Source organism: Pyrus communis, chromosome 2 (assembly GCF_041283825.1).
Source record: "Pyrus communis isolate YQ-2024b chromosome 2, ASM4128382v1, whole genome shotgun sequence".
NCBI lineage: Eukaryota > Viridiplantae > Streptophyta > Magnoliopsida > Rosales > Rosaceae > Pyrus > Pyrus communis.
Window position 1 is genome coordinate 22,150,047 of NC_142566.1, and position 112,333 is coordinate 22,262,379.

Consider the following 112,333-nt stretch of genomic DNA (forward strand, 5'->3'; position numbering starts at 1 on the left):
ATTACATTCAACTTGACACATTTTACATATTTTGGATGCCGAAAATACCCCTATTGTATGTTTGATTTATAAAAATTAATTACATGCAAATTATATGGGAGAGTTAATGACTTTGAGAAATAAAAAAAATAATAAATCAAAAGACATTAATGTACGAAATTATGGATATGAAAGCACAAGAGGCGAAATTAATGTGTATCTAGATATAGCCGAATCAATGGTGCATTTAAACTAATTACATATTATTATGGAATATGAGAATGAATGTCTTAAAAGCTATACGATTTTTGAATTCTTTTATGTATTGAATGACTTTATTAATTTAAATGACTATATTAAATCTTGAATATTTATGCATATTTTTCTCAATTTCAATAATAACGAAATTAAAGAATCAGATATTTAAATCTTGAATGTTTATGCATATTTTTCTCATAATATATCATGTTGGAAACTAACATAATAGTTGGAATACATTTTATTTACCGTTTCCAAACTCCATATAAGGAGTGTTTTGACATAAATGTAGGACTTGAATATTTATGCATATTTCTGAATTCATTGTCTATATTTTTAAATTTGCATAAAATTAGGCATTTTATTTCAATTTTTTATCTTCTTACCAAATTTAAAATATGAAAAGGCACTAATTTTGGTTTTTTTTTTTCTTTTATTGCATATGTTTATCCTGAAATTAGTGTAGTTCTAGTTCTATATAAATTCGAAAGTTTATTAGGTTGGTCTCACATTGGGTTTTTTTCTATATTTTTATCATTTATACTTGAGTCCAGTGCGGTACGTAAATTGTGCAGTACGTAACATAGAAAATAAAAAAAAAAACAAAAAAAAAAAGGGCCCGCAGTACTCAATACATAAGGATGAAAATACTGAATCTAATATGGGTGCAGCATAAAAAAAAAAAAAAAAAAAAAAATTTTCCCGGTGTATATTGAAATTATTTATTTTGCCTACACATTTATTTCTGCCAATCCTTTTCCAATTATATTGCCTTCAAATTGACGCCAAAAAAGGGATATATAGATCAGCAGTTATTTGGATACATTAACCTTTTGACATAAATGTAGGATTGGATCAAGCTTGTAATTTACCTACAAGCTTATGAAAAGGCACTAATTTTGTTTTTTTTGGTTTTATTGCATGTGTTTATCCTGAAATTAGTGTAGTTCTAGTTCTACTTCTATATAAATTCGAAAGTATATCAGGTTGGTCTCACATTGGGTTTTTTTTTATATTTTTATCATTTATACTTGAGTCCAGTACGGTTTTTGAGTGATTGTGTTATCAAAATACGGATCAGGCAGAAAAAAGAAACAAGGTATTTGTATCCTTTGTTTTTATCTATGTTCATTTTGTTTTCTTCATATTGTTTATTAATTAACCTACCATATATTTCACCAACTGACATATATTTCATTGTTGTTTTACTATTAGGAGTAAAATGGAGATTCAATATTTTGCCTTGTAACTCTGTCAACTGTTTTAAAATTTCTTGTAATGAAACCTTCCTCAGACTTTGAACAACGTTCATTAAGATTTATATCCCGACCAAAGTTAGGTAATCCAAGCAACTCCTCAACTTCAAACCCTGTTAACTTTTCATACCTATCACCAAATTTGAATTCAGATGTCCCGGCATTGAAACAATTAATTATTCTAATTATATCTACATAAGTCTTCCTACACATATCATCGCTAACCAACCCTCCATCATAAGCTTTGAAAAGACCCCAAAATGGTGTTCCTTTTATAATGTCTCGATGTTCTTCCTGAATTTTCAATTTCAAAACATTAAAAACATTCAAAAATGGACCAAAAGCAGCTCGGTATTGCATTTTTCCAAACTGTTTCCTGTTGATTTCCATTCCCAAATCTACAATGAAAAAGACAAAACAAAGCCAAAACAGGTTAGACAATGAATGTACCTACAAGATATATTCCATGTTACAATCAAAAGACTAGTTAAATTGAATGAGACTATGCCAATTTACCAACATGGCATACAAAAGTCATTCAGGACTTTCCTCAAACACATTATGAGCGCACAATATAGAATTACACTGAAGTGTAAACAACACAATCGAGTCATACCAAAAAATATAGTATACTTACAAGTGAAATTCTGGTCGAATATGAACGAACGATTTGGAATAGATTACTTCCTCCAAATTTTTATCATTATCCAACGGTATATAATGTACCTACGAAACAATCGAAAATAAATACTATGAAATCCATACAGATTTTCATAAAATAAATAGGTACAAACGTATCATAATCACCTGTTTAAATGCACAGATTATGATCGGATTCATTGAAGACCCACTACACACCATGTTGTTTGAAAGTATCTCCATTTAAGTTGATCGGAAACAAAGGAACATCGTAACGCTTGACTGGGTTTGTCAATCTCTCCCCATAAACGTGGTAATTATTGAAATCAATGATGTTGTTATGGATGGTTTTCTGCAAAACGACTGGATTTGAAACGGTTGGATTTGAAACGGTCATGGATGATATTTTGAAACGCCTGAATTGTATTCTGAAACGCATGCTGAGGATGAGTGGCATAGGTGTAATACTATTGTATTACTAGGTCAATTGTTTTTCAATTGAGCTACACATTTTAAATTTGGGTTTATATTAGATGTTTATAGATACAAGGGTTTTAGTCTTAGGATTGTGAATTGCAAGGGGTAAAATCTAACGGACCCTAAAAATAAACATAAAAACCTAGAAGAACTATATGTCACAATCAGACGCGGCGTACAGAATGGAGATAGACCAAGTAAAAAAAAAAAACGTTGAGCCTTATAGCGTGAGTTTGTAAATGAAAAATATTAAAGTGATCATTTGTACGAAAGATAAGTCGAACAACGAGAGATTCATTATCATCTCACGTTCACGTACATTAAACATGAGCTTGAATCCTCGTGGGGATTGTAATTAGTAGCTCGGATGCAACCCAACACCAATAGGCAGGTACAAAATCATTGATGATTCTTAATTGGGTAATGCTAGAGACTAAATTTGTAGACAAAATTTATAAACTAGGTGATCTGTTACCAATAGGATTGAGCACGTTTGTCAACGCTTAAGTCATAATCCAATCATCAACTTCTATGTCATTTAATTTACAAAATTTGGTTTACAAATTTAGTCTCTTTAATATTACCCATCTTAATTAGTTAAGGAAAAGAAAGAAATCAAGAGATTGTAGATACAATATTTTCCTTTTACTTGGTAAATCAGCATTTTATATGCATAGTATATCTATTTGTTTCCTTGAGAAACAACTTGGATACTTCACTGGTTGGACCATTCAAACTTGGTTGCCCATTTCTTTTTTAACATTAAACCATATAATACGTTTCAAATAAGCGATTAAGGGGGAGTTGGGGTATTTCCTAGAAAAAGCATATAAACAATGATGTATGCATTATACACAATAGTACAAGATTAATTTGCATTTGCATTTGCCCGCCAAGAAACATAACTTTTAAATCTTTTTATTTAATGAAAACCAACTTTTAATCGAGCGTGAATTGCATGAAAAACTAGTTTATTGAGTGATTTTTACTCATCATCTTGTTTATTGTCGTTAGATAAATTTAATTTTTGAGATTTGTATCCATCCACTACATAAATCTAGAAATTTAACCATAATAAATAGAAAGGAAAAATAATGAAAATGACTTGAAAACTTTGAGTTTTAATGATAAAGACAAAATAAAGGGTAAAGTGAATAGTACTGAGATTGACTTTTTAGTGTAAAAATGTGGTTTTTCGTTAAAGTGAACAATACCAGGAACTTTTCGTTAAAGTTCCCTAAATATAATGGTGAGCATCACTAAGCAAAAGAAGATACAAATCCATTCATAACAGACTAATCAAATAACAAGATATTAAAATTTAGAAATTTAGGTCATGTTACTAAGATCACTTCCTTAATCGAATTTCTAGCTTCGTCACTGCATACATACATCGCCCCTATGAAGGTCTGCGTAAGTGATATTATTTTATGTATAAATTTTTCCCTACAAGGCGCATATGGGGCACCCGTGCGACGGGATTCAAACTATGCAAACCCTAACTGGTCTGAATTCTGGCAAAATGATCCAGTTAGAGAAGCACGAGGCCCAGAATCATGATCGGTAATAGATGGGCTCGGGCTACTACAATCCATGCAAGTCCTTTTGGGCCGGGCCGAGAACTCAAGCCTTACGTGGCGACAACTCACTGGTTGAATTCTCGGTACATTTTCACTCAAATGTCCTGGTCCACACCTGATAATTGCATATTACAAAATTATAATTAGAACGCACAGGAAGGCAGCCTCCTCTGCAAGTAAAGTAGTCCTCAATCCTCTACTTGTATGTTCTTCTCGATCTCTCTCTCGATCTTTCTTCACAATCTGCAACCATGGTGCTCGAGGTAAGAAGAGTTCCGAAACTCTAATCTCCCCTTCACGCCCTCGGTTAATTTCCGCACTGCAAGTTCGAATTCCCCAAGTTCTTGGATTTTCTCGCGAATTAGGGTTTAAATTTAGGGAAGCTTTGTTTGTTTAATTGTTCGGTTTGGTTTGTTTGACAGGCGACAATGATCTGCATTGATAATTCGGAATGGATGCGGAACGGCGATTACTCGCCGTCGAGGTTTCAAGCTCAGGCCGATGCTGTCAATCTGATCTGCGGAGCTAAAACCCAGGTAAAGATTTATAATTTCTGATTCTTTATTGTTATTTGGTCCTGTTATTCTTTGCTTGGTTGTTGGGTAGTTTGAGATAGGATAGGAAAGCTTCGATTGCCTTGGTGGGTTGAACTCAGCTTAACTTTTGCATTAGTTGATTACAGATAATCTCCCACTAAGCATTGCTTCATTGGAATTATGTAACTTTTGGGATTTGAATTGCGTTCTGTTGTTTACCATATTGTAGATTGTTGTTTGATTGTGTTCTGGTGCGTTCATTGCATCGAGAAAGGGAAGGAGACGAGCTTTTTGTGGTTTGGTTTTGGTTGCTGGGTCAGATATATGATCCTAATGGTTCATTTGGTTTTCCAAGTGCACTCATATTGATATGGGTTTTTGTAAACAGTCTAATCCGGAGAATACAGTAGGAGTTCTCACAATGGCAGGAAAAGGTGTTCGCGTTTTGGTCACTCCAACCAGTGATCTAGGCAAGATTCTTGCATGCATGCATGGTAACTACTTTTACTTTAATATCTCACACATATGATTCTTGACTACATTCTCATTCCCATTGTTATCGAGTCTTGCTTGTTGTCTGTAATAGAATGCATTCATTGATATTTTGACCCCTTTTGAATATCTAGGTTTAGAAATCGGTGGTGAGATGAACCTGGCTGCTGGCATTCAGGTGGCTCAATTGGCTCTCAAGCATCGCCAAAATAAGAAACAGCAACAGAGGATTATCGTGTTTGCTGGAAGGTTCATAATTCCAAGCCTTGCTTTTTTTTTTTTTCCTTCATTTTTTTATTTGCTGTTTTATTGCATATTGAGGACTTTGACTTATGTGTATTTCAGTCCTGTCAAACATGAGAAAAAGCTTTTAGAGATGATTGGAAGGAAGTTAAAGAAGAACAGTGTAGCCCTTGATATTGTCAATTTTGGTGAAGAAGATGAAGATAAGTCAGAGAAGCTAGAAGCACTACTTGCTGCTGTGAACAATAATGATACCAGTCACATTGTTCATGTACCAGCAGGTCCAAGTGCTCTTTCTGATGTACTTATAAGGTCAGTGTTTTGATTGCTTCCTTAATTTCTTTAAATTTTAATGTTTAAAAGTTGAGGGAATATCCCTGACTCCCTGAATTTAACTTGGGTCTCAGCACCCTGAACTTTAAAGAGATACTCTTTTATATGAAAAAACTTTAAATATGGCACCTTTTTATATGAAAATCCATAAATGTAACACTTAATCCCCTAATTAACAAACTTTGTTTAGTTGTTCCAAATCTTAAGTTTTGTTGATAATTTATAACAAAGTGGTCAAGTCAGTGGTACCTCAACACTTATGAGCCATGTTGGTTCAAAAGTTAGGATTTGGATGAATTAAAACATCAATGTCATTAAGGGTTTGTTTGTCAGAATTTTGAAATTCAAAACTAGTACAGGATACAAAAGACAGTTCATGGAGGATTGGTGAAATTTACCCTTGGAATTTTTTATTTATCTTTCCTTTTCTACTATGGCAGTACACCCATCTTCACTGGGGATGGGGAAGGTGGGAGTGGTTTTGCAGCGGCAGCTGCTGCTGCTGCTGCGGGTGGTGTCTCTGGTTTTGATTTTGGCGTGGATCCAAACCTGGATCCTGAGCTTGCCCTTGCTCTTAGAGTTTCAATGGAAGAGGAGAGGGCCAGACAAGAAGCAGCTGCTAAAAAAGCAGCTGAGGATGCTGGCAAACAGGAAAAAGGAGTGGAGGGGCAATCCAGCTCACAAGATGCAACGATGACGGAGCGTGCCAGTGTTGGGACTTCTGAAGCTGAGAATAAGAGTAGTGATTTCATGGTGGGTGTCATTTCCTTATTTCCTTGTTTCTTTTTCTTTTTTATTTTATGAATAAGGAGTTGAGGGAGGATGTAGCATTACAAGAATATACGTTCTCATGTCCTGACATACCATGAAGTTTGCTAGCACCCTCGAGTTCTAATTGATCTTTTTCTTGGGTTGTTTTAAATGTTGTTAATTCTTCGTTATGCCTTTTCTTTTATCGGTTACATTGCCTTATCTTTTGTGTTGTGTTGTGTTGTGTTGTCCTTAGCATGAAAGAAAAACCATTATGTGTAAACTGACCATAAACTGACAACAGGATGATGAGAATGCTCTGCTACAACAGGCCCTTGCGATGTCGATGGATGAACCTGCTTCCAGCCATGATATTCGAGACACGGATATGTCCGAGGCAACTGATCCAGAGTTGGCTCTAGGTGAGTTTTTACACTTTACCATACTCCAGTCTTGCATGGATGCGTAGGTTGAAGAACATGTTAGGCCCTATTTGGTATCCACCTTGGATCCAATTTTTTTGTTTTACAAAATGATGAATGTAACTAAATTACTTAATATTCATTAGTTTCAAAAACCAAAAATAGGATCTGAGAAGGATACAAAACAACCCCTTAGGTTTTTGCTATTTCTCATTGGTTGGACTAGGAATTAAGAGACCAAGTGTAAGATGCTGTTGCAAAAAATGTGAAGCCTCAACCATTTAGTATGTGTTGTTCATTTTGAGTCATTTCACTTCAGAAAATGTGCTGTTTAAGCTTTGTGCTTATCATTTGGTTCTGTCCATTTAATAATGGGCAGAAACACTGAAATTCTTAGCATGTGATAGAACTGCTTTGGTGAATTTAATTAATATGGTTCTCCTTGGTCATATATTCTGTAATTTCCCAATATCATAATGACTGTTATGTAAGTAAGGATTAAGCTTTAATTCCTCATATTTGGTGCTTGCAGCTCTTCAATTGTCTGTTCAGGAAGGTGAAAAAGATTCTGGTAGCGAGAAAGATATGAGTAAATTATTAGCCGACCAGTCTTTCGTGTCTTCCATCCTTGCCTCGGTATGTCTACAACATTCTCATTTTCTTCCTTCCCTCCCCAGTGGAGAAGTGCAGTATAAACCATCTCCTCTAGTAAATTAATCACATGACATTTAAATGTTTCTGCAGCTTCCAGGGGTTGACCCAAATGATCCTTCAGTTAAAGATTTGCTTGCTTCCATGCAAAACCAATCAGAGGTGAGATTATCAAACTTCTGAGTATGTTTTATGAACAAAAGAAATTAGAGTGCTAATACAATGTGTGCTGACCTGTTGCTTCGGACAAAATGAATTCTAAATGTATGTCATTGACAGTTATTGATGTGACATTGAATTGGTCATCCCTTTAGGATAGGAACATTAAGGTCAGTAGTACTTTTGTGTGTTATCTGTGTTACCAACTGAGTGCTTATGCTTTAGTGGAATTTGTGAACCAGTTATGTCAGCTACAGGCTTTATCCATAACAAGAGCTTTAACATCCTCCCGGCTTCTTTGAACCCCCATAGGAGCCACATCTAGTTTTATACCATAGTGCTTCTTCTGGAGTCCTCGTATTGCCTTAATAGGTTCTAATTGGGGTCTCTACACAACATTTATCGAAGATGTTCAACTAGAGCACCTAGGTGTGGGGGCTAGGCGGAAAAACCAATTAGCACCTCTTGTACCTATGAGTGAGAGAAGTCACTCAGGCAATTGCTTGTAACACTTGGAAAACCTCTTGTACTGGATTTACTTGTTTGATTAAATTACAGTCGTCCATATTGTTTACTGACATTATTTTATTTGTTCTCTATCTAAGCCTGATCAGAAGAACGAAGACAAACCACCAAAAGAGGAGGAGAAATGATGCAGGTCTGGAGTTGTCTTTTCAAATGCAGGTTTCGTTTGCTGAATTCACCCAGTTCATGTCCGTTGCCAACTTGCGCTGAAAGATGCTTCCAATTGGCTGCAAATCTCTCCACCCTTTAGTGATCGTCTCTCTAATCGGGTTCTGACCTTTAAGCTTGTAGATTGAAATTTGGATCAACGTTCGTTCTCAAGGTCAGAAAGCTCCGTTTCTACAACAGTACATTGATCCTTTATCATATTCGCTTCATACGGCTTCAGATAAACTGATGGCGTTCTAGCAATAGGCTTGCAACATTGATATGTATCTCTGCATTGAATTAATATTTACATTGTTACCAACGACGATATTTTTACTGGGTGTTCTTTGTTGTTAGTGGTGATTACTTCGGTAACTACTAAGTGACATCCTTCTGACTTTGTTCATGATGGTGATGAATAATTGCGTGATGCCATAAACTCGTGTTCAACTTCCCAATAAGTCTAGCAGGTAAAAATAGGTCTCCAGTTATGTAAACCGTTGTTGGATTGTAGGTCTCATATGCATCAATGGTTGATAGTCACTCACTTGCATAAACATTCCTCCCGGTAATAAAACTACGCGACAAACACATTCAAACAGAACACAATTTTTAATACGGTCTCTGTTCGGCAAGTATGATGTATTGGTGATTTGGTCTTCGTCTTGATTGTGGGGATGTCAAAATCGTATGCAAAACGAGGATTAATAGTCGTATAAATATTAGGATGTTGTCTATTTTGGCACACATATGGTCTTATATGTCACGTTGGATTCAAGCATCTCTCCAAATTTGAAGGGGACTAAAAAAATGAAACATTGGTATTAGTATTAAACAAGCATGTTATTATATTTGTTAAAGAAAACTAATAAAAATGGTTTGAAAATTTTGAGGTTTAACGATAACGACAAAATAAAGGGTAAAGTGAATAGTATCAAGATTGATTTTTTAGTGTAAAAATATGATTTTTCGTTAAAGTGAACAGTATTGAGAGTTTTTCGTTAAAGTTCCCTATTTTTAATGGATGTCCCCTCCTGTTAATTATTTGTCACATATGATGGTTTTTAGGTTAACAATTTTCTTAATTTCGTATTGATTTACTCTTGTACCAAAAATTGACACGCTTGCTAAGAGTTTGAAAAACTTTTATACACGTGCCCCACATACGATGATAAGACTTACCTCAAATATAATCGAATGTAAGAGAGTTGGATTCTCTTCCCTCCATATTCTCCTTCCTACCCTCTTCTCTCAATTTCGTCTTCTTCTTTCTCTTTCTGCAAAGAAAGTAAAACAAGATGATGTAGCGTAATATTGAGCGTTCAAATAGGAGAGGAGGAAGGGGAGAGAATCTAAATTTGTATGTAAGTGATTGTGTGAGTTTTGCATGTACAAACAATATAATTGTCATAAGATTCTGCTCTAGCTGTAATGAGTAAGATGGAACCAAATCTTTCCTAATAAAAATTGACACAAAGGATGCTTCCAACATTAATCAAGAGCCTAACCTCTTCCCTTTTAGTGTAAATAATATCGTTTATTCTAGAAAAAAATAAAAAGAAAAGGTAATGAATATAATAGAGTTGTATAATCATTTGAAAAAACTAACAAAAATAGAGACAAAAGTAATTTTCACACACAATCATTACATTCAGTTTGAAAAGAAGAAAACTTACTGCAAAAGTTTCATATCAACCGCCTTTGTCAACCAAAGATGCCCCCGCGGCTCATTTTCTAACTTTGGGTTCGAGAGTTGAACTGTTCTCCATATATGAAGAAAAAGGAGACAACGAGCCTATGAAATCGGTATCCCGATATGCAAGTTAAAAGTGAACAAACACAATGAATGACCCGATGAAACATTACGTGTAGACAAATGTCTCGCTTGGCACTGAGACTTGGATTGGAATAGATAAACCATTATATCGGATAAGTGGGATTGGGAGAGAGGATGGGGCATGTATAAATGCGATTAATGTGTGTAAGCACGATCGCATATTCAAATCTACAATTTACAATTGTGTTTACGAGCATTGCATGTTCGTATTATATCATGTTGTATGTGATTTTGTCAAGTTTAAACTTAGGGTATATTATCCACACATTCTTTTTTACTTCTCACACATTCCTTGTTAATTTTTGTTATTTGATATTCTTCAATTTATTTGATCTGACGGCCGAAAATAAAGAGGGGTGTGTGGAAAGTTAAAAGTGGTGTGTAGATAGCACACCCCTTAAATTTTGATCAGACACGTAGTTTACCGTTAAGAAATATCATTTAAACGTACAAATTTAACACACTTGTGGACAAGCCATATTTAATATTAGAGCTGTAGGAAATCTTTAAGAGAAGGGATCCTCATTTTTTTATTTATTTATTTATAAAATGGGGATTAGTTGTGGGGTCCACACTACATCGAACTTTAACGATCCGAACCGTCTATTTTTCAAGTTGCACCTCATAGATCATCCTTGCAAAATACTAGCCAAATCGGAAATATTTAAGACATCTAATTGGGTTCAAAGAAATTAACAAATACTTTGTTATATAATAAACAATGAAATTTTATTTTGATAATTAAATGGGCAAATGGTTTTGGATTGAATTGAATTTTTGCAAGAATAATCTATGAATCGAGAATTATAAAATAGATAGTTCGAATCGTTGAAATTTAATATGGAGTGAGTTTCACAACGAATCCTCAATTTTTGAAAAAAAATGAAGATCCCTTTACATAAAGGCCTGTATTGTAGAGCGTGAATGTGTCCGTTTCAATTTGTGTGTGACCTAAGGACAATCTGTAGCCGTCAAATTCACCCCCAAAGGGCCAAAACCAAACACAAATCCACATCTAACGGCCAAAAAAGTGGCGGTAAATTAACAAGCCGTTTACAATTCACTCCCCATCGTTTGAAGAATTTAATAACGGCTCCTCTGTCACAGATGCCGCCATTAAATTTGATATCTCAAAAGGCCACAAGCTTTGCCAAGCTCGCAAAAATGGAGCCCCATCCCCCCTACACGCCCTCGTACAGACTGCCCACCTTCACTATCCAGTCCCTCTCACCCTCTATATATTTAGGCCGGCCATTTTATTCCAACGGAGAAACCGAGGCCTCTTTTGTCCTGTCCTACCTGAAATTCCCAATCACAAGGTTAACAACCGTGGCAACAGGTCACAGACTCGCGGAGTCTGTTTTTGATATAACTCGGCAGAGCGAAAACCTTTTTTCGGGCTTCGAAAATGGGGAAGGCGGAAACTTTGGAGTTGGGTTTTCAGCTTGTGGTTGTTTTGGTTGTGGGTTGTTTGTGTAGGGAGGCTGTTGGCGGCGGTTTTGTGAAGTATGAGACGGGGAGTGGCGTGGTGGAGGGAAAACTGAATGTTCATTTGGTGGCGCATTCTCACGATGATGTCGGGTGGTTGAAGACGGTTGATCAGTACTATGTTGGATCAAATAACACCATTCAGGTCATACAATAATGGACACTCAAATTTGTATACAATATAGGAGTTCGTTTGATACGGTTTATGTAGAAGCACCTATGTTGATAAGCGTTTTTGCTAGAAATGCTTTTCAGGGTCTCTCTGTTGATAAGCGTTTTTGCAAAAAATCCAAGTGCTTTCACTGAAAAGTGGTTTTATGATGCAAAAACACCTTATAAGGTTTTTGCCAAAAGTGCTTTTGATTGTCTTAATATGCTAGTTACTTTAATCATTAACTAGTTAATGAATTTGCTCATTTTGATTAGGGTGCTTGTGTTGAGAATACGTTGGATTCTGTTGTTGAATCGTTGGTTCGTGATCCAAACAGGAAGTTTGTGTTTGCTGAGATGGTAAGAGTAATTAAGCACCCCAACATGATCAAGTTTTTCAATTTTTAATTCTTTCTGTTTTCTGATTTGTTTAGCATGAATATTAGGCATTCTTCCAAAGATGGTGGTTAACACAAAGTCCGGGAATTCAAGCTCTCGTGCGAAAACTAGTAGATGCCGGGCAGTTAGAGTTTGTGTATGCTTCTATCGACTTGAATCATTGATTTGCGTAAAGAAATGTGTTTGGTTTGCTTCTTTTAATCTGTTACAAGAATTTCTATTGTATATATAGAAATGGTGGTTGGTGTATGCATGATGAAGCAACAACCCATTACATAGACATGATTGATCAAACGACGCTAGGTCACCGTGCAATAAAGGCGCAGTTCAACAAGACGCCTCGTGCTGGATGGCAGATTGATCCCTTTGGACACTCTGCCGTGCAAGCTTACTTACTCACAGCTGAGGTCAGTTTGTTATGCTTCATTATTTTTCTATGTTGGTTTTGTCATGTGCTTGAATCTGAACTTTATTTTGTATCGTATAATTTTGGTGGAGTTGATTCTCACAATGTTATTGCAGCTCGGGTTTGATTCTGTGCATTTTGCAAGGATTGATTATCAGGACAGAGCGAAGCGCAAGGAGGATAAGTCTCTCGAAGTTATATGGCGTGGATCCAAAACTTTCGGTTCTTCATCTCAGGTTTAGAACTACAACTCCTGCACTGTTACTATTTTAATTACAAAACTTTTAACTTTCACTTAAATTAAAAATGTAATTTAATGCTTACTATACAACTACCGGGCCTTCTGCAGATTTTTGCCAATGCTTTTCCGGTTAACTATAATCCACCTCCCGGTTTCCATTTCGAAGTTTTTGACGACGTCGTCCCTGTCCAGGTTCTAGTTTCAACAAAGAGTAACTTTTCCCATCAAGTATTTGATGTTCTTTCAGGGTGGATGTAATGAGGTGTCAACTAATCTGTTGAATGATAAAACTGCAGGATAATCCTCTTCTGTTCGACTACAATGTTGAACAGCGTGTAAGCGATTTCATCAGCGCTTCAGTTACCCAAGTAATTACCTTATCCCTTGAGTACATAATGAAGTTTATGTGTTCTTAAGTGCTCCTTTAATTTTCTTATTTTCTTTTATCTCATGGTGAAAGCTGAAGCATGTATATGAGAAATGATTGAATGATCTTGGTGTGCAGGCAAATGTGACAAGGACGAATCACGTTATGTGGACAATGGGTGATGATTTCCAGTACCAATATGCAGAATCATGGTTCAAACAAATGGACAAGTTAATTCACTATGTTAATAAGGTAGAGTTTAATTACAAACCTCATACTATTGTGTGGATTTCAAGTTCAAAGTTGCATCATTGAGCTTATTTTTGTTTTCAGGACGGTCGAGTTAATGCCTTGTATTCTACACCATCTATCTATACCGATGCTAAAAATGCAGCAAACCAGTCATGGCCACTGAAAACTGAGGATTATTTTCCGTGAGTATTATTCTCTCATTTTCCCTCTTTTATCTGCAGAACAGGACTTACTGACTTAATCTATTGCATACCGATGATTGCCAACAGGTATGCAGATGCGGTAGATGCTTATTGGACTGGATTTTTCACTAGTCGCCCAGGTTTGAAGGGATATATCCGCTTGCTAAGCGGATATTATTTGGTATGAAATTAAATTAGTCCTTATGGTAATCATCTATAGCATCTGATGCGTTCCGTCAGTTTTAAGTGCAATCCAAGTGGTACTTTGGTGTGAACTTCTATTTTTGCAAAATAGGCGGCACGAGAACTAGAGTTTCTGGCTGGACGGAGAGCAAATGGTTCCAATACTGATGGCCTGGCAGATGCTTTAGGAACCGCACAGCACCATGATGCAGTCACTGGCACTGCCAAACAACATACTACAAATGACTACGCAAAGCGCCTTTTCATCGGAGCTTCTGAGGTCTCCAGCTAGTATCTCCACACATTTTGATCCTTTGATTTTTAGCATTTGTCTCGGACACTGTTATTCATCGTCTGTGCTAAAATCTGCCTAAGATATCTTATGTAGCATAATGACATTTTATAGGCAGAAGCTGTTGTCAGTTCCGCTCTTTTGTGTCTAACTACAAATAAAACAGGAGATCAATGTACAAACTCAACACCGACTTTTGGCCAGGTGATACTTCAGTTCATTGTCATCTGTTGCGTTTGGATCATTAATGCTAATATTCTGGATATACTTATAATTTGCTAATGTTGCATTGTTAAACAGTGTCAATCACTCAATATCAGTTACTGCCCTCCAACAGAGGAAGATATTCCACAAGGGAAGAGCTTGGTATTTTATCTCCTTTTCTTCTAATTTACTTGTGGATAATTCGTGGATGAAATTTTTTGTTTATCGTTTGTTCTCTTCAATTTCAGGTCGTTGTGGCGTATAATCCTCTTGGATGGAATCGGACTGAGATTGTTCGGATTCCTGTGAGCATATGTTATTCGCATCTAGTTTATGCTGTCATACAGTCATAGTGTAGGTTTGCTCACTTTTTCTGTTCAACCAGGTTAATGATGCAACTCTTTCTGTTCAAGATTCTTCGGGAAATATTCTTGAGGTACAATATGTAAGTTTGGACAATGTAACAGCGAATTTAAGAAACTTCTACGTAAAAGCCTACTTGGGACAGCCACCAGACCAAGTTCCAAAGTACTGGCTAATCTTTCAAGTCTCCGTGCCGCCACTTGGTTGGAACACATACTTCGTTTCAAGAAGTACTACCAAACGTAGATGTACGCATCTTTCCTCTTTCCTTCAGGACCTTGGGAATTCCCAGTTGTTATTCCTTGTGAAGCTCATGTGCTCAAAGTATACTAGAATAAATTATGTGCTATCTGCATTTCTTTGTGCCCCTTACTTCTGTAGTGAAGAGCGGAAATGGATTTCTTTCTGAGATGGACAGTCCACGGAATGGGACAATTGAAATCGGACCTGGAGATCTGAAAATGTCGTTTTCTTTAGCTTCGGGACAACTCAATCGGATGTATAATTCTAAAACAGAAGTAAGTTGTTTCACATGTGCAAGTGACATAGTTTAGATTTACAGCCCTCAAAACGAAGAGCCGATTTACTTTATTTATTTAGACTGGTGGAAGTTTAAAGCAATTTTAATTAACAATCATGTATCACCAGGTTGATGTACCGATACAGCAGAGCTACCTCTGGTATGGTTCAAGCAGAGGCGATGCCGATTCCCAGGTGTCGAAAATTTCTGCTAGGACTTTGATTTACTTTAGCACGTAATTTCAGTCGATGAAGTGCCTGCTGAACTAATATGCAGTTTATGTTATCTATCCAGCAAGCTTCTGGTGCATACGTATTCCGGCCTAATGGTGCCCCTCCAACTGTTGTGTCAAGATCAGTAAGCCTTATTTTGCGTATTGTCATGCACTTTCCACGCTATGAATTACATAGAATTTCAGTTTATAAAATTAGGATTGAGATATAATATTTGGTTCTTCACTATAAATTCTGAAAGTTTTTTTTTTATTTTTTTTTTATTTTTTTTAATTCTACAGGTTCCTTTGAAGGTCTTTCGTGGACCGATAGTTGATGAGATTCACCAACAGTTCAGTCCATGGATCTATCAGGTTATTGGCACTTTGTCAAATTGCTTTCTCTGGTTGAAACGTCTTTTGTATCGGAAATGCTTAAATAGCTCACTGAATTTGTTTGTATGAGGTTCTACGTCCATTAGCGAGCTATACACATCATTTTGGACCCCAATAAAACGTAATACAGAAGTGAAATTGAAGTTGACGTTGTCTTATGTTGTTACCAACTGCATTTTGCTAAACGAAAGATTTCATTTGCTATTAGGTCACTAGACTCTACAGAGACAAGGAGCATGCCGAAGTTGAATATACGGTGAGTCACGGACCTTCCATTTATTTGGACAATGGAAGCATAATTGCCTTTACTTTGAATGTCCACCGTATTCATCCGGGCCGATGAATCCTCTCTTTACACAAAGCAGTAAAGTCTTATCTTGCTAGACTGAAATCATGTAGTTCTGACATATTTTTGTTTTGAAGATCGGTCCTATTCCCACAGACGACAGTGTGGGAAAGGAGGTCATCACAAGAATGACAGCAAACATGGAAACAAACAAGGAGTTCTACACCGATTCTAACGGAAGGGATTTCATTAAACGGGTAACTCCACATACGAATTTCTCATACAAATTAGTATTCTACATGGAAAATTTTAAAGGATGAAGTTTGCTGGTTTATCATTGATTTGTCTTGTGAATTCTTAAATTTGGAAAAGTTAAGTAACACTTAAGTCATGGTTTTGCAGGTACGAGATTATAGACCAGACTGGCCCCTTGTGGTTAATCAACCTGTGGCAGGAAACTATTATCCAGTAATTTCTTCAATTTTCTTACGTGATATACGCACATACACCACAACTAGCTAATCTCATTGTATACATGGTGTGATCAGTTAATAGTAATTTTGTTAACAGTAGTTATCTTCTTGTTTTCTCAGCTAAATCTTGGAATGTTTACTTCGGATAACAAATCTGAGTTCTCAGTCTTGGTTGATCGTGCCCTTGGAGGATCAAGCATTGAAGATGGACAAGTAGAGCTGATGCTTCACAGGTGTGATTGCGACAGACTAATTTTCGGCATCTAGGTCAAATAATTGCTTTATTGTGGATATGGATATGTTGACCTAATTCTCTGTGCTTGAAACACAAGGCGTCTACTTGAGGACGATCCGAGTGGACTGGGTGAAGCACTTGATGAAATAGTGTGCATCGAAGAAAATATATGCGAAGGACTAACGGTATCATGTTATACAACAATAGTAGTTTCTATTTCTATGCACTTAAGAGTAAAAACGCTTATTTCTTGTACGTTTTATATTTTTCGTAGGTTCGAGGGAACTATTATATGAGCGTAAACCAGGCAGGGTCCGGTGCCCCCTGGCGCCGCACAACTGGCCAGGAAGTTTACTCTCCGCTTCTTCTAGCATTCGCCCATGAGGTATGACTTCACCATAATTACAGAAGACTTAGTAAAGCTTCATTGCTGTTGATCTTATAATATACGATTTTAATTTTCAGAAAATGGAGGATTGGACTGCATCACATTTGACAAAATCATCTATCATGGATTCTAATTACAGCTTGCCTCTCAATGTTGCTTTAATTACTCTTCAGGTAACTGTAAACCACTGAACAACGAGACGAGTGGTCGTTAATTTTCACTCTCTCTCTGGCTCTCTTTCTAAAATTCTAGTTTTGCAGGAACTGGATGACGGTACTGTGCTCCTTCGGTTAGCTCATCTATATGAGGTAAAAAGATACGCAAAAGAACGCGCTAGCAACATAATTGATTTGATAATGCAGTTAATTTAGTTTGTTTTCGCTTCTTTTACGCTGTTGATTCTACCAGGCAGACGAAGATCCTCAATATTCAACACTGGCCAAAGTTGAACTGAAGAAGATGCTTACAGGAAAAGCGGTACATTTTATTGTACATTGTTTTGCCCGACATACGTTTTACAGTACAATTGACGATTGCCATAATGTGCATGTTGGTGATTGTACTTTTCAGATAAAGGAGTTGAAGGAAATGAGCTTGTCTGCAAATCAAGAGAAGTCGGAGATGAAGAAGATGACATGGAAAGTCGAGGGTGACGGTGGAGATGTACCTACACCGGTCAGAGGGGGGCCCGTCGATGGCTCAACTCTTGTTGTTGAGCTTGGACCCATGGAGATACGCACCTTCGTGTTGAGATAACTTGCAGCGCAAGCAATAGGTATGGCATGAAAATTATGTCAGAACTATATAAATGATATATAATTCGATTGGACTGAGGTAGCTCAGGTTGGGTGAGAGAGAGAAGCCTCATGTTTATCTATAGAGGAATGTTGAACACACCACCAATCAAGTTACTAAATCACCGACATGGCATGCTATTAGTGAATTATTTTTTGTATATGTGTCAGACTGTGATTGACAGGTACGAAGGACTATAGCTACTTAACTCTAAGGAGCGAAACAGTGCCCGATTAGATGCGTTGACTTCAGTTTCTATTTCAGATAAAACAATGTATCATAGACTGAAACAACGCTATACTTACCATTTTTCCTGTAAACATCTTCTTCAGTTCAACTTTGGCCAATGTCGAAAACTCAGGAACTTAGGCTGCCAAAACACGCAACAAACATGGAGGAAGTGAGTGACACATTAGTACCCAGTTCATTCCGGAACAAACACAGAGGGGGAGTGTAAAAATTATCTTCTTACCTCATATAGATGCGCTAGACGAAGCAGTACACTTTCGTCTTGCAATTCCTGTAAAACAAGGGTGAGTGAAAAAGTGAGAGTAACAGACGCTCTATATATTCGTTCAACAGTAAATTCACATTTTAAAGTCACCTGAAGAGTAATTAGAGCAACATTGAGAGGCAAATTTTAATTTCGATCCATGGAAGATGTTTTTGTCACATGAGATGCAGTCCAGTCCTCCAATTTCTAAACAATACCAAATATATTACAAAATCAAGAGCTAGTTATGAAATCCAAATCGACATCCTTCAATCCCAACAGACGCTTAATGTAGCAGTCGAGTCATACTTCATGAGTAAAAGCCAGAACAAGTGGAGAGTAAACTTCTTGTCCAGTTGTTCCATGCCAGCGAGCTCCATCCCCTACTCGGTTTATGCTCACATAATAATTTCCTCGCATCTGAAATGAAAAATATGAACCAAGATAAAGATAACGTGATCAGGCGCATAATGAATCTGTTTTGGTGTAAGATTGTACCGTTAGTCCATCGCATTTAATTTTGTTGATGCAGACAATTTCGTCAAGGGCTTCATTCACTCCTTTAGAGTCGTCATACATCAGATGCCTTGCGTTTGAACAACGAAAATCAGGTTAACATGTGGACACATCAAGATTATGATAGCTTTACTTCTCCATCTTCAATGCTGGATCCTCCAGTGGCGCGATCAACCAAGATGGAGAATTCAGATTTGTTATCCGATGTAAACATCCCAAGATTTAGCTGAAAAACAACATGATACCGGAGTCAATAAGAACCTTAAACAGTTCAAACCATTTTTCATGTGAACTAGTGCTGAGAAAATTACTGGATAGTAGTTTCCTGCTACAGGTTCATTAACCAAAAGGGACCAGTCTGATCTATAGTCTCGAACCTATGAAACTATGACTCGAGTCAGCATTTATATAACTCTTATGAATTAAAAACACTCGAGACAAATTTTCGTCTCTTCATCAAGAAATACCCGTTTTATGAAAATCCCTCCCGTTTGAATCAGTGTAAAACACTTGTTTGTGGTCATATTCTTTGTCATTCGCATGATGACGTCTTTTCCCACAAGACCTTCTACTGGAATTGGACCGATTTTAAAAATAAAAGTATATCAGAACGACAAACACGGTTGATTTCAGAATAAAGCGTAATGTCTGTTTTTCATGAGAGTAAAATTGTAAGTATATATCGCTCACAGTGTATTCAAATTCAGCGTACTCTTTATCTTTGTATAGTCTGGTGACCTGATAGATCCATGAGATGAACTTTTGGTGAATCTCATCTAACAGAGGTCCGCGGACAACCTTCAATTGTACCTTTAGAATGGCCAACGATGTATATCAAGCTAAAACGTACAAAGATAAACACATGTAACGAATATAATGAGGCTTCGCAAATACATAGTCACATGGAAAGATGGCATACTGATTTTGACACAGCACTTGGAAGGGAGTTGCAAGGCCGGAATACGTATGCACCAGATTCTGCTCAATAGATCATACAACTTTATGTTAGTACAAAAGACACAAAGTATTCCAACGACTGGCTTGAGTTCTGCAATTAGGTAAATCGCAACCCTAGCACAGAGATTTGACACTCGGGAACAGTAAACCACCTCCCCTTGCATTATACCAGAAGTAGCTCTGCTGAATTGGTACATCAACCTAGTGATATATGATACATATACAAATTACTCTTTCTTGCATGTAAAGAAAACTATGGAAGTAAGTAAAAATGATTGTGCAAGGTTAATGTTTGAGAAATGTTAGACAACTTACTCGTGTTTTCATATTATACATCTTCAGATCTCCAGGTCCGATTTCAACGGTCTCATTCTGCGGACTTTCCATCACAGCGGAGGAAATTCCTGGAGGAAAATCTTGAAGAACAAGATTCGCGTCGTTAACCTGGTTGAAATTGTCACTCTCAAGTTATATTGAAAAGAAAGGCAAGTTTGTTATCAGATAAGAAGGGAAACTTGCTAACTTCAGCAAAACTCACCGGTATCCTGACAATCTCAGTTCGATTCCATCCAAGCGAATTATATGCCACCACAACCTGAAGTTTACAATTAAAAGAGAATGATAGAAAGAAATCGCACCGGAAACTAGTCCATAAGATCAGAAAATAGAAGAATTACCAATCCTCTACTTATATTTTCTTCTCGATCAATCTCTCTCGATCTCTTTTCACAGTCTGCAACCATGGTTCTCGAGGTAAGAGTCCCGAAACCCTAATTTCCTCTTCACGCCCTCGATTAATTATTCCGCACTGCAAGTTCAAATACCCCCAAATTCATCGTCTTTCTTGGGAATTAGGGCTTAAATTTAAGGAAATTTTGTTTGTTTAATTGGTCGGTTTGCATTGCTGGACAGGCGACAATGATCTGCATTGATAATTCGGAGTGGATGCGGAACGAGCAATTACACTCCGTCGAGGTTTCAAGCTCAGGCCGATGCTGTCAATCTGATCTGCGGAGATTTCTAACTTCTGATTCTTTATTGTTATATGTTCCTGTTATTCTTTGTTTGGTTGCTGGGTAGTTTGAGATAGGATAGGAAAACTTGGAATGCCTCAGCTGGTTGAGCTCAGCGTAACTTTTGCTGAAATCACCCAGTTCATCTCCGTTGCCAACTTGTGCTGAAAGATGCTTCTACTTGGCAGCAAATCTCACCAACCTTTAGTGATCGTCTCTCAACTCAGATTATGACCTTTAAGCTTGTAGATTGAAATTTGGATCAATGTTTGTTCGCCTGGTCAGAAAGCTCCGTTTCTACACCAGTACATTGATCTTTATCACATTCGCTTCATACGGCTTCAGATAAACTGATGGCGTTCGAGCAAAAGACGTGCAACATTGATATGTATCTCTGCATTGAATTAATATTTACATTGTTCCCAACGACGATGTTTTTACTTGGTGTTCTTTGTTGTCAATGGTGATTACTTCGGTATCTACTAAGTAACATCCTTCTCGCTTTGTTCATGATGGTGATAAATAATTGTGTGATGCCATAAACTCGTGTTCAACTTCCCAATAAGTCTAGCAGGTAAAACATCTGTCTCCAGTAATGTCGTTGTTCGACAACTAGCAACAAGAAATATGCTACATAAACCGCTGTTGGATTGTAGGTCTCATATGCATCAACGATTGGTATAAGCAGTCCTCCCGATAATAAATCTACACGACAAACACATTCAAACAAAACACAATTTTTTAATACCGTCTCTGTTCGGCAGTATGTATGTATTGGTGATTTGGTCTTCGTCTTGATTGTTGGGATATCAAAATCGTATGGTAACGAGGATTAATAGTCACATAAATATTCGGATGCTGTCTATTTTGGCACACATGTATGCTATTATATGTCACGTTGGATTCAAGCATCGCTCCAAATTTCTAAGGGATTAAAAAATTGAAACATTGGTAATGGTATTAAACAAGCATGTTATTATATTTTTAATTGATATTCCCTCCTGTTAATTATCTGTCACATTTGATGTTTTTTGGGTTAACAATTTTCATTTAAATGTAGATAGCACACCCCTTAAATTTTGATCATACACGTAGTTTACAATTGAGAAATATCATTTAAATGTACAAATCTAACACACTTGTTGGCACTTCATATTTAATATTAAGGTTTTTTTTATTAGTACCCCACATAATATTGAATGCACACCCCACATAAATATGTATTATTAAGTAACTTATGTACCTTAACATGAAATGACTATTTAGCCCCAAAAAAATTAAAAGAAGTTGAATACACAAATTATTTACTAATATGAACCCTAACTTTAAATTGGTTGTCCAAACCCAAACCCTAAAATCCTAAAACCCCTAATTGACAAAAACCCCCAAATTGATAGAAACCTAAACCCTAAAACTAAAAAAATGTTACGAATTCGGAACCAGACGTACTACAGTATGGATTTTGTAAGAGCTACAACATTTTTTTGTTATCAAAATCTGTAACTACTCCAAAACAAATTTTCGATATCTCAAAAAAAAAAAAAAAAAAAAAAAAAAAAAAAAAAAGAGAAGACTAAATCCATTATAATACAAACAAATTTTTCTCTAAGTGGGAAGTTTGACAGTTGACACTACTTTCTTTTTAAGTTTTGTACCGTAAAAAGAAAGGAAAACTAATGAAAACTGCTTAAAAACTTTGAGTTTTAACGATAAGGACAAAATAAACGGTAAAGTGAATAGTACTAAAATTGACTTTTTACCTGTAAAAATATGGTTTTTCATTAAAATGAACAGTACCGGGAGTTTTTCGTTAAAGTTCCCTAAAAAGAATTGAACCCATTATAATTTTGAAAAAAAAAAATTTCACCCATGTCCTATCATTTTGTTTTTTTGGGTCAAAATTTTGTGAGATTGACTCTAGAGAAGTAACAGATAGGGATACAAATTGTGGATTTGTGCTCTACCAATAAAATAAACCAACAATTGAATGTCATGTAATTGACCTCATAATTAGCATTTACATGTTTAGCGAGAGTCTTGAAATTTGGAGATGTGGTGAGAATGAACAATGAGAGAATGTTGAATGTATGTGAAAAATGTGGGATGTATGTAGAAAGTTTGGGGTGTGAGGGTAGTATAGGAAAGTATATTGGGTGTACCAAGATAAATTTTGATTGACAAAGTAAATGTGGGGTGTGACAAATATTACTATAGTTTACGATTATATGCAAGTGACTTTTTACCATAGTAGTGAAAAAGAGTTGAATCATTGTATGGTGACTAATCTAATAAAATTTATCGTTTGATAAAACAAAAAAAAAACATAAATCCACATCCAACGGCCAAAAAAGTGGCGGTAATTTAACGGCAATTTAACCCATCCGTTTACAATGCCCCCCCGCGCAGGGGTTTGAACAATTTAATAACGGCTCCTCAGTCCCCAGATTCCGCCATTAAATTTGATATCTCAAAAGTCCACAAGCTTTGTCAAACTCGGACAAATGGAGCCCCATCCCCACTACACGCCCTCGTACAGCCTGTCCCCCTTCATTATCCAGTCCCATCTCACCCTCTATATATTTAGGCCGGCCATTTTGTTTCAATGGAGAAACCGAGGCCTCTTTTGTCCTGTCCTACCCGAAACTCCCAATCGCAAGGTTAACAACCGTGGCAACAGGTCACAGACTCACGGAGTCTGTTTTCGATATAACCCGGCAGAGCGAAAACCCATTTTTGCACTTCAAAAATGGGAAAGGCGGAAACTTTGGAGTTGGGTTTTCGGCTTGTGGTTGTTTTGGTTGTGGGTTGTTTGTGTAGGGAGGCTGTTGGCGGCGGTTATGTGAACTATGAGACGGGGAGTGGCGTGGTGGAGGGGAAACTGAATGTTCATTTGGTGGCGCATTCGCACGATGATGTCGGGTGGTTAAAGACGGTTGATCAGTACTATGTTGGATCAAACAACAGCATTCAGGTCATACAATAATAGACAATCAAGTTTGTATATAATATATGAGTTCGTTTGATAAGGTTTATGCACCTAATAAGCGTTTTTGCTAGAAATGTTTTATATAACTAAAAAGTAGTTTTTATGATGCAAAAACACCATATAAGTTTTTTGCCAAAAGTGCTATTGATTGTCTTAATGTGCTAATTACTTTATTCATTAACTAGTTAATGAATTTGCTCGTTTTGATTAGGGTGCTTGTGTTGAGAATACGTTGGATTCTGTTGTTGAATCGTTGGCTCGTGATCCGAACAGGAAGTTTGTGTTTGCTGAGATGGTAAGGCCAGTAATTAAGCTCCACAACATGATAAAGTTTTTCAATTTTTAGTTCTTTTTGTTTTCTGATTTGTTTAGCATGAATTTTAGGCATTCTTCCAAAGATGGTGGTTAACACAAAGTCCGGAAATTCAAGCTCTCGTGCGAAAACTAGTAGATGCCGGGCAGTTAGAGTTTGTGTATGCTTCTATCGACTTGAATCTTTGATTTGCGTAAGGAAATGTGTTTGGTTTGCATCTTGTAATCTGTTTTAAGAAATTCTATTGTATATATAGAAATGGTGGTTGGTGTATGCATGATGAAGCAACAACCCATTACATAGACATGATTGATCAAACGACGCTAGGTCACCGTGCAATAAAGGCGCAGTTCAACAAGACGCCTCGTGCTGGATGGCAGATTGATCCCTTTGGACACTCTGCCGTGCAAGCTTACTTACTCACCGCTGAGGTCATTTTGTTATTTGAGTCCTCAATGCTTCATCATTTTTCTATGTTGGTTTAGTCACATGATTGAATCTTAACTTTATTTGGTATCGTATAATTCTCATGGAGTTGATTCTTACAATGTTCTTGCAGCTCGGGTTTGATTCTGTGCATTTTGCAAGGATCGATTATCAGGACAGAGCAAAGCGCAAGGTGGATAAGTCTCTCGAGGTTATATGGCGTGGATCCAAAACTTTCGGTTCTTCATCTCAGGTTTACAACGACAACTGCTGCACTGTTACCATTTTAATTACAAAACTTTAACTTTCCCTTAATTCAAAAATGTAATCTAATGCTTACATACAACTACCCTGGCCCTTTCCAGATTTTTGCCAATGCTTTTCCAGTTCACTATAGTCCACCTCCCGGTTTCCATTTCGAAGTATTTGACAACTTCGAGCCTGTCCAGGTTCTAGTTTCAACAGAGTAACTTTTCCCATCAAGTACTCGATGTTCTTTCAGGGTGGATGTAATGAGGTATCAACTAATCTGTTGAATGATAAAACTGCAGGATAATCCTCTTCTGTTCGACTACAATGTTGAACAGCGTGTCAGCGATTTCATCAGCGCTTCACTTACCCAAGTAATCACCTTATCCCTTGAGTATAATGAAGTTTTAATGTTCCTAATGCTCCTTTAAATTTTCTTATAAACTTTTGTTTTATCTAACGGTGAAAGCTGAAGCATGTATATGAGAAATGATTGGATGATCTTTCTGTGCAGGCAAATGTGACAAGGACGAATCACATTATGTGGACGATGGGAGATGATTTCCAGTACCAATATGCAGAATCATGGTTCAAACAAATGGACAAGTTAATTCACTATGTTAATAAGGTGGAGTTTAATCACAAACCTCATACTATTATGCGGATTTCAAGTTCAAAGTTGCATCATTGAGCTTATTTTTGTTTTCAGGACGGTCGAGTTAATGCCTTGTATTCTACACCATCTATCTATACCGATGCTAAAAATGCAGCAAACCAGTCATGGCCACTGAAAACTGAGGATTATTTTCCGTGAGTATTATTCTCTCATTTTCCCTCTTTTGTCTACAGAACAGGACTTACTGACTTAATCTATTGCATACCAATGATTGCCAACAGGTATGCAGATGTGGTAGATGCTTATTGGACTGGATTTTTCACTAGTCGCCCGGGTTTGAAGGGATATATCCGCTTGCTAGGCGGATATTATTTGGTATAAAATCAAATTAGTCCTTATAGTAATCATCTATATTATCTGATGCTTTCTGTCAGTTTTAAGTGCAATCCAAGTGATACTTTGGTGTGAACTTCTATTTTTGCAAAATAGGCGGCACGAGAACTAGAATTTCTGGCTGGAAGGAAAGCAAATGGTTCCAATACCGATGGCCTTGCAGATGCTTTAGGAATCGCACAGCACCATGATGCAGTCACCGGCACTGCCAAACAACATACTACAGATGACTACGCAAAGCGCCTTTTCATCGGAGCTTCTGAGGTCTCCAGCTAGTATCTCTACACATTTTGGTCCTTTGAGTTTTTGCATTTGTCTCCGACACTGTTATTCGTCGTCTGTGCTAAAATATGCCTTAGATATCTTATGTAGCATATGACATTTTATAGGCAGAAGCTGTTGTCAATTCCGATCTTTTGTGTCTAACTACAAATAAAACAGGAGATCAATGTACTAACTCAACACCGACTTTTAGCCAGGTGATACTTCAATTCATTGTCATTTGGATTATTCATGCTAATTTTCTGGATATACTTATAATTTGCTAATTTTGCATCGTTAAACAGTGTCAATTACTCAATATCAGTTACTGCCCTCCAACAGAGGAAGATATTCCACAAGGGAAGAGCTTGGTAATTTATCTCATTTTACTTCTAATTTACTCGTGGACATTTCGCGGATGAAACCTTTTGTTTATCGTTCGTTCTCTTAAATTTCAGGTCGTTGTGGCATATAATCCTCTCGGATGGAATCGGACTGAGACTGTTCGGATTCCTGTGAGCATATGTTCTTCGCATTTAGTTTATGCTGTCATAGAGTAGGTTTGCTCACTTTTTCTGTTCAACCAGGTTAATGATGCCACTCTTTCTGTTCAAGATTCTTCGGGAAATATTCTTGAGGTACAATATGTAAGTTTGGACAATGTAACAGCCAATTTAAGAAACTTCTATGTAAAAGCCTACTTGGGACAGCCACCAGACCAATTTCCAAAGTACTGGCTAATCTTTCAAGTCTCCGTGCCGCCACTTGGTTGGAACACATACTTCGTTTCAGGAAGAGCTACCAAACGTAGATGTACGCATCTTTCCCTTTGAGGATTCTCAAGTGTTATTTCTTATGAAGCTCATGTGCTCAAAGTATACTAGAATAAATTATGTACTATCTGCATTTCTTTGCCCTTTCTTCTGTAGTGAAAAGCGGAAATGGATTTCTTTCGGCGATGGAGAGTCCACAGAATGAGACAATTGAAATCGGACCTGGAGATCTGAAAATGTCGTTTTCTTTAGCTTCGGGACAACTCAATCGGATGTATAATTCTAAAACAGGAGTAAGTTGTTTCACATGTGCAAGTGACATAGGTTTAGATTTACAGCCCTCAAAACGAAGAGCCGGTTTACGTTATTTATTTAGACTGGTGGAAGTTTAGAGCAATTTTAATTAACAATCATGTTCACCAGGTTGATGTACCGATACAGCAGAGCTACCTCTGGTATGGTTCAAGCACAGGAGATGCCGATTCCCAGGTGTCGAATATTTCTGCTAGGACTTTGATTTACTTTAGCACGTAATTCCGGTCAATGAAGTGCCTGCTGAACTAACATGGAGTTTATGTGATCTATCCAGCAAGCTTCTGGTGCATACATATTCCGGCCTAATGGCGCCCCTCCAACTGTTGTGTCAAGATCAGTAAGCCTTATTTTGCGTATTATCATGCACTTTCCATGCTTTGAATTACATGGAATTTCACTTTATAAAATAAGGATTGAGAGATAATATCTGGTTCTTCACTATAAATTCTTTAAGTTTTTATTTTATTCTACAGGTTCCTTTGAAGGTCTTTCGTGGACCGATAGTTGATGAGATTCACCAACAGTTCAGTCCATGGATCTATCAGGTTATTGACACTTTGTCAAATTGCCTTCTCTGGTTGAAACGTCTTTTGTGTCGGAAATGCTTAAATAGTTCACTGAATTTGTTCATATGAGGGTTTACGTCCATTAGCGAGCTATACACATCATTTAGGACCCTAATAAAACATAATACAGAAGTGAAATTGAAGTTGACATTGTCTTATGTTGTTACCAACCGTATTTTTCTGAACGAGAGATTTCATTTGTTATTAGGTTACTAGACTTTACAGAGACAAAGGGCATGCCGAAGTTGAATATACGGTGAGTAATGCACCTTCCATTTTATTTGGACAATGGAAACATAATTGCCTTTACTTTGAATGTCCACCGTATTCATCTGGGCCGATGAATCCTTTCTTTAGGCAAAGCAAAAGCAGTAAAGTACTTGGTAGACTCAAATCATGTAGTTCTGACATATTTTTGTTTTGAAGATCGGTCCTATTCCCACAGACGACGGTGTTGGAAAGGAGGTGATCACAAGAATGACAGCAAACATGGACACAAACAAGGAGTTCTACACCGATTCTAACGGAAGGGATTTCATTAAACGGGTAACTCCATTATGAGTTTCTCATACAAATTAGTATTCTCCACCGAAAATTTTAACAGATGAAGTTTGCTGGTTTATCATTGTCTCGTGAATTCTTAATTTGGAAAAGTGAAGTAACACATGAGTCATGGTTTTTGCAGGTACGAGATTATAGACCAGACTGGCCCCTTGTGGTTAATCAACCTGTGGCAGGAAACTATTATCCTGTAATTTCTTCAATTTTCTTCCATGATATACGCACATACACCACAACTAGCTAATTTCATTTAATAAATGGTGTGATCAGTTAACAGTAATTTTGTTCACGGTAGCTAATCAACCTGTGGCAGGAAACTATTATCCTGTAATTTCTTCAATTTTCTTCCATGATATACGCACATACACCACAACTAGCTAATTTCATTTAATAAATGGTGTGATCAGTTAACAGTAATTTTGTTCACGGTAGCTATCTTCCTTCTTTTTTTCAGCTAAATCTTGGAATGTTTACTTCGGATAACAAATCCGAGTTCTCAGTCTTGGTTGATCGTGCCACTGGAGGATCAAGCATTGAAGATGGACAAATTGAGATGATGCTTCACAGGTTTGATTCCGACGGACAAATTTTCGGCATCTAGGTCAAATAATTGCTTTATTCTGGATATGGATATGTTGACCTAATTCTTCCTTGCTTGAAACACAAGGCGTATACTTGAGGATGATTCGAGAGGAGTGGGTGAAGCACTTGATGAAACAGTGTGCATCGAAGAAAATACATGCGAAGGACTAACGGTATCATGCTATACAACAATAGTAGTTTCTATTTCTATGCAATGAGAGTAAAAACGCTTATTTCTTGCACATTTTATATTTTTTGCAGGTTCGAGGGAACTATTATATGAGCGTAAACCAGGCAGGGTCGGGTGCCCCCTGGCGCCGCACAACTGGCCAGGAAGTTTACTCTCCGCTTCTTCTAGCATTCGCCCACGAGGTATGACTTCACCATAATTACAGAAGAGTTTGTAAAGCTTCATTGCTGTTGAACTTATAATATATGATATTAATATTTCAGAAAATGGAGGATTGGACTGCGTCACATTTGACAAAATCATCTACCATGGATTCTAATTACAGCTTGCCTCTCAATGTTGCTTTGATTACTCTTCAGGTGACAGTAAACCACTGAATAATGACACAAGTGCTCGCTAATTCTCTCTCTCTCTCTCTCTCTAACATTCGAGTTTTGCAGGAACTGGATGACGGTACTGTGCTCCTTCGGTTAGCTCATCTATATGAGGTAAAAAGATAAGCAAAAGAACATGCTACAGTGACATAATTGATTTGATAATGCAATTAATTTAGTTTGTGTTTGCGTCTTTTATGCTGTTGATTCTAACAGGCAGCCGAAGATCCTCAATATTCAACACTGGCCAAAGTTGAACTGAAGAAGATGTTTAGAGGAAAAACGGTAGGTTTTATGGTACATTATTTCGCCCGACATATGTTTTCGGGATTATTGGCGGTTGCCATAATGTGCTTGTTGGTGATTGTACGTTTCAGATAAAAGAGGTGAAGGAAGTGAGCTTGTCTGCAAACCAAGAGAAGTCGGAGATGAAGAAGATGACATGGAAAGTCGAGGGTGACGGGGGAGATGAACCTGCACCGGTTAGAGGGGGGCCTGTCGATAGCTCAGCTCTTGTTGTTGAGCTTGGAACCATGGAGATCCGCACCTTCGTGTTGAAATTTTAGATGCTGTGCTTTTTTATTTTTGTTATAACTTGCAGCGCAAGCAATAGGTGTGGCATGAAAATTATGTCAGAACTATATGAATGATATATAATTCGATTGTATTAAGGTAGTAAATTAATGAGTGTTGTGAAACTAATTATAAAAGTGGGTGAGAGTGAGGACGGGAGAGAGAGAAGGGCTCACATTTATCTATAGAGGAATGTTATACCGTGGACAAGTAGGTTGTGGTGTACTGCAGTGACATTGAAAATAAAATGGGCATCATCAAAGTCTCTGAGTTGTGTACCGACCACAGAGATTTGCAAGACGTTGTTTTCTATCAAGGAAACTTATTATGCTTTGTGTTGAGACCGAAAAACTGTAATGATCGATTCTAGCCTTAACGTGATAACGGTGAAGTAGGAGGCGCAGGCTTCTCGGGCACTATTAGCTTGAATCATCGGGGGATTTGCTTTTAATAGAGATATATTGTCAAAAAAGATGAGACGTTATGAAGATTATGTAGATGTGTGGCGTGATATCGATATCAAACACAAGGTTTCCAAATTGAATGCAGACAAGAAGCAATGGGTTGAGGTTGATCGTATCAATGATCACATACAGATCGTGGGGCACGAAATTGGAGTGTACAGCTTAGATTTTGAACAGACATGCCGCTCATGTATCATACGAGTGGTAACATCTACCGGCCCCCAACTTGGACCTGCGTGTCAAGCAAGAAAAGAAAGAGCGCAAAAGAAGAAGAAGAACAAGACGTGTACCTAGACTTCGACATGTTAGATAAATTGGATTTGGGATGTTGATCACTACGAAATTAATTAGGTTGTATAGCGATTTTGTAACTCAGCTTCAAACAAAACTGAAACACTCTCCATAGCACCCAAAACTGCATTGTAAGAAACACATTTCGTCGAACCCCTTTGGCTTCCTTTGCACGTCCCCACATTTCCCTGTAGAACACACTACGCTAGCTAACTTGAGAAACCAAGTGTGCAAATCTCAATTTTAGTTTGCATCGCAATGCTCTTTTTTTTTTTCTTTTTTTTTTTCTTCACATTTTGATATCTAAAGATTGGTTTTTAAAACAAAAATAAAAAATAAAAAAAATAAAAAAAAAATAAAAAATTGGTTTAAAGAACGATACCAAACCGTCTCTAAAATTTCAACAAGAAAGTGTGAATCTCCATGGGTCCGAGCTCAACAAGAAGACTTGAATTATTCACAGGACCTCCTCTAACCGGTGTAGGTTCTTCTGCGCCATATCCCTCGACCTTCCATGCCTTCCTCTTCATCTCTGACTTCTCTTGGTTTGTAGACAAGCTCACTTCCTTCACCTCCCTTATCTGAAAGTTTCAAACACACCACCAATCAAGTTGCTAAATCACCTCCCTTATCTAATGAGATTTAAACATGTTTTTAATGTAAAAAGTTCACTTGATCAGTTTTTACACATATTTCCTAATCAAAAAGGCATTAGGCGCTAGTCGGACGGCAGTCAAATGCCTAATGCCTAGGCCCTATTTTTTAAGTATAAGTAAGTTTATTATATAACATATAAATAAATGTCTACTTATACTTAAAAAATTATAATTGTATTGAGATACATAAATTGCAAAATTAAATGATATATATATTATAAAGTATTAAAACATATTGAAAACATGAGGAATAAGCATATAATGCGTATTCATTCAAGTATTTAACAAGTCTCTTACAATTCATTGAAAAAACTGAAATGCAAAATTAAAATCTATTTTCTGTCTGAGGGAGTTACGACCTAGGTGGGTATAGGTGGGCGCTTAGGTAGTTCTAAGTGCCATTTCTTCTAGACGGAAATTTTTAGAACAGTGTAAAATGTACATAGAGACTTGATAATCTAGAGAGAATGTGACAATGAAAAATAAGGTGTCCCTAAATGAAAAAAGGATCCCTAAAATGAGGGTGAAAGAGCCCTATCGTAGAACAAGGATTTCTGCATTACCTACTCTTATATGTGGAAGTGAGATAAAAAACAGAGAACTAAATATGTTTGACAATCGAGTAAACTGACCAACTCATTCAATATGTTTGTAGTTGTACTGACTTGAGACGAGACCAAACGGTATCTAAGTACAAAAAGACGTATTCAGTTGTCAAATCTAAAATTTCATCCTAAATATGACCAAAAGAATGACACAAACAAATTGAGTTAACCTTTCAACGTCGTCGTCATTAGTTAAACTTCCTTTTCGTTTTTTTCCCTCCAAAAATAGAAAAAGATAAACACAAAAAATCGTTAACAGTTACTCGCGCGGCAAGGCGCCGAGACAGTTGAGCTAACCTTCCTTTAAAGCTGCGTCTCCTCCTAATCCTACTTGGCATTACCGAACAACCGCCACGTGTCATGCAGACTCCGGTCACCATCTCGAGAAAGTCCGAGCGCCGTTGTCCCATCCATCTTCTTCTCCGTCATTTCGCTTAGTCTGAAACCCTAATCTTCTCCAATCTTCAGAGCCAAACAGGAGAAGTCACAGCCATGGCGAACCCAAACCCCGTTCCCAAACAGCCCCTCTACCCGGAGATCATCCAATCGAACCCAGAAGCACCTTCAATCCCTACCTCCTCAGCCCCAAATCTCTACCCTTCCCTCGACATGAAAGACCTCTACGAAAATCTTTTCCCGGAATACCTTAACCCTACCTACCAATACCCACCCTCCGCTCCGCCCGAGGAGTCGGCTCCACCCGAGGCTCCGCCGTCAGCTCCACCGGTGGCCACCGAAGAGGTTCTCATCAAAATCCCCGGCACCATTGTTAATTTAATCGACACGCACTACAGTGTCGAGCTGGCCTCCGGCGACTTCACGATCATACGCCTCATCCATGGTGACGACATAGTCGCCGTCCTCGCCCGAGTCGGCGACGAGATCCAGTGGCCTCTGGCGAAGAAGGAAGGCACCGTCAAGCTCGACGACTCGCATTACTTCTTCTCACTCTACACTCCGCCGGATTCCGATTCCGGGTCCGGGTCGGACCCGAAATCAAAGGCGAATGATCCGGACAGCTTTTTGAACTACGGATTGACGATCGCGTCGAAAGGGCAGGAGGGATTGGTGAAGGAATTGGATGGGATTTTGAAGAGTTACAGCAGTTTTTCGGTACAGAAGGTTTCGGACAAAGCGAAGAGGAAAGGGGAGGCGTTGGACGATACCCTGGCATTGGAGACCTCCCCGGAGGAGTTGAGCTCGGAGAAGAAGGAGGAGTTGGAGGAGCGGAGCGCCGCATATTGGACCACATTGGCACCGAATGTGGAGGATTACAATGGAATGGCTGCCAAATTAATCGCGGCCGGTTCAGGCCAGCTGATCAAGGGCATCTTGTGGTGTGTGTTGTGCCTTGGCTGATTATCTTCACCAACATACAAACCCACAGTTGAATAGTTTAAAATACAAGAAATAAAGACACCGAGAAATTTACGAGGTTCGGTAAAAACCTGCCTACGTCCTCGGAGAGATATTGCTCTTCACTATGAGAAAAACAGTACAAGTTACACATGAGTTAAATCGACATAACCCAATCTCATATCCCTTGTACACCCTCTCACAGAATTTTCCCAAGAGCCTCACTCTACCCCAAAAGTTCTTTCACAAGAGATTTTTCACTCTAGCTCTCTAGATTTTTTCTCACTCGTGCCCCTCTTGTTTTGCCAAATGCTCTCACCATCTCTTTTTATGCTTTTCTTCATCCTAGCCAAATAATTATGGCTTTGAAAAAGCCACAAAACAAGGAGCAAATTAAGCCACAAAATAAGCCACAAAACAAGGAAACATAATCCTCATCATGATGTTCCCTCATCAATTTTGTTTTGTTTCCTAGCCTAATTTGGCCACTATCCAACAATCTCCACCTTGGCCAAATTGTACCAAAGTCCATTGGCCTTACGTACCAGCATGCACACTCTGAATCAACCTCGTTGCTCCTGTTCCGATTCAGTCACTGCCAATGCATGTGCAGCTGCTGCAAGCAAAAAAAAACATTTAGCTTCAGACAGGATCTCGACACATCCTCGTCTCCTCCAGCAGGTTTTCCTCCTCTTCATTGTCTGCAACTTGGAAACTTGTCAGTGCACCCATTTCCAGCAACACCCGTCGAGCCAGACAAACATTCCTCACACTTCTCATTCTTCAGGACCATCTCATCACCTGTGAATCCCATAGCTCCACCTGCTGCAAAACCCCTGCAACACTTGAGACTATACATCACCAGGAGATGTGTTGCTTCGAGTACCTAGAGGGCATACTCGAAGTCTTCTGCCACAAAATTGCTGCTACCTGGACCAAGATCATCCTTTCTTTTTCTCAAAGGACAATTTATCCTTTTATGCCCGAATTCTTTGCAGTCATAGCATTGTGGTCCCTTGCCTTTGGAGCTTGATTTGAACCTGCTGTCTCTCTCAAATCCTCCTCCCAATTTTCTTCCATGATTCCAACCTTGAACAGCTAAAGCAGTCTCGTGCCCACCATCAACAATGGTCTTCCTCTTTTGTGTATCATAAGACACCAAAGAAGCCTGCACCTGCTCCAAACTTACTGTATCTTTTCCATGCAATAAGGTTGTCACAAGATTCTCATACGAATCTGGAAGTGAGGTAAGAAGTAAGAGGGCTTTATCTTCTTCCTCAACCTTAACATCAACTTTCCTCAATTGATCCAAGTATCCATTGAACACATTCATGTGGTCCATGAGATTCCCGCCTTCATCCATCTTCAGCTTGTACAGCTTCCTCTTCAGATGTAACTTGTTGGTCAAACTCTTAGCAATATAGAGTTTTTCCAACTTCTCCCACAGTGCAGGCGCAGAATCTTCATCCATAACATTGTTGATAATGTTATCAGCTATGCAGTGTCGAATCGTGCTAACACAACGCGACTCCAGCTCCTCCCACTAGTCATCTGTCATTTCTTTAGGCTTCCCATCTTTTCCCTTCAAAGCTCTAACCAATCCTTGTTGAGTCAAGACATCCTTTACTCTCATCTGCCAGAGAGTAAAACTGCCCTTCCCATTAAACTTCTCAACTGAAAACGACATGTTTGTAGTCATCATGGTGAATAATAAATCTGAACTTTCAATGAACCAAAGCTTCCAACAAAGCTCTGATACCAATTGTTGTGCCTTGGCTGATTATCTTCACCAACATACAAACCCACAGTTGAATAGTTTAAAATACAAGAAATAAAGACACCGAGAAATTTACGAGGTTCGGCAAAAACCTGCCTACGTCCTCGGAGAGATATTGCTCTTGACTATGAGAAAAACAGTACAAGTTACACATGAGTTAAATCGACATAACCCAATCCCATATCCCTTGTACACCCTCTCACAGAATTTTCCCAAGAGCCTCACTCTACCCCAAGAGTTCTTTCACAAGAGATTTTTCACTCTAGCTCTCTAGATTTTTTTCTCACCCGTGCCCCTCTTGTTTTGCCAAATGCTCTCACCATCTCTTTTTATGCTTTTCTTCATCCTAGCCAAATAATTATGGCTTTGAAAAAGCCACAAAACAAGGAGCAAATTAAGCCACAAAATAAGCCACAAAACAAGGAAACATAATCCTCATCATGATGTTCCCTCATCAATTTTGTTTTGTTTCCTAGCCTAATTTGGCCACTATCCAACAGTGTGGAGATGTGACGGTGGAGAGATTGAAATTGGGGAATGAGGTTATGAAGAAGCGGATGGACCCGCGTTCGATTAAGGAAGTCAGTCCCCAAACCATGAGAAGGATTAAAAGGTACAAAATTTGTGTGCTGTTTGTGTCTTTGATGGATGCATTAGTCCCGGTTGTCTATTGAAACTTGTCAAATTTTAAGACAAATTAATTATGGAAAATTATGAATCTTTCGTACTCAGATTGATGCCCGAGACCAATTTTCGTATTTGGAGTTTGGTCCCTTGTCTTCATATGTTCTCGTAGGATTCAGGGAAGACATTAGTTGCAAGTATATGGACATTGCCTTATTGTTCTACAGCTCTGTCTATGAACATTAGTTTGAAGACAAGGGTGTCATCGTCTAGTCGAGTGTTTGGGTTTTTGCCCTTTTGCTTTCTGGGGTCGATAGAATCGTTTTGATCAAGAATCTAACTTTTACTTGTTCTGCAGGGTTAAGAAGGTGAGCAAAACGACACAGAAAGTTGCAGCCGGTGTCCTTTCTGGGGTCTTGAAAGTTTCTGGATTCTTCACAAGTTCGGTGGTAAACTCCAAAGTGGGAAAGAAATTCTTCCGTCTTCTGCCTGGGGAAATTTTGCTAGCATCGCTGGATGGATTTTGTATGTTGATCATCTCAGTACCTTGATGTTGATGCTTTCTTAATAACAGGCTTGCTAAATCTTTCAATTAAAACCTCTATCTTGCTGTTCTGTCATAATTTCATTAATACCTTCGCTCTGAATGATACACAAACTGTCCGTATAAATGTGTCATTTCATTGCTGCTTGTAGTGGAACTCCGGTGAGCTCGCTTATAAATTACAAGAGTGGTGCAGATAGTTCCCGAACAAAAGTTTTATTTTTGACCTTTAACTGTAGAAGGGTAGATTTTCTTGCAGCTAAAGAGATTTTTCTTACCGCTATCACTGCGAGTGACCGTGTACTTAGCCAAAAGCCTTTAGACATATAACTATATTTGACTATTAGGTAGATCTAAACATGCCATCATAGATGATGTATCAATTGTCTTTACCTTTTGTGTTTCTATAATCTTATACGACTGTTTCCAATCAGATGGTTGAGTTTTAATGTTTACATGTTCCTGTAACTAGGCAAAGTCTGTGATGCTGTTGAAGTGGCCGGGAAAAATGTCATGTCAACGTCGTCTACTGTGACAACCGAGCTCGTCTCCCACAGGTAATGTTCACCAGATGCTTGATGCCAGAGTAATGTAACAGTAAATGAAACAAATAAAGACTGAAAAGATATGCACGATTCATGTGGCCAGTAGACCTGCTATTTTGGCTCACTATAACTTAGGGGATGCATTGCAAGAGGTTATTAACATTTGTGTGGGTTTCGGATCAACAAGTTAACCCTCGGTTTCAAACCCTATGTTTGTTGCCGGTATCAACTATTGCCGGTAGCAATAGTTGATGGCCTACTTCACGCTTTTCAAAATTCATCAGACGAGTGGTATGCTTCTGTGATAGGGTGTAAACGTTTGAGTATAACTGTCCTGCAGGTATGGTGAACAAGCAGGTAAGGCTGCAAACGACGGGCTTGATGCAGCAGGACATGCTATAGGAACTGCATGGACTGTTTTTAAGATCCGAAAGGCACTCAACCCGAAAAGCGCTTTCAAATCCTCCACCCTAGCCATATCTGCTGCCAAGGCAGCAGCTGAGGACGTAAGGAGTAAAAAATCCGAATAACTTGTTCTGGGAATCTTCATCTAAGCCCTTCCAAGCTTTCATCCCCCATTTTCCCCAAAGGGTTTCGTACTCGCATGGAACGTCAAGTTCTTCGTGTTGCTGTTGTACTACAGTCGAAACCATGGATACATGTTTTCATTGTAACTGTTTTGTATATTTATTGAAGATGGTCATGACTCGTATTTGGAATGGGAACTTTCCTCCTTCACAATTGTTTACGTTGCTTGATTTGTTGTAGCCCTGTATCGCTTCAAAATGGAACATCACAACACTCACTGCTCCAGGTCCTTTGTCTAGAGGGATCCCTATTTTTGTGGAGCCCACTTCACATCATCGAAATTCAACGATTCAAATCGTTTATTTTTCTAAGTTGTACTTTGTATATTATTCTTGCAAAAATATTAGTCAAAACGAAAATATTTAAAGCATATAATTGAGTTTAAAAAAAGATGGTAAACATTATGTTCTAAGAAATATTGAGATTTCATCATGACAATCAAATGAGTAAATGATTTTACATTAAATTTATTTTTTGCAAAGATGATTAATAAATGAAGTCTTCAAATTTTGACCGCGTATTCATATCACATTGGTGTTTCACATGATGTGACAAATGATTCATACAATCATCGGCTAATAAGATGAATTAATTGACGTGTCATGTACACAACATTTGTCAAATCAAATCGTATGCTAATGTGGTATAAAAATGTGGTCTCCATAACATTTTTCACTGTGTTTGCATAAATCACCATACAATTTATAGCAAAATGTTACCTGTAAAAAGTTCTGAAACAGATATTAGCACCTGGAATAGTTAACAATTTGAAAGTTAAATTTTGGTTTAGCTTTTGTATGATTTAGGTTTTTCTGAGCGGAATTTGAAGTCCTATTTCCACTGAATCACACAAGAAATAATAAAACCATATTAAGCTTTTTAACTTTTTATTATTAATTTAGATAATTAGTTGGTCTTGGTACACTAAATATGAATTATATTATTATTTCTCAAGCTTGAAGAATCAAGCTGAGCTGAAGTTTTTCTCGAACTGTCTCATGAAAAATTTCAAGCTACTCACGTGTTTTATGAATCAAACACATCAATGCTCAAGTTTGATTTGTTTCTTAATTGAGACGAATTAAATTTAGCTTAAATATTTCACGTACCAAATTTTAACAAACCAAACAAGAGCCGAACCTGATGCAAGCTCGAACTTTTCAAACCAATTTACATCCCTAACCATACTAATGTTGCAGCTGCCACCAGTGCACCCACCATCGGTGTGTCCAATTCTATAACCGATCATGTTACATGTACCAATAATATGGACCCAGTAATATAATCCAACACAAGTGTGAGTGATTGATCGGTGGACCCAAACACCTCTTGGAACTTGCAAAGCGTACACGCTACGGTCTACACCCCATTTTCTCAATCCTGCAATCCCGTCACCGTCACGTCCAACCTTCGTTGCTACGAACAACAAAAAACCAAAATATTGTACACGTTTCTTTGTACATTCAACGAAGTGCGGTTCTATCGAGAACACATTCAAATTAAACGAGATTGAATGAAATCAAATACATCTTTATTATTTGTTGAATGTGTTGTCGTGTGCGACAAGACAGACAACACATTCAAATTAAACAAGATTGAATGAAATCAAATACATCTTTATTATTTGTTGAATGTATTGTCGTGTGCGACAAGACAGCTGCACTTGAGAATTGGCTTTAATTTTAGGCCACCAGTTCCTCATGACCTCAAGGACATTTTCAAGTCATTAGCAACGAATCAAATCTCTCTTTAGTGTAAATCCTCTCACGTGCGATATTCTTGCCCAAAGCCGATTTATGCATCAAAGTCTCTCCACTTGATTTGCTTGTCTGATTCTAAATTACGAAGTTTTCTCACCCTCTAATTTTTTTTTTTTTTTTTTTTTTTTTGTGATTAATTTGAGAGATTGTTGTTATCTCTGCAAATTACGAGATAATAATATAATTGGCATCAATAATCCTCTCCGACAATGTCCTTTTTCCCACGAATTGGAATTCAAATAATTGACATTGACAATCTTACCTAAGATTTTTCATCATTACTGCTTAAAGTGCAAGGACGAGTCATGATCATGATACAATGACTTGCCTTGACAAAATTGAAAACATCCATTTTTCGGTTTTTCGCATAGAATGACTCATTATTCTTTACAGAAAAAATACAGTTTGATATATGCATAAACTGATTATTTGTGCTTTTGATTAAGGATCAATTCCAGATAACTACCAAACATTTAGAGGTGATTCCAAATTGTAGCTTTTTAAAACATTCCAAATAATTACTTGAAGTTTTGAAAAATGAATATCTATTAGGTTCACTAGTGTTCAATGATGACATTGACAAATAGTAAGCGAGTTTTAATCTTCAAGTCATCTATGGAGATTTAAATCTCCAAATTGACACCATTAGCTAAGCAAATTTATGGTTTAACTCTACTAAAATGGGTTGGGGATTGGAACTCCAAATACGTCGATTCGTGAAAATCAACTTTAGCATTTGTCTACCTCATCATTTTGCTAGTAACGTCATCACTTAATGTTGGTAAAATCCTCAATAACGATCAGATGTCTAATTTTCAAAATGTTAGGTGGTTATTTGAAATATTTAAAACAGTTGAGACTAATTTAGAATCACCCTAAAAAAATGGGGTAGTTTTTATACTTAACTAATTAATTATTATTTTTATTTTAAAAAAAAGAAAAGAAAAAAAGAGACCAACTGGAGGTGGAAAGACTCACATAGACATTTTAGTCCTTTTAATTAATTACTAGCATATGGGCACACACAAAGTGTGTGAGAAATTTTTTTTTTTTTTTTTTTAATTAGAGATATGTTAGGATTACATGTAGGTGAGACTTTGAAAAAAAAAAAAGTAAAATTTGGTTGTGTGAAATTACATTTCTGCCTTTCTTATTCATATTATGTTTTAATTAGATGGTTAAATTGGTAATTACATAGGATTTTGGTTGATAGTGAGTGTTTTATTAACTAGTAGAGATTAAATATATCAATTTGTGATTTGCATGACAAGCTTGTTGAGACATTTCAGCTCCTTTAATTAATTATTAAATATATCAGTTTATGATTTGCATGATAAGTTTGTTGAGAAGAACGTTGAGAAGCTTATATATCATATCCTATTCATACTCAATGATTTAGTACAATGCTAGTACATTGTACCGCAAACATATAGGTTGTACCCCATATATGTAACTTTAGATAATTTGGGTGTGACACTTTATGATCGGAGTAGATCTCAATGAGATTTCAAAGCAAAATGCTGTCGTTTAACTAGGAAAAGCATGTAATTATCTATACTACTATATAAAGCCAGCAGCCTCATTTGGGATCACAGAATTCACCAAAATAAATGGGATAAAAATGCCCTCCAAATAAAAAAGTTCAAAAACAGTTTAAAATAATGCATAAAATAATGTAAGGGTATTTTCGTCATATAAATAGTGTTTTTTATAGTTAATTTTTTGTGCAGTTTTTTATTTTTTATTTTTTTTATAATTAGTACCTCATAATGGGCTAGCAATAATATGATTCAATCATTTGTTTATTAAATATTATTTTTTCTATTTTTAAACATGTTCAAAACATCTTAAGAGGTGTAGTGCTGGTTATAAAAAAAAGTCTTTCGCACGCACATTATAATGTGATTCAATTAGTTGTCAAATAAATTTTTTTTTAACAAACGATATTATCTACACTAAGGGGGAGGCCTGGAAGGGTTGGGCTTAACCTCACAATAAATTAACAATAACGTGATTCAAAAAATGCATAGTCGCACATAGTACACTGTAATTCAAAAAATGTCCTTTGCACGCACGTAAGCGCATGCATGAAGGCTAGTGTCCTTGATAATGCTGGGAGAAATGCTAAGGAGCCTCTCTTAAAAATACGATTCTTTATGGACTCTCTACCAACTCATATTTTGACACAATGTTTTATAATATTAGTACGAAAATTAACGAAAAATTGTAAAGTGGTAGAGAGGCTCCACAAAAAGACTTACTTTGAGACAATTTCCTTAGCATTTATCTAATGCTGGTGTTTAAGTAGACCACCGTCTTTTCACCTTTTAGCCTGCATATTTTTTTTAACTCGGATCCGTTAATCCATATATCAAATGGACTTCGTGCTGGAAGCCATATAACAAGAAAATTATAAATCGAGTAAAAATTATCCTATTAATCAAATATTTAGTCAACATCTCTGGAGAAAGAGGATGTGCCACTATCCATAATAATATCATTTCCTAACCTTTTATTAGGTCATCTAAGAATAAAATCACATAAACCCTACTTGATTTCTTACAGTTAATTATTTTTTGCCTATAAATAAAAAAATGATACTACAAATCACTATGGGGTGACTTAGTGGTTGGTGATAGATTTCAAGCCTGTATTTCAAAAGGCACGTTTTAGATTCGAATTCTGGCACTAGTAAATCACACATTGGTGGCTCGAAGTAGGCTGAAATGTCTTTGTGAGTCATTTCAGCTTCCGAAAGAGTAAATTGTCGTAACAAAGCTACTAACAAGTCCCCTTTAAAAAAAATAATACGTACAAAAGTGATTTATAAGAGAATCTTGAACCTAAACCAGAAACATACATACATAAAAACAACTAAATGAAAAGTTTATGCATGTATATGAAATTGATATTTGTTTATAAAGATAAAATATTCCTCGTACGTAAGGAATAGAGTGCTTTTAAACGCACAATCTTATTAGCAGTAGAGCGTGTAGTTTAGATAAAAAATAAAAAAAATACTCCAAACATACATGATAAGTGATAACTAGTGAATGGTGAGTTGGATCACAAATCCTACGTTCTAGATGATGAATTATCAAAGTCAAATTAAATGTGCACGCCCATTTATCTATTTTGCATTAGTCCGTACATCCAATTAATTATTATTGCCACCTTCGACACCATCATCTCATTGTAAAAGAAATGTTATCAGCAGCAGCTACCCCCACTAAATTTTTTTAAAAGCAGTTTTTCAGAAAGAAAAAAAAAATTGGGGCTAAAATATATTTAGTAAATGAAAAAAAAAAAAAAAAAAAAAAAGGTGTTATGAGTGTAAAATAACAGAAAGTAGAAACAACTCTATTCATGTTTCTCAAAAAAACCTTTTTTTTTTAATTATTTTTTTTATGGGAGATGGGTGAATAGTATCAATGAATGACACTTTCCTATCGACAATTCTATTTAGTGTTTTTTTTCTTCTTAAAAGCGTTTTTAGCACTATAGTTTCCCAAACACTCACTTGTTTTTTTTTTTTTTCACAGCTGTTTATACTTACAGCACATCAAAAGCAGTTTTGGAAAGAAAAAAAAAATTTGTTTATTCTCACAGCACAACAAATTTTTTATGAAAAATTCAAAATCTAACGGTAGAGAAATTTGACTAATTATACAAGTTTATGGGGTAATTGACAAAGTAAAAATTTAGGACGAAAATTGGCACTGACTTACAAATTCAAGGAACAAATAAAAAAATACCTCTTGTTTTAATCTCCCTACAAGTTGGGTTGCAACTTACAACATTTTAATGTCACCTAGTGATCTAAATGGTGATTAGAGTCTAATTACCATTGGATTATCATTTGATGTGAGGTTTTATTTACCATCAAAAGAGAATTGGAGGTCGAATTAGGAGAATTGATACTTTAGATGCAGGGTTAAATGATTTATATTTGAATTAATCACTCTTTTAGAGCACTTGACAAGATATTGAAAGATGGAGAAGTTTAAACCCAAGAGTTCGAAGATAGGGTTAAATGACGGTGTTGTAGGACACTATTTCCCCTTAAGTAACTTTAATTAAGGACTTTGACCCCAGCTAGGTTACATTTACAAAGCTTAATTCCGAATCATTTCAACCTACCAACTAAATAAGAAACATGATGACAGTTGACAAAACTGAAAGATCGTTGGTCCACTGTGCAATTCTAGGAGGAAATTTCTAAGATCACTTTTACATGTCCAGTAAAATTGTCCTCAGTTTTTAACCCTCACTCCCTCAGATTATCTCGACCTTTGGTTGCAGAGACATCCAAAACATAAAAATCGAATCCTCGTCGCTAACTTCATCTTTTTATTCTGCTGAAAGAGGTTTTGAGTTCAAATTTTACGAATCTCAGATGTTGAATTCTAGATAAAAAGACATCAAGTAATCAAATCTGCAACCAGGTTCCTATGTTCGATTCTCCATTCCCTCTTATCAACAATATCTAAACGTAAGCATCTTTCATTTGGTGCTAAACTTTTTACTCACTCAGATTATCTTCCATTTGGTGAATTTCATTGGTAGACATCCAACGTATTAAAATCGAATCAACTAAATCCGGTTGATAAATGTAGTATGAGTTTAAAACTATGATCCACATGCGTTGATCTACTTTTACTCACCCTGCAACCGAACTTTTACGTTCGATTATCCTTTCTCCGTTATCGCTCGTATCAAAATAAAACAAAACAAATATTATATCCAGTTGATAAGGTTTCTTTAGTAGCATGATCCTGGTGGGCCCTGGCTAACCCACATCATGCAATTCTCAAATGGCTGTAATGGAAGCACCAAAAATGTGTTCACTCCAATGTCGGCTTCTGCATTAAACAACTGGTTGGGTTGCCCTAAAATCCAAAAAGCACCACCAGAGAGCCAGCAGTCAGAATTTGGGCAAAAGCACTATTGAAAAAAGCAGGTTTTAGAGAGATGTGGCATTGATGCTTTGGATTGATAGAAGGAATAAAAACCACCCACAAGCACTTCCCACTCACAACACAATTGCATTAAGCAGAATGTGCTGTGACTCAGGAAACCAGTATATTTTATAATCCCACCCTCTCCAACACCTCTCTCTAAGTTGCAGGATTTGTTTAAGTCCCTAGTGAGAGTTCTCATGAATGTTCACCAATGGCAACTCCTCTAGGAAAAGTGTTTAATAAAATTTCAAGTTTTGCCACACGTTGGAGAAGGAGCAACACTACAACTCCTCTGGGAAGAAGAATCTTTCATAGGGATGTTGAAAGAGACCAGTTCCAGTATGGAAATGCTCATTGCCTCTCCTCCTACTACAGCGTCTTCGTCGCCCGCCTCGCCATCATGGTTAGTACAAGTTCATGCATCTCCTAAATTTGAAAGTTTGTTCTACATGATCAATATGTTAAGCTTGAAAGGGCACTCGATTTTTCGCCTCATTGAGAAACACTGCTTACCAGCAACTTACAGCTGAATGTGTTCATAATTGTTCTGTTCGTGCTTTTGACTAGTTAATTTTGCATATGTATAACTGTGATATGCGGGACGGAGAAACTTAGCGTACTGATTACACATAGCCTTGTTATATTGATGGTTTTTTGTGTGCAGGTTATGCTAGCAATTTTAATAGGGCTACTAACCATACTGACATGGCATTTCACAAGGATCTACACTGCAAAATCGCTGAGCAACTTAGCATACGGGCTTCGATACGAACTTCTGCAACGTCCTGTGTTAAGGATGTGGAACATCTTAAATTCCACGGCAGAAATAACAGCAGCGCAGGTTAAGCTTTCGGAGTATGTGATTAAACGGAACAGCAACCCTACCAGTCAAGCAGAACAAGTGGAGGTTGATTAATTGTTACACCTTTTTCGTGTTCTTGTTAATCTGATTTGAGACTGTTTTACCTATGTTCTTGATTTGATGCATTTTTGACCTCTTAGCAGCTATATGAATCAATGAGGGCTATGACGTGGGCAATGTTCGCGAGCCGTAAGGCTCTCAATGCAATCACTATAAACTACAGAAATGGTTTTGTCCAGGCATTCCACAGAGATCACAGGAGCAACAATACATACTACATCTACTCTGATCTCTCAAACTATTCGATCGGCGCAAGTGGTGCGTATGATGCTAATGCAGTGACAACACATCAGGCGTGGAGTGATCAGTCCATACATGGCAACATTTCTGCGAAATGGTTCCGTGAGCCACTTGATCCCGTCACAGGGGAGAAGACAGGGAAAGCAACCCAAATTCAACCGGATGATCTGATCAACATTGCAGGGCTTTCACAAGTACCGGATGGTGTGGCCACTTGGCACGTGGGGGTGAGCAAGTATTCGGATTCACCACTTCTTTCGGCTGCACTGGCGGTTTCCGACCCTTCAAATAAAAGTAAAGTGGCGGTTGTGGGTGTTACTACAGCTCTGTACAGTGTAGGGCAACTGATGAAAGAGCTTGTTGAGTTTCACAGTGGACATATTTACTTAACTTCTCGAGAAGGTTACTTGCTTGCTACGTCAACAAATGCTCCACTTTTGACGAATTCGACGAGAGGGCCTAAGCTCATGATGGCTGTCGATTCTGAGGATCGCATAATACACTCAGGGGCAGAGTGGTTGCAGCGAGCCTATGGTGACAAGTTTCCTCCTAGTCATGAGGTTCATGTTGAGAATGCCAGGCTTGGAAACCAGCAGTATTACATCGACTCGTTTTTTCTAAATTTAAAGAAACTTCCTCTGGTAAGCTTTCTCTAACATCAGTATTGTTCCCAACTTGTACTTAACCGCGTGCTAGCGTAGTAAGTGTGATGTTTCATCATAAAAGGCATATGTTTAATTAGTAGTGTCGTATTTTATTTTGCCAAGCTTCCGACTATGAAGAATAGGCTTTCTCTAAACCATTTAAGAAGGAAGCTAAATCAAGCTACGGTTTGTGCAGGTAGGGGTTATCATCATTCCGCGAAAATATATAATGGGGAAGGTAGACGAAAGAGCGTTCAAAACGTTGGTTATACTGATATCTGCATCCTTTTGCATTCTGGTGATTGGATGTGTTTGCATTTTCATACTCACGAACGGAGTTTCAAAGGAGATGAAGCTGAGGGCAGAACTGATAAGTCACCTAGATGCAAGAAGAAGGGCTGAGGCCTCTAGTAACTACAAAAGCCAATTTCTAGCCAATATGAGGTAGAAAAGTCCAGCATTTCCGAGAGTTCGATATATAGCTAATCTCTTTAATGCCCTTTTCGGTTACAAACCTACGCTACCAAGCTAAGCATTTTCGACACTTAGTTATTATGACCATTATCACGTATACTTAATCTCTTTGTGAAGATACGGGTTTTGCTCGTAGATTAGTTTAAACACGCCTTGTGATCTAATCCAAGCGTATGTAACTTTGTTGCATTGCAGTCATGAACTGAGGACACCAATGGCGGCGGTGATTGGGCTGCTGGACATTATGATCAGTGATGATTGCCTTACAAATGAACAATACTCTACAGTTACTCAGATCAGAAAATGCTCGACCGCTCTACTTCGGCTTCTCAACAACATATTGGATCTCAGCAAGGTTAGACATAGGGACATTGCACCGTTTATCTGAAAAAGAAACTAACAATTGGTTATGTTGGAATATGTTTTGCAGGTTGAATCTGGAAAAATGGTGTTGGAAGAAGCCGAGTTTGATCTGGGAAGAGAACTCGAGGGGCTCTTCGACATGTTCTCCGTGCAGTGTATTAACCACAATGTGGAGACTGTTTTAGATCTCTCTGGTATTTACTTAAACAGAAATGATTAGTATTTCATTTAGAAGTCATTCTATTTTGTTCATGAAAATTTATTTGATCGATCTTTTTTTCTTCAGATGATATTCCGAAATTAGTTCGAGGGGACTCTGCAAGAGTTGTTCAAATATTTGCTAATCTAATCAGCAACTCTATCAAGTTCACTACATGTAAGTAAAACTTCCATATTATAACGATTTCGCTAAGCTCTGTTTTATACAACCTTTGTTGTATTTTGTATGACGAATTGTGACAAATGTTTGCAGCGGGTCACGTTATACTTAGAGGATCATGCGAGAACTTCAACGTTTCTGGTGACACCAGGAGAATCCTTCTTGATCAGAAAAATTTGTGGCCGTCTCATAAGGCAAAGCTGAAGCAAGGCAACCATGTAAAAAAGGCTTCCAACAAGGACGACAACAAAATGATTCTTTGGTTCGAAGTTGATGACACTGGTTGTGGTATGCAACGGAGAACCTTATTTCAAGCACACGCACAAAAACTCACTCGGAAAACGTTTTTCCCATGATAACTTGTGTCGTTTTATCTTTTTACTATATTTTGCAGGAATTGATCCGAGTAAATGGGAGTCTGTTTTTGAAAGCTTTGAGCAAGCTGATCCCTCAACAACTCGAACGTAAGTAAATCAAGCAACTTCCACTGTCCTGTGGTTTTTCCCAGCATGCTTATCTCTGTTATCTTTTTTTCAGGCATGGGGGAACTGGACTTGGACTTTGCATTGTACGAACATTGGTGAGTTAACAATTTCTTATGTAGAGTAGTCATGCATGTCAAAGTAAATCACATTCCACGAACACCTAAACACGAAGATTATCTGAGTTTCGTGTAAGTTATGACCCTTGAACAATCAGCTGCACGCTTGAAAGCTTCGCCAATTCTAATCAGTTTTCACCCTGATCTGCAACAATGTTATGTTATTCTGCATCTTCTCCATGTTTGCTTTTATGCTTCAAATAATTGTATAGCGGTGATGACAGGTTAACAAGATGGGTGGTGAAATCAAGGTTGTAAAGAAGGACGGGCAGGGTACTTTAATGCAATTTTACTTGGTTCTCAATACGCCTGCAGATGGCATGGAGCAACATTGTCAAGTAGATTTTGCAAAGAAAAATGTAGTTGTAAGTTAACTTTCTTTTTGATTTTCAGGTTATCCGAAACTAGAAACTGAGACGTTATGTGGATTTCTTGTACTTATCTACTAAATACTACTAACGATTGAATGTGAATGCAGGTGCTGCTTGCACTACACGGCAGCATGGGGAGACTGATTATGTCCCAGTGGTTGCGAAAAAAAGGAGTGTTCACTCTGGCAACATCTGAGTGGAATGAACTGACACAAATTCTTCGAGAACTCTTTCATAGCAGGAATTCGTCTAATAAAAACAGTTTCGAAAAACAGTATTCGCTGAGTGAATCTTTGAGAGGTGAAATACGAAACACATGTGACATGAGGAACCCAGCTTTCGTCATGGTTGTCGATATAGGGCTGCTTGACCTGAGCACGGATATATGGAAGGAGCAGCTTAACTTCCTTGATCAATACTCTGGGAAAGCAAACTTTGCATGGATGCTGAATCATGATACATCCAACGCCATAAAGATGGAGCTCCGAAGAAAAGGGTATGTTTTGATGGTTAATAAACCGATGTACAAGGCGAAAATGGTTCATATTTTGGAAACTGTCATGACAGAGAGAGATCTTGACACCCAGAGGAGATCCGCAACCTGTTTGACAAATAGCACAAATGAAGGTGACTTGCATGAATGCCTTGAGATCGATTCTACTCATTTTTATGTTGGCTGCAGCTCTGATGATTCTGATATATCTGAAAAGAACGACTCTAATTCTGAAAACACATCTCATGTCGAAGAAAAGCAAAGAGACGGTATCATGAAACCTAGTTCCCCGCAGTACCAGGCGGTTAACAGCTGCTTAGTTGAACTCACACGCGTGTGCTCGAAAGACAATAATTCAAGGAAAGAAGACACAGAAGATAAGGAATATAAAGCAATGAGCAACAATCAAGCATCCCATGCAACAAAATCACAATGTGAAAACTCGAAAGTTCAAGAACATCATTCAATCACCAGCAGTACGAAAGAGAACGGTAGTTCATATAAAAATAGAACTACAAATCAACAGAAATCTCTCGAAGGCGTGCGCATTCTACTCGCAGAAGATACACCGGTGCTGCAGAGAGTTGCAACTATAATGCTCGAAAAAATGGGGGCTACTGTGATTGCTGTGGCTGATGGACTGCAGGCAGTAGATGCTCTCAACTGTATGAACAAATCAGAAGATTGTAGAAAGGAATTTCACTCGAAAGATGGAGATACGAACTTGGATAATCAAATATGGGGTTTCCGTCCATTCGACTTGATTCTAATGGACTGTCAGGTAAGAATCAAAACTCGAAAAACAATTCATATCTATTTGCTTTAGCTCTTAAAATCTCGTCAGCATTACATTGTTCATGATGGAAGAATTAAACCCTACTACTTAGTACTAAAGAACCCCTAAACCCTATACAAATCTGGCCGCATTGTAAATGTAACAATTTGTTTCTTAAACATGCATCGCGTCGTGTCATGACTCGTGAAGTTGATGAACTTGCGCGTGTTTATGTGAATCAGATGCCGAAGATGGACGGTTATGAAGCAACGAAAGCAATCAGGAAATCGGAGGAGGGGACCGATTTGCACATTCCGATCGTAGCCCTAACAGCTCATGCAATGTTATCAGATGAAGCAAAGTGCTTGGAGGTGGGGATGGATGCTTATCTGACAAAGCCAATTGACTACAAGTTGATGGTGTCTACCATTCTTTCACTCACTAGAACAACAACCTAATTAACTTTCCAACTTATCAGGCAAAAAATGTAAGCAAATTTAACAAAGTTTGCTTAGGAAGCCTTTTTGATGTATAATTAGGGAATAATACTTGGAAAATAAAACAAATATGGGAAGAGCAGGGTGTTCTTTTGCTAATTCCCACCAAAAAGTATTTTGCAGGCTAACTAGGCCAAATCAAGGTTAATCCAAATTTGGGCAAGCAAATCTGCTAGTTCCTTTCACTATTGGCAGGGGAGAGGGTACAAGTCTACAAGACCATCCTTTTCCTATTAAACATGATATCATATTTTCAGCGTTTGTATTCGCTTTTTAAAAAATATTTTCACTTTTAAATAAATGAAACTGATTTCGAAATCGAGCTAAATTTTGAAAACTCACATGTAACATTCCACATCATCCAGGGGAGTGGATCATGTAACATCCCACATCATCCTTTCCCAGAAACAAAACCGTAAGGGTGTGGTCGGGGCCAAAAGCGGATAATATCGTGCTACGGTGATGGAGCGGGTCTGGAATGTGGTAGACCCCGGACCGGGATATGACACACAAATGTAGCTTTTAAGTTATGGTGTTCAATTTTGAAAAGAGTGAAAAATAAAACAATTATTTCAATTTTTAAAAAGTGGAAAATAAAACAACTATAAAAAAATATTTAAATTTCATTTTTAAATATAGAATAAAAATAGTTATTAAACGACCATAAGATTTTTTTTTTTCACGAACGATATTATCTACATTAAAAGGAGAGGGGATGGGCATAGCCTCACAATAAGCTGGCAATAATGTGATTCAAATTCATCTTTGGCAAGAATCGAATTTATAACCTCTCACTGAGTTTTTATCAATAATAGCCAAAATTTAACACTCAATTTCATAAATGTCACATTTTATAAAATCTTTCAAATATAACAGAAAAATTACTTAAATAGACCTAAATACCTTCAAAATTAAAACCAAATCAAAATTAGTGGCAAAACTCTCACCCCCACAACTATATATCCAAGCAGCAACATTGCTAAACTTCCCAATCATTTTCATGTCTAAAAATTTAAAACTTTCTGCACATGGATTAATATTTTTAGCCCGTTGAGAGCAGCATTTTCGCACACCCTCACTCCATTGTTTAGTTTTGATTGGTTTGTGAGATCGGCTACAATTTTGAACTTGCTAATAGGGATTATAGATTAATTAGATTTGCGGGAAGAGAAGCACGAATTTAATTGAAATGATCCTCTTATGAAAACTGTTATGGTTTTAAATCCATGTCATCCAACAAATTTAAGGAAAATTCGTAAGCACAATCGGATTGGAATTTGGTTTCAATGAGTTATAATCCTCAACTAATATCACGTCTGCTAAATGATTGTACAAATAATATTTTGCCGTGACGATATTGTATTAACAGTAACAATTGAGTTTTAGACATGAGCAACAAATTTTCAAGTTGGTACTCAATTAGTTGACAGTTAGACAACACCCGCAACTGCTCAACGACGTTTACCAACTGTCCTCGCGGCCTTGCACTTTGAACAACAATGTAGAGGAGATCTATTCTAGTGCTTTGGGTTTTCTGTGTAAATGATTTTTGAGATTTTGAGCATATTTAGGTCCATTTACATGAGTTTTTTGCTATATTTGAAAGTTTTTATAAAATGTGACATTTATAAAATAAGGTGTTAAATTTTGGTAATTATTGATAAATACTCCCCCTCACTTACAACTGATGAGGAACATCATAGACCGTGATTTTTTTATTTTTTATTTTTAAGTACACCATAAACCGTAATATTAAGTGACTTATTATTATTTTTAACACCATAAGACCTTTTATAAATTGGACAGAACATATGACAAGATTTGATTGCTCGGCAGAACCGTGATAATAGGGGAATCAAACAATAAATCTAGTAAACACTTTTTAATCAATTGAATTTGAGGTATAAATCTGTTGTAATTTGTAGTAAACGTTCGCTTAAACAAAAGAAAAAAAATTACAAAAAAAAAAAAATTAAATATAGAAACAATTATTGTCAGTCCAAAATTTTCATTAGACATATCATCTCTTTTCCAAATGTAAAAATTTTAAAGTGCACAATCAAAATTCTTGAGTGCCAATAGTAATTTCTATAAAATTACATAAAAACCAAAAATCTTAAATGACCATTTTGCCCCACTGTGCGAAGAGAAAATTAACAAGTGACTTGTGGCCTAAGTCGAGAATAGCAAAATATAATTGTCACTGCGAAAGAGAACGCCCAAACCGAAAAGGCACCAGCTCCCCGGAAAACCCCAGATCAGAAGAAAGAAGAAGAAGACGAGGCAGTAGAAAGATGGCGAGGTACGACAGAGCCATTACAGTTTTCTCTCCAGACGGTCATCTCTTCCAGGTCGAGTACGCGCTCGAGGCGGTCCGTAAGGGTAACGCCGCCGTCGGCGTCCGTGGCACCGACACCATTGTTCTCGGCGTCGAGAAGAAGTCCGCCGCTAAGCTCCAAGACTCCAGGTATCGAGATCACACGTACATATTTTGTTTTCTTTGCCTTGATCTAACTGAGGAAAATTGAAGTTGGGTTTATGGTTAGGGTTTTTGAATCGCATCGATTTCTGATTCTTTTGGGTTTTAATCGCTGCAATTGGTTTGAATGGTGGCTTAAATTGCAGTTGAAATTAATGGGTAAGATTTCAATTGGGTCGTTGCAATTTTAAGACGAACAAGATGTCAATTTTAAGGTGGAAATTCTAGTCTAATCAGTGAAAAAATATATTTTTTACTTATTTCTAAAGTAGTCGACAGCCCATTTGTTTAAAATATTGGTAATCATGCTTGGAAGTCCTAATCGAATCCAAAAAGTTATTAAATTGTTGTAGACTCTTTCAGTAGACTGCATTAACTAAGCCCCGTAGATTTCTGATACAAATATCTGATTTGGTGCTTTGCTTTCGCTACTGCGATTGAATAAAGATTGATACTGAAGAAGTTATCAAAACACTATCTAGGTTATGCGCGGTCTATATGTACATTGGTGTCGATAGGGTTGTATGGATCTATGATGCACCTTGCAGACCTACCCTTCGACTGGAGCACAAACCACACATTAGTTGCTCATTTTGGATGCAATATATGTCATAAATCAATTTCCTTTGAACATTATGAGTAGTTGTTAAGGAAAAGAAAAAGAGATTGTGCTTGTGGACTTTCTTTGTAACCATATTCTTTCTTCTGCTGTGCAGATCGGTGAGGAAGATTGTGAACCTGGACAATCACATTGCTCTAGCCTGCGCTGGGCTCAAAGCAGATGCTCGTGTGTTGATAAACAAGGCACGGATTGAATGTCAAAGCCACAGGCTTACTGTTGAGGATCCAGTGACTGTCGAGTACATAACGCGATACATTGCTGGTCTTCAGCAAAAGTACACACAGAGTGGTGGTGTGAGACCATTTGGTCTTTCAACTTTGATTGTCGGATTTGATCCATACACAGATTCACCATCACTATATCAGACAGATCCTTCTGGGACTTTTTCAGCATGGAAAGCCAATGCAACTGGAAGAAACTCCAATTCGATAAGGGAGTTTCTGGAGAAGAACTACAAAGAAACTTCTGGGCAAGAAACTGTAAAGCTTGCAATCCGGGCTTTGCTTGAGGTAAGTTGTTTGGGCTTCCCTTATTTGTTGCACCTAATTTTCTGTTCTCTGTGACTGATCTCAGAACTTTCTTGATGTCCCAAACCCAGATTCGATTCAACGAATTAATATAGGACCCATCATTTTGTTCTGTGTTTCAAACTATATGTTAGTTGGGAAAGTTTCTAAATGATAATACTGGGAAGGCAATAAATTTTGTCCATCTCAGGCTACACGATGATTTGAAATGTGACATAATGGTGAATAGGATATGCAAATCAAAATGCATAGCAATTTTAGATGCTTGTTCAGTGCCTTTGTTCATAGATGCAGTAATAGTGCATTCGTTTTGAAAAGGAACGGATTTATACTTGGCTCTGACATGGTAAATGACAAGTTTGTTAAGTTTTTTTTCGTAGCTTGATCATTTTAGAACTGCCACTACTGGCTTATTGCCAGCACTAGAAACGACACAGTGGCATAGCATGTGAAATTGTAAGTTATGATGAACTAAAACCGTGCCACATCTTCTGCTCAAATTGCTTGCGGGTCCAAATAACCAGAGAAAATCTAGTGCGCCATTAAGGCATTAGAGTCTAGAATTTTTGCATGACTATCACTATTTACCTTGAGACTAGGGAAGAGAGCATGTCATTTGTACTTGTGTTATTGTGTGCTATATGTTACATACTTTGTTCCCGAAAAGTATAAATTTCAAATTGTCTAAAATCTCATTTTGTAGGTTGTTGAGAGTGGAGGGAAAAACATAGAAGTTGCGGTGATGACGAAGGATCACGGTCTGAAGCAACTTGAAGAAGCTGAAATTGATGCCATTGTTGCTGACATAGAAGCAGAGAAAGCAGCTGCCGAGGCCGCAAAGAAGGGACCTCCCAGGGAGACATGATCTTACGTATTTTCCTTTTGCAACTTAATTTATGATGAACTCCACCTTGCTGTTCTTTTGGAGTTGTACTTTGCACTTGATTTGGCTGAAACTGATCTCAACCTCCTGCATTCTGTATTCTCATGAGCTTCGAAATTGCTAGTTATTACAGCTTATATCTTCAAATGGATTGAGATTTGCTTATTCAAGTTTTAATCGAAGCCTGCTCGAATTGTTGTCTTTAACTTTGCGATTGCTTACGGCATCTATATGAATTCAACCGTACCATTTACGGCCAAGAATGGCCTGTTGGGCAGGCTCTCCAGTGTCTACCGTTTAAACTCTCGTTTCCAATTGTAACGAAATTGGAAATGTAGCACACTGGTGCATCAAGATGAAGGACTAGAGAGCTTGCCACCCCTCCATTACCAAGAGAGAGTTATCAAGACCGTCATTACAAACGAACCAGACACATTGACATATTGAGCGTGGCACGTTGTCTGGTTCCATAACGACATTCTTGATAACTCTCTCTACAGTCTTCAATAACATTTCTTGACAACCTTCTTATCATCACTTGAAAATTCGAAACTAAATCCAGATTTGATACTACCATCGATCTCACTTAAAAAGTTATCAGCGGATATCGATTGTGAGGGCTTCGTTTTGGTTGGCCACTAAAAAAGTTAAAATTAAAATTAAAAAAAAAAAAAAAAAAAAAAAAAAAAACCTGATAAAAATGGCCCATGCAGGTCTCGAACCTGCGACCTTCGCGTTATTAGCACGACGCTCTAACCAGCTGAGCTAATAGGCCAATTTGTTCGTGTATTTCTAATGATTTATTTAATTAATTTCTGAAACTCTATTAGTGGCGGGTTTCTTTCTACTTTGTAGTTCCTTCTCTCTTCCCCGACATTGGAAACCCCCACGGAGACCCAGAGCTTCCGCCATGAAAGAAGATTACGAGGTACTCTTGTCTGTCCATACTCCCAATTTAATTTCATTTTTCCTTTTATTTGGAAGACATTAATTTCAGTTTTAATTCTGATATTATTATCACGGCCTTGATCTCTTCTCTCTTTCAACCCAAATCAAACTCTCAAACGTCCCAATTCATAAAAATTGAGCTTGGTTTATCTAGGAATTCATTAATTTCAAGGCTCTAGAGCTTCGAATTTGTGTGAGAATTTTGCGTATAAACCAACCCAAATCAAACTCTCAAACGTCCCAATTCATAAAAATTGGGTTTGATCGGGAAATTAGGACCAACAGTCGTCAAATTCAGGAACCCAAGTGATCTGGAGTGAATCACTCTTAACTCTCAAGGATGAAATTTTGTAGACCCCTTTCCACCCTCCAAGCTAATCCTGCTCGAATCGCCGTAGCTTCCGCCTGCAATGGGGAGAAAACGTTTACCAGCTTACTAGCCCCGCCCCTCCAGTTCTTTGAGCCTCGTTCCGGCCACCATCAATAGTTCAACATTCGCCTTGAGACGGCCGCGATATGTTAGTTCTGTAAAATGCAAAAAGAATATGCATGGTTGAACTGTTTTGGGTAACAATTGATTGGTCTAATGGGGAATGACATTGTTCCATGATTCCGGTCTTTGTTGGTCTAGTGTTTTCGATGTGCCCCTTGTTCCAATGGGGCATGATAGTGCTGCATCTTCACTTTTTTCACGATTAGCTAAGGAACTAGAGGGCTATGGTGAAGTGATAGCCAGAAACTGTTTAGATTAGGTCCGGCTATTATGATCGAGTTTGGAAACTCCACGAACGTATAGTCTGTTCTATTGATATATAGTAGATTTCACTTGTCATTGCTTTTGTTGACTGATATGCTTAAATTTGGTGATGGAACCATTGGTACCTTTTCAAGTTCGAATGTCTTGAATAGTTTGTGTACTGCTGGCGGAAAGAGGTTTTTATTGTTTGAATTTGTTACTTTCGTTTATGTTTTAAATCAACTGGTTTTTGGTTACTCTAATTTGCTCTCCATTGGCTTTGTTTATGTAGATTGACGAGAAAAAGCAAGCCGCTGCTGATGTTTTGTATAACTATTCAAAATTTGTGATGGCATGCATTGGAAATCAAGTTCGACCTTGTGACCTGAGGTTGCATCTGATGAAGGTAATCTGGAATTGATTGTTTTACGTTACTCGTTTGCAATACTACCATTTACTTCTATATTGTTTTGACAACAATGTAATGAGGAACGCATATAAAATGAGGTCTATTGCTCCATTTGAGGTGACGGTGAACAAGGGTTATCTCAAGACAGGATAGACTTGCCCTGTCGGATTCTTGCCCCGTGTATAGATTATGTTAACTGATACTCTCCTCTCATTCTTCAGGAAATTTCAGGTATACCAACTTCTCTGAAGAAAGATGCATCCCAGAGAGCAGCTTCCCCAGATGCAATGGGCGAATCATCAAGCTCGGGTACAGCTAGACTTGATAAAACAGACAGTTTTCGGGACCGGTTGCTGTAGTCCAACGAAGTGGTGGCCGTCAGTTGCTTGATAGTCAAGGCCTTTGGCTGCCATGGCTACCGCCCTCTCGTATCCGGTTGTATGTAGTGATCTGGTTTATGGGACATTTGTAATGTGATGCAGAAGTTGATCTATCCTTGTATTTTCTCTTTTTTTCCTTTTTAGGATGCAATATGCCATGACTTGTAGTTCACAAAGGCATTGGTCATGTATAATTGAAAATTTCAGAATTTTGTTGGAGCTGGGTGTGCTGATCATAATGTTGGGCCTGGGTGAAACTTTTTTCTCTCTTTCTGAGAACTGAGTCCAATGGGCCTATGTCCGTCTGGAAAAGATTGATTTGGGCTTATAACTAGGTAGAATTTTTTTCAAATAACGAAAATTGACCGCACGATGTACGATGAACAGTCATGATCACATGATCCCTAGAAAAAGGATCCTGCGAGGATCATAGGATCCTTTTCCCTTAAGAAAAATGTTTGAAGCAAAACATAGGAATTCTTTATCCTAATGATCACTCTATAAAGATTATTTTTGAAAGAAAAAAGAAATATTATTTAAAACTAAAGTTGTTTGGTTAGTCAACTATTAAAATAGATAGACAATAAGCAATACTTTTATCCATATTGACCATTTATTTTTATATTGTTTGATGATTAAATAATCTCATATATATATATATATATATATATTTACAAAAATAATTTTTACTTTCGATCATATTTTTTTCAAATTTATTTCTTTATGATTTCTCGCACTTTTATTATCATCTGTTATATTACACATACACCCTCAAAGAATCAGACCAATCATGTGTGAATGTATGACCATACATTAAAACGGTGGGGATACGCGCATAGGATCATTTTCCGCAACATTATACAAACACACACCCTAACGGCTAGTTGTAGAACGGTAACCCCCAACGGTCAAAAATTCGAATCCCTATATTTTACTCGTATTACCCCACAAGTCACACAGATTCCTTCATCCTCTTCCCTTCCCTTCCCTCTCTCTCTCTCCCTCCCTCTCCCTCTCCTCCAATCTTCTTCTCTCCTCAGAGACTTTCTTTCTCTTCAATCCAAAGCCTTCCACATATCTTGTTCATCTTTAGATTTTGCTTCCATTGTGAGATCAAATCATTCATAATTTTCAAAGATGTTGCAGGATATGTGGAATGCTCCGCCTGGTTTCAGACCCACCAAGTCTGCTCCTTCCTCTCCGGCCAAGCCTTTCGGAGTTTCGAGGACTCGCTCTGTCGGGACGGAGTTGTTTCACGTGACTCACAAAGTCCCGGTAGGCGACAGTCCTTATGTCAGAGCCAAGAATGTTCAGGTAAATAAATCTTCTGGGTCCTTTCAAAATTTGGTTCTCAGAACTTGAATTTTTCTGGTTTTGATTTATGGTTTTTTTTTAATTCATTATTTGATTAATGGGTTTCGAAATTTGAATAGCTGGTGGAGAAGGATCCGGAGAAAGCAATCCCGCTGTTTTGGGCAGCCATTAATTCTGGGGACAGAGTGGATAGTGCTTTGAAGGACATGGCGATTGTGATGAAGCAGCAGAACCGGGCGGAAGAAGCTATCGAAGCCATCAAGTCGTTGAGACACCGGTGTTCGGATCAAGCCCAGGAGTCCCTTGACAACATCCTTTTGGATCTTTACAAGGTACTTTTTGAAAACCCCGAAAAGAATTTCATAAAGTTGAATGTTTACAATTTACTGATAATTTTGGGTGACTTTTAATTTTTATAGAGATGTGGGAGATTGGATGACCAAATAGCACTTTTAAGGCACAAGTTGTACCTGATTCAGCAAGGGATGGCTTTCAACGGAAAGCGCACGAAAACCGCCAGATCTCAGGGGAAGAAATTTCAGGTCTCTGTGGAACAAGAAGCCACTAGATTACTGGTGAGATTGCAATCCAAAACCAATACCAAATATTTGTTTAATTCAACTCCGAAATCACTGAAAATTAGTACTAAGTAACTTTATGTGCGTCTCAGGGGAACCTGGGGTGGGCTTTGATGCAGCAGAACAACTACATTGAAGCAGAAGATGCTTATCGCCGAGCACTCACAATTGCGCCGGATAACAACAAGATGTGCAACCTCGGAATCTGCCTAATGAAGCAAGGAAGAATCTCCGAGGCTAAGGAGAATCTCCGCCGTGTTAAGCCGGCAGTTGCGGATGGTCCAAGAGGGACAGATTCCCATCTCAAGGCCTATGAGAGGGCTCAGCAGATGCTCAAGGATCTCGAGTCTGAGATGATGAACAAGGGTGGAGACCGCGTTGAGCAGAGCAGACTTTTCGATGCCTTCCTGGGTTCTTCGTCAATTTGGCAGCCTCAGCCTTGCAGAGACCACAACCATGCAAGCCTGCCGGCAACAGCCGAGTCTGTGAAATCTCAGCCCGATGAGTTTGCTGATGAGAATGTAAATTCTTCAAACATTTTCGCGAACCGGAAAATAGGATTTCCTCAGACTAAAAGTATAAATCAAGTCCCTCAACCAAACGCATTGAATGTGGCTGCAAAGCCTTACTTCTCAAAGTTCATTCCGGCTCCCCCAACGGCCTCTCAATTTGCTGAGACCCTTAAGAGGACAAGATCTGGGAATGCTGCTAATTCAATGAGAGTGACCGAGGCGATTGAGATCACGAAACCTGCTGTGGATTTGGGCGTACCAGAGAACAAGACCAGAAGAAGGCTCTCTCTTGAAGAACCAGGGAATGAGTTGACAGGGTTGTTGCCCGACAACAAGGACTTCGAAGAGGCTATCATCGCCGTGGTCATTGACCCGACAAATGAGGCTGGGAACGCAACTGGAATCAGCAACAGTTCCGGGATGTTTCCGAAGAAGGTTGAGAAGAGGCTCAGGGTTTTTCAGGATATTACACTGTCTCTAAGTCCAAGGGCCTAAACTAACTATAATTGCTTACCTTAATTACCTTAATTCGTTTAATTCAAGGAGTTAAATATTACCTTAATTCGTTTAATTCGAGGAGTTAAATAGTGTTTTTCGGCTGGAGATGAACTTGTTCTCCCCTTTAATTATCTTCTGGCATTGTAGTTGAAGTTGTAATTTGTCAGTTTAATCCACTCTACGGAAGCTGATGATTCTATGTATTCATCATGTAAGCTAAGTCTTTCAACAGAATAAGAAAACCTCTTTAATTTTTGTTGTAAGTTCTCATGCTTCCCCTTTGCTGTTTTTTCATGACGGCCAGAACTCCCGGGGCCTTTGCTGAGACCAGCGCGGTTGGCCTCCCTGGTTGAAGATAACCGTTTGAGGGAAATTATGGAAATATTCATGAGCGAGTTCGAAGTTTTGAACAATAAAACCAATCTAGATTATATAATGAAGTGTTGAACATAATACATATACATGCTGTGGTGACCAAGTCTCAGGTTCAGGGTTAATTAGTTTTCACTTTAAATTATCATGTAACGAGAAAGACTGAGAGAGACGGGTATATATACAAACGAGGGATAGGTACGTTACTGCCCTAAACGAGAGTCTTCATGTCTTGGACGAGACTTTTGCATTTATCGTACACCAATGCAGCGATTATTGCAGCAATTGTAAGAGTAACTAGGACTTTCGGAGCCGAAGAAGGTTGAGTGAAGCCTAATTCTGATAGTTTCTTGTGTGATACTGCATAATCCCTGAAGAATGCATCGTTGTCCTGCACATATATGGTAATATAATCAATTATATATTGTATGAACTTTCCCACCACAACTGTGTGAAACTATTTACATTTTCGAAATAGCTTCATCTTTTCTACCTTAGCATATAGCTCAACATAGCGACGGAACACTGGATCCTCCACCAACACCCTGTCCGTCGGAAGTTGCAGGAGTCCCTCCGTTTTCCCTTTCAGTAGTTCCCTGATGACAGAATTTACATCAAAGGTACGGTTTTATTCGATTGAGATATCCATTGATTACTGCATACAAAAGTAGATAAACCTTTTCACGAATGTCTTACACGAAGTATGAGTTGTCGAATTTCCAAGGCTCCTTTGTCCAGGGGCCTTCAAAGCCAGATCTCTTATTTGCCTTTCCCTACACAACCAACAGAAAAAGATGATTTCTAAATTTTAACGCTCTGTTGAGTAAAATGAAGAACATTTTCTACTTTTACTACGGATGGAGAGCAACTTACCAATGTATGGCCTCCCGATAATACCACAATGTCTTTGTCGGACAGGCCCATGCGGTAGAAAACTTCTCTTAAATGTGATGCACCTATTAACAAAATCAAACAACTGCAGATTTCGAAACCATTTCACGATACAAAACTCAGATGAACACAGTTGATGACATACCAAGTTTGGCATCTGGAAGGCGGCCTTCAGGTGGAGATTGATTAGAGTCCTGATTGAGAGGTAAAGAACGGTATTGAACAAGAACAATTTAGGTAGGTGATACGAAACTTTTCCGACGCACATACCTTTCTACCTGGAACAAAGTTAATGGATGGACCTCCGGTGATCTCTACAGCAACAACCCCTGCAAGCTGGAAGACAAGCCATTAAAGTTAGTCAAATTGAGGGTTTTATCAAATTGCATCACTTTTGTTGGTCTGAAAGCACTTTTAGCCATTAAAAGCACTTCATAATAGACCCCTAAACCAATAAAAACATTTGAAAGTGAAAACCTGGTTGAGGTCAGCATATGTGATTTTAGGGTGTTTGGCCTTCACTTCTTCTGCAAGTCAAAAGCAGAATCAGAAACAAATTAGAGAGTTTAATTGAGAGATTAAGCAGATGAAATCGAAAGCTTACCACATAACTGAACTGCAGTTTCCAATCCCTTATTTGCACTGTGGTTTAACTCTTCCTTGTTCCTGATAGAGCCGTTAGGCCCTCCAGGTATTCCATTCCTTGTTCTAGCGTCGTACGTTCCAGCATCATGCCACCTATTAAAATACAAAGGTTATAGCGTATCAGAAGTTCGGTACACCGAAATAGCTAACTTTCTCGAGCAAGCAAAGGAAATTTAATGGGGGAAACATGTTAAGGAAGAATCAAGGATAAACATTTACGCTATGCGAAGCATAATAGGAGCGCAGTTCTTGCCGTAGATAAGAGCACGAAGGTCTCGGCGAGCCTTCTCAATTTCCTGGAGGTACTCTTTGTTTACAATTGGCGCAGCCATGAGAGCGTGTAAACGTAAAAGGAATACTGAATTTGCAATTCTAAATGACAAAGTTTTTGCTGCCGTGTATGTATATAGGGGCTTAGAAGAAGAATCAGAATAAAGGGAAATGATAACAAGAGTGTTTCCCAAGTAAACAAGAAAGAATTGGTTCGCTGTTTTGAGAGGGCAAGGAAGCATCTTGCACCTTCTTTCTCATGATATTCATATTTCTTCGTCAAGTTACGAAAAATCAAGAAACGTGATCATGAATATCGGAAGTATGAATATGTTCGCTTACAAGAAGTATGAATATGGACACTGAATCAAATATACATGACCGACTTCTAATGATGAAATTATTAGAATGACAACATTTTTACAAACTTCGTATAAGTAACTCAGGGTCACCACCGCAGCAGTAACAGCAACACCCACTACACTTGTGCCAATATGGTATTGGTCTTCACAGCTGCCTTTACACTGGAAGATGGAGGGCCGGCCCTGAGGGTAGCCGGAGTAGGCGCCCGCCTAGGGCTCCCACTTCGGAAGGGCCTCCAATTTTTAGGCGGAACTAGGTAGATTTGGACAGAGATAGGAGGAAGCTATGCGGGCTTATACGTAAAGGCCAGAATCTATAAATCTTTTGTTGTAGGGTCGGCCTCGCGCGAGGAAGAAGACAAATATGTTCCCAACATCATTTTAATTGCACGATTTTACTTAAGATGGTCCCACCATCTTTTTTTTTTACAGATGGACGTCTTCTCCCCTTTAAATAGTTTTCATCATCTTATTTTTACTTTTTTTGCTTGTCTCTTAAATATCACCTTTATGTTTATTTTTATGGGGTTTTATTACCCTATTTAAATATCACACCACATATATCTTTATTATGTACCTAAAAGGTTAATACTCACCTTGTTGAAAAATGACATTATTTAATATTCAAATTAATTAGTTTATATAATTTATAATAAAGTATTCAAATCCACCTCGTTCGTCTAGGTTCGTATACGAAATTTACTATCCTCTTCATTCTAGTATTTTCCCTAGCTGTAAGATGTTGTCTATGTAATCCAACCATTCATTTATTTATTGAATGTAATAAGTAACATTGTAATAATAGAAAAATGATTAGAATTTGGCATACTGGGTAGGGACTTCTCTTTCGGTTTGAATTGGTTGAAAAATCAGATTATGTAAACTTAATAAGTGCATTTGCATCTAAAAATGCGAGATAGATAATATTTGAGTAATGTTTATATATCTTTTTTTTATATTAAATTTTAATGATATTTGATGTAGAAATAGACTTTTCATGTATATAGTGATTTTTTTTTTTTGCACATGTCAATATACAAAAGGTCGAGAGTTAGAGAATTCTAGGGCCCCACTTCAAAGGCCTGCCTAGGGCCCCAAATTCTCAGGACCGGCTAGTAAGCTCGGATAGTTTCTTGTGTGACGCTGCGTAGTCTTTGAAAAATGCATCCTCATCCTGCATGAGCAGAAAGATAAAGCTTTATTTCGTCAATCAACATTTCATCGATCTTAAAGTTCCCAGAATATACCAATTTTCCACAGATGAACTGAATTAAGTACCTTGCATAAAGTTCAACTTCGCGGCGGAACTCAAGATCGTCCAGTAAAGCCTTATCTGCGGGAAGTTTCAACAGCCCCTCTGATTCCCCTTTCAGTAGCTCCTGATAAAGATTCAAGTACAACGTAAACACTTGTCAATACGTCGATCAAACGAAAGCAAACTAAATTAACTTTCAGGGTCATTCAATAAAAAATTGCCACAATTCCACAAACGAGGCTGGATTAACTAAAATGTGAGAGGCTCACGGTATTTGTGAGAGACTTTGTAGATGCAGAATAACAAACTCAGTGCCCTACTGAACTTTGTGTGAAAATACAAGTTTATCTTATCTTACTAAGCAAAAAGCATTTAAATTGGTTAGCTTGGACCTTCGTGGTTTATATAATAAATCTTAAAACTTATTCGTCGTGCTCCAAAAAGAAAAATTCGTAAATTCGTCACTACCCTTCTTAATATACACGTACTTGAGATTTTCTCAAAGAAAAATTAATGAAAAGAATTTGAAAACTTTGAGTTTTAACGATAAGGACAAAATAAATGGTAAAATGAATAGTAACCTAATTGATTTTTTAATGTAAAAATATAATTTTTCCTTAAAATAAATAGTACCAGAAACTTTTCGTTAAAATTCATTTTTCTTAATTGTATTGGTATGGGGTGAACGTATGGAGTACTCATGGAAGCCAAAGACCTAGTACTACTTCGTTCCAAGTGAGTTCGTACAATTTTTTATGCCGTTGGTCTACTGCATATGTTTCAAAAAATTCTGCTACGCATGGAATCTACAGTGTACTAGTCGGTACCAAACGAAAACCCAAACGTGGCAACAGGTTTAAGCTCAGATCTCCTTGCTTAATTACTTTCTGGTACAGGAGGATCGCGAAGATGCATAATTTGCATTGCATCTGAGCAAATCAGAGAATTCAGCTTTGGAAAGCACTAGGTCTATAAAGTAACAATAAAAGAACATTATATAAACCTGAGTTTTTGTTCACTACAATGCTCCACACATGCAAGAAATTCTTACGATGCTGTAATAATATTGTCATGTGGTGTTATTAATTTATTAAATTTTAACATATATGGTGAAGGATTTAGAATTTAAACAATGAGGATATCGTATTAAAGATTTAAGTTTTTTAATAGAAACAGTGCAAGAAGAGAGCAAATTATTTTTATTTTATTCGCTGAGGAATTTCATCTAATATTTTGGTGAGTTTGTTGTAGTCAACCGAATTATTTGTGCACAAGTCAACAATTATCGACGAGTGTTCTCGAGGTATCATACAAAGTGTTGTTCAGATATGTCTAACATGCATTACATCAGTGGATCCTCAGAAAACCTTCAAAAAGTCTTCAGAAAACCTTTACATGTATATATCTCAAACTCCGAGTGATCTTGGGACCACCTTAATCTCAATTTACATCTGTCACCAAATACATGTTTTGATTATACTGAAATATAACGTCTCCACTCATACAATGGTACATTGTTTATAACTTCAAACAAGCAATTGAAATTTATTTTTAAGAAGTGGAAGTGTACTTTGATCAACACATTATTGTTCATGCATACCTATTAATAAGTGACTTACATTTTCTATTAATCTAACCTAACTCTCGCCCTGCCCACGTTGCGATTTTCATTATTTGGGCAAGATTTAATAGTACACAGCGGGTCACCAAATCACTCAATGTCAGTCGCTTGATCAAATCAGACGGTAAGAAAAAGTTCTGTATTCAAACCCGGTTGCATAAAATCGCACAATATGACTGCATGATTTGATTATTTTGACTGAGCCGTCAAAGAGGTTGTTATTCTCTCTCTGTCACTCATCACGTGATAAGATATATTAAGAGTGAAATAAGAAAAACTTCTTCATTTTAGACATTTGTATAAAGTCACCAAACACGAGATGAAAACGGAGAGTGAGTGAGTGAGATTAAAATATTATGTGAGGTGTTTTGTTTGCGAAGCTAAACAGTCATGAGATTAAAATATTAACAAAAAATCATATTTTATACTAAAAAATCAATCATTATTCATTTTATTATTTTCTTTAAACAAAATTTTTAAATAATTTTCATTAATTTTTTCAACAAAATAAGCTTTTGTAAAGTACAATACTCATAAACTCAAACCTTTGGATGCTGACTGTTTCAGTTCCAGAGACTGACACAGATGAATCAGTGCAAATCCAGACTTATGGTGAGGGCAATTTAGTCACTAAATTCAAATATAAACAAGGCACCCACTGGCTCTCTGCCCAAAGCCACATTGCCCCTGCTGCAGCTCTGTGTCCGTCCTTTTGTGCCTTCACCACATCAGGATAAACTCCCAAACTCCACCGTCTCTCTACTCTCTAGAGAGAGAAACAATACACACAGAGGAGGGGGAGAGAGAGGAGCACGCACAGAGATCAAAAGCTCCAGAGTTGACATCAAAATTCAAATCAAAGTTTGTAAATGTTACTTTTCCAACCCAGAAGACCTACAAGAAGAAGTCAATTTGTAGCTGCTAAAACACTGGAATTTTTTTTAGGTAAGTTCAAAATGTGCGGGGGAAAGAAGCACTTTTGAGTTTTTACGGCCTCCATTCATGGAGACATAGCAAGCTTCATAAGTAGGCAAAAGAACCCATGTTATTTCTGTTCCCAAAAAGCCCCTCTTCTTCTTCTGAATTTTTCTTCTTTTTTTTCTCTGCTTTTCTTTAGCAGCAAATCGAGCTGACCAGGACCAAAAATGGGATGCTGCTATTCGAGGGTAGAACGGGAAGAAATGGTGTCGAGATGCAAATCGAGAAAGCGGTACATGAAGCAGCTGGTGAAAGCACGGCAAGCTTGGTCGGCTGCTCACACCATGTACCTGCGCTCTCTCCGCTGCACGGGCTCTGCTCTGCTCCAGTTTTCGAATGCCGAAACTACCCTCCATCACCACCACCACAACTACAACCACAACCACCCCCACAACTACAATCACCACCACCACAACAACTACCAGTCACAGCCGCCGCCGCGGCAAACCCCGCCAACCCCACAACCGCCACCGCCACCACCTCCACTCAGTTCAAGCTCCGATTCGTGGACGATTTCCACCGCACCCTCAACAGCTCGCCCACCTCCGCCGCCACCGCCACCTTCGTCCACGTGGGATTTCTGGGACCCATTTGTGGCTTCCTCTTCAAGGCCAGTGACGGAAGAAGAGTGGGAATCTGCGACTACCGCTTCGGAGGCGGTGGTCACCGTCACTGCGGCGAGCACGGCGGAACCGCCGTCGGTGGTGAGCGGATTTTCGAAAGAGAGCGGGACGACGACAAGTGAGCTGGCGATGGTGGTGTCGAGAAATGCTAAGGATCTGGTTGAGATTATAAAAGAGCTGGATGAGTATTTTCTCAAGGCTGCTGATGCCGGCGGAATGCTCTCTTTGCTCTTGGAAGTTCCCAGATTCTCTTCTTCTCAGACCAAAGGAGGTAAAAGTTTTTATTTTTACTGTTGTTTAGAGGATAAAGTTTTAATATTTTTACTTTTTTTAACCATGTTTGTTTGCTTGATTGATGAGGAATTGAGGGGAAAAAATGAGAGGAAAGAGAACTTTACTTTTGAGAACTGTTTTTGCACTCGAAAATAGTCATCGTGCACTGCTTGAAATGCATTTTGCTCCATCATATGACGACAACCTTTTTGGAATGTCAATAACAATTTCTCCATATTTTCGTTATGTTTATAATTACAAGTGTAATTTGAAACCATCACAACAAAATAGTCATCATGCACCGCTCGAAGTGCAATTTCTCCAAATTGTGTTTATTAACGACAAGTGAAGGGCGATTTTTTGGGATGCTAGGAACAGTTCCCTTTACTCATTGTGTGTTTTGATGTAGTAGATGGATTTTTTTGGCAGGTAAAATTTATGATCATGGGTGTAATTTGAGTCAGTCGCTGTGGACATGGGGAAGTTCAAGTCAAAAGTTTGGAGGATTCGGAAAAATGGGTTGTGATGAGATGGTGCTTAATCAAGTAGGTAGTGGGGTTGGAGATGAAGGTGTGGCGAATAGTAGCCATTGTTCTACTGTGGAGAGGCTTTACGCTTGGGAAAAAAAATTATACCAGGAGGTCAAGGTAAACTTTTGGTTATCATGTATTTTGTGGGCTCCTGGTTGGCCATAAAAACATTTTATCCTTCTTACTTTAGTGTCCCAGAGTAACGCTAGAGTCGCCAACTTATTAAAATGACTTTGGATACCAATTTATGTGGTGGTGTTTCATTAGTTTTATGTGTACGCCAGCGGTGGACCTTATCTATTCACAAAAATAAGAAATTGTCACATCAGTTGGTATCCAAAAATTGGTACCTGTAGCATTATATCCCAAGAATTACTTTTGAACGTTGGGGGTTTTAATGTTTTTCAATGAGATTATGCACTGACATGTGATACCGCCACAAAGTCATCACCGTTGAATGGAAGTCGTTCTTTGGGCCCAAGCATAACATAGAATGTTTTGGAATTTGAAGTTATTTAATGACATTGTGCGCATCCATGAGTTTTATAAATCGGTTTACATATGTTTTTCTGGTGTGGTTTTAGGATTCGGAGACACTAAAGGTAGAGCATGAGAAGAGGGTTTCAACACTGAAGAAGCTAGAGATGAAGAGGGGAGACTATGTGAAGACAGAGAAGACGAAGAAAGAGGTGGAAAAGTTGGAGTCGCAAATGATGGTTTCTTCACAGACCATTGAGACAACGTCTGCTGAGATCATCAACCTTCGTGAGACTGAGCTCTACCCTCAACTCATCGAGCTTGTTAAAGGGTTAGTCTTGCACTCATCGAATTGATACCGTGCAATTTCTTTTCATTCCTATCTTACTTAGAAGTTGGAACCAAAATAAAAAAAAAAATACCGTATCTTATTTTCTTTTCTTTCTGTTTTTTTGTCGAATATTTTCTTTTCTGTTACTTCTTTTTTCGTTAAATATCTTTTTTTGAATGAATAGCGAAAAGATATTGAATATATGGCTATTTTCTTTTGACTGCTTTTTATTTGTTGTTTTTGCGTCCTTTGTTTGCTTTTCTTTCTAACGATGTACTGATTTTTAAAGAGCCGTGTAAACTTTTGTTGAGTAGCTATTGTTGTAGAACAATCATACAACACTTCCCAAAAGAAGCAATTTTTACTGTTGACGGAATATATTTGCTTTACAGATTGATGTGCATGTGGAGAAGCATGTATGAGTGCCACCAGGTCCAAAAGCATATTGTTCAGCAGCTCAAATACCTCAACACCATACCATCTACCGAACCCACGTCTGAGATTCACCGGCAAGCAGCACTCCAGCTCGAGCTTCAAGTCCAGCAATGGCATTTATCATTTTGCAGCCTGGTCAAGGCTCAGCGTGACTATATCCAGTCTCTCACAGGATGGCTCCGTCTTAGCCTTTTTCAGTTTCGAAGACATCCAATAGCAAAGACAAGTCAAGAATCAAGAATTTACACACTTTGCGAAGAATGGCATCATGCAATTGACCGGATTCCCGACAAAGTAGCATCTGAAGGAATCAAAAGCTTTTTAACCGTAGTTCATTCTATTGTAGTTCAACAAGCAGAAGAATACAAGCAAAAACGGAAGTCAGAATCTACATTTAAAGAGCTTGAGAAGAAAGCAACTGTGCTTAGATCGCTCGAGTCCAAGTATGGGCCATACTCGATGCCTGATTCCTCGGGCAATACTAAAAGGAACCCAGTTGCTGAGAAGCGAGCAAAAATAGAGGTCCTGAGAGCAAAAGCGGAGGAGGAGAAAAGCAAGCATGAAAAGTTAGTGAATGTGACGAGGACCGTGACAATAAGTAACTTGCAGATGGGGTTTCCGCATGTCTTTGAGGCGATGGTCGGGTTTTCAAGTGTGTGTATGCAGGCTTTCGAGCAACTATATAACCAATCGAAAAGTGCTGATCAGGAGCTTGATGTTAAGATGTTACTACCTTGAGGGAAAAAGTTCAAATTCAGGAAGATTGGAAACACGGTAATCAGGTTTTTTCTGTATATTGCGCATCCCTTCAGTAAGATCAGTTTTCATGTATAGATAGATGCACATCCTTTCAGTAACCATTAACCGTAGCAGAGGGGACTAGCAGTGACAGGATCCCCCTTTCGAAGATAAAGTTGACAGTTGACGCAGATCAGGAAAAGAATGGATACCGAAGAGATTGAGTACTCAGAATGCAACAGAGCAAGAGGATTCTAGTTAGTTTTCAACTTTTCACATCTTTGTTCTGTTTTGTTGCGGGAAAGTTCGGAACTTCTCGCTTGTTTAAGCTTGATAGTTTCCTTTTTCTTCTTTCAGGGTGACTGTTTGGTTTGCTTAATTATTCTTAATGAGGTGTTTTTTGGTCTGTTTACCAGTTTGTATGAATTTTTATGACAATTGTTATGAACCATGAAGATTTCGGGTTCGGAGTTCGGACAAAACGGAACTTCGACAAAATAGGGTAAAACCAGGCTGGCGGAGTTGGATATACACAAGCCAAGAGTCACATAATACAGATTAGATAACATCAAAACTACATAAAGTTATCAATCTAGAGAGCAGGAGCTGCTGTACACTTGCTACGCAACCAAATCAAGCGTTTTTCGCCTTTGAGAGACAAGAACATCTCCCTTGCAACTGGTTTGTTGAACAGATCGAGAGCAGCGAAATAGACGTGTTCATCAACACCTTGCATTTTATCCAATTCCTCGATACAACTAGCTATTGTATATCTAGCATCACGTTGCTGTGTAGCAGCCGCCCTCAGCCTTGACGCAGCCGCCATCTCCAATATAGCACCTGCAATAGCATCATCAGTGCCCTTGCGTCCTCTTTTGCGGATGGCAGGTTGAATTGTTTCCTGACCATTTACAGCATCATCTCCTTCCTCAGAATCTGATGAGGACTCTTCTTGGTTCAAGGACAAGGGCTCCGATGGACGTGAATTTGGATCCCCACCCTCATGTTCAGCATGGTCATGTTTCCCGTTCGTTGGCGGTTTTGAAAATATAGTGCATAGCTCTTTGAAAATTGGGCAGCCACTGGTTTTTAGAGTCTCAGCATCAGGATGTTCCTGCTCCAAGAAGATTCGTCCGCATCAGGTAGGTTTCGAATTGTAGTTTACAAGCAACAGATATTAAACGAACATACCCTCATGTGTTCAGCCCACACTGCATTGCTGGCTGCAATAACCCCGGTGGATTCATCCCAACTGAAGTCACTTCGATCAAGCAGCGACTTGACTGTAACATACATCCTCCTCAAAACAGTGCATCGGTTCTTCAGTTGTTCCTTGTCCCATTTCAGACCCGTTCTCTTATGGAATTCATCGCATACAGACTTCCATGCTTTCTTTCCCATATGACCATTTTGTCTATTCCCTCTGTGTACTTGATCCACCATTAAGTTCACCAGTATCTTAGTAAGCTGCATTGTCCATTTAGCCCTCAACTGGTGCCCCTGATGCTGCAGCGTTCGTCCCCTTGACCGAGCAGAGCAGTTCGCCATCTAAACCCACAAAAGAGACCGGTTACAAAGAAACAAACATATACGCGTAGAACATTACAAGCCGAAGTACCCTCGCTTGCCATCTACAACGAGCAATGTTCTGAATGTCCAAAGCGCCTCAAAATACGATGTCCAACAGTCACTTATAGACTAGAAAGCAGCTACGAAATCAAAGAAATCACATATCAAGTCCAACCGAATCGAAATAAATCACATCAACATTCGTTCGGACTCATCTCAAAGAATATTACCCTAAATTTGTGCCAACTTTGCACAGACAAGAATGCAGGAAATGTTGTTCATCTTTATGAAATAACTCCTTACATGAAAGCTGACTGACATTGGAGCTCCAAGATGTTACCTAATTTAATGAACCAACGTCTTGATGACGAAAAACGGAGGTTTTCAGGAACTGATGAACAACGCTCAGTTGCAGAGATTCCGGTGTTTCTACGTCACGGTACAACTATCAAAGTACTAGACAGTGTAGTAGAGTACTAGTATAAGGCTACCAGCCATTTCTTCTTACAAGTTCACTTGAATTGAACAAGTAAACTCAGAACGTTCACTACAATTTCATACATCAAAATGCACACCCAAATAACAATCCGAATTCAAATTCTATCAGTCACAAACAAGGTGAATAATCACCAGTTTCAATTATACACAAATTATAATTGGTTTGTGCACTAATTTAATTAGTTTCTCCGATACAATTTCCATTAAAAGTGAAGGAAAAAAAAAATCATAATTCCAACCAAAAAACAAATTGCAACTGTTAAAACAAGAGGAAGTAAGATTAAAACCATATTTATGTGTGTGTATATATATAGAGAGAGAGAGTGAGAGAGAGAGAGAGATACCATTAACTCTACGTTGAGGAAAAGACTGCTGCTATATATATGATTCCGCGTTTTTCCGGCGGAAGTATTTCGCGCTCCCAAACAAGGCACTCTCTCTCTCTCGGTCCAAAAAAAAATCTAAAAGCTTTGCGGTCGTATGTTCAGTACAGGAGTCATTTTACGCAAAAAAAAAAAAATCTTTGGTCAAACATTTTACTAAGTCGGCAGTGGCTGAAAATAAATATGAAAAAAAAACCGGTTATAAACTTTTAATCACACTTACAACGTTAAATAAAACATGTGTTGTAAAATATCATCTGATCATTAGTTATTGAGGTCTTAGGACTGGTTTTGTACTGAGTTGCTTTTATACTTAAAAAAAGTGGGTATAAAAAAAGCTGAACTAAAAAATGTGTTTGGTAAATACTTAAAAACAACTTATTTTCATAATTTTGGATTAAAAAAAAGCTGAAAATGTGAAGCAGCAAAAATGAGCTTATTCTCATAGCACAACAGTAGTAGTTTTTTTTCAAAGTACAGCAATATCAAACCATCCCTTAATATTCTTAGGGCTTGTCACTTAGTACTACTATAGTCTATTGGTATTCTTCTTCAAATGTAAGTGAGAGGTTTTAAGTTTGATTCTCGCCAAAGATAAGTTTGAACCATATTATTGCTAACTATTGTGAGTCTTCTCTCTTAGTATAGATAACATCGTTTGTTCTAAAAAAAAAGTTCTTAGGGTTTAGTTTTTATTATTACAAATTTATAATCGGATCCATAAATAAATATTTCTCTGACTTGGGTTAATTTTGTTTCTTTTCCGATTATAATCCATTTTGATCGATTTGTATATAAGGGTAAATGAGGAGTAAAATGTAAACTTCACTAAAGTTTGTATATAATTAAAATTTTGGTAATTTGTTGGGTTGAAAAGTAATTGACAGAAAGATGAGGGTCATCATGTTAGATATTCAAAATTTTGAATGCAACGTTGCTTTACATACGAAATTAAGAAAAGATTTTTCAATATGTTCAGAATATGGAGCGGAATACTACATGTTGTTATGTAATTAAAGGAAATTTTTTCTTTTCAAATGCCTCTAATTGTATAATAACATGTAATGTTCTGCTTTGTGCTCCAGATACATTGAAAAATAGATTTGATTTTGATTCAATGTGTGTTTGTCGGGTTTGATTTGAGTTTTTGTGGGCAATGTTCATTCTTTTGGATTCGATTTTTGTGGTTCGTAGATATGTATCAATTTGGTTGATTGGGGCAAATAGCCCTTCAATGATTATCATGGATTGACTAATTGAGGAAACAATTGGTCTTCTTCTAAAGATTTTCATTTTCTGCGAACATTTGTGATGCAGGAGGTAGAATGCAACCCTGTTATACAATGATTTGGGTATTAATGCATGAAGTCGGTTTTGCAGCTATGGCTTTTAACAAGAACACAAGAGGTAACTCTAAATTAAAGACACTCTTTTCTGAAATGCAAATATCCTAGCCAAGGAGCAAATGAAAGACAATTAGGGTTTTAAAAAGGAAGTTACTTTTTTATGGTCAGTCAAGGACAAGGGACACTTGTCAAAGCTGAGCACAATCTATGCAAATCAGATGCTGAGATTTCATGTGATATTCCGTCCCCAAAATTAATATTTTATTTAACGTATTTCGGAGATTTAATTGAAGTTAGTTCATTAATTCTCCGGTTTTGAGAACGGTGTAGTGGGGGTACTTTAGTTATTTCCAATTTTATTCGACATTTTCGGTTAACTCTTGAGTTGTTTAGGTAGAGCTTGAACCCACGAGTGCGTAAGAGCAAACGGATCTTAGGCCATCTCCAACCGAAGAGTCCAAAGGGCCGAAAATAGCCCGAAAATATTCCGAGTTATAATGAAGAAGTTAGAAATGTTTAAAGTGGGAGATATTTTGGTTATTTAAACCTGACCAGAAATAGTGGGCTTCCACAAGTGGATACCCAGATTCTTGGAGGTTTCCATTTCGGGAAACTGTACCTAAAAGTCCAAAAACCCAACCCAAGTGACCCACCGCAACCCATGACTTTCCGATGCCGATTCCGGCCAACTCTGATGGAATTTTTCAACGCCACCACCACCACCAAATTAAAGCTCTCACTTCCCTCTACAAACCGCACCCAAGAAGTAACCCCTTTAACCACAGTATGTGGCTGTGCAAGGTCACAAAATCCAACGAAAACCAACAGTGCTTCAGCCACCCTTTCATTTATCTGGTGAATTGGCAAAGTGATGGCCGATGCTACCACTTGGAACTTGTAGCCTATCATCCCAGGAGTAAATCTCGACTAGACTTGACCCCGTTTGACCACTGTAGGAGGCTAATTGATGCCGAGAAGCTTTAGGCACCCTTTTCGTCCACTTTTAGACTTTGTGGCATGTGTAAAATTTGTTCCTCTTGTTAAGCTATATCTTCCTGTAAATTTTGGTAGAATTTGAAGTTAGCAAAAAAAGTGGGTTTGCAATCGCCGCAAACCACCGCACAGCTGTGCATGTGGCAGCGAGTGGGGAATAGTCAAAATTTATGGATTTTGGATAGCGAGATATTCTCGATGTCCTGAGCTCACATTTAATGTCTGTTCGTTGAAATTCAATACAATGGTTCGATTATTCAATTCTTCTGATAATTGTACCATCGTACGATTTTTGTAATTGATAATCCAACGGTCGTTAATTACAAAAATCAAATTAGAACCCTCTATTAAAATTATAAATCAGTCTAGGACAAAATTTAATTGCACGAATTGCTAGGTAGTGCTATGTGAATGTACCATGTCACTCGCAATTCTAAACTTAGGGAAACACTATTTAACAAATTAAAAGTATGCGCGGAGTTCCAAAAAAAATTAAGAATTAAGCGCACTAAGGCGATAATCTCTCTCCGTCCACAGTCCACACTCCCTCTCCCGTCTCCACCTCCATCTCCATCTCCGTCGCTGCATAAACAGACCGACAGCCTCCTCCCGTTGGAAATCGAAACCATCGCCAAAGTCAAAGCTAAAAAAGGTTTTTCCCTCCTATTTGTCGTCTTCAATTTACGTTTCTGATGGATAAACCCATCAGTTTTCTGTGTAATTCTCTTAGGATTTTCATTTTTCTTTTTCGATTCTTTTGCGAGTTTATTGTGGGTTCTTCCCCTTCTAATTCTCTCATCTGCAATTGTTTTACCTTCTGCGGGGTGGGGATGTAGCTGGGTACTATTTATGGATTGGTGGAATCAGAGTTCAATTCCATTCAATTTTTTCATGGATTGGGGGAATCAGAGTTCAATTCCATTCAATTTTTTTTACTGGTATAATTTTTGTGTCGAGCTCGGGTATACTGTTACTTAATTGACATGATAGATTTTGACAGGATCATACTGACTGCAAATTGGTAGATCAACATTTTGCTAGGGCGTCCTAGTCATATGTTTGATGTATAGCTTATTTGTCAAAAAAACATTGCATATAAAGTATAAACACACACACACACACACACACACACATATATATATATCTCTGATACTTAAATCCAAGTCTTAGAGTGTAATTGAATTGATTTGTTATTTCAGTAAGTTGTGTGTTCTTACGAGAATCAGCAATCATGTTGTACATGTAATGTTTTGGAGGGACGGTCCTGGTTGTTATTGGAAAATATGGAGTGACTGTGGAATGTGGGTATTGGAATTGGATTGAATTTATTTGTTATTTCATCTTAGTTGCATGTTTGAACTTCAACTTTACAAAAAGTATGCATTTTCCATGTTTAAGAGGAAGCATACGCGGTCATGCTCTTGGATTGGCTCTTCACCTTCTCCCCAAACTTTATATTGTTTCTTCCTACTCTTTTTGAAGTTGGTTATGTGTAGTAAATTAATAAAACCATCCTTCATGCTTGTTTACAGAATATATCTCAGCCTCAGCCTGGTACAAGCAAGGCAACGTTACTTGGTCTAAGAATGGATACCAGGTACCAGTACTAGCAAACCACGACGTGACCGAGATAAGAATCAATACAAGTGAGAAACAAACATCTTCCTTGTCCAATGTACAGTGTTTCTTTTCTTTATTAGAAACATCATTTATCTGTTCCTTTAGATCTTTCGTATACCTTAGATTTCACCTCAATCACTTTTTTATTCTTTCATAGTTGCACAGAACATCTCTCTCTCTCTCTCTCTCTCTCTCTCTCTCTTACACGCACACAATGTATGTATAGATGTACTTGCATATGGCTATAGATGCAAATGCAAGCTTTGAAACCGCTTGTGTTCTTGCGCTCACCTCTATATTTCCAGTATCTTCCCTCTAATGCAGCCAAACTTTCCATCTCTCTTTTCTCATCTCTATCTTCACCCACCCAATTTCTAAAACCAAATGGAAACTCCCACCTCGCCGATTACCTTGTCAATACCTTCAAATTCACCAAAACCCAAGCCTTATCAATCTCAAGTCGATTCTCATGGGTCACATCCCCTGAAAAGCCTCAATCTGTATATAGCTTTCTTCGAGAACTTGGATTCTCTGACACCCATATCCGATCCGCTGTGCGTGTCTCACCCCAAATTTTGTTTTCTAATATTGACAAAACCCTGAGGCCTAAGCTTGACTTCTTTCAACAATTGGGTCTTTTGGGTTCTGATCTCGCTAGGTTCATTTCCAAAAATTCCACACTGTTGACTGCTAGTTTGGACAGAAAATTAGTACCCTGTACTGAAATTCTGAAGAAAATTTTGGGGAATGATGAGAATGCTAAAGATTTGATTCGGGTTTTACATAGATGTAATTGGGTGGTTACAAGGGACCCAAAATCAAGGTTGTTAGGAAATATTGCCTTTATGGAGAGTTGCGGAATTGTTGGTTCTCAGCTTTCCACGCTATTGAAGAGGCAGCCATGGCTTTTCATTGTTCAGGAATCTGTACTTAGAAGCCTTGTTGCACAGGTTGTGGAAATGGGTTTCTCATTGAATTCTGGGATGTTGGTTCATGGTTTATATACAGTTAGCTGTTTACGGAATGGGACAATTAGTAAAAAATTGGACTTGCTTTGTGGTTTTGGTTTCTCAAAGGATGAATGTATGGATATGTTTAGAAGAACGCCAGGTTTGTTTAGGACCTCAGAGGAGAAGTTAAAGTTTGGAATTGATTTTTTCTTGAATACAGTCAAGTTCAAAAAGTCGGTATTAATTCATACCCCTTGGATTTTGATGTATAGCATGGAGAACCGAGTGAGTGCTCGATACAGGATTTTAGAGGTTATAAAGTCAAAACGGTTATTGAAGAGAGATCCGAGTTTTTATGATGCACTTATTTTGCCGGAGAATGAATTTTTGGACAAGTTTATATCAAGATTTAGAGGTGATGCAGAGGAGTTGTTGGTTACTTACAAGGCTCGTCTCCTGGATTCTACTGACGAAGAAGATTCTTAGTTCAATCCAAATTTTGTCTTCCCAGGTGGTGGTTTTGTGCCCACTGTCCAGACAGATCTGAAAAACTCGTTTGCACCTTGTCTGGAGAATGGGGTGTGAGCTCAGCTTGAAGTTGAGTGAAAAGGCGACAGTGTTAAGACTAACTTTCCATGTTCTGAAACTGGATCACCATGTCGTGGTTAAGTTTTGGATATTCTATTTCTGTATCGTTTACTCTTTTATGCTGCATTGCGAAAACAAGAAAGATATCATATCCAAAGGTATATTTTTCCCTTCACCAGTATGCTGATTGTCTACCGAAGGTCTCTGAATATTATGTTGTTTCAGCTTTAGTTGCATTGCGTTGCATGTACACCAGAGCGGATTTTATCATCTTTGATGCTTGTTGGCGTTATCTAGTCTCCATTGTTTTGCTAGTACTGTGATGAGGAGGAAATAAATACCAAAAATACCGAAGGGTTGAGGAGGAAAGAAATTAAAACAACTTCCTTATTGCAACGTTTAGCACGAGAAGACTTATTGACACAGGTACCTATTGCTGCTTCTTTTCGTTTCTTTTGGAGCTACATTATACGAGCTTAATTAAATAGTGTAAGTGATGCTACGGCGTGATAGTTTTAGAAGAAAGAAATGGCAGGCTGGGAAGTTGATCTGCCTCTGCATCTCTGGGAGGTTGGCGGTCTCCGTGGCAGGAATGCACACACAGGCAAAATTCAGCAATGCAGAACCCAAACCCTCCAGCTCCGGGATGCGACTTTGCACACGACTGGCTGCAGTCTGGTAGCTTGCACAAAGTGGGAGAGTTGGTAATTTCCTTGTTCTTGCAAAGCTGCCATGGCTTGACTATGTGGCTTTTACCTGTGGAAAATTGGATGATAGTACAAAAAGTTAATTGAAAAATAAAACATCTTTACGTCGCTTGCAAAGAGTCTAGTAATGAATAAAGACTTATTTAATTTTAAAATGTAGATTATGACACTAATCTGGATTTTTTATGGTGTTCCGAAGTATGAGATATTCCAAATTTTTAACTGTTAGATCTTTATTCAAAATTTAAAAAAAAAAAAAAAAAGAATCAGCATCTAATCATTAAAAAATCCAGAGCATATTATACTTTGGAGTGTAATGCAATTTTTGCTTCTTTAATATAAAGGAATAGTGTACTTGGTAAACATAGAAGCTATTTCCATGGCCTACCTTCTTGGTTAAAAAAAAAAAAAAAAAAAAAAAAAAAAACCTACTTGGCGAGTTAGTTGTCCCATGCAAATTGGTGCACTTGCTAAAGAAATAACCCAAAAAGAAAATAATTTCTTTGACAAATTATAAGATTTTAGGGACTGATTGAGAGGATTTTGCGGCAGAAGACATCTACGCTATTGCTCTGATCAATTTGGCTGACTCTATATCTATATCTGTGTTGTTATAAAGCCAGAGCCGGATTGGGTGAAATAGGTTTCGACAAAAACAATTGAACAAAAATGTCCATAAAACAAAAAAAAAAAAAAAAATCTACGATTGACAAGAAAAAATAGATAATAAATTATAAAGAGTACTACTATTCTCATGTTTTATTTTCTCACCCATCATTTAATAAAAATGTTAATGAGATTTATCCTTTTAAAAGAAAGCTTTTAAACCCCTATTTAGTTAATAAAATTTTGAAAAAACAAAATATAATTTAAAATAATAGATAAATGATGGTGCGTGAGGTATGATTTGCGGCAGAGAGAGGCTAGGAAATATTCTACAAATGAAAATTAATATTTACATTTAAAGGACTTGACCCTTGCTATGTTTCATCTAAGTTCATCGTATTTGCTTCTACAAATGAAAATTAATATTTACATTTAAAGGACTTGACCCTTGCTATGTTTCATCTAAGTTCATCGTATTTGCTTCACACATTCTCTTATGGCAGAGTTCCACTCAAACACACCACCAATATTCTTTGACGGTTTTGAAGGGAGGACCATTAAATCACTGCCCTCGCCCCTATGCCCCTTGGTCGTCTGAATCGTGATCCTTTGACTCCCAGAACTTTGTATTACGGTCTAATAATATTTTTCTTCACTTGTAAGTGAGAGGTTTTAGGTTCGATTTTCACCAAAGACAAACTTAAACACATTATTGCTAAACCATAATGAGACTTAACTCACTCCCTTCTCTGCGTAGATAATATTGTTTGTTCAAAAACAAAAATACCAAACTAAACACGTATACAAAAATCCCACATTCCAAAGGCAAACACGGAAAGGGATCCTTAAGGATCCCTTCCACCAAGTATCCACCAAGTCCACTTATCCGGGCCATTTGATCCAACGGCTACAAACAGGGGATCCTTTTAAAAGTTATAATAACTTTAACCGTTGAATCAAATTTCAATGGCTCAGATGAGTGGACTTGGTGAACTTGGTGGAAGGGATCCGAAGAGGATCCCTTTCCGGCAAACACGACTAATTCAAGTTGAACTAAATCAAATTGTTCAAGTATTCCGGTCCGGTTCGTTCAAGTTCAAGTAATAATGCAGTCAGTGTAAGTATTCTGCATACTTGACTGAACAAGATGGACAGTTGTTGCTTCTTGTTTATTAGTATTACCATGCTTTATAGATGAAAATACTATTATTTCACTTTTCATCTAAAAATTTTCAACACTTTAGAGTTTAGACTTTAGACTATGACCCCTTGGTGTAATAATCCAAAATCCTCCTCTGGTTGATTACACACTTTTTAAGTTATCTCAGCCCAACTTGAACACCTAGTTATTCTATTCTGCTCGACTCAATTCATTAACACTTCCTACAGTAGGACAATGACTTACATTCCACGGATTTATCGCTGCAGTCAACACATCTCGTCTCGGATATCCAAATGGACACTAAAATCAAGGCGTGATGACCGACATGTGGAACATTACAAGCCAAAGTACCGTCGCTTGCCATCTACAACGAGCAATAGATGTTCTGAATGTCCTAAGCGCCTCAAAATACGATGCCCAACAGTCACTTCACTTGTAGACTAGAAAGCAGCTACGAATTCAAAGAAATCACATATCAAGTCCAACCGAATTGAAATAAATCACATCAAGATTCGTTCGGACTCATCTCAAAGATTATTACCCAAAATTTGTGTCAACTTTGCACGGACAAGAATGCAAGAAATGTTTTCATCTTCATGAAATAACTCCTTACATGAAAGCTGACTGACATTGGAGCTCCAAGATGTTACCTAATTTAATGAACCAACATCTTGATGATGAAAAACGGAGATTTTCAGGAACTGATAAACAACACTCAGTTGCAGAGATTCCAGTATTCATACGCCGCGGTACAACTATCAAAGTACTACACGGTGTAGTAGAGTACTAGTATAAGGCTACCAACTAGGGATGGGCAAATACCCATTGGTTATGGATAACTGCGGTTATCCGTCCATTTAAATTTGACGGTTACGGTTATGAGTAACCGTTTAGATAAATAAACGGTTATAGGTATAACCATATACCCATGAAATTTAAATGAGCGGTTATAGGTATTACCCGTAGTTATAAACGGGTACTCATTTAACCGTTTATTTTAATATATGTAAAAAAAAAATTAGTTTCTAATTAGATTTAGTATCCCGAGATATAATTGGTTATAAAGGGCCATATAATATATATATATATATATATATATATATATATATATTTTTTTTTTTTTTTTTTTAATGCCTCACTTGAGAGAAAAATATAATTGATAGAATTGATTAATATTTAATATATGTGATTGAATGTACTAAAGCATTAGAGTATTCGATAGTTTTGTTTTGGAGTCTTTTGGAGCTTTGACCAATTCAAGATAATGATTACCTTGAACATTTAGAAACATGTTATTATCGGATGATGCGTACCTATATATATTATCAGAGTTGTTAGAGATTGAAGTGAAACGGGAGCCATATATTATCTGTTTATTTTCTTCACTACTATCAGATAAGAGAAATAAACGTAGAGAGTGACAAATGAGGAAAACATGATTATTACTTTCCGTTTTTCATATTTTTGTACTACCCATACGATACAAGCATACGTCTCTTTTAATGCACGTAAAAGACTTACACACCAAAACAATAAAAACCAAACTTCTACTATTTAAGCAATATAATTTTGACTTCTATTCTTACACTTTCCACCCATATGTGGTTGTTTTCTTTATGTGGGCATTCACACCAATTTCACAACAGAAATCATTATTTGAGTATTTATAGTCTCAACAACTACTAATGTTAGTGAGAAACAATTCAAGAATTAATTACAAAAAACAAAATGGCACAACTTTGTATTACTTGTAGGGCAAGTAACCCCATTATTTTTCTTAAAAAAGGCACAAGGTACAGAGAAATATCATCACAGTAATTCCCAAGCCTATCTTTTCTCTTTATGCAGCTGCACCCTTCTCTCTCCTTCAGTTAAATTTAGGCCACAGCGCATTGTTAAACATGCTCCTGACACTGAGCTAAGGAACTGAATGCTTGTTTACTACAAAGTCATTCACAATATTCATCAAGCAATCCCAGTAATCTATAAAACATGGTTTTAATTTCGATATTTTTTCAGCAATGATTACACGAAACATTCACCATAAAGCATGAACTCTAATTTTACGTTTTTTTTTTTTTTTTTTTTTTTTTCAAATTATAGATTCAGCTTAAATTTATTGTTGTTATAATTGTGATGAATTGAATATGCGTGAATAAGAGAAGCAAAAAAAAGGGATTTTTCAAACCCTACACGCATGGGAGCCGCAGCTTGAAGCCGTGTTTCCCGAGCCACCAAGTCGTTCCTGCTTCAAAACTATACGGTCCAAAACAAAGCCGTTTTGCATCACCTTTCTTACAGACCTGGGCTACCTGAAGTCGACTCGCAACCCAACTGGGCATATGCACCAAACCGTCCCACTTGTTTTTTTTTTCTTTTGGGCCTTGTTTTATTTTTGGCTCGCATGAAATAACAAGCCCATGGGTTAGGCCTTGTTTTTCACTTTTCCTCCTTAGCCCAATAATTGGGTATATAATCAGTTAAACCATTTACTTCTCCTTTGTTGGTCAGCAACCCAACAACCACTTTTTTAGGCCTGCAAGCCACGACAGCCCCATATTTTCAGTCGTCACTCATTCTTTTCACACATAGGTCCTAAAGCTATCCTCATTCACTACATATGTATATTGTGTTTGTTTGTAGGTATCATGAACATAGAGTTCGTACTTAAACTTGAACTTGAAGTTTTGAAAATAAGTGCCATAGAAATTCAAAGTTTCATAAAACAATACACGCGTAAAAATTCGGAGTTCTTGTAGGTGATTTATTAGGATTACATGTAGATGATGCTTTTAAAAACAACTGTAATATTTAGTTTGTGAAAATTACTTTATTGTCCATAATTTTATTTTGTGATAGAAGACAAAAATATTTTTTCACCTTCTTATAATTGACAAAAAGAGTTTCATTAATATGTGGTTTAAATTAACTTCCTCCTTACAAATTTGTTATGTGTAAATAAACTAACTTGAAATATGTCCAATTTTATGGAAAGAGATCCTCTTCGGATCCCTTCCACCAAATCCACCCAATCAATCAATCCAGGCCTTTGAAATTTGATCCAATGGCTACAAATAGGGGGCCCCTTTAAAAGTTATAATAACTTTAGCCGTTGGACTAAATTTCAAGGGTTAGAATTAGGTGATTGGGTGGATTTAGTGGAAGATATCCGTAAAGGATCCCTTTCCCAATTTTATGGCCTAACAATTAGATTAGTCCACTTTTTAGTTATTTTTTTTATTTAGGTCCATGAATAGGACTCCATGTGTCATCATTTTTTGTTGTTAGGTTTATACTTTGCATGGTGATTACTATTTTACTCTACTATAGCTATTCAATGGAAAAAGAAAAAAAAGAAAAAAAAGTAGAAAACGATACGATCGGTAGTTTGCTAGCTACTCTCCTTGAGAATAATCGCTAAAAAGATAGCGACTATTGGGGAAATAAGTCGCTATCTGAATACCGATCCTCTCTTTTCATTTTTTTTTTTAAGTTTGTTATTTTTATTTTTTATTTTTTATTTTGTTAATGTTTCTTTTATTTCTCTTACCATAACAACAAACTATCATATTCAGGTTTTTCAAAATATATTTTTTTCGTGCAAAATATATTATAATTCATTTTTAAACACTTGTAATCAATGATTTAAAACCCAAATTTAAAGATATTTTTCTATTTTCTCACTTTAAGAATCAATTAAAAAAATAGTTCAGGACCTAATAATCGGTAGGATCACATCCAAAAGTTTTACAATATTTTCCTTAACTCCAGCGCAAAATATTTCTTAAAGCTAAAAATTTCAAAAAAAAATTTTGACAAAAAATTGTGTTCAATAAGTCAAAGTTAGAATCATTATATTTGCACCACATATTTCCTAAAATTAATTTAGGATATTTCCAAAATTTCGGACACCTATAAATCTCTTGGGGAGCCTCGCTATTAGTTATATTATTATTATTATTATTATTTTCAACTCATGTACCCTATTAGTCGGCATAAACCCCTATTTCAGCTGATCTTTTACAATCTAAACTATCTATCAAATAAGTACTTTTACAGTCTAAACTACATGTTATATAAGTACTTGTACAAGCTAAACTACCTATTATATTATAATATTAGTCGGCATAAACTTAGATTTCAATTGATCTTTTATAATTTAAACTACCTATTATATAAGTACTTTTACAGTCTGAACTACCTGCCATATAAGTACTTGTACAAGCTAAACTACCTATCATATTGTAACTACCTATCATGGTGGAATAAGTAATTTTACATGATTCTAACAGTAAGATGTAGTCCTTCATCTTGGTAATGTTAAAAGACCCCGAAGCTAACATAATCAATGTGTTGACCTTAAAAATTACAAAGCCTACACGGCGCACAAGCCGAATAACTAATAAGCTAACTAAGTCCTTCGGTTGAATGCGGGGGGTGCCAACTCGTCGACCGAGGAGTAAAATTCGTTGTTGTCGCGTTAAGCGCGTTGCTGACTTCTTTATCTTGCGACTGCGATCGAGGAAGGAACACTCTCGGTCTTTGGGTTCTAGAGCCTGAAGACAAGACTGCTAGTTCTGCGAAGTTCACAAATCGTCGGTGCCAGATTCGGTCACAGCGATTATATTTGTGAGAGTATAAGCACGTCGAATCGACACCAGATTGTACGGACACAAGTATTCAAAGGTGATGTATGTCTTGATGGTAAACGTGGTTCGGCCGTCAGAATGCCGAACTCTGAAACTCACTTGTGAGTATCCAATCATAAAATCACTCAGCGCTCAACACGCCGAATGTCGTAACTCGTAACATCTTATTTCGCCGCGAATGCTAATAAGATGACATCTGCCAATAAGGATTCGAAAACCCTTCTCAGCTGAGACTTGGATAGGTAACCAGTCGGCCTCGATGCAGTGCTGTTTATCCAAACTGAAGGTGTCCGCCGGTTGCCTCCACAGTGCTGTTTATCCAAACTAAAGGTGTGTCGGCGGGAAAAGAAAAAGAAAAATCTCAAGGTGTTTGAGAGGTTTTACGCAGGACAATTGTATGTTGAATTGAAGGTCCTTTTCCTATTGACATTGCACCTATATTTATAGGGCTGATGTACTTTGCTTGGCCAAGCCGTAAATCACTGAGTCTCCTGATGTGTCACGGCTACTAGAAAATAATCTCTTAAGACTTCTGATGTATCACGACTACCAAGCTGAAGCAATCCCTGAGTCTTCTTATGCCACAAATCTTCAATATTTAAATACACCAAATCTGACGAAATAGTGATGACTTTATCCCATCATTATGTAATCAATGGTCAAGAAATTACCACATCATTATCTTCTGATAATTAGCTTTTTCATCATGTCCATAGGCTGAAGCCTACTCCCTTTTTTTTTTTTAATCTAGATATAATCATCCTAATCACATCACATCACCATCTCACAATTTCACCTTTATCCCATGCATGCATGCATCCTGATCAAATGAATTTCAAATTCATTTTTAGCTTCCAAGTGCCATCAGACATCCCAAATCAATTCAAACTGCACTGCTTGTTTGGGATATAATTTGCATGGTTTAACAAAATGTAGATAATTTATATTCAGAGATAATTATTATGATAAAAATCATAATATTATCCTCAAACAATAACAAAAATTATCTCCACTTTTTCATCCGACGATTGAAGACTATGCATACTCAATGGCCTGGATTTGGGTCCAAACATTGCCCCTCAGTTTCCTTAAACTTCGGCTCGTAAGCCGAATGGTTAAGGAAATTTATGCTTGTATTTGAACTTATGCAGCTGCCAAATAACTCCACCGAATACATACTGATTCGGCAAAAGCTTAAACTTCGGCTCGTAAGCCGAATGGTTAAGGAAATTTATGCTTGTATTTGAACTTATGCAGCTGCCAAATAACTCCACCGAATACACAATGATTCGGCAAAAGCATACTTGATCTCCCATGAATCAAAATCTATGGTGGAAAACCTTTGGTCGAAGACTTCAGACCAAAATCAATATTTAATGCTATTGATGGAATTTGGATAAACCATGTTTTTGACCAAACATCCCACCAAGCTAGCATGGGTGAAACAATGTCAAGGTCGTCGAACATGATTCAGCGTCAGTCGAAATGATTTGCCGAAGTGGCATGCTTTATGGCCATGCGTAATTGCCAGCCGAATGCCTTTTATCTCACATGCATTATTTTATTTCAGCATCATCAAAACTAAGCTATAACCGCCGAGAACCAACAAAACAAACTGCTTGAAGTGTCTCCACAACTAGTCGAAGTCACATCAATAACTGGCTGAATACACCTCACTAGCCTGGTAGCAAATCATGATTCCTCACGCCTCATGTCCATAGGCTGGCCTACCACCTATTTATGTATGCGTTTTTATATACATATTCCCCACTTAAATCATTGTCATCATCATTCTTTATTTCACAAGCACTGGCCGAATGAGTGTTGTGCATCGGTTCGACATGTAGGCCGAATAAGTCACATCAAATCTCTCTGCTTACCTCCTCCAAGAAAGGATGCAGCATGGCGTCGAATGGCCACCAGAAAGTAGCCTACCTTTCAGATATTATAAACTAAGCCAAGGCATCATATATTATATTGGCTTGGCATGATAATCAGACGTCGGCCGAGCTCGGCCTGCCTACACACACACACACACACACCAATCTTTGGAAAACCAACCTCTGAACAGTCAACTCCATCCAAAGCATGAGGCATCCAAATCAATATTTCAAAGGTATGGACTCCAAAGCTACTATCAAATCTGCGGACTTTATTCGGCCAATCTTTCTTCCTTCCTTTTTTTTTTTGTACAAGGGCTCAATGCTCATTGCCCCCTATTTTCTTAAGTATCAGCTGAGAGGCCGAATGGTTAAGAAAATAATTCAGCAAATAGAAAAAAAAGTGGTCCAAATCTGTGGACTTTATTCGGCCAATCTTTCTTCCTTCCCTTTTTTTTTTTTTTTTGTACAAGGGCTCAATGCTTGTTGCCCCCTATTTTCTTAAGTACCGGCCGAGAGGCCGAATGGTTAAGAAAATAATTCAGCAAATAGACAAAAAGGTGGTCGAACCATAAACAGGAGAGGGCCAACAATGCTTTATTCCTAGTTGAGATCTTTTAATATCAAAATTCTCAAATTGATTTTGCACTAAGCCGGATAAAGAATTTTCTCCAAATATTTTTTACTTGATGTAATATTTTTCATTTTCGGCCGCCGAATGTGTTGAACAATTATTATGCCCCCCAAGCATAATTACTTCGCCAATTTCGGCTTTCACCTCGAACAACTTAGCCGAACGAGATTTCTCCATATCGGCTTTATCACCAACAATCATATCGATTGGCGTAGTTTTGTCGTCTAAAACCATGTCTCCAATTACCATATCAATTGATGTGGTTTTATGATCTGAAGTCGTGTATTGGTTTTGTTTGTCATTGTAACACTCCTCTGATGAATCATTTTTTGAGTCAATTTTTGGCTCAGAAACTTGAACATTTTCTTCTAGGCCTACCACATTTTCAGTCTCGACCAAAAAAATAGGTGGCCTAGGTTTTTCTTCTTGGCCGACCATATTTTCAGTCTCGACCGAAAAAATAGGTGGCCTTTGTTCTTCGGCCAAATTAACAATTTTCTTAGGCCAATGTCTGATTACGGCCGAGGCGGAAAATTGTCCCCCAGTCTTTTCAACCAACCATTCCTCAAATGGAATCGATTTGTAGTCGAAAACGTAAGGAAAATATTTTCCATCTAGCCAGGTATTAAATCGAGCCTTGTCTTCATTTACCCATTGCTCTTACAGGGTAGCAGGAGCTTTTATTCTCAACATGTAAGCGAATGACTTTTGCATCTCTGTATGGCCACAAAGAATTTTTTCCACTTCCAAAGATCTTTTTCGTTCCTCATTGTATTTTTTCAATTCCTCTAGGAGCTCGTGCAATCGGCTACGTGGAGCCGAATTGGAATCTTGATATATCATATGAACTTCGTAGTTTTAGCACTAGGTCCCACCGGGCGTGCCAAAATGTTGACCCTAAAAATTACAAAGCCTACGCGGCGCGCAGGCTGAATAACTAATAAGCTAACTAAGTCATTCGGTTGAATGCGGGGCGTGCCAACTCATCAGCCGAGCTCGACCGAGGAGTAAAATTTGTTGTTGTCGCGTTGAGCGCGTTGCTGACTTCTTTATCTTGCGACTGCGACCGAGAAATGAACACTCTCGGTCTTTGGGTTCTAGAGCCTGAAGACAAGGTTGCTAGTTCTGCGAAGTTCACAAATCGTCGGTGCCAGATTCGGTCACAGTGATTATATTTGTGAGAGTATAAGCACGTCGAATCGACACCAGACTGTACGGACACAAGTATTCAAAGGTGATGTATGTCTTGGTGGTAAACGTGGTTCGACCGTCAGAATGCCAAACTCTGAAACTCACTTGTGAGTATCCAATCATAAAATCACTCGGCACTCAACATGTCGAATGTTGTAACTCGTAACACCTTATTTCGCCGCGAAGGCTAATAAGATGGCCCCTGCCAATAAGGATTCGAAAACCCTTTTCGGCCGAGACTTGAATAGGTAACCAGTCGGCCTTAACACAGTGCTGTTTATCCAAACTGAATGTGCTCCTCGGTCGGTTGATTTTACGGCAACAATGTTGTTTATCCAAACTAAAGGTGTCCGCCGGTTGCCTTCACAGTGCTGTTTATCCAAACTGAAGGTGTGTCGGCGGGAAAAGAAAAAGAAAAATCTCAAGGTGTTTGAGAGGTTTTGCGCAGGGAAATTGTATGTTGAATTGAATGTCCTTTTCCCATTGACATTGCACCTGTATTTATAGGGCTGATGTACTTTGCTTGGCAAAGCCATAAATCACTGAGTCTCCTGATGCGTCACGGCTACTAGAAAATAATCGCTTAAGACTTCTGATGTATCACGACTACCAAGCTGAAGCAATCCCTGAGTCTTCTTATGCCACAAATCTTCAATATTTAAATACACCAAATCTGACGAAATAGTGATGACTTTATCCCATCGTTATGTGATCAATGGTCAAGAAATTACCACATCATTATCTTCTAATAATTAGCTTTTCCATCATGTCCATAGGCAGAAACCTACTCCCCTTTTTTTTTTTTTTTTTTTTTTTTATCTAGATATAACCATCCTAATCACATCACATCACTATCTCACAATTTCACATTTATCCCATGCATGCATGCATGCATCCTGATCAAATGAATTTCAAATTCATTTTTAGCTTCCAAGTGCCATCGGACATCCCAAATCAATTCAAATTGCACTGCTTGTTTGGGATATAATTCGCATGGTTTAAAAAAAACGCAAATAATTTATATTCAAAGATAATTATTATGATAAAAATCATAATATTATCCTCAAACAATAACAAAAATTATCTCTACTTTTTCATCCGACGGTTAAAAACTATGCATACTCAACGGCCTTGATTTGGGTCCAAACACAATGTCAAAAGCCTCTTGAGCAATTACTTACATAAGATAATCAATGTATAATGCTCACGAATCATGTAGACTAGAATCATGTAACAAATACCAGTAAAAATGAAGCTTACTATTGTAAACGACTCAACGAAAACATGTAAAATTACTTGTAGTTCTCATAGCTTCATGCGAATTCAAATTCAAATTTGGATACTAATCTGTAGGAATCGCGAGGAAAATTCAAAACAGGAGTCGGATAGAGTTTTTGATAAAACAACAAGATTTGATGAGTAACTTTTTTTTTTTTAATACAACGATATATTTTACACTAAAAAATATGAGAGTGTTTTTTTTTTATGAAATGATGAGATTTGATATGTAACTTAAAGTTCTATGTTAATTCTGGAAGAGTCAAGATAAAACATTTAACGATAGTCAGTGCAATTTTGTTTTCAAATTATGGACACTTTAATTGCTCTACTTATTAGACCCTACCTATGATTGTGCAATACATTAGATCCATATCAAAACATGCGGATCAGGATCATCTCCTGAGCAAAGGGTGAGGATCCTCCTAACCAAGCTCATCGGGCCGTTGAAATTTTATCTAACGGCTACAAACAGGGAGTCTCTCTAAAAGTTATAATAATTGTAGCCGTTGGACAAAATTTCAACTGCCCGATGGGTTTGGTCAGGAGGATCCTCACTAGGGATGGGCAAATACCCATTGGTTATGGGTATAACCGTTTACAAGTGAAATTTAAATGAGCGGTTATGGGTATTACCTGCGGTTATAAACAGGTACTCATTTAACCGTTTATTTTAATATATGTAAAAATAAAATAAAATAAAATTAGTTTCTAACTAGGTTTAGTATCCCGATATATATTTGGTTACAAAGGGCCATAATATATATATATATATATATATATATGCTTCACTTGAGAGAAAAATATAGTTGATAGAATGGGCTAATGTTTAATATATGTAATTGAATGTGTTAAAGCATTAGCGTTCGACTGTTTTGTTTTGGAGTCTTTTGGAGCTTTGATCAATTCAAGATAATGATTACCTTGAGCATTTAAAAACATGTTATTATTAGATTGTGTGTGTGTGTGTGTGTGTGTTTAATTGGCCTTGAGTTTTCAATAAATATTTGACCCCAAAATTAGAAATCGATTAAATGGCTTGGATCGATGAACATATGTTTCTAAATAAAAGTCCAAATATTTATCAAATTAGCCTTTTAGCAGACTGATGCGTACTTATATATATATATATATATATATGTATGTATGTATGTATTTATACAAGAATATTAATTAATCTACAACCATGCATGATTCTTGTAATAGATTGACCGTCAGATAATTGGAAGACATCGCTTATATTCATAAATAATATTGCCATTAATATAAAAATACATGTTAAATGTACTTATAACGGTATTTAATAGTTAGAAAAAAGAAAATTATGACAAATTTCTTTTTAATTTTCAAGTTGTTAAAAAAATAGGTAGACAGGTAAAAAAAAAAAAGTAAACGGGTACGCGGTTATGGGTAAATGGGTATGCAGTTATGTGTAGGGTTAATCGTTTATAAACGGGTATGGATATGGGTATGAGTATACCCGTTTATGTAAATACCCAACGGGTAAACGGTTATGTGGGTAAAAGCTTAAACGGTTATTGGTAAATAACCGCGGTTACCCGCCTACCATAACCGTTGTCCATCCCTACTACCAACTGATGTGGATGTTAATGATTGAATTATTACTTAAGTGTTAATTAACGTGTTTATTTTTTATAAGTGATACATCATTTAGTTTGCAATTTAGTTTAAAAATTTAATCTTCCTAGCATTATATTTAGGTTTAAGGCCAAATCCTACCAAACCAAACCACACAACAACATTCTGGCTTGATTATGTACCTCCATTAATTTAGTTAAAATCGATGTTTCTTATAAGACTTGGATTTGGTCTCAATATTGGAAAACAAAAAAAAGGAATAAAATGTTGAAGATCTCTTATTATTCGGATTCTCGATATCTTATATAGCCTAGATATGAGTCCCTGCCCTCATATTAATGGACAAGTAAATTACTTAGCGAATCTTTTGACAGATATTTACAATTACTTAATAAACAACGTTAGTGAGTCGAGTCTTATGAAGTGAATTGTAGTTTTAATAGATTCCTTTGTAAATCGGTGGAGACTAAAAGATGACTTTTATGTCTCTTTTCGATGATTTTTCAATTTTCAATTACTCTTTTTTGTGCTTTATTTTTGGACATTTAGTAACAAGAGAAATGCTAACGAAATTTTTTCAATATAATAATTCTCTATAAATTCTTTGTCAGCTTATATTTTAGAAACAATGCTTATCATAAAAAATCTCGTTATTAAAAAAATATAATTGGCGTCAAGTCCCATAAATCAAGCCCCATAATTTCTCAAGTTCGTATTACTATAAAAAGGGTGACGTAGCTCTCACCCCCTTCACTTCACGTGCGAAATAAAAAAATCTCTGACTACAACCAGAAACCATAAACTCTCTCTCTCTCTCTCTCTCTCTCTCTCTCTCTCTCTCTAACCCTGCTGGAGTTTTCAAAAGGTCGTCGTTTCCACACCATCGTTATCACCGTCACCGAATCCAGTGGCAATCCAGTAAATTCCGCCAGACCCGGTGGCGTTTCCCGTCCCCGGGGCTCCTCCTCCTTGGCCCCATCGGCCACACAATCTGTTCCTTCAGTTTAGATCTTTTCCTTAAAATCAGAGAGAGAGGGTGAGGAAAGTGAGAGAAAATGTTGAAGCTCTCGGCGTACAATGGAGTGGACCAAATTCACTGCGTGGCGGTCCAATGCCGCTTCCTGGGCCCGCCCAAGCCCAACCCAATTTTCCCCCGCCGGAAAGACGGCGCCTTTCTTGCCCCCTGCGCTGCGTCCCCTTCCAAAACACCGGTTCTCGCCGTCGTATCGGACCGGGGGGCCGGAAGCGTGGTGGGACGGGTCGAGACGAAATCCGGGTCGGTCACCCTGGCAAACCGGCTGAGGAAGGGGAGCATGGCGGGTGACGGGAAATCGTACAAGGAGTGCTTTATAGTGAGGTCCTATGAGGTCGGGATTAACAAGACTGCCACTGTCGAGACGATTGCTAATTTCATCCAGGTGAGTTGAAAGTTGAAATTTTTAGTTTCGATTCAATGTGTGTTTGTTGGGTTTGATTTGAATTTTTGTGGGCAATGTTCATTCTTTTGGATTCGATTTTTGTGGTTTGTAGAAATGTATCGATTTGGTTGATTGGAATTTGTTTGGGGCAATTAGCCCTTCTATGATCGTTATGGATCGACTAATCGAGTTTTTTCATTTGGGAAACAATTGGTCTTCTTCTGATGATTTTCGTTTTTATGTGAACATTTGTGATGCAGGAGGTAGGATGCAACCATGCTCAATATGTTGGCTTTTCGACCGATGGATTTGCGACCACCACCACCATGAGGGAAATGCATCTCATATGGGTTACTGCTCGCATGCATATTGAAATCTACAAATATCCAGCTTGGTGGGTGTTCTCTTATATTACTGTTCGGATTTTGATTTCTAATCTCGAAAGCGAAACTTAAACTGTGGGTTTGTGGTACAGGAGTGATGTTGTTGAAATAGAAACATGGTGCCAAGGGGAAGGGAGAATTGGCACTAGACGTGATTGGATACTCAAGGACTATGCCACCGGTGAAGTCATTGGAAGAGCGACAAGGTGTGTATTATTTCTGAGTTTTGATATTCTGAGCTTTTAAGACGCCTATGAAAACATGGTATAAGTATGGAATATACTAATCTTTTTTCACACGACATTGAAATTTACGTTGGAGAAACATGTTATTGCATTGAAGATCGCTTTTGAAGAAGTTGTTGAATGTTTTCTGCAATTCTGAGATACAATTTAAAACTTGTCTATGTGTGATGCATGGTTTCAGCAAGTGGGTGATGATGAACCAAGACACTAGGCGACTTCAGAAAGTCAGCGACGATGTTAGGGAAGAGCACTTAGTTTTTGCTCCGCGAGAGCTGAGGTAAAGGCCCTTTTTTCTATTTGGATGACTTCATCGTATATATGTGATAAGGTTAGCCCTCTTGGATAATCTTTTGATTGGTTTCTTGTCTTGAAATCGATAGATTAGCGTTTCCAGAACCTAACAATAATAGCTTGAGGAAAATTCCCAAACTGGAAGATCCTGCACAGTATTCCAGACTGGGAGTTGTGGTTAGTGTTTCTTCAAATCCTTTTTAAGTTCTCGATATTATTTCAAGTATTCTCAGTATGCTTTAATTTCGCAGCCGAGGAGAGCTGATCTTGACATGAATCAACATGTTAATAATGTTGCTTACATCGGATGGGTTCTTGAGGTTGGTGTATATGTTTAATTTATAATTTTGTTTCGTGGGTTCTATGGCCTCAAGTTATCTTTGGTCACATAGGAGATGTTATCTTTCTTTTACAGAGCATGCCTCAAGAACTCATCGATAGCCATGAACTGGAAGCAATCACCTTAGATTACAGGCGGGAGTGTCAACGGGATGACATAGTCGATTCCCTTACTAGCGTTGAACCCTTCGACGATGCTCCAGCTCTTTCAGGTAACGGAACAAACGGATCCCTTCCTGCAACAGAAGATGATAAGGACTACCGTCAGTATCTGCATCTACTAAGATCAGCAGGCGATGGTTCAGAAATAAACCGAGGACGAACCATCTGGAGAGAAAAACCTGCAAGATGAGGAAATGATCTTCTCTCTTGGTTTCGCCGGTTTTAGGGTTGATTTTTGTTTCTGTTTCCCTTTGTTTTTGTCCCCTGTATGCGAAGGTTGTTTCCTAGTTGATGTCATCTGCCATATTTTCTTATCTCAGTTTTTTTATTATTTAGTCCTCCCCTTCTTCCAAATTGTTTCTGTCATGTTAGAGTGGAAATGTAAGGTTTGGATTTTAGTTGCAAAATGTAACACTTATGTTACCATTCTGGTTTCCTTTGATTTGTTAGTCGTATTTGGCCAATAACTTCAGTGAATAACGAGTTCGATAGGTAAAGATGGTATTACGACTTTAAAAAAGTCATTTTGCACTCTTTCGATTGCATCTTCTTCATTGCCCTTTGGGCTTAACCCATGCTAACTCAATTGTTGAACTGATCCAAAATCAAAAACCGACGACATAACAATCAAAGATTGACACAAAACGAGTCAAAAATGAAATACGGAAGACACAATTGAGATTTGAAAAACAATCAAAGATTGACACAAAACGAGTCAAAAATGAAATACGGAAGACACAATTGAGATTTGAAAAATGGTCATTTATGACAAATTTCTAACGCTACGCAATCCAAACATGAAAATAGTAAGATCTTACGAGCACCCAATGGTCCCAGTCTCTAGGAAATTGATGGAAAGTCCATTCCCAAAGACAAATTCCAAATGCTTAGGAGGAATTGAAATTCCAAGTGCCCTAAAATGCTACTCCTCTTCTCAATATAGTTAAAGTTGTGTCAATTCCAAAACCATCAACCTTCAAACTTAAATGCTGCTTCAGATTCAGAAACCCTTATCGTCACGAAACCATGAAAATCCATGGCCATTAAAGCTTATCAATGAACTTAGATCAACCTAATTTCGAACCAACAGTACAAACCCACGGAAGCCTTCTTGTGTGCCACCGAAAATAGCACCAAATAATGCAACTAACCTCTCCGCACACACCCGCAATATATTTTCCGATGAAAATGAAATTGGTGGAGTTGTTGTAGTGTGCTTGGCTCCACTAACAACCTGCAAATGTACACTTGACGTTTTGGGAAAAAAGGACATGCTGCTTTAAAGTTAACAGTAAGACAGACCGACCTTTAAGCAACCCACGTACAACAAGGAAATTTTATTTGGACCGTGTAACTTTTTCTACATCCAACTTAAATTTTAATTGTGAATTGTTTTTTTTTATCTTATGGTATAATTACCATCAAGTATAAGATAAAATTAATAATAAAACTAGAATTTATTAATAAACCCACAACCAATAATCAAATCCAAACATGACATCAAAACCTACCATCACATAATTTTTATTATATGTTTATTCTAGCTAAAATCCTAAGACACTTTTACAGAGAAAACAAGCTTATTTTGCCAACGGATGATGATTTTGAAGTTTTGAATCCTCCAACTAAAGTATGATCAATTTATTCAAGTTTTTTTTTCATTTGATTTCAATTTTTTTCAGAATTTAGAAACAAAATCAGCACCTTTTCAAAGCATTATTACTAGTAAAAACATATATAAGATTAAAAAAAAATCACCTTTTTTAATTATCTATATGAGATTAAGAAAAATTAGCATATAAAGGATTAATTAAACACATACTGAAGAAACATTCGGAAGAAATTACATTATTTAATAAATGTTAGGAAAGCGTCCACGCCTTCAGATTAGAAGAACAAAAAGCATGACTAAGATCATCGTTGATCTGAGGGACGTGAATGGCCAGGAACCGACTGATGATCTACGAAACACACAACCGTACCCCCAACCAAAAACCAACCCCCCACCACCAACCCCCCCCCGGTGAAAGGCCAGGGACGTGCAAAGATAAATTTATATATTAAATTAGTTTGTAAGGGTAGTTTAGGTAATAAATTTAAGTTTAAGGAGATAATGATAATTTAATTAAAAGTAATATAAGTATAGAGCGTAAGTTAAGTGTAGAAAGAGATTATATTAGTTCAAATAAAATTTCCCCAGAGATTATATTAGTTCAAATAAAATTTCCCCATGCAATAACACGCATGCGTGGTGGACCCATCAAACCCCAATAAAGTATAGAAAAAGCTACTTTGTATATGAAAGAAGGGAAAAGAAAAAAGAAAAAAAAGGGAACCAGGTATCTATGATACAGAATGTGCTGAATCTAAAATTTAAAAAAAAAAAAAAAAAAAAAAAAAATAGAGAAAAAAGGCTAATTTACATATGGGAAAATTAATGAGGGTTCCTGTAACCTGGCAACTAGCCATTACCTCTACGTATGTCTTTCAAAGGAGATGAATCTCGAAAACACGGAGCTGTGCTTTCTTTGTCATTCAGGTTTCCATGTACTGTGAGGCTGGGGGGCTTACTTTTGTCTTCTCGGCACCTGCAAGTTGGTTTGATATCAAACAATTTGCATATTGGCTTAGAAGTAGCGACCGGCCTGATATTTTTTTTTTTTTAGTACATTGATATTTTTACACTAAGGACGGGAGAGTTCAGCTAAGCCACACAATGAGCAGCCTAATTTGGTATCGAATTCGCCATCTACAAGATTCGAACCTAAGATCTCTCACTTCCAAGTGAAGAGAAATACCACCAGACCGTAGTACTGAGTGATATTAGAGACGGTAAGATTATGATGAGAGGTGAGTAAAGATATAAAGTTTGAAGCATAGAGGGCACTTACCATAATGAACCCCGCGTATTTCAACTTCTCGCCATTCTTGGACAAGGGCACAGCAGCAGCACATACAATGAGAAAGGAAGTCATCAATAAAGCCCCCCTGTCAAAGAATGGAGGTTTATCACGGTAAATGTTGGTTCTTCATGTTGGATTATAACATATTAGAATGTGGAGCTATCGAACCAAAGTCATAACTATCACAGTAAAATGATCATATTTTTTTGTTTCATGTCTCAATATGCCTCCCAGAACCTACAAGATCAAACCATGCAGTTGCGAAGATACTATGATTTTACTTAAGTGAGGAAAATGGGAAAGGAATTACCGAGATATTCAACATCTTGCGAAGTTTCCTTCTAATGCAGCTCGTATAGCAACAGCACGACAATACTAGCGAATAAGCCATCAATTCATTACATGCTTCTGATGAAGCTGATAATCAATGAAAAGAATTTCTGTATGAGTTTCCAACAATACAAGAAAGGGCATGTGCAGAACGTCAATATCACAGCGGCCAAAACAGAAACGCCCAGTTGCAACTTTATTTAACCATAGATAGTGAGTAAAAATGTAAAAAAATGGGGCATAGCTAGGATTAACGGGACAATCTATGTATGTACTCAACAAGCCATAAAAGATATCTCCCCTAAATCAAATCAACTTAACATTCAAAATCAACTTAGCATGAGAAAATGAAAATTTCTTCAGCTAATTCATGCAATCTTTCTTTTAGGCCTTGTTCGAATCATCAATCAGGCAACATTACGATCAAGATTTTAGCACAAAATCAACATCAATGTACAATTGGCATTTGTTCTGGGTCCATAGAGGGATTTATTATAAACTATACCAAAGATGGCATCACAAGTCGATCGCCCAGTTTTTTTTCCACAAAGTAAAAGTCAGCAATCCTATTGAACATCCGCTGCTTTTCTGGAATATAAAAACTGAAGGCTAAAGACATCAGTCACTTAAACTCCGTACTGTGAAAGTACAAAAGACTTAAAAACAAATGCCAAAGAGCATTCAGATATAGCCTAATCAAATAGGCTATCAATCTCTCTAACTTAACATTAGAGCTTTGAAATAAGCTGTTTTGGGTTCAAAGTCCCTCATCCCCCATTCCTCAGTAACATTTTAGCTGAAAGTGAGGCCGAATGAGGCTGCACACCTATGTTTTCTGTCTCCCACTCCACATGCATAATGAGGATGCACGTGAGGAGTGTGTAAGGTTGATATACATTGTTTAGCCATGCCTAAGCTTTTCAGGTATATTAATAGTTTAACATGTAAAAACTGAACTAGGTTTAGATAATCCAGAGAAAACTCACACATAGGCCTGTTAGTTGCCGCAGAAGCAATTTTTGAAAATGTCCCACAAGGGTAGAAGAATGTCTTTATACCTGCAAAGAAAATAATCGGCAAAACTTTAGCATACACAGCATGGTTTGCCTTTGAATCATTTGATATATGGGATGATGTACATCTTCTGTGTCTAATGACTGTAATGTTTGACCACCCATACCTTGATCTTATGCCAGAACATTTATATGAAAGAAATACCATACGTATCACAGAACTTAATTTGTGATGCACCCTAGACTCATGAAAAAAAACGACATCCAAAATAAAAATCATCTAAAAACATGCATAGCATGTGCATGAGTAGATGGAGTTATCATCAGCAGAGACAATAGATTTGGAAGATTGAACTCAACCCAGCAGGATCAGTCAATAGACCAATTTGTAATAAACTCCGATCAATCCAAATTTTTAGTCAAGTTAATTGAAATACTAATAAAACTGTAGTAATACTGAGAATAATAAATATTCTTAACGAAAACGGTTGAAGCCCTATTTTTTTTACATTTCCTTCCCGTTTGGGTTGAATGGTATAATTTGATTATAAAAATATTAGACCTATCCCATGCCTTCATTGCATGTGGCAAGGTTCAAAAACCGACGCACTGTATGAGATACACGACGAGAAAAGAAAAAAAGGGCAAAGTCTTACTGCTAGATATCGTGCAGCGTACAGAAGCATGTGGAGCAAGAAAGGAGAATTAAAGGCACCCTAATCCAATAACACTTTGATTATAAATTCAAGTCATGAATAGTCTAAAAGAATAAAGAATTTACACAGAGCTGGTTCTGAGCAACATCCAAGTAGATCAGTTTTCCATTCTTCATGCCGATGTGAACCTCTAGTTGACAACAAATCATGTCTAGAAGAAACTGAAGACGTGTTTCTGCATATACAAATTATGACGTCAGATACGCAAAGACCCCAAGAAAGACAGCGATGTGAGTGCATACAGAAATGGGAAAATCAAATCCCTAGCATAATGATATCTATCTCTGCTCGTCAGACATATCTGACTGAGGGCGATCAATCAACATTGAGAAGTTCCAAGATTGAAACTAGCTTATGCATCACCAATCCATTCTTACATTTACTAATTGCAACACTGAAATTTGAACTGTACTGTTACTAGACAGAAATTACAGATGCAATAAAAATGCAGAAAACTAACCTTGAAGTTTTGCGAGATTCACTTTTTTTATAGCTTTCTTTAGATGAATGTTCTTTCTCGTTATTGGCATCTGAATGACTGTGGTCTACTTTCTCAATATTTTTTTTGGGGGAAGACTCTGCAGCGACAGTTTCTGTCACTTCTAGCAAACGCTGAATTACTTCACATTGACTCACATCATAAGCAGCTTGCGACCGTTGTAGTTCAAGTTGAAGCTTTTCATTTTCCTTTTGGAGTGCCTCGTTAAAAGCTAATTTTGGGTAGGAACATGAAAGTGTTTTCTTCAGTACTACAGTGTCATGTATTGAGGGATCTGGTTTAAGGATCACGTCCTGTACCTTTCTGTCCTCATCATCCAATGTGTATTCACATTGATCCATTTCAATGTATTCCAATCTTTCCTGTAGTTGAGAGTTAAATGAATGAACTTAAATCAGGAATAGTTATAGAAAAGCAGGAATAGTTAAATACAATCTTAGGCAATTAATTTAATCTACTTTCAAATGGGTCAAATGTAAATTACAGTTAATCCGGAGGCAAAGCAAAGTTAAAGGAGTTTACGTGCTTGTTAATGAGCAAATATAATGCTAATTGTATTTCATAATTACAAATTCTTAGACTTTAGTTTAAAATCTAGTTGAGATAATCCTATATGTCAGAAACTGCCTATCAAGGTTCATTGCCCAATCCGTGTCATTTTATATATCATCGGAAAACAAAAGTAAATTTTAGTTAATAAAATAAATCATGAACAACAAAAAGCTTCATACAAACTACTTCCATTTGCTAAATTCTTCCATCAAGTTGCTGATATACCTAACCTACTCAAAATAAACCACCTCCATAACTTAAACCTCTGATAATCTAACTAAAGGACCAAGTAGAGTAGACATCCCAGCTACTCAAAGTGAGCCGTCTTTATCACTTCAACATCAGATAGCTTACCTAAGGATTGAGTAAATTAAACTTCCGACAAAGAATCAACGCGAAAAACACTAGTTTAAACTTCAATCAGAACCTTTTCTTGCATAACAACCCTAGAAGAAACTTAACGAACGTTAGATGCCACGTAATCACCAAAACAAAGACAATCAAACTATTATCCAATTTCAAAGAAGATCGCAAATTTTCTTGCAACACACACACATCAATTAGACCACAAAGAAAACGGAGAAACCAAAAATATAATAATAATTATTGAACCAATGACAATAACATGAAAAACGAAAAAAGAACAAACAATAATCCGAAGAATTCAATACCCTGACTCGAGCGTTGTCCACAAGAGTAATAAGAGGGACGAGCTTCAAGTATCTATCGATTTCGTTCTGAGCCTTCCTGAACTGATACACAATGTTCCACCCCATTGCAAGCAAATACAGGTAGCTCCGGTCTTGGCAGCTACTGACCAAAATGTAAGACCTTCTCAGAGCCTCCTCTAGCTGCTCCAGAGGCTCCCTCGTCTCCGGATACCTCTTAAGCTCCGAGATCTTCAGTTGCTCCAACAAGTTCCCGATCAGCTTCAAATGCTGCGCAAATTGCCTGCAATTTTTCTTGTGCATTCGCGCTGTGCTCGCCGCCTTCACAATCATTCCGATCAGCCTCACCGCATCTACGCCCGTCAACTGAGCCACATTTGCAAGTTCTCCGAACGACGCCATTTTCACCTCTCCCAATGCAGCAAACTCCGGATTTTCGGCTTTTTGTAAACTTAGCACAGGCCCACAGCTACAGATTGCATTCAATATAATCACTTCGGTTTCACTCTAATCAAAGACATAAGTACCAAAATTGAAGTTCTAAAGCAGCAATTACCTTGAAAAATTGCCGAAAAATCAAAACCTCGGCGAAATTTGCAGGATTTTCAGCAATGAAATCGCATTTCGATTGGAGATCTTCAGGTTTCGGAGCTCGAGAGCTAAAAATGAAAGTGCATCTCAACCACAGCCGAAAAGAACCAAAAAATCAGATAACGAAGTCTCCAACTTTCACCTTTACGCTTCTTGACTGGCTTTCTCAAAGCTCAAATAAACAAAAGCGACCAAAAATATACAAAAACAAATAAAAAAATAAAAACAAAAAGATAACGAAAAATATATATATATAAATATATCGCCGTCAACTCACTGTTCTTCGCCGCCGTTCTTTAGCTTCCGGTCGGTGGAAGACGACGGCGTCTTTCTTTTTTCTAATTTGCCAAACAAAACAAACCTGCAACAAAAGCTTTAAAGTTCCAGAATCAGAGATATGTGAGAAAACTGAAAATGCAAACGAGAGTGAGGAGGCTATGAGCGTATGTTTCACCTCTCTGCGACCAGGTTGGTGGTGTAATTTCTAGCAACTTTGAGGGATTTTGTCGGCGTACTTATTGCATGAAACGGCAAAGAAACGGAAAAGAAACGTCAAAAATCTGGGACAAGGAGAAAAAGTGCAGGCATTGCTTTGCGAGAACGAGCTGATTCTTCCTTCTTCCTCCTCTCTCTCTCTCTCTCTCCTCTCTCCTCAGGTTGTGTGGATTTTGGAAGATTTTGAGCAGAGAGACAAATAGATATACAGAAAGAGAGCTCTGATGGAAACTCCCACTCACTCTCTCTACTCTCTCTCTCACTGCTTCGGTGTTTTTTGTCCGTGCATTGTTTGAGCAAACCGATCTCTCTCTCTCTCTCTCTCTCTCTCTCTCTCTCTCTCTATCTCTTCATTCTCTCTCTATCCCAATCGCACCCACCACACCACGCCAGCCTAGGATTTAGTGGTGCTGGTGTTGAAAGACGAATTTGTCCATACTCCGCCATCGATTTTACGAAGCTGGCCAAGTGTCAAAGACCTCCGCCTGAGCGTACCGGCGAGGTTCGCTACCCACGGTATTCGTGTTAATTTCACTCTAGTTCTTAAACATATTTTCTTGCTAATTTTTAAATATAATATTACGTCAGTTACAACTAGCATATCGGCACTCACAAAGTGTGTATGAAATTTTTTTTATTTTTGTTTTTGAAGTAGAAGTAGAGAGGAAGAGAGTGATAGAAAATGTGGGAACGGGGAGAGGCTTTTTTTTTTTTAAGTTTTTAATTAGAGATATGTTAGAATTACATGTAGGTGAGGTTTTGAAAAAAAACAGCAAAATTTTGATTATGTGAAATTACATTTCTGCCAATATTTCTTATTCATGTTTAGTTTTAGTTAAAGGGTTAAAGTGGTAATTTCATAGAATTTTGGTTGACAATGAGTGTTTTATTAGTATGTAGTTTAGATAATTAACCTAAAGTAGTGATGACCGCAATTCCAATTCGGCTAGCTTTTTGGTTAAAATGGAAAACCTTATGGCCATGGGCTATGCAAGGCCGGCCCTAAAGGTGGACGAGGCGTGCGAAAACACAGGGTCCCTAATTTTTTGGGGCTCCTTAATTTTAATAACCTTTGTAAATGTTGTACATATAAAACAACGCAAACTTACCATAAAATGTAGTCTTAGCTAAGTTGTTCAAGCGTTGTTCTCTTATTTAGTTGTGCACGGATTTGACATTCTACCGGCTCATCTTTATTATTTTTTGTTTTTTTTGTGCTACTGTTATTAGGGTATTTTTCATTGGAAATGCACAAGATAATTCGGAATGAGCAAAAAAGCCGTGAAACCGATAAAACTGAACCAAATAGAAACAAATGGGAAATTAACGCCTTACTCCACTAATTGTAACCCTATATACATTTTAGTCAAAGAGAAAAAAACAGTAAAAGTAGATATTTAGAAAAAGTTTTATCGATGAAAACAAGGTGACAGGCTGGGACGGTAGAGGAATAAATGAAGCTCAACCGACAAGGTAATTGAGAAGGGGAAAAGGTCAAAAGCGTCAGTTAACTGTTGTCGACTATAAACCGGACGAACCGCATATTCCAATACTAAAAAAAGCTCAACATCCATTGTCTGGCAACTGCCATGTGGACCTAATGTCCGACGACTGTAACCTTTGTTTTCCGAGAGAGTCGAATTCTTTGTGAAGATCTTATAAATCTTCTTATTATATCTGTTCATTATATATCGTATGGTCAATTTTCATCAAATACAGTTTATATTTAATTTTAAATAAAAAAAATTATAATATTTTTTTAACGCACAATATGCAATAAACAGATATGATTTGAAAATCTTTAAGATTCTCACAAAAAGAATCGAATGAGAATCCTCATTTTTGTTTTCCAGCATAACCCCCGCTGATAGCGGATAGCTCTCCTCTGTCTCCCAAATTCACGTTAACTCCATAATCCCCAATTAAGAGAAAAACATGGGAAATGGTATTCAGCACTAAAATATTCCACGTTAATTCAACTCCTAATCCAAATTAGGTGGTGGTATGATAGTGTAGTTTGTGAGGAATATGATATTGCTTTCACAACAAATATTAAATAAGGTCTTATTTGGCGGCTCAAACTGTACAGAAGTAGTGGAACCGATTTAATTTATCCAATGCTTAATTAGTATATATGAGCACCAAATAACTAATATTGTATTAGTATTATTGTTTGGCCTTTTATGTGACATCCTACATCGCTTAAGAGAGTGATTCTTATATGTATGTTCTCATCCCTACCTAGCACGAGGCCTTTTGGGAGCTCACTGGCTTTGGGTTCCATTGGAACTCCGAAGTTAAGCGAGTAACGCGCGAGAGCATTCCCAAGATGGGTGACCCATCGGGAAGTTCTCGTGTGAGTTCCCAAAAACTAAACCGTGAGGGCGTGGCGGGGCCCAAATCGGACAATATCATGCTAGGTAAGCGCAAAACGAATAATATTGTACTACGGTGGTGGAGCGGGTCCGGAAAATGATCTGTCCCGGACCAGGATGTGACATTTTATATGGCGTGCCAAACAAGGCCTAATATCAATGTCAATAGGGCTCACTATAGTGAGAAGTAATGAAATTATAACATTAACGCAAGCAAATGCTACCTTATGTGCAATATCAGTTGATATTGTAAGTTCTGATAAATTCATGCATAAAATTTTACTAACATCAGCATGTCAGAATTGTAAATATACAACTACATATTTAGCTAACGACATATTATATGTGTGTTGGATTTGATATTTAATTAGTGATATCCATTGTGTGGCTTAACAAAATTCTTCTCTTCTTAAAGTAAAACCTCCCGTGTCCTAGTGCCTTTAGAGTAGAATATCTTTGTATAAAAAATTGTATGTCATTCACACCACTAGCACTCAAGTTTGACTTTGATACTTAATTATGATTGATTTATTGTATGACTTAACTCAATACTCTGTTTCATCATTATAAAAAAAATTAAAAAAAATAAAAAATCCATTCACTATAAACAAAGTATAACTAACTGATTTAACGTCCAATTAGTTTGAAAAACTAAGGGTCTGTTTGATAATCATTTCAGTTTTATTTATTTTTAAACTTGGTAACTACTTTAAGTGAAAATTGAAAACTAGTTTTTAGTTTTTTATTTGCAGTTTTCAAAACGTAGTTACTACAAACAAGATTTTAGTTTTCAAAAAAGTAAATATTTAAAACTAAAAATAAAATAGTTATCAAACAGCTTATAAATAAAACAATGTTTGAACATAATTTGGCATGAAAACATTGTGAAAGAAACCTATTTTTACCCAATACTTTGATGCATATTTTAAACCTAGACATTGGGAATTTGAGAGATTTCAAATGGATTTTTATGGAGTCTAATTGATTTGTAGAGATTTCATGTAAATTTTTTATTCAATTCCTTCGAAATCTCATAGGGAGAGATGAGATTTGTGGATGCTTAATACACTACAAAATCTCATTTATAAGGATTTTAATAAACTATCTTAAAATCCTGATTGAATACACATTAAATTTTAAAGAATCACTTAAAATTCTAATTGAATACCCTTAGATTCATTAAAAAAATTAAAATCCCTCAAAATCCTAATTGAATACACTCCCCTTCATTTGTAATCTTGGAAACGCAATAGCAAAACCCTAGTCTTATCTCATACAAACTATAATATAATCTATACCCATTGGTGGTTTAGTGGTGTACATGTGATATGATGGGCAAAAAATAAGAGCTAAAAGTTGCAAGGACTCACAAACAAATATAATTTGTGTGACTATCACAATAGTATTTTGTACCAACTCCATAAGAACAAGTAGAAAGAAGGGAAAAAAAAAAAAAAAAAAACAAAAACAAAACAAACATATATTCTTGTATTATTGGTACTGAACACTAATGTACCTTTACTCAAGTCGTACAAGGCCTTCTACCCAAAAAGACTTAATAGTGCGAATTAGGTAAATTAGGCTAGCAGCAAACCAATTCAGTGCCGAATGGGTTGGGACCAGTACTTCCACTCAAAATACAACTCGGGTGCTGCCTACCATGCTTAAAGGCATGAAAATAATGTACGATTAACATTAAAATTGTATTAGCAATTTAGCAAATAGGTGAGCCCAAAATTAAGTGTCCCCAGTCAAAACGAAAAGGGATCATCTTCGGATCATTTCTACTTAATCCTCCTCATCAAATAATCTGAATTCTTGAAACTTGATTTAACAGCTAAAGTTATTATAACTTTTAGAGTGGGCCTGTGTTTGTAGCTATTTAATCAAATTTCAATGGTCCATATTATTTGATGAAAAGAATTAGGTCTGGATCCCTTTCCAATAAAAATAAGGAAAATTTTGAAATATGTCCAATTTTTAATGACATTTAACTTTTGAAATAGGTCAAATTTTTAATTACTTTAAATCTATATCAAAAGATCCCCAAAAACAAGGTGCAAGAGTTTGGCTGGCACCAGAGCACTGGCTGTTGCAGCAAACCGTATCAGAAAATGTATATTTTTCTGCCTTTGGCCTTTTGGGAGTATAAATTTATGTGATATAACTGCAAAAGTTTGGACCCTTTTGAGTGCTGCCAATGTGACGAATTTTTTATGGTTTTATTTGTGTGCTTTTATATGTTTTAATTTTGTGGAGGTAGGAGATTGCAATTTGCAAGGGCAAATGGAGGTACAGCTTGCCTTGACCTAATTACTAGTTGTCTTGTCTATATGTTTGATCACGTGGATTTTAAGAAATTACCAAACAAATTTGTGAAAGAAAACTACTAGTTGTTGCGATAAAACTTCGATCGGCTGAACATAAGACAAATATAAATAATTTAAAACTCATTTAGATGTATTTTTAAAATGATTGAAAACGCTTTTAAAGAAAATGTTTTTTAGTTTCAAGAGCACTTAAAATGCTTTTTGCAAGAAACAAAGTGTTTTCTGCAATAAACAAAGTGTTTTCTGCAAGAAACACCAGTTATGTGCTTCTTCCAGGAAGCACTTTAAGTGTTTTTCCATAATTTACTTGCATTTTTACCAAGGATTTGTTCCAAACACATTTTAACCAAAAACGCTTTTAGTCGTTTTAAAAACACATCCAAACGAGCTCTTAGGTCTATGAATTATCACTCCAATAAAAATTAAGTCTTTGAATTAATTTTTTTTTCCGTAAAATGAGTCTCTAATTTCATCCATACTGTTATATTCAAAACTGTTTTATCTAATTTTTTGTCAACTTAAGTCAATGGACACACTTAGAGTGTAATACCGTCATTTTCTCGCCTATAAGCCTTTAACATTTTATATAGGTTACAAATCTAACTTCTAATTTAGCCTCCAAAGTTAACCCTATACACTATTTCTTTATTAAATATTATCAATCCACATTTCAATGTGTATCACATGCAAGTAACGTGACTTAATTAAATTGACGAAAAATTGGATCTAATAATTTCGAATCTAATATCAGGGATGTAATTGGCAGATATTTGTAATTTAAGGATTGATTTTTCTTAAAAAAAAAACAATTTACAAACCTAGTTTTTACTCAAACGATAATTTAGAGATTAAATTATCAGTTCGCCCTAGTCATAATTTTGACCATATGAGATTCATGATACCGTTCATTACAGTTCATCAAGAACAACGAATTGCGTTTAATAAATTATTTTCTAATTAGTTCACACTACTTAGGTTTCAATAATTGATTACTTTTTGCTACTCAAAGATAGTGACATGAGTTTTGTAACCACTTCCTTTTGGTGGCACTCTTGCTTTACATATAATACAATATAGATGAAGAATCTATGTACTATCTCATTTGAGTTTTCCAAATTGCCCCCAAGAATACTTTCTCGTTGAATAATGGGGGACGAAAGTGTAAAAATAAAATTCAAAGTTGGAAGAGAAAATCAATGATTTACCCAATGATGTGGACCCATTAGCAAAATTTAGTCTAGATGTTTGGAAAACAATGTGCTAATTGGAGAATAACTTACTCATGATTTATATTTTTAATCTTCCAATCTCACTCATTAGGTGCTAATTTACATATCTTAGTCATCATATGTGAACATGAACAGAGCCAATCTTAAAACTTTAGGGGTGGGTTGTGACGTTCTTGTGGTGGGATATATATGTTACAACGGAGTGAACAAGGACGGAGACAAACTTAAAGTTGGGATGCATGGTGATGTTCTTACGATGGAATATAATTATTAGAGTCGATAACTCGCACATAGACAACTGTCACTAGTAAAATGTGATCGGCTACCTTTTCATTCATAATTTTCTTGTGCCACATTTCTGGTTGCCTTGTCACATTTCTGATTGCCTAGTCACAACCATTGACAATTATGTGCCCAAAAGGGCCCGATGCCAAATAAACATCATTGATACGGGCCTTAGTTGGTGCGTACTTAAAAGCAAAGAAATTTTTCAATATGTTAAGAACACGGTCTGGTACATCACGTGTCATAATATAAGTGGTTGGATACTTAAAAAAAAAAAAAAAAAAAAAAAAAAAAAAAAACTTGTTATGACATTTGGTGTACCAAACTGTATTCCTAACACACTAAAAATTTCTCCTAAAAGTAACAATGTCAATACCTACTCAATTTGTTTATACTCAGTACTCTAATTCAATCTAAACCACTTCTTATAGGTGGTCCTTTCTGGTAGCCCATGCCTTTCATTTATGCTGTTGCATTGTCCTACAAGCTATGTTTATCCAATTCAATTCCTAATATCTGAATCAATCTCTTTCATTCTTCTAACTTGTTTTTTTCCTTTAACAAAAAGCAATTTAAGGACAAATATTGCTAATTAAACTTTGAAAATAACAAATTTAAGTAGCCCGCAATGAAAGAAACAATACGGTTGAGAATACGCCAACATGTTTTTGGACATTTGATTTTGGATTGAGACAAAAACACCGATTTTTTTTTTAATTTGGAGCTGTGAAGTTTTATCACAAAAGACCTCATTATTAGAGCAACTCTATTGTGGGATATTGCCATGTGGATTGGCAACAAATCCAATCCATTTGCTCCCCAAAGTTGCACCAGCCCAACAAGGTAATTGGGCTGAGGGGGAGCCATGTGAGAGGTCAGGCTGAAGTCCAAGGCTCGAGTGTCAGAGGGGAAGTGATGTCAAAAATATTTGCATCAGGCGCGTCTCCGACACATTTTCAGACGGTGGGGCTCACATGTCAGCCTCACTTAGTTACGTTGATTCTGAACCGTTTGATTTCCAAATCAATGGTCCAATTTTTTTTTCTGATTTAAACTTTTTTTAGAAAAAAAAATCATAAATGTTATGGTGGGCCACGTGTCACAATCTGGACTATTGGATTTTCAACTTTTTGTAATCCAATGGTTCATATTAATTAAGTTATAAAAAATTTAAAAAATTCAAAAAATTATAATTTTATTTATTTATTTATATAAATACCTTACCATTTTCTCCCACCTTACACCACATTTCAATATTTTCAACGATTCTAAACAATTAAGGACACGTCACGCGATGAAATTGGTTAAAAATCTTATCGAAATCTATCCACAAAATTTGTATTTTCACATAGCGACACATAGCATGACAAGATTGGTTAAAAACCTATATGAAATTAAAAATAAATTTATTTTTTATTACTTTATAAAATTAAAAATACTAATATTTTAATACGAATTGCCAGAGTTATTTAATATACTATTCATTAAAGGTAGTTACTATTCACTTGAGGGATTGAATTGCCTAATGCCAAGTGGAGCCTTTACATACTGGAAGTGCTCTTAGTTGGAGTGGAGTTAAGATATTTAAATTTTTCTTTTTCTCTGTCTCTGTTTGATGTGAGACATTTCACCATGTCCCCAAGGGATCCATCATCATCGCATGAGGCTAAGGGACCCACCCATTACATGGCAGTACAAGCCTATTTCATGGCTCTGATACCATTTCACATTACCAGAGAGACGGGTCAAATGCCCACTTCCAATAACACGGTTAAGAATAATATTCTCCTCAACTTGTTAATTACCACATACATAATACGACATGTGTGAAATTTTATCACAAATAACTTTAATATTAGTTAAAGTGAGATTATGATATTTTAATATATATTTTTTTTTTACTGTTCAAGGTCTTCCTTGAACCTTTTCCTCTATAACACTATAACGATTAGAGGGGATATATACGCTTTATCGGCCTGTTCAAAGTGATTGAGTGGGGAGGAGTTTGGGGTAAAAGCATGAAAGGAAAATTTTGGAAGGCCATCATTGCATGCTAACATCACCATTCATAAAACTTATCCCGATTGACCAACAATTCAACCCAATTCACTTAATAAACGGGTTACACGGTTCGTGTCATATTTGTGTCAACTCATGATTTAATCTATGCACCAAATATATATATATATATATATATATATATATATATTAAATGCTAATATAATAATACAGTAACGCATACCACATATAGAAAATTCAAATTTCATTAATTTAAGTCCAACGATGTAAATCGTATACAAATTGGGTCATAAATTTGTATATATTTTTAATTGTGTAACATATTATGTTTGAAATTGTGTCACCCTTCGTCTTATTCTTTTATAAATAGATCGTACTTGCATGGCGATTCATGACCTGTTTAATAATTAATACCTCGAACCGAAATAACCCAAACCCCAGCACAAGACGACCCATTCCCGCTCCCGACTCACGTGACCGGATTCTAGAACTGGCCGGATATGGAATGAAGCCCAATTCAGAAAGTTCTAAATCATCGTGCGTTGGGTCACCCTTGATAAGGCTATCCCAGAGCTATATACCTGGGCCCATAAATTTTTCAGAAATTTAAATTGCTAAATTCGGCCGGTCCACCCGGTCCAGCCCAAACAAGTTAATTTTGACGTTGAAAATAAAACTAACTGATTTTGAGCATGGTTAAATCAACGAAAAATTTGAACGTGGCAGTCACGCGTGGTTAGTGCTGCCATTAAGCGTCGATTCTGTACTTTTCAGAGTGAGATTTTTCAATATGCCTAGAACACTGACAAATATGTCATATAAATTATACAAGAAAAGGAATACTTGAAAAAAAAACTTCTATATACTTGTATATTAACATTGGTGTTCCACTCCGTATTTCAGAACATTAAAAAATCTCTCCCCTTCAGCATTTGATCCAAGCCCACTCCCCATTTTTATCTTTTTTTCTTTCTTTTTTGTCAAACAATGAATTTTGTAAGATTGGATGTGAGATTAGTACGTCACAAACGTGGTTCGAACCAACGCCGTTATGTAAGAACTCAACACTTTTCCACTACTCTCCAGCTCTCGGAACAATCTAAATACCAAAAGCATCGATGTTCTCACAAACCAAGTTTCCCATAACGGCCTCCGTCAAGAAAAAATTCCAAGGGCATATTAGTCAACACAAAAAATATTTCGCTTTCGATCTCAAACTTTTAAACTGCAACTGTGTTTAGATGAGAAAACTTAAAATCAATAATAATTTTCAACATAACGAGAAAATTTAAAATCACTAAGATATTTTAAAATAGCAAAAATAAAATGACGGAATTTTATTTTTTAGAATTTATGAAGTTTTGTGTTTAGTTAACTCGAAAGGACAATGAATTTTAAATACAAAATTTAATGTATGTGTAGATACATTAATATATAAATGAAAGATAATAGTATGAAATGTGCTAGTAGTAGTAGTAGCAATGGCGGTAACGATGATGGGTGGTAATGGCGATGGTCATCGAAATGGGTGGTGGCGGTGGCCACAACTACATATGGTGGTGACTGCAGCTGTGATGATAATGATGAGGTGGGTGATGGCGGTGACAACTCTTAGTTGCGTTTTTTATTTTTTATTTTTTAAACTCACACTCATAGTATTTTGAATTTGAACAAACTTACATAGAATTTAAACTTAGGAAATTGAGGTCCTAAATTCTAATTTTTACTCCACATGAAAATTCTAAATTTATATGTTTATGAATCTAAATAAGAAAATTGATGCCTGTTAATTTATAAATTCTGATTTTTGTGGAATAATTTTATTTTCATTATTCAACTTATTGTATTATTTTTTTTCACTTCCCTCCAAACATAATTTTCAAATTTACAAAATAGTCCACCCAATTAGGAAACAAGCCAAAGTGTTAGTATCTCCAACAGAATCCTC

At 37.1% G+C, this 112,333-nt stretch overlaps 14 protein-coding genes, 3 long non-coding RNA genes and 1 other non-coding gene across 32 annotated transcripts; 11 read left to right on the plus strand and 7 right to left on the minus strand.

Annotated features, from left to right (window-relative positions):
• Positions 1 to 1,744: 1,744 nt before the first annotated feature.
• Positions 1,745 to 2,531, minus strand: LOC148698736 (uncharacterized). The gene is made up of 3 exons (XR_015952224.1): positions 2,301 to 2,531; positions 2,131 to 2,219; positions 1,745 to 1,891 (listed from the first exon to the last, which is right to left on the minus strand). It is a non-coding gene; the product is annotated as an uncharacterized LOC148698736 (long non-coding RNA).
• A 1,775-nt stretch (positions 2,532 to 4,306) lies between these two features.
• Positions 4,307 to 8,886, plus strand: LOC137747106 (26S proteasome non-ATPase regulatory subunit 4 homolog). Of its 2 annotated transcripts, none has more exons than XM_068487118.2 (10): positions 4,307 to 4,452; positions 4,612 to 4,725; positions 5,114 to 5,219; positions 5,352 to 5,466; positions 5,563 to 5,772; positions 6,234 to 6,546; positions 6,848 to 6,965; positions 7,498 to 7,601; positions 7,710 to 7,778; positions 8,381 to 8,886. In XM_068487118.2, exons 1-10 carry the CDS (start codon positions 4,441 to 4,443, stop codon positions 8,426 to 8,428), a joined length of 1,209 nt encoding a protein of 402 aa, XP_068343219.1. In that variant the 5' UTR covers positions 4,307 to 4,440; the 3' UTR covers positions 8,429 to 8,886. The 2 variants fall into 2 exon arrangements, with proteins under 2 accessions (XP_068343219.1, XP_088543251.1); XM_088687125.1 differs by having other exon boundaries at positions 4,352 to 4,452; positions 4,955 to 5,219.
• Positions 8,887 to 11,588: 2,702 nt separating this feature from the next.
• Positions 11,589 to 18,197, plus strand: LOC137747785 (alpha-mannosidase-like). The gene is made up of 28 exons (XM_088677651.1): positions 11,589 to 11,917; positions 12,199 to 12,282; positions 12,369 to 12,457; positions 12,554 to 12,728; positions 12,844 to 12,963; positions 13,077 to 13,160; positions 13,265 to 13,336; positions 13,474 to 13,587; positions 13,669 to 13,769; positions 13,857 to 13,950; positions 14,065 to 14,232; positions 14,359 to 14,448; positions 14,545 to 14,610; positions 14,697 to 14,753; positions 14,834 to 15,059; positions 15,193 to 15,329; positions 15,460 to 15,525; positions 15,626 to 15,688; positions 15,846 to 15,917; positions 16,147 to 16,194; positions 16,362 to 16,481; positions 16,627 to 16,692; positions 16,818 to 16,930; positions 17,030 to 17,117; positions 17,207 to 17,317; positions 17,398 to 17,493; positions 17,581 to 17,628; positions 17,729 to 18,197. The coding sequence occupies exons 1-28, from the start codon at positions 11,693 to 11,695 to the stop codon at positions 18,074 to 18,076; spliced, it is 3,141 nt and encodes a 1,046-aa protein (XP_088533777.1). The 5' UTR covers positions 11,589 to 11,692; the 3' UTR covers positions 18,077 to 18,197.
• Positions 18,198 to 18,630: 433 nt separating this feature from the next.
• Positions 18,631 to 19,233, minus strand: LOC137747784 (uncharacterized). The gene is made up of 3 exons (XR_015952227.1): positions 19,107 to 19,233; positions 18,918 to 19,028; positions 18,631 to 18,815 (listed from the first exon to the last, which is right to left on the minus strand). It is a non-coding gene; the product is annotated as an uncharacterized LOC137747784 (long non-coding RNA).
• Positions 19,234 to 23,698: 4,465 nt separating this feature from the next.
• Positions 23,699 to 30,572, plus strand: LOC137747783 (alpha-mannosidase-like). Its single transcript, XM_088687130.1, has 29 exons — positions 23,699 to 24,065; positions 24,292 to 24,375; positions 24,465 to 24,553; positions 24,650 to 24,824; positions 24,953 to 25,072; positions 25,185 to 25,268; positions 25,371 to 25,442; positions 25,583 to 25,696; positions 25,778 to 25,878; positions 25,966 to 26,059; positions 26,174 to 26,341; positions 26,467 to 26,556; positions 26,644 to 26,709; positions 26,797 to 26,853; positions 26,926 to 27,151; positions 27,268 to 27,404; positions 27,535 to 27,600; positions 27,701 to 27,763; positions 27,900 to 27,971; positions 28,201 to 28,248; positions 28,419 to 28,538; positions 28,678 to 28,743; positions 29,008 to 29,120; positions 29,221 to 29,308; positions 29,397 to 29,507; positions 29,589 to 29,684; positions 29,766 to 29,813; positions 29,916 to 29,984; positions 30,077 to 30,572. Exons 1-29 carry the CDS (start codon positions 23,841 to 23,843, stop codon positions 30,263 to 30,265), a joined length of 3,051 nt encoding a protein of 1,016 aa, XP_088543256.1. The 5' UTR covers positions 23,699 to 23,840; the 3' UTR covers positions 30,266 to 30,572.
• Positions 30,573 to 32,642: 2,070 nt separating this feature from the next.
• LOC137748822 (protein EARLY-RESPONSIVE TO DEHYDRATION 7, chloroplastic-like) lies at positions 32,643 to 37,901 on the plus strand. The gene is made up of 5 exons (XM_088687131.1): positions 32,643 to 33,629; positions 35,922 to 36,034; positions 36,404 to 36,570; positions 37,062 to 37,146; positions 37,475 to 37,901. The coding sequence occupies exons 1-5, from the start codon at positions 32,781 to 32,783 to the stop codon at positions 37,662 to 37,664; spliced, it is 1,404 nt and encodes a 467-aa protein (XP_088543257.1). The 5' UTR covers positions 32,643 to 32,780; the 3' UTR covers positions 37,665 to 37,901.
• A 5,868-nt stretch (positions 37,902 to 43,769) lies between these two features.
• LOC137747593 (histidine kinase 1) lies at positions 43,770 to 50,370 on the plus strand. 2 transcript variants are annotated; one of them, XM_068487728.2, is made up of 13 exons: positions 43,770 to 44,846; positions 45,108 to 45,350; positions 45,449 to 46,246; positions 46,446 to 46,693; positions 46,919 to 47,078; positions 47,154 to 47,280; positions 47,373 to 47,462; positions 47,559 to 47,753; positions 47,860 to 47,929; positions 48,003 to 48,045; positions 48,291 to 48,431; positions 48,545 to 49,711; positions 49,948 to 50,370. In XM_068487728.2, exons 1-13 carry the CDS (start codon positions 44,655 to 44,657, stop codon positions 50,161 to 50,163), a joined length of 3,690 nt encoding a protein of 1,229 aa, XP_068343829.2. In that variant the 5' UTR covers positions 43,770 to 44,654; the 3' UTR covers positions 50,164 to 50,370. The 2 variants fall into 2 exon arrangements, with proteins under 2 accessions (XP_068343829.2, XP_088543258.1); XM_088687132.1 differs by having other exon boundaries at positions 44,235 to 44,846; positions 45,446 to 46,246.
• Positions 50,371 to 52,382: 2,012 nt separating this feature from the next.
• LOC137747077 (proteasome subunit alpha type-7) lies at positions 52,383 to 54,919 on the plus strand. Its single transcript, XM_068487085.2, has 3 exons — positions 52,383 to 52,669; positions 53,398 to 53,812; positions 54,534 to 54,919. Exons 1-3 carry the CDS (start codon positions 52,497 to 52,499, stop codon positions 54,693 to 54,695), a joined length of 750 nt encoding a protein of 249 aa, XP_068343186.2. The 5' UTR covers positions 52,383 to 52,496; the 3' UTR covers positions 54,696 to 54,919.
• A 495-nt stretch (positions 54,920 to 55,414) lies between these two features.
• Positions 55,415 to 55,488, minus strand: TRNAI-AAU (transfer RNA isoleucine (anticodon AAU)). The gene has a single exon. It is a non-coding gene; the product is annotated as a tRNA-Ile (tRNA).
• A 16-nt stretch (positions 55,489 to 55,504) lies between these two features.
• Positions 55,505 to 57,405, plus strand: LOC137748790 (uncharacterized). Its single transcript, XM_068488976.2, has 3 exons — positions 55,505 to 55,641; positions 56,690 to 56,803; positions 57,028 to 57,405. Exons 1-3 carry the CDS (start codon positions 55,624 to 55,626, stop codon positions 57,163 to 57,165), a joined length of 270 nt encoding a protein of 89 aa, XP_068345077.1. The 5' UTR covers positions 55,505 to 55,623; the 3' UTR covers positions 57,166 to 57,405.
• Positions 57,406 to 58,143: 738 nt separating this feature from the next.
• On the plus strand, positions 58,144 to 60,351 carry LOC137748729 (protein POLLENLESS 3-LIKE 2). Its single transcript, XM_068488903.2, has 4 exons — positions 58,144 to 58,500; positions 58,620 to 58,832; positions 58,920 to 59,075; positions 59,171 to 60,351. Exons 1-4 carry the CDS (start codon positions 58,324 to 58,326, stop codon positions 60,083 to 60,085), a joined length of 1,461 nt encoding a protein of 486 aa, XP_068345004.2. The 5' UTR covers positions 58,144 to 58,323; the 3' UTR covers positions 60,086 to 60,351.
• Positions 60,352 to 60,488: 137 nt separating this feature from the next.
• Positions 60,489 to 62,359, minus strand: LOC137748283 (L-ascorbate peroxidase 3). Its single transcript, XM_068488411.2, has 9 exons — positions 62,216 to 62,359; positions 61,956 to 62,089; positions 61,829 to 61,878; positions 61,622 to 61,687; positions 61,497 to 61,545; positions 61,334 to 61,416; positions 61,157 to 61,233; positions 60,954 to 61,056; positions 60,489 to 60,851 (listed from the first exon to the last, which is right to left on the minus strand). Exons 1-9 carry the CDS (start codon positions 62,326 to 62,328, stop codon positions 60,672 to 60,674), a joined length of 855 nt encoding a protein of 284 aa, XP_068344512.2. The 5' UTR covers positions 62,329 to 62,359; the 3' UTR covers positions 60,489 to 60,671.
• A 3,710-nt stretch (positions 62,360 to 66,069) lies between these two features.
• Positions 66,070 to 70,301, plus strand: LOC137748367 (protein ALTERED PHOSPHATE STARVATION RESPONSE 1). 2 transcript variants are annotated; one of them, XM_088687150.1, is made up of 5 exons: positions 66,070 to 66,449; positions 66,625 to 67,376; positions 67,808 to 68,025; positions 68,493 to 68,716; positions 69,109 to 70,301. In XM_088687150.1, exons 2-5 carry the CDS (start codon positions 66,650 to 66,652, stop codon positions 69,887 to 69,889), a joined length of 1,950 nt encoding a protein of 649 aa, XP_088543276.1. In that variant the 5' UTR covers positions 66,070 to 66,449; positions 66,625 to 66,649; the 3' UTR covers positions 69,890 to 70,301. The 2 variants fall into 2 exon arrangements, with proteins under 2 accessions (XP_088543276.1, XP_088543272.1); XM_088687146.1 differs by having other exon boundaries at positions 66,167 to 66,449; positions 66,622 to 67,376.
• Positions 70,302 to 70,353: 52 nt separating this feature from the next.
• Positions 70,354 to 72,436, minus strand: LOC137748368 (L10-interacting MYB domain-containing protein). Of its 2 annotated transcripts, XM_068488515.2 has the most exons (3): positions 72,301 to 72,436; positions 71,081 to 71,437; positions 70,354 to 71,003 (listed from the first exon to the last, which is right to left on the minus strand). In XM_068488515.2, exons 1-3 carry the CDS (start codon positions 72,301 to 72,303, stop codon positions 70,482 to 70,484), a joined length of 882 nt encoding a protein of 293 aa, XP_068344616.2. In that variant the 5' UTR covers positions 72,304 to 72,436; the 3' UTR covers positions 70,354 to 70,481. The 2 variants fall into 2 exon arrangements, with proteins under 2 accessions (XP_068344616.2, XP_088543279.1); XM_088687153.1 differs by lacking the exon at positions 72,301 to 72,436 and having other exon boundaries at positions 71,081 to 72,247.
• A 2,684-nt stretch (positions 72,437 to 75,120) lies between these two features.
• Positions 75,121 to 78,725, plus strand: LOC137748423 (transcription termination factor MTERF8, chloroplastic). 3 transcript variants are annotated; one of them, XR_015957463.1, is made up of 3 exons: positions 75,137 to 75,330; positions 76,211 to 78,262; positions 78,350 to 78,725. XR_015957463.1 is itself a non-coding variant. In XM_068488571.2 (2 exons), the coding sequence occupies exon 2, from the start codon at positions 76,547 to 76,549 to the stop codon at positions 77,732 to 77,734; it is 1,188 nt and encodes a 395-aa protein (XP_068344672.2). In that variant the 5' UTR covers positions 75,121 to 75,330; positions 76,211 to 76,546; the 3' UTR covers positions 77,735 to 78,725. The 3 variants fall into 3 exon arrangements, 1 of the variants encoding a protein (XP_068344672.2); XR_015957464.1 differs by having other exon boundaries at positions 78,356 to 78,725; XM_068488571.2 differs by having other exon boundaries at positions 75,121 to 75,330; positions 76,211 to 78,725.
• On the minus strand, positions 78,184 to 79,664 carry LOC148698737 (uncharacterized). The gene is made up of 2 exons (XR_015957465.1): positions 78,976 to 79,664; positions 78,184 to 78,592 (listed from the first exon to the last, which is right to left on the minus strand). It is a non-coding gene; the product is annotated as an uncharacterized LOC148698737 (long non-coding RNA).
• A 12,597-nt stretch (positions 79,665 to 92,261) lies between these two features.
• LOC137747709 (oleoyl-acyl carrier protein thioesterase 1, chloroplastic) lies at positions 92,262 to 94,822 on the plus strand. Of its 2 annotated transcripts, XM_068487869.2 has the most exons (7): positions 92,262 to 92,960; positions 93,221 to 93,354; positions 93,436 to 93,549; positions 93,770 to 93,865; positions 93,969 to 94,056; positions 94,131 to 94,199; positions 94,295 to 94,822. In XM_068487869.2, the coding sequence occupies exons 1-7, from the start codon at positions 92,598 to 92,600 to the stop codon at positions 94,568 to 94,570; spliced, it is 1,140 nt and encodes a 379-aa protein (XP_068343970.2). In that variant the 5' UTR covers positions 92,262 to 92,597; the 3' UTR covers positions 94,571 to 94,822. The 2 variants fall into 2 exon arrangements, with proteins under 2 accessions (XP_068343970.2, XP_088543299.1); XM_088687173.1 differs by lacking the exon at positions 94,131 to 94,199 and having other exon boundaries at positions 92,295 to 92,960.
• A 273-nt stretch (positions 94,823 to 95,095) lies between these two features.
• LOC137747708 (protein MID1-COMPLEMENTING ACTIVITY 1) lies at positions 95,096 to 102,526 on the minus strand. Of its 8 annotated transcripts, none has more exons than XR_015957469.1 (11): positions 102,107 to 102,526; positions 101,930 to 102,013; positions 101,618 to 101,738; positions 101,065 to 101,530; positions 99,803 to 100,203; positions 99,408 to 99,517; positions 98,600 to 98,671; positions 97,594 to 97,700; positions 97,272 to 97,368; positions 96,853 to 96,968; positions 95,096 to 95,614 (listed from the first exon to the last, which is right to left on the minus strand). XR_015957469.1 is itself a non-coding variant. In XM_088687158.1 (10 exons), exons 4-10 carry the CDS (start codon positions 101,461 to 101,463, stop codon positions 96,916 to 96,918), a joined length of 1,239 nt encoding a protein of 412 aa, XP_088543284.1. In that variant the 5' UTR covers positions 101,464 to 101,530; positions 101,618 to 101,738; positions 101,930 to 102,013; positions 102,107 to 102,526; the 3' UTR covers positions 96,535 to 96,915. The 8 variants fall into 8 exon arrangements, 6 of the variants coding, with proteins under 6 accessions (XP_088543284.1, XP_088543285.1, XP_088543288.1 ...); XR_015957470.1 differs by having other exon boundaries at positions 101,618 to 101,720; positions 102,107 to 102,327; XM_088687158.1 differs by lacking the exon at positions 95,096 to 95,614 and having other exon boundaries at positions 96,535 to 96,968.
• Positions 102,527 to 112,333: the final 9,807 nt, after the last annotated feature.

What these genes read in the sequence shown, in the direction of transcription:
- LOC137747709 (XM_068487869.2), top strand. Translation starts at nt 92,598, where the DNA reads ATGTTGAAGCTCTCGGCGTACAATGGAGTGGACCAAATTCACTGCGTG. An exon ending in CGATTGCTAATTTCATCCAG is followed by an intron (nt 92,961 to 93,220) that starts GTGAGTTGAAAG and finishes TTTGTGATGCAG; the next exon opens with GAGGTAGGATGCAACCATGC. An exon ending in ACATCGGATGGGTTCTTGAG is followed by an intron (nt 94,200 to 94,294) that starts GTTGGTGTATAT and finishes TTTCTTTTACAG; the next exon opens with AGCATGCCTCAAGAACTCAT.
- LOC137748367 (XM_088687150.1), top strand. Translation starts at nt 66,650, where the DNA reads ATGGGATGCTGCTATTCGAGGGTAGAACGGGAAGAAATGGTGTCGAGA. An exon ending in TTCTTCTCAGACCAAAGGAG is followed by an intron (nt 67,377 to 67,807) that starts GTAAAAGTTTTT and finishes TTTTTTTGGCAG; the next exon opens with GTAAAATTTATGATCATGGG. An exon ending in CTCATCGAGCTTGTTAAAGG is followed by an intron (nt 68,717 to 69,108) that starts GTTAGTCTTGCA and finishes TTTGCTTTACAG; the next exon opens with ATTGATGTGCATGTGGAGAA.
- LOC137747783 (XM_088687130.1), top strand. Translation starts at nt 23,841, where the DNA reads ATGGGAAAGGCGGAAACTTTGGAGTTGGGTTTTCGGCTTGTGGTTGTT. An exon ending in GATCAAACAACAGCATTCAG is followed by an intron (nt 24,066 to 24,291) that starts GTCATACAATAA and finishes CGTTTTGATTAG; the next exon opens with GGTGCTTGTGTTGAGAATAC. An exon ending in TAATTCACTATGTTAATAAG is followed by an intron (nt 25,697 to 25,777) that starts GTGGAGTTTAAT and finishes TTTTGTTTTCAG; the next exon opens with GACGGTCGAGTTAATGCCTT.
- LOC137747106 (XM_068487118.2), top strand. An exon ending in CTTTCTGATGTACTTATAAG is followed by an intron (nt 5,773 to 6,233) that starts GTCAGTGTTTTG and finishes CTACTATGGCAG; the next exon opens with TACACCCATCTTCACTGGGG. An exon ending in TGATCCAGAGTTGGCTCTAG is followed by an intron (nt 6,966 to 7,497) that starts GTGAGTTTTTAC and finishes TGGTGCTTGCAG; the next exon opens with CTCTTCAATTGTCTGTTCAG.
- LOC137747077 (XM_068487085.2), top strand. Translation starts at nt 52,497, where the DNA reads ATGGCGAGGTACGACAGAGCCATTACAGTTTTCTCTCCAGACGGTCAT. An exon ending in GCTAAGCTCCAAGACTCCAG is followed by an intron (nt 52,670 to 53,397) that starts GTATCGAGATCA and finishes TCTGCTGTGCAG; the next exon opens with ATCGGTGAGGAAGATTGTGA. An exon ending in CAATCCGGGCTTTGCTTGAG is followed by an intron (nt 53,813 to 54,533) that starts GTAAGTTGTTTG and finishes CTCATTTTGTAG; the next exon opens with GTTGTTGAGAGTGGAGGGAA.
- LOC137748790 (XM_068488976.2), top strand. An exon ending in TGAGGTTGCATCTGATGAAG is followed by an intron (nt 56,804 to 57,027) that starts GTAATCTGGAAT and finishes CTCATTCTTCAG; the next exon opens with GAAATTTCAGGTATACCAAC.
- LOC137748729 (XM_068488903.2), top strand. Translation starts at nt 58,324, where the DNA reads ATGTTGCAGGATATGTGGAATGCTCCGCCTGGTTTCAGACCCACCAAG. An exon ending in TCAGAGCCAAGAATGTTCAG is followed by an intron (nt 58,501 to 58,619) that starts GTAAATAAATCT and finishes AAATTTGAATAG; the next exon opens with CTGGTGGAGAAGGATCCGGA. An exon ending in TCCTTTTGGATCTTTACAAG is followed by an intron (nt 58,833 to 58,919) that starts GTACTTTTTGAA and finishes TAATTTTTATAG; the next exon opens with AGATGTGGGAGATTGGATGA.
- LOC137747708 (XM_088687158.1), bottom strand. Translation starts at nt 101,463, where the DNA reads ATGGCGTCGTTCGGAGAACTTGCAAATGTGGCTCAGTTGACGGGCGTA. An exon ending in GAATCTCGCAAAACTTCAAG is followed by an intron (nt 99,518 to 99,802) that starts GTTAGTTTTCTG and finishes TTGTATATGCAG; the next exon opens with AAACACGTCTTCAGTTTCTT. An exon ending in GCAAGATGTTGAATATCTCG is followed by an intron (nt 97,369 to 97,593) that starts GTAATTCCTTTC and finishes ATTCTTTGACAG; the next exon opens with GGGGGCTTTATTGATGACTT.
- LOC137748283 (XM_068488411.2), bottom strand. Translation starts at nt 62,328, where the DNA reads ATGGCTGCGCCAATTGTAAACAAAGAGTACCTCCAGGAAATTGAGAAG. An exon ending in CCTATTATGCTTCGCATAGC is followed by an intron (nt 62,090 to 62,215) that starts GTAAATGTTTAT and finishes GTATTTTAATAG; the next exon opens with GTGGCATGATGCTGGAACGT. An exon ending in AACTGCAGTTCAGTTATGTG is followed by an intron (nt 61,879 to 61,955) that starts GTAAGCTTTCGA and finishes TTTGACTTGCAG; the next exon opens with AAGAAGTGAAGGCCAAACAC.
- LOC137747785 (XM_088677651.1), top strand. Translation starts at nt 11,693, where the DNA reads ATGGGGAAGGCGGAAACTTTGGAGTTGGGTTTTCAGCTTGTGGTTGTT. An exon ending in GATCAAATAACACCATTCAG is followed by an intron (nt 11,918 to 12,198) that starts GTCATACAATAA and finishes CATTTTGATTAG; the next exon opens with GGTGCTTGTGTTGAGAATAC. An exon ending in TTGCTTTAATTACTCTTCAG is followed by an intron (nt 17,494 to 17,580) that starts GTAACTGTAAAC and finishes CTAGTTTTGCAG; the next exon opens with GAACTGGATGACGGTACTGT.
- LOC137748368 (XM_068488515.2), bottom strand. An exon ending in TGTGGGCTGAACACATGAGG is followed by an intron (nt 71,004 to 71,080) that starts GTATGTTCGTTT and finishes TTCTTGGAGCAG; the next exon opens with GAACATCCTGATGCTGAGAC.
- LOC137748822 (XM_088687131.1), top strand. Translation starts at nt 32,781, where the DNA reads ATGGCGAACCCAAACCCCGTTCCCAAACAGCCCCTCTACCCGGAGATC. An exon ending in ACCATGAGAAGGATTAAAAG is followed by an intron (nt 36,035 to 36,403) that starts GTACAAAATTTG and finishes CTTGTTCTGCAG; the next exon opens with GGTTAAGAAGGTGAGCAAAA. An exon ending in AGCATCGCTGGATGGATTTT is followed by an intron (nt 36,571 to 37,061) that starts GTATGTTGATCA and finishes TCCTGTAACTAG; the next exon opens with GCAAAGTCTGTGATGCTGTT.
- LOC137748423 (XM_068488571.2), top strand. Translation starts at nt 76,547, where the DNA reads ATGCAAATGCAAGCTTTGAAACCGCTTGTGTTCTTGCGCTCACCTCTA.
- LOC137747593 (XM_088687132.1), top strand. Translation starts at nt 44,655, where the DNA reads ATGGCAACTCCTCTAGGAAAAGTGTTTAATAAAATTTCAAGTTTTGCC. An exon ending in ACATATTGGATCTCAGCAAG is followed by an intron (nt 47,079 to 47,153) that starts GTTAGACATAGG and finishes TATGTTTTGCAG; the next exon opens with GTTGAATCTGGAAAAATGGT. An exon ending in AGTTGATGACACTGGTTGTG is followed by an intron (nt 47,754 to 47,859) that starts GTATGCAACGGA and finishes TATATTTTGCAG; the next exon opens with GAATTGATCCGAGTAAATGG.